At 42.4% G+C, this 132371-nt stretch overlaps 3 protein-coding genes across 6 annotated transcripts; 2 read left to right on the top strand and 1 right to left on the bottom strand.

Annotated features, from left to right (window-relative positions):
- The first annotated feature begins 10913 nt into the window (after positions 1 to 10913).
- SCARB2 (scavenger receptor class B member 2) lies at positions 10914 to 59407 on the top strand. Of its 2 annotated transcripts, XM_060779376.2 has the most exons (13): positions 10914 to 11355; positions 30733 to 30890; positions 34167 to 34314; positions 35308 to 35496; positions 37019 to 37110; positions 39105 to 39224; positions 41602 to 41780; positions 42760 to 42878; positions 45434 to 45507; positions 47001 to 47052; positions 49692 to 49850; positions 50074 to 50144; positions 58122 to 59407. In XM_060779376.2, exons 1-12 carry the CDS (start codon positions 11239 to 11241, stop codon positions 50101 to 50103), a joined length of 1437 nt encoding a protein of 478 aa, XP_060635359.2. In that variant the 5' UTR covers positions 10914 to 11238; the 3' UTR covers positions 50104 to 50144; positions 58122 to 59407. The 2 variants fall into 2 exon arrangements, with proteins under 2 accessions (XP_060635359.2, XP_060635358.2); XM_060779375.2 differs by lacking the exon at positions 50074 to 50144.
- Positions 59408 to 64487: 5080 nt separating this feature from the next.
- On the top strand, positions 64488 to 87992 carry NUP54 (nucleoporin 54). 2 transcript variants are annotated; one of them, XM_060779377.2, is made up of 13 exons: positions 64488 to 64713; positions 68526 to 68687; positions 70848 to 70931; positions 71043 to 71183; positions 71744 to 71970; positions 72174 to 72361; positions 74403 to 74599; positions 74935 to 74989; positions 76273 to 76366; positions 77653 to 77760; positions 78361 to 78480; positions 84646 to 84756; positions 87748 to 87992. In XM_060779377.2, the coding sequence occupies exons 1-13, from the start codon at positions 64659 to 64661 to the stop codon at positions 87874 to 87876; spliced, it is 1671 nt and encodes a 556-aa protein (XP_060635360.1). In that variant the 5' UTR covers positions 64488 to 64658; the 3' UTR covers positions 87877 to 87992. The 2 variants fall into 2 exon arrangements, with proteins under 2 accessions (XP_060635360.1, XP_060635361.1); XM_060779378.2 differs by lacking the exon at positions 68526 to 68687 and having other exon boundaries at positions 64490 to 64713.
- A 1461-nt stretch (positions 87993 to 89453) lies between these two features.
- On the bottom strand, positions 89454 to 130905 carry PPEF2 (protein phosphatase with EF-hand domain 2). Of its 2 annotated transcripts, XM_067468566.1 has the most exons (20): positions 130858 to 130905; positions 127926 to 128207; positions 124760 to 124943; positions 124617 to 124646; positions 124235 to 124264; positions 113717 to 113844; positions 109708 to 109765; positions 109212 to 109387; positions 108282 to 108396; positions 107293 to 107339; positions 103124 to 103290; positions 102154 to 102190; positions 101908 to 102057; positions 101117 to 101392; positions 98209 to 98394; positions 96208 to 96350; positions 95198 to 95304; positions 94275 to 94444; positions 93143 to 93230; positions 89454 to 91864 (listed from the first exon to the last, which is right to left on the bottom strand). In XM_067468566.1, the coding sequence occupies exons 3-20, from the start codon at positions 124809 to 124811 to the stop codon at positions 91686 to 91688; spliced, it is 2139 nt and encodes a 712-aa protein (XP_067324667.1). In that variant the 5' UTR covers positions 124812 to 124943; positions 127926 to 128207; positions 130858 to 130905; the 3' UTR covers positions 89454 to 91685. The 2 variants fall into 2 exon arrangements, with proteins under 2 accessions (XP_067324667.1, XP_067324668.1); XM_067468567.1 differs by lacking the exons at positions 124235 to 124264; positions 124617 to 124646; positions 124760 to 124943; positions 127926 to 128207; positions 130858 to 130905 and adding an exon at positions 115904 to 115959.
- Between the last annotated feature and the right edge of the window lie 1466 nt (positions 130906 to 132371).

Below are 132371 nucleotides of genomic sequence, written 5' to 3'. Positions count from 1 at the left end.
ACAATTAAAGATTCAGGGCCAGGTTTTGAAATTTGGCAATACTACTCCGCAGACATTTCTTCCTTGGTTCATAAAACACAGCAGGTACTTACAAGCCATCTGGAACAGGCCACTACGCTATACATTGTGGTTTGCAAGGCAACTGTAACATACATACCAGGGAAGAGTACGGCTGCAGTGCTGTTTAACTGCTTTCTAGAGTCTAGGGCCATGTGTGAACAGTTCATGCAAATGAAAAACATTGCTTCCTTTTCAGTATCTCCTCTCACACAGAATACTTTAAAAAAATTCACCTTGTTTTGCAGCTAATCCACATTTTTGTAATCATTCAGTTTGAGGCTCTGTGCTGTATTTATAGCAAGCACTGCTGTGGCTTCCAATCCAGCTGTCCAGTTTCGAAGTTCCTTATGTGCCAACTCTCTATGTTTTGGGGTCTCATTTTGGGAAACCTTGCTGGTTGGGGCATCTATCGTTTTAATTGATTAAAATAGATAATTTGAGTTGTTAACTTAAAATAGTCTTCTACCAGAAGAAAAATAAAAAATTACACCTGGTTTTTGTTTTGTTTTTTGTCATGTCAGGAGCAACTTGAGAAACTGCAAGTAGCTTCTGGTGGTGCAGTGAGTTAAAGTTCTGAGCTGTTGAACTTGCTGACTGAAAGATCGCAGGTTTGAATCCGGGAAGCGGGGTGAGCTCCCGCTGTTAGCCCCAGCTTCTGCCAACCTAACAGTTCGAAAACATGCACATGTGAGTAGATCAATAGGTACCACTCCAGCGGGAAGGTAATAGCACTCCATGCAGTCATGCCAGCCACATGACCTAGGAGGTCTCTACGGACAACACCGGCTCTTTGGCTTAGAAACAGAGATGAACACCAACCCCCAGAGTCAGACACGACTAGACTTAATGTCAGGGGAATACTTTTATCTTTGCCTTTACCTTCTGAACTGCTAATTCTGCAGAATGAAGCCTGCTCACTAGTTCAATTCAAAGTACTGTTAATCAGAAGCAATATGGAGCTTTGATAGAAATCCAGTCTGATGTAGTGGCTTTACCATTGGATGATAACCTTGGAGACAAGGGTTCAAATCTTTGATCATCCATGGAACCCACCTGATTACCTTGGGCAAGTCACACTCTGTCAACTTTTTAGGAAGACAAAGACAAACCCCCACCAACCGAATCTTGCCAAGAAAACCCTGTGATAGCTTCACCTTAAGAGTAACCGTGAATTGGAAATGACTTGAAGGCACACAACAACAAGAGCAGCAGCAGCACACAACTCAAAACCAGATTATTTACAGGAGTGTCTTCTGCCACATGTCTCTACTTGTGTTTTGAGATCTGGAAAGGTCCTTCTGTTCCACTATCCTCCAAATACATCTGGAAGAGAAACAGGAGAGTACTTTCTCAATGACTGAGCTCTCAAACTGTTTTCCTGGCGAGATTAGACCGGAGCTCTCTGCCCTGTCCTTTTATAGGCAGGTGGAGGGTTGTTTGTTTGAACAGGACTCTGAGGGCAGATTGCTCAGGAGCAAAGGGCCTTCAAGAATGTAATATATGCTTTATTTGTTTTAAAGGCCATGTATTAAACTGATTTTAATTCTAATCTAAATTTAATGCTATTTTTAATTTTTGAATAACCTAAATTGTATCTGTTTTAACCTTTTAAAAGTTATTTGAGTCTTATGAATGTGATAAAGGTGGATATAAATGAATAAAAACCCTCTGGTTGGCTTGAGCACCTTCCACACAGTCCTTCTATCCCAAGATCTGATCCCAGGTTATCTGGTTTGAAATGAATTATATGACTCTGCACTGCCAGAAAACCTGGGATAAGCAGATATTCTAAGATCAGACCCTGGTATATAAGGACTGTGTGGAAGGGCCCTTGATTCCATTGGGACTATCCTGATAGTCACCATTTCTGCACAAAGAATAATTGGTTGTCCTCTCCCCTCTTTGGAGGAACTTTATTGGTTCTGCAGCCTTAAGAAAGCTGAAAACATTCTTGGGGATCCATCTCACCCCGCATATTCTTTTTTTGAATTATTGCCATCTAGCCGATGATACAGCGTGACAAACAGACTGAGAGATAGCTTTTTTCCTAGAGTTGTGGCTATGTTGAACTCTATAGTTTCGCATTGATGTAGCATTGGGGGCTGTGCAGTGGTGGTTGGGGTGTGAAGGGATGGGTGTGTTGTTTTGTGGTGTGCTGGAGAAGGCATTTAAATTAGTTGTGTAATAGCACAATGACAAATCAAGCTATTCTATTCTATTCCTCCTCTGTCAATTTTTCCAGCTGCTTTTGAAATGTCTCAGTTTCGCTCTCTGCCCCCCACTGTCTCCTTTTGTCCTAAAGTTACTTTAGTTGGTACAAAATGAGCTCAAGGTACAAATATAATTTGCACTCAGCAAATCCAACACAGAAGAGAGGTAGATTCTTGACCTTCCCAGTACATTCAGTAAAAGGCACATTGCTGTGTAGACTCTCTCCTAAATCACTGTCAATTCATCCCAAACCCTCCAGTGCTTCCTGTTGGTCATGGGAGTTCTGTGTGCCAAATTTGGTTCAATTCCATTGTTAGTGAAGTCCAAAATTCTCTTTGATTGTAGGTGAACTATAATTCCCAACAACTACAACTCCCAAATGACAAAATCAATCCCCCCCAACCCCACCAATATTCAAATTTGAGTGTATCAGGTATTTGTGCCAAATTTGGTCCAGTGAATGAAAATACACCCTTCATATCAGATATCAGATACCTTGTCTCTCTCCTGAGGAATCTGTACAAGGACCAAGTAGCAACAGTAAGAACTGACCACGGAACAACAGACTGGTTCAAGATTGGGAAAGGCGTACGGCAAGGCTGCATCCTCTCACCCAACCTTTTTAACTTGTATGCAGAACACATCATGCAATGTGCGGGACTGGATGAATGCAAAGCTGGGGTGAAAATTGCTGGAAGAAACATTAACAACCTCAGATATGCAGATGACACCACCCTGATGGCCGAAAGCGAGGAGGAGCTGAGGAGCCTTCTAATCAAGGTGAAAGAAGAAAGCGCAAAAGCCAGATTGCAGCTAAACGTCAAAAAAACCAAGATTATGGCAACAAGAATGACTGACAACTGGAAAATAGAGGGAGAAAATGTGGAAGCCATGACAGACCTTGTATTTCTAGGTGCAAAGATGACTGCAGATGCAGACAGTGGCCAGGAAATCAGAAGACGCTTCCTTCTTGGGAGGAGAGCAATGTTCAGTCTTGATAAAATAGTAAAGAGTAGAGACATCAGACTGGCAACAAAGATCCGCCTAGTCAAAGCCATGGTTTTCCCTGTAGTCACCTACGGATGTGAGAGCTGGACCTTAGGGAAGGCTGAGCGAAGGAAAAAGAGATGCTTTTGAGCTGTGGTGTTGGAGGAAAATCCTGAGAGTGTCTTGGACTGCGAGAAGATCCAATCAGTCCATCCTCCAGGAAATCAAGCCCGACTGCTCATTGGAGGGAAGGATACTAGAGACAAAGCTGAAGTACTTTGGCCACATCATGAGGAGACAGCAAAGCCTAGAGAAGACAATTATGCTGGGGAAAGTGGAAGGCAAAAGGAAGAGGGGCCAACCAAGGGCAAGATGGATGGATGGCATCCTTGAAGTGACTGGACTGACCTTGAAGGAGCTGGGGGTGGTGACGGCCGACAGGGAGCTCTGGCGTGGGCTGGTCCATGAGGTCACGAAGAGTCGGAGACGACTGAACGAATGAACAACAACATCAGATATTTACATTATGATTTAGAACAGTAACAAAATTAGTTACGAAGTAGCAACGTAAATCATGTTATGGTGAGGGTCACCACAACATAAAGAACTGTATTAAGGGGTCACGGCATTAGGAAAGGTGGTGAAACGCTTTTAGTTTGAGAGAGAGAGAACAACTGTGCAAACTAGAATGAGAAGGTGGGGAGGGGGATGGGGACGACAAACTGATTGTAAACATGTTTCTTGCTGCTAAGCAATATCATTGTGAAGTATCTGGAGGTACATCCAACACAGATTCAAATACATATGAAATGATGCACTCAAACAATCCAAATGATGCACCATGACACTTAGTTCTGTGATTGCTAAATGCTGTGCATGCTAGCAACATTTACCTTGTTTTGCATAACATATTCTTCCATCTGGAGCTCGTTGCTTAATCTATTCTGGTTTTGCTTGTCAGTGGGAAGTGCAAGGAGATACACAGGGTGTGGAAATCGTTTAATCCATGGTTGCTGAGTTTGCCAGACATTACCCACACATTTTTTTTAAATGCATTTTGAAACCATTTCCCCAATAAATAGGGAGATTGTTTGCTACCACATTTTGAGCTGAACTTTTCTTATGCTTCAGTTACATTACAGCATGCAGAGAAACCTGAGTGTTCACTATATTGACCAAACCATGCTGAAATAATTGCATTATCTCAATTTATCAGCAGGTTGTTCAACCTCTGTATTATTTTATGCTTCTCATAAAGAGATACCCGAGATGCCAGTTTGGCAAGAAATCATCTTTAGGTATTAACAGTTAATATATATATATGCAAGTAACACATGAAAAAGAAATCATAATTTTTTCCATAGTGGCTCTCACTTGCTGACCTTTCAATCTGTCCAATTAATTTTAGATTTGCAAGTTTTTGTGAGTGTTGCGCTGTAATGCGCCATCTGGCTTAAGAAGCCTGGCTTCACAAACAACAACGATGGCTTGGGTATAAACACAGCTTTCAGAACCGAAGACAATGGTCTTCTCATAAAAGTCCCTTTTCAAAAATGGCTCTTGACAAGGAAAACATACCAGGGGAAAGGTCACTAGTATAAGCTCCACTTGGTAGATGGTAGGAGCAAGGCAACAGGGAAGCTTGCCCCAAGCTGCAGAATAAGTTAATGACCACAATAAAATTTGGATGAAACGCTTCATGGATCAAAGCTCATCTTCAACCACACTATGACATCAACTTTTTAATTACTTTTCTTCTCTGTTGTGTGCTTTCATGTGTTCTCCAACTTGAGTCAACCCTATCATAGAGGTTTCTGGGGCTGACTTGCTCAAGATCACCCAGTGGGTTTCCATGGCCAAGTGGGGAATCAAACCTGGGTCTTCAGGGTTATAGTGCAGCACTCAAACCACTACACCACATTGGTGGAGTATAACCCTTTTTTGGTGTCAGGACCAACTTGAGAAACTGCAAGTTGCTTCTAGTGTGAGAGAATTGGCCGTCTGTAAGGACACTGCCCAGGGGATGCCCAGATGTTTTGATGTTTTTACCATCCTTGTGGGAGGCTTCTCTCATGTCCCTGCATGGGGAGCTAGAGCTGACAGAGGGTTAGGGTTAGAACCCTATTTATTATATTACTTTGTTATATATTGTATTGTCAAAGGCTTTCATGGCTGGAATCACTGGGTTGTTGTAGGTTTTTTCGGGCTATATGGCCATGGTCTAGAGGCATTCTTTCCTGACGTTTTGCCTGCATCTATGGCAAGCATCCTCAGAGGTAGTGAGGTCTGTTGGAACTAGGAAAAAGGGTTTATACATCTGTGGAATGACCAGGGTGAGACAAAGGACTCTTGTCTGCTGGAGCTAGGTGTGAATGTTTCAACTGACCACCTTGATTAGCATACAATGGCTTGACAGTGCCTAGAGCAAACTTTTGTTGAGAGGTGATTAGATGTTCTTGTTTGTTTCCTCTCTGTTGTTGTGCTGTTGTAATTTTAGAGTTTTTTTTTAATACTGGTAGCCAGATTTTGTTCATTTTCATGGTTTCCTCCTTTCTGTTGAAATTGTCCACATGGTTGTGTATTTCAATGGCTTCTCTGTGTAGTCTGACATGGTGGTTATGAGAGTGATTTGTTATATATTGTTGTATATATTACTTTGTAGTGGCATCAAATTGCTGCCAAATATAAGCTGTCCTGTGTCCCCCTTTGGGGGCTGAGAAGGAACGGGGTAGAAATACCAGAAATAAATAAAAATAAATAAATAAACCTGCTCTCCCCAGATCCGAATCGCTAACTTGTCGGTCAGCAATCCTTCCAGCACAAGGGTTTAACCCATTGCTCCACCGGGACTATAATCCTGAAAACCAGGGTAAGATTCCCCACTTGGCCATGGAAACCAATAGTCCAGCACTCAAACTATTACACCACATTGGTAAGAGCCGTGGAGGCACAATGGGTTAAACCCTTGTGCTGTCTGAACTGCCAACTTGAAGGTTGCCAGTTCAAATCCACAAGGCAGGGTGAGCTCCCATCTGTCAGCTTTAGCTTGCGGGGACATGAGAGAAGCCTCCCAGCGGATAGTAACACATCTCCTAGTGTCTCCTAGGCAACGTCTCTGTAGACAGCCAATTCTCTCACATCAGAAGCAACTTGCAGTATGTTCTCAAGTTGCTTTGGACACGATTAAAAAAACAACACATTGGTATTATTGGAAATGGGCTCCTTCAGACAGGCCAGAAACCTTGGAATTTATAAGGAATTTTAGCGGCACAGCCACCTCTCTGCAGTTGCAGTTTTGACTTTTGTGGATTTTATTATTCACAAATTTAATTTAGAATGTATTCTCTAAGCCCTTCAATGTGATTCTATGCTCGGTTTCCAGATAATCATGCTGGAGGACCTAGAAACTCCTAGACTGGTGTTATCAAGAGACAAAAATAGCAATTTATTTGTGGTTTTTACTTTTGCAGGGGTTCTGTCCCCATTACTCCAATGGAAGGCCAATATTTTTTTGTTTTTGTTTATTATTATTATTATTATTATTATTATTATTTTCCTTTTTGTGCGCCAGCTGTGCCCGTACCTTGGGAAGTCTGACTTGGCCACGGTAGTCCACGCTCTGGTTACACCCCGTATAGACTACTGCAACGCTCTCTACGTAGGGTTGCCTTTGAAGACTGCTTGGATGCTTCAAATGCTTCAGCATTTGGCAGCCAGGTTGCTAACAGGAGTGGCACTCAGGGAGCATACAACTCCTCTGTAGCACCAGCTCCACTGGCTGCCAGTTTGCTACTGGGCACAATTCAAAGTGCTGGCGTCAACCTATAAAGCCCTAAACGGTTCTGGCCCTACTTACCTCTCTGAACACATCTCCTCCTATGAACCAACTAGGACATTAAGATCATCTGAGGAGGCCCTGCTCTCGGTCCCACCTACATCACAGGCGCACCTGACGGGGATGAGAGACAGGGCCTTCTCAGTGGTGGCCCCTCGGCTGTGGAATGCCCTGCCTACAGATATCAGATCGGACCCCTCCCTGTTGGCGTTTCGGAGGAAAGTGAAGACTTGGCTGTTCGAACAAACATTCAATTAAGCAGTGTAATTGAATATAGGAATACGGAATAATGGATGATGAGATTGGATTCTGATTTTACTGATGAGACGCTAATGATTGTTATATTGATGTTCAATCGTTGATGATACTACTGTTTTTAACTGTCCCATATTCATTTTGTGATGTTTTTGCATTGAATTTTGCTGTTGTTAACCGCTTTGAGTCGCCTGAGGGCTGAGAAAAGCGGTATATAAATGAAGTAAATAAATAAATAAATAGCCATACACAATTCTTCCTGTTCCTTTTGTAAACTTCTGGTACAAAATACAGATTTGTATTCCCACTGAAAAATACTTTCCCCCTCTTTTCTTGGAGTTTTTGATACAGACCACAGCAAATGTTACCCATCTGTATCTACTGCCTCTGTTCCTCCTGCTTTGTTTTTAAGTGGCCTCACTGATAGCATTCCAAATTCGAGTTGCCTTATTGCTTCCAATACTCAGCTCATTCTTAGACACACACTTCTGCATCACTGCTAATTTACTTCTGTTAACTTTGCATTGGCACAGTTATCGGTGTGGACTAGTTGGAAGCTGGATACACAAGTGAGGCAATCTCATGAGCGTGTTGATGAAATGTAAAAGGATACCCTGACTCCATGCCAGTTTGGTTGTTTGAACTGGTTCGTCGACCCTGGCTCATGGCTATCTGCTGAGACATTAGTTCCATTGGTAGCTAAGGGACTCATTTCCAAATGTTGGCAACAAAGACTACAGCATAAACATGCTCCGTTGCCTCCTGATATTTCTCCCCCCTCAGCCTAAATTCTTTACTGCCAATTTGATCTCATTCTGCATTTGTAAGTCATCCGCAGCAAAAACAAATGCTATTTGGAGAACTTTGATTTGTGGGAGTGACCCAGATACATGAACGATTGTATTAACTAGTAGAGTGCCTCGTTGTGTAGGCATTTATACTTTTTGTAGAACTACTGTTGACATCAGTCACATACCTTCTAACTCTTGTTATTTGGCAGGGACAGTCCAGATTAATCCTTTGTCACAACCATTTTCTCAGATGCTTTAAAAACGTCCCAGTTTCTACCTCTTTCTCCCACTTGTCACCAATTTGTTCTCAGCTTCCACCAATTCCCACAAAGAATTAACTCGGCGGAGGAAGAGGAGAGAAGTGATGAGATTTCCCCTTCAGAGTAGGCTCAGAGAAAAGCAAACTGCTGCAGTCCTCAAGGGCATTGACCTTGAGTTTTGGAGTTGTAGTTCACCTACATCCAGAGAGTACTGTGGACTCAAACAGTGGTGGATCTGGACCACACTTGGCATGAACACTCAGTATGCCCAGATGTGTACACTGGTGGCGTTTGGGAAAATAGATCTTGAGATTTGAGAGTTGTAGTTGCTGGGGTTTATAGTTCACCTACAATTGAAGCACATTCTGAACTCCACCAATGATGGAATGGCACCAAACTTGGCACACAGATCTCCCATGACCAATAGAAAACATTGGAAGGGTTTGGTGAGCATTGTCCTTGAGTTTTTGGAGTTGTAGATCACCTACTTCAGAGTAGCACTGTGGACACAAACAATGATGGATCTGGACCAAATTTGGCAGAAATTACTCAATATGCCCAAATTTTATTTATTTATTGTGTCAGGCAACCGAACAGTTGTATTGCATTTTTGACAGAACAAACAAACAAACATACAAAAGACACAGAGTTTGCAAGCTTGGTAGTTGATTAAATGTCCTTTGACCAGTATCTGGCCACTTGGAGTACTTCTGGTGTCGCTGCAAGTAGGGCTCAGGTTGCATTGCAGCAGGTGGTCTGTAGTTTGCTCTTCTCCACACTCGCATGTTGTGGATTCCACTTTGTGGCCCCAATTCTGAAGGTTGGCTCTGCATCTTGTGGTGCCCGAGCGCAGTCTGTTCAGCGCCTTCCAAGTCACCCAGTTTTCTGTGTGCCCAGGGGGGAGTCTCTCATTGGGTATCAGCCATTGATTGAGGCTCTGGGTTTGAGCCTGCCACTTTTGGACTCTCGTTTGCTGAGATGTTCCAGCGAGTGTCTCTGTAGATCTTAGAAAACTATTTCTTGATTTAAGTCGTTGGCGTGCTGGCTGATGCCCAAACAAGGGATGAGCTGGAGATGTCACTGCCTTGGTCCTTTCACTATTGGCTGCTACTTCCCGGCGGATGTCAGGTGATGCAATACCGGCTAAGCAGTGTAATTTCTCCAGTGGTGTAGGGCGCAGACACCCTGTGATGATGCGGCATGTCTCATTAAGAGCCACATCCACTGTTTTAGTGTGGTGAGATGTGTTCCACACTGGGCATGCGTACTCAGCAGCAGAGTAGCATAGCGCAAGGGCAGATGTCTTCACTGTGTCTGGTTGTGATCCCCAGGTTGTGCCAGTAAGCTTTCGTATGATAGTGTTATTATTATTATTATTATTACACTTTATTTGTACCCCGCTAGCATCCCCCGAAGGACTCGATGCGGCTCCCGAAGGACTCAATGAGGCCAAGGCCTCAACACACAATACTATAACAATACAAAACCTAAGGCAAATTAAAAACAATTAAAGCAATATAACAACAAGCGATAAACAATACACTAAGACACAGTAAACCTGGGCCGGGCCAGAGTAATGGGTACAGGATTAAAAGTGCTGATGTGACAGGTTATATATAAGGCTTATAGGGCAAGTGCAGTGTGCAGTGTGCGGCAATCTTAGTTCTAATAAAGTGCTTCTGGGACTTGGTATTGGAGGTTTTCTATTCTGGGAAGGCACATCGGAACAGCCAGGTCTTCAAGGTCTTTCTGAAGACTGCCAATGTAGGGGCCTGTCTAAGATCTTTGGGGAGGGTGTTCCAGAGTCGGGGGCCACCACAGAAAAGGCCCTGTCTCGTGTCCCCACCAATCATGCTTGCGACGCAGGCGGGATCACGAGCAGGGCCTCTCCAGATGACCAAAGTGCACGCGTGGGTTCGTAGACGTAGATGCAGTCACGCAGGTAGGATGGTCCCAAACCGTTCAGGGCTTTGTAGGTAAGCACCTGCACCTTAAATTGGGCTAGTGTTATGCCTAAATGTGAACACTGGTGGAGTTTGGGGAAAATAAACCTCAGCTTAAGTGGCTGAGGAAGCAAAGGAAGGAGCCTGAGGCCTGGAATTGTGGGAACAGAAGTCCAAAACACCTGGAGGGTCGAAGTTTGCCCATTCCTGATACCCTCTAGATCAGTGGTTCTCAACCTGTGGGTCCCCAGAAATCCCAGCCAGTTTACCAGCTGTTCAGATTTCTAGGAGTTGAAGGGCAAAACATCTGTGGACCCACAGGTTGAGAACCACTGCTCTAGATGCTGTCTGTGATTCCCTTGCATTTCAAGCAAGGTCGCTCTGCGCCCATCCCATCTTGTAGGTGCTCTCTCCTTTGCTGAAACCCTTGGGCTCCTTGGCAGAGAATGGTTAAAGGCCTTGTCAATGCAGGGCAGCTCAAAGCGGGGTGGAAGTGCGTTAATCCCGCCGTGTAGGGCGAGCGGGGGCGCTGGAGAGGCGGTGGAGGAGGGAAGCGACCAGCTGACGACTGAGCTCATCCGGGAGCCAAGGAGGCAGGCAGGCAGGCAGGCAGAGCAAGCCACCCGCCGGCCCTTGCGCCAAGCCTGCCTTGCTTTCCCTTCCTTCCTTCCTCTCCTTTGGAAAGCGAAAGTGAGCAGCGTCCCGTTTTCCTCCCCTTTCCTTCCTTCCTCCCTCTCTCCCTCAAAGGCAAGCCGAGGGGCCGGGCTTCTGTTCTCCTCCTTCGCTGGGAGAAGGAGGCTTGCCAGGAAGGAGCAGCAAAGGCGGAGGAGCGGCCCTGGTCTGGGCTTCTTTCTTTCTGCTTGCCTGCCTGCCTTGGAGACCCCTCAGCCGCAGCCATGAGGAAGCTCTGCCTGGGCACGGCGGGGGTCCTGGCCATGACCCTCCTCATCGCCAGCGTGGCCCTCCTCGCCGCCCGCGTCCTCCAGAAAGTGGTCGAGCTCCAGGTCAAGCAGGTGAGGAGGAGAAGCAAGGCACCCCTACCCCACTGGAGGTGGTCTCTTACATGGGTTCCCATTGTGTTGCTGCAGGGTTTTCGGCTGTATGGCCATGTTCTAGACAAGAGTTCTTTCTCCCACCCTGGACATTATTCCACAGATACATAAACCCCAGTTGTCTAGTTTCCAACAGACCTCACAACCTCTGAGGATGGCTGCCATAGATGCAGGTGAAACGTCAGGGGAGAATGCTTCTAGGACAGTGTTTCTCAACCTGGGGGTCGGGACCCCTGAGGGGGTCGCGAGGGGCTGTCAAAGGGGTCACCAGAGATCATCAGATAACAGTATTTTCTGTTGGTCATGGGGATTCCATGTGGGAAGTTTGACCCAATTCTATCATTGGTGGAATTCAGAATATTCTTTGATTGTAATGAATTATAAATCCCAACAACTACAACTCCCAAATGTCAAGGTCTATTTTCCCCAGACTCCATCTGTGTTCACATTTGGGCATATCGAGTATTTGTGCCAAGTTTGGTCCAGAGCCATCATTGCGTGAGTCCACAGTGCTCTCTGGATATAGGTGAACTACAACTCCCAAACTCAAGGTCAATGCTCACCAAACCCTTCCAGTGTTTTCTGTTGGCATGGGAGTTCTGTGTGCCCAATTTGATTCAATTCCATTGCTGGTGGAGTTCACAATACTCTTTGATTATAGGCGAACTATAAATCCCAGCAACTACAACTCCCAAATGACAAACTCAACCTCACCAGTATTCATATTTGGGTGTATTGAGTATTTGTGCCAAATTTGTTCCAGTGAATGAAAATGCATCCTGCATATCGGATATTTACATTATGATTTATAACAGTAGTAAAATGACTGTTATGAAGTAGCAACGAAAACAATGTTATGGTTGGGGATCACCACAACATGAGGAACTGGATTAAGGGGTCACGGCATTAGGAAGGTTGAGAACTACTGTTCTAGAACATGCCCATACAGCCCGAAAAACCTACACAACCCAGTGGTTTCGGCCATGAAAGCCTTCGACAAGGCTTTCTTTGTGTCTTCTTTCAGAGTGGAAGGGGGTCAGAGCAGGTGGCCTTGGGGTTTTTTGAGAGACCCACCTCCAAGGCAACCTTACATCTGCAGACTCCTTCCTTGAGTCTGTCCCTTGAAGGTGGTCCTTGGGGGCATCTACAACAGGCACGGGCACACTTAGGCCCTCCAGGTATTTTGGACTTCAACTTCTACAATTCACTAACTGAAGGTGTTCCCTTGTATGGGCTTTGATTGTGTCTTCCTGCAGGGTGGAATGGGGTCAGACTGGGTGGCCTTGGGGGTTTCTTCTCTGAGAGACCAACCTCCAAGGCAACCTTTCATCTGCAGACTCCTTTCTTGAGTCTGTCACTTGAAGGTGGTCCTTGGGAGCATCTACAACAGGCATGGGCAAACTTGGGCCCTCCAGGTGTTTTGGACTTCCATCTGAGATTCCATCTGAACATGAGGAAGAACTTCCTGATTGTGAGAGCCGTTCAGCAGTGGAACTCTCTGCCCCGAAGTGTGGTGGAGGCTCCTTCTTTGGAGGTTTTTAAACAGAGGCTAGATGGCCATCTGTCAGAGGTGGTTTGAATGCAATATTCCTGCTTCCTGGCAGGGAGTTGGACTGGATGGTCCATGAGGTCTCTTCCAACTCTTTGATTCTATGATTCTATTCCTACAATTCACTAACTGGAGGTGCTCTCTTGCATGGACTTCAGGGCAGAATGAGGTCAGACTGAGTGGCCTTGGGGGGTTACTTTTCTAAGAGATCTACCTCCAAAGCAACCTGACATCAGCAGACTCCTTCCTTGAGTCTATCCCTTTGAAGGTGGTCCTTGGGAGCATCTGCACCAGGCATGGGCAAACTTCGGCCCTACAGGTGTTTTGGACTTCAACTCTTACAATTCACTAACTGGAGGTGTTCTCTTGCATGGGATTCAATTGTGTCTTCCTGCAGGGCGGAATGGGGTCAGCCTGGGTGGCCTTGGGGGTTTCTTCTCTGGGAGACCTACCTTGAAGGCTGCAGACTCCTTCCTTGAGTCTGTCCCTTTGAAGGTGGTCCTTGGGAGCATCTACACCAGGCAGGGGCAAACTTGGTGCTTTGGACTTCAGGTGCTTTGGACTTCAGCTCCTCCAGTTCACTAACTGGAGATGTTGCTTTGCATGGGCTTCGATGGTGTCTTACTGCAGGGTGGAATGGGGTCGGACCTTCTTCCATGAAAGACCAACCTCCAAGGCACCTTGACATCAGCAGCCCCAGCTTCCTTGTGTCTGTTCCTTTGAAGGTGGTCCTTGGGAGCATCTACACCAGGCATGGGCAAACTTGGGCCCTCCAGGTGTTTTGGACTTTAACTCCTACAGTTCATTAACTGGAGGTGTTCCCTTGTATGGGCTTTGATTGTGTCTTCCTGCAGGGCGGAATGGTGTTGGACCAGGTGGCCTTGGGGGTTTCTTCTCTGAGAGGCCTACCTTGAAGGCAACATTACATCTGCAGACTCCTTCCTTGAGTCTGTCCCTTTGAAGGTGGTCCTTGGGAGCATCTATACCAGGCATGGTTGAACTTGACCCCTCCAGGTTTTTTGGACTTCAATCCCCATAGTTCCTAACATTGCAAGCATTAGGTGAAAGCTGGATTGGAACACATGTGTCTTCCTGCAGGGCAGAATGGGGTCAGACTGGGTGGCCTTGGGGTTTCTTCTCTGAGAGATCTACCTTCAAAGCAGGACCATACAGTTAAAGGAGATCTTTGTTGTTGTGTGCCTTCAAGTCATTTCAGATCAATAGTACTTACTTAGGCAATCCCTCGTAACCCAAGGATGATGATCCTCCAAGTGTAGTGTCTTGGCAGTGGGTCCGTAGGTGTCTGTAGAGCCCTATTCTTGACCCGCATGTTCTCCTGCAGTGAGGACATTGGTTTCCAGGTGGAAGGTGGGTCCAGTTAGTGTTTGCCTGATGTGCCTTCCTCTTGGCATGTTTTTCTCTTTCGCCCTCCATTCCTGCCTCTTCAAATTCCACAGCACTGCTGGTCACAGCTGACCTCCACTTAGAGTGCGTAGGGGTCAGGGCTTCCCAATTCTCAGTGTCTATTCCATAGAGAATAGTAACTGCTTTGGGAGATGGTGAAGAAGCATTTGGACAACGTGGCCAGTCCAGTGGAGTTGATGGCATAGGAGCATCTTTGCTTCTTCCAGCACACTGACATTTGTTTGTCTGTCTTCCCAAGAGATTTGCAGGATTTTTCAGAGGCAATGCTGATGGAATCATTCCAGGAGTTGAGAGTCACATCTGTAGACAGTCCAGGTTTCGCAGGCATATAGCAGGGTTGGGAGGACAATAGCTTAATAAACAACCACCTTGGTATCCCTTCAGATGTCCCGATCCTCAAACACTGAAACCGAGATTGCAGTTTTACAACGTCTTTTGCCTTCTCTGCCAAAGCCTGCCAGTGCCTAATCAAACTATAATTCCCAGGGTTCCCTGTACTCATGCTATAATGAGGATTCTCCATTGTTTACTGCTGTCAAGTTGAATTAGGCCGACCTCATGAATGAAAGAGAGACCTCCAAGGGTATATCTACACTGTAGAATTAATGTTTGACTTATTAAGCATTGTCACCTTCTTTTAGCCAGTCATGCCTTTGCATAACATAACCAACAGTTATGGTTCTTCCTTGAATTAACCTGTCATCTTTCATCTTTGCTACATACTTCTTCCCAGTATTGTTTCCATCTCTTTATTTTTCCTATAATGTGTTTATCTGTGGTCATAAAAGCAGCATTTCTGCTCTTGTCTTAAATTTCCTTTTGATTTCTCAAATCTTACAGAAGAGGTATCTGTAAGATTTGCTGTCAACTTCTGTTTCTCCACATTTATTATAATAGTTCTTGTCCTTGCATACAAGTTGCTGAACAAGGACCTGGCTCTATCTCTGTCACCTTTGCTTCTCATCTGTGGACGAATTTTGTCTGTGATCCTTTGAGGCTTCTCTTTCCGTGTTGTCGAAGGCTTTCATGGCTGAAATCACTGGGTTGTTGTGAGTTTTCCAGACTGTGTGGCCTTGTTCCAGAAGCATTCTTTCCTGACATTTTGCCTGCATCTGTGGCAAGCATCTGCAAAAGTTTGGAAAGTAGGCATGTGGGGGTTATATATCTGGAATATTCAGGGCAGGATAAAAGAACTCTTGTGTGTTCGAGGATGCCTGCCATAGATGCAGGCGAGATGTCAGGAAATAATGCTTCTGGAACATGGCCATACAGCCCGGAAAACTCACAGCAACTCAGGGCCCTTCCACACAGTCATATAACCCAGAATATCAAGGCAGAAAATCCCACAATATCTGCTTATCTGAGTCCACACTGTCATATATTCAACTTCAAAGTGGATATTGTAGGATTTTATTCAGCTGTGTGGAGGGGGCCCCAGTTTCTCTTTCTGTTTGACTCCTCCAGTGTAAACTGTGACACAATACACATCATGGTTGCAGTTATTATTACTTTAATGCAGATTACCTACTGTGGCCATTTACTTGGGAATAATCCCAATTAGCTGGTGTTTCTTATTGAACACAAGCCGTCTCCTGCCACGCATTGCTGTAGCCCATTCTGTGTATATGTGTTTTGTGTGTGTATATATGTGTGTGTGTGTGTGTGTATATATATGTGTGTGTGTGTGTGATTTTGCGTTGTAATGCTGTTTTTGTTTCTTGGCTGTTTAAGTCTTTTCTGCTGTGTTTATCAGTGTTTTTTATGAGTGATGGTCCCTTGTTGGCTTGATAGGTGTATTGTTTCCAAATTTGGTCTCAATTCATCCAGTAGTTTTTGAGTTATGTTAATCCCACAAACGAACATTACATTTTTATTGATATAGATCAGCGGTCCTCAAACTAAGGCCCACGGGCCGAATACGGCCCTCCAAGGTCATTTACCCGGCCCTCGCTCAGGGTCAGCCTAAGTCTGAAATGACTTGAAAGCACACAACAACTACAACAATCCTGTCTCATCAGGCAAAATCAGGCCTACACTTCCCATTGAAATATTAAGTTTTTATTTGTTAAAATTGTTCTTCATTTTAATTATTGTATTGTTGTATGTGTTTTTTGCACTACAAATAAGATAGGAATTCATTCATATTTTTTTCAAATTATAATCCGGCCCTCCAACAGTTTGAGGGACTGTAACCTAGCCCTCTGTTTAAAAAGTTTGAGGACCCCTGATATAGATACTGGCAGTCCCCTGCCACATGTTGCTGTGGCCCAGTCTGTGTACATGTGTTTTGTGTATGTATATGTGTGTGTATATATTTGTGTATATGTGTATATATGTCGATTTGTACATATGTTGTAATGTATTATTATTATTATTATTATTATTATTATTATCTTTATTTGTACCCCGCTAGCATCTCCCGAAGGACTCGATGCGGCTTACACAGGCCGAAGCCTCAAAACACAATACAATAGAAAACATAACACAACAATAACAAAGCAAATCAAAACAATAAGCAAAATAACGACAATGGCAGTACATCAAGACATTATTAAAACTGGTTCGGCCGGCGCAATGGGGTACAAGGGTTAAAAGTGCTGAAATGGCAGGAGGCACGTAGGATTAAAAGTGTGGTGTGCAGCGACGATTAGTTATGCTAAGGTGCTACTAGGACTTGGGGTGGGGATTCCTAGTCTGAGAAGGCACAACGGAACAGCCAAGTTTTTAAATTCCTTCTGAAAACATATATATATATATATATATATATATATATGGATTTTTAAGTCTCTTCTGCTGTGTTTTTCACTGTTTTTATGGGTGATTGTCACTTGTTGGCCTGATGGGTGTATTGTGTCTAAATTTGGTGTCAATTCACCCAGTGGTTTTTGAGTTACGTTAATCCCACAAACGAACATTACATTTTTATTTATACTGATGGGTAAGATTATGGTAGTTTTTATATGACTGAGTTTATCACAACGTAGGCATTGGCTGTTTATGGGTGGATATTGAAGCGTTGGCTGCAAAAAGGCAGAGAATGTGTCTTTTGGTGTTTCAGTATGTTTTGCAAGATTGCCTTCTCCCATCCACAGAATGATTGGGTTAGCAAAGCAGTAACCATTTAAACTGCATTTTCTTAGAAACTAGTGCCCCTTCCTCATTACAACAGCAACTTTCTTTTGATGTATAACCCCATCTGACTCTCCATATGTTTAACATATGGATTGTGGAACATACGGAGTTCAACAACCCTTAAGCATTGCTGCCTAAAATTGATAGGAGTTACAGTCAAACCACTTCTGGAGGGTGGCACACTCCCTATCCCTAATGCATGGCATACTTCCCACTGCTCCTTATCCTAAAATCTGGATTGCACAATGTGTACTTTACCTGATTTTTCATCGCTGTTACCCAATGCTCGATGACAGGCAAGGAAATACGTGTTCTCACTCCATTGAAGAGGACCTCCTTTGAAGTTAAGCCAATACATATTGAAAAGCTCTCGTCCCTGATGTTTCTAGGGTGGGCCTTGCAAGTGTGAAATTATCCTAAGAGCCTGCATTCTGTTGGTATTGCTTTCAAGTCAAGAAAAGTGTTGTTATTTGTGCTCAGAAGTCTAGTTTGTCTGCTTTCCCATAAATCTCATGCAGAATAGCAGTTAAATGTCTTAAACAGAGAGAAGGCCAACAGTCGTTCCCAACCTGTGGTCTGTGGACCACCAGTGGTCCCCAATAACAAAAATACGGTCTGCGGCCTCACCATTACTACACAGTTGCCTGCAAACAAAGGTAATGAGAGCAACTGGTCTCGTGAAACCCTCTTATAGTGCCGAGGCAATGGGGATGTTGGGAGGGGAGAGTCTGACTACCCATGAAAGATTACTATTACCACATCAGCTCTAGATTATTAAATATGGTTTTCTGTGGGTGAGCAGATGGTGACTACGATATGGTATATGTTCTGAATCAGAAACTAGAGCTGATGTAGTCTATCCAATGCAATTTCCTTAATCAGCACCCCAAATAACTAAAGCGAATCTAAAGTTGACCAAAAAATAATTTGTCATTCTTTTGGTAATAATGTTGAAGAGTAGTCCCTGGTCAAAAAAAAAAAAAAAGCCTAGGAACCACTAGGCCAATGCAATATCAAAGACTTCCTCACACTTCAGATGTCATTAAGAAAGCCAATCTCTGTGATTCTCTCTGAAACAGGAACAAGCCAAACCAGACTGCTTTCCCAGACTTCTGGAGACTGTTTACATCACACATACCATGGGTTCTGCATCCATAGCTTCAACCCACATTTTGGAGTGGGCGTTTAGACTTCTTGGGCAGAGATATCTAGCATCTCATCAAACTATAAATCCCACAATTCAGTTGGATGTTGCTGTGACAGTTACAGTGGAATTACAGTGCAGTAATTTCATAATGTATGTGAAAGGTCTGTAAATACTAAATGTTACAATGAACAGGTTGACATGCTTTCAAGATGAAGGCTATGTCTGTGTAGTAGCAGCTGCAGCAATCATAAATTGTAGATGGGGCAACGCTTCATTTGATGTTGGACTTTGTTCCCATAACATTGCACAGTTGCTCTTATCCTTCGCTTCAACTGAGATAAAACTCAGTGGGTGTTAGGATGAGTCAAACTCCTGTCTGGGAAGCATGGACTTGACTTACCCATTTGTGGCAGAAGACCAGGGGAAAATAAAAATAAAACAACCAAGGCTCTGCCAGTATATTTATCATTTTATAGCCCATTTATTATGTAACACTATTCAAATATAATTGATTCAATGATAAAACATAGCATTGAATCAATTAGGTTAGCTTATTTGTTTAAGTATCTGTATGACATGATTAGCATATTTCCCAAGTGTTGTCTTGGTTCAGAGAGGCTTCTATTCCCTTGCTTTTGTTCCTTCTTTCTCTTTCCCTTCCTTCGTTTTTCCTTCTTCCCTTTCCTTCTCTTTCCTTTTCCCTTCTTTTTCTCTTCCCTGCTTTCCTTCCTCCCCTATCCTTTCTCCCTTCTCCAGCTCTGAGAGGGTCTCCCTTACAATGTTACAACATGCCTCTCTTTGGGTTGTTGTAGGTTTTTTCGGGCTATATGGCCATGGACTAGAGGCATTTTCTCCTGATGTTTCACCCGCATCTATGGCAAGCATTCTCAGAGGTAGTGAGGTCTGTTGGAACTAGGAAAAAAGGGTTTATATATCTGTGGAATGACCAGGGTGGGGCAAAGGACTCTTGTCTGCTGGAGCTAGGAGGGGGAGCCAGGATCGGCTGCCACATGGTCCCATAATGGACAAAAAATGTGACAGCTGAGCCCTTACCGCAACGGCCATTCGGTCAAGCCGACCACTCTGAATCTGTGCCCAAGCCTACTAAATTATGTAGTCTTCTAACTCCATCTCACCACCTGGAAAGTCTTTGCAAGCTACAGCAGCAAACCAATTACAAACCAATTACCAAACCAAGGACATCTAATCACCTCTCAACAAAAGTTTGCTCCAGGTACTGTCAGGCCATTATATGCTAATCAAGGTGGTTAGTTGAAACATTCACACCTAGCTCCAGCAGACAAGAGTCCTTTGTCCCACCCTGGTCATTCCACAGATATATAAACCCTTTTTCCTAGTTCCAACAGACCTCACTACCTCTGAGGATGTGTGCCATAGATGCAGGCGAAACGTCAGGAGAGAATGCCTCTAGACCATGGCCATATAGCCTGAAAAAACCTACAACAACCCAGTGATTCCGGCCATGAAAGCCTTCGACAATACATGCCTCTCTTTGTTTCTCTTTCCTCTCTTCCCCTCACCTTTCTTTCTCAGTGACATCACAGAGAGCGCCATCACCTAGCAGCTTAATCCTCACCTAGCAATAGGTAATCTAGTGACATCACAGATGGCCACTTCACCTAGCAGACAGGCATACTGTACTTTGATGTTTATATATACAGTATAGATAACTTTTCAAAGATACAGCCTTCAATAGTGGTTTACAAAATATGACACAAGGTGTGTGTAGTATAACCAAAAGAAACAGTACAATGCAGTGATCTGAGTAATGGAGTAGTACTCTGGAGACCAGCGTTCAAATCTCAACTCAGCCATAAAACCCACTTGGTGACCCCTGGACGTGATAGGTTTGCAGTAAGGTAGAAACACCTTCAAGGACCGCAGCAACAAAAACAGGAAGAATAACATGTACATTCCAACACCATCCTACCACATTCTTGAGATGGTAATTTCTCATACTGTAACCAAGTTACTTACAATAAATGAATATTTTTTCTTTTATCACCTGGCAAACCTGATAGTCCTTTCTACTTCCTGAACTGCAAGATCATTGCCTCATTGTGCATTGCTGTATTCTGGATTGTGTAGGTTGATTTGTAAGTGGGGTCTCTATTTCTGGCCAGAGATTGTGTTTACTAACTATGCTTGTGAGGTTGTTGCCTCACCAAGTGAATGAGGAACGAAGGAAAGGTACTGAATTTCTTTCTGTTCTGGTGACATTTTTTTCCCATGCCAGGAGTGACTTTGAGAAAGTGCAAGTCGCTTCTGGTGTGAGAGAATTGGCCATCTGCAAGGACGTTGCCCAGGGGACATCTGTATGTTTGATGTTTTACCATCCTGTGGGAGGCTTCTCTGTTGTCCATGCATGGGGAGCTAGAGCTGAGCTTGGAGCTCATCTCGCTCCCTGGATTCGAATTGCCAACCTTATTACAATGCTGACAGCTTCTTGGCAGGAGGTTGGACTGGATGACCCACGAGGTCTATGAATCTATGTTTCTGTATAGCTCATTGCACTTTCATAATGTGCGCAGATATTGACTGAGAAATATTTCACAAGAACTTTATAGCTTTGGAGAACAGTTTGTGCCTCAATAGGGGAGATCTAGTGGGGAAAATGGGTGTTGAAAGGGTCATGCATTCCCTTCTTCTGCAATATTTTATTTTCCTGTTTTCAGGATTTTGCTTACACAGACTACATAAATGGAGGTTGTGGTGTGCCGTTCCATCCTTGGTTCTCAGTCACTCACTTGTCAGAAGTCTTCAAGTAAACCTGAATATTGATTTCCAGGAATATAGTAGTTTGTTTGAAGCATAGCTATTTCCTTTGATTATATGTAATAACTGGCCTTCTGTCATTCTGCTTGTTGTGGCATGCGTGTTGCCACGCTTTGATGAGTATCAGAAGCATCCTGCCATTCTCCCAACAAAAAGTGGGCGGACATCATGCTTGAGATTCCTCCTTAGCTTTCTTCAGTTTGGGATGCTCAGAACCTGATCTTCTGTCCAAAGTCTGGATAAATAAGGGTGTACCCAGATTACGTGTAACCGCAAATTGCTTTCCTAGTCAGGAACTGGAACCAGCGTTTGGAGCCAATTCAAGTTAAGAGGTATCTCCAGCCTGCCAAGTTTGCGTGCCACATAAAACAATGGTTATCTCAGGCAGAGTTTGAAAGTTAAATTTTTATAAACGATATCTCCCAGATTTCCCCAGTCAACAATAGCCTTCAGAATGGCCAACAAAAACTAACTCTTTAAAGCAGTATTTGTCAACCTGGGGGTCAGGACCCCAGGGGAGGTCGTTAGGGGGTGTCAGAGGGGTCACCAAAGACCATCAGAAAACAGTATTTTCTGTTGTTCGGGGGTTCTTGGTGGGGTTCAGAATGCTCTTTGATTGTAGGTGAACTATAAATCCCAGCAACGACAACTCCCAAATGTCAAGGTCTATTTTCTGCAATCCCCACCAGTGTTGGGATTTGGGGATATTGAGTATTTGTGCCAAGTTTTGTCCAGCTCCATCATTGTTTGAGTCCACAGTGCTCTCTGGATGTAGGTGAACTACAACTCCAAAACTCAAGGTCAGTGCCCACCAAACCCTTCCAGTATTTTCTGTTGGTCATGGGAGTTCTGTGTGTCAAGTTTGGTTCAATTCCATTGTTGGTGGAGTTCAGAATTCTCTATGATTGTAGGTTAACTATAAATCCCAGCAACTATAAGTCCCAAATGACAAAATCAATACCCCCCCCCCAAAAAAAACCCCTCCAGTATTCAAATTTAGGTGTATCGGGTATGTGTACCAAATTTGGCCCAGTGAATGAAAATACATCCTATATATCAGATATTTATATATCTGTATATCAGATCCTGTGTATCAGATATTCCTAACTATAATTTTGCTACTGTTATAAATCGTATATTTACATTACGATTTATAACAGTAGCAAAATTACAGTAACAAAATTCGTTGCTAGGAAGTAGCAACGAAAATAATTTTATGGTTGGGTGTCACCACAACATGAAGATATGTAATAAGGGGTTGCGGCATTAGGATGGTTGAGAAACATTGGTTTAAAGCTTTAATTTTTGGATGGATTAATAATTTTAAAAGGATTCTACTTTTCACAGTAGCTATGGACCAGGATAATGGTAACCAGAGCTATCATTAAAGTCATTTGGGTTTTTACCCAGGGCTTTGTGAAAAGATTGAGAAAGAGAGAATGAGGTGAAATGAAAGCAGCAGGTCCTCCTGATCTTACACCGTGATTTGGCATTTGCCTCCAATCCTGTCTGAACAAGGCCATAAGGAGAGCATCATCAAGGCTGTATGTTTGTTGGATTGTATTATATGCTGCTTTTTCATAGCTTCTCTTTTGCTAGTAGAGATTTTGCATTTTTGAGAACTCTGTTAAATGTTGTGATCCATTGCATCTTAGAAGCATATATCGTACTTTTTTTTGTCGTGTCAGGAGCAACCGCTCCTGTTGTGAGAGAATTATAGTACTGGGTTTACTCATGTGTAAGTCTAGAAATGTTCATGAAGAAGTCAACCTAAAAAACCAGGTTGACTTATCCATGGGTCAGTGTAAATACAGTGCGTTAACTATTATCCAAAAAGGAATCATCCTCTTCTCTGAGTTGAGTGGAGAAAAGTGAGAGTTTAATCTATCCCAAGAGAAACTACAAGAAGTACTAATCTACTCTACTGTCTTCACTATGGTGCTACTTCTGGCTTTTTCGAATTTTCCGGGCAGGAAAATCGTAGTGATGGCTGACGGTGGGCAAGGTGGCCTTACGAAATCACTGACACCTTCTCTCTCCATGAAATGGCCCTCAATATATCCACCGATCATATAGAACGCCATAATTTTGGCCTTAAAAACCTGCCCTTGACGTACACATGAGGTCAGTTTATACCTGAGTATATACAGTAAATATTGCTTCATTGTAACTGCATTAAGGCATATGTTTCTGCAGTGGATCTGTGGCTCCCCATCCCATCCCAAGTGCGAGGCCATGGGAGAAGCCTCCCACAAGGATGGTAAAACATCAAAAAGATATCCGTGCGTCCCCTGAGCAACGTCCTTGTAGACGGCCAATTCTTTCAACCAGAAGCGACTTGCAGTTTCTCAAGTCGCTCCTGACATGAAAAAAAAATCCCATTCTCTACATCTTTAGCTTGCACTGGCTTCCAAAGTTACAAGTGTATGCTTCAGTATTTGGGAGTAAATCCCACTGAACTCAGACGGATGTCTGAGTAAATATGCCCAGAGTTGTGTACTTGTAGCTTAGTGTGTCCAGTCTACAGATGAGTATCATGAAATGCTGCAGAGTCCTGAAACCAAATCAAGGGTGAACTTTTCCCAGGAAAGATACTTGCTTTATTTGCACTTGAGCTCTGAGTTGCTCTAATTTAAGTATACTTTTGGGCAAGGTGTGTTTCATGTGGGCAAAATATGAAGCCCAACCCAGTTGGACACGTTTTTCTTCTTGCAAGACTGAGCGCTTGCTGGGGTTTATTCCTCGTTTGGAAATTAAATGTATTATGGTTTCATGAATTCTTTCTCCATGTCAGATCAAGCAGCAGATCTAATGCATCCCTCCTTGCCAGATTCAAATGCTAACCAAGGACGTCCACCTTTGCACTCTCACCTTCTTTAGACTTTGGCTGCTAACTATGGTCCAATTTTCCATTTTTTCCTGCTTACTTTACTTATTTAGGTGACCCTCGTAGCCCAAGGATGATGGCCCTCCAAGTGTAGTGTCATGGCGGTGGGTCCATAGGTGGTCGTGGAGTCCTATTCTCAATCCATATGTTCTCCCGTAGTGAGGACATCGGTTTCCAGGTGGAAGGCGGTTCTGGTCAGGGTTGGCTTGATGGATCTTCCTCTTGGCACATTTCTCCCTTTCACCCACCATTCGTGCCTCTTCAAATTCTACAGCACTGCTGGTCACAGCTGATCTCCAGTCAGAACGCTCAAGGGCCAGGGCTTCCCAGTTCTCAGTGTCTATGCCAGTTTTTAAGGTTGGCTTTAAGACCATCTTTAAATCTCTTTTCCTGTCCACTAACATTCTGTTTTCCGTTCTTGAGTTGGGAGTATAGCTACTTCTTTGAGAGACAGTGATCAGGCCTTCAGACAACATGGCCAGTCCAGCAGAGTTGATGGTGCATGAGCACCACTTCAGTGCTGGTGGACTTTGCTTCTTCCTGCTATCCATGTTCAATTTTCCATTTTTTCCTGCATCTTGTTAAGAAAGAGGTATTTCAGGTTTCTCATCCCCTAAATGTAATTTTGGAATTGATTAGTGCAGATAAATGGCTGCTGAAGTCCACAGAGGAGAAAAAAAAAGAATTGAAAATAGGTCATTATCCTCCTGAGCTTGTGTTGATTTGGTGTGCCCTGACAAGCGATCTTTTGAGTCCTGCAGAACTTTGCATCTTCTTTGGACATTCATCAGAAGTGAAGAAATTGTCTGTTGTCATAGGCTGGATCTACACTGCCATATAATCCAGTTTCTGAATCCCGATTACTTGCTTTGAACTGGATTATATGAGTCTACATCACCACATAATCCAAACAAATAATCTGGATTCAGACACTGGATTATATCTAAATAGGGCCTTATTCATAACATGGAAATTTGGATGAGATTTGCAGACTTGTTGAGATTAGCCAATTCTTGGGACTGGAGCTCTCTAAATGTGAATCTTAAACCTGGAAATCTCAAGATTTCCAAGGTTGGGACCATGGCAGTTTACTTGGAATCATAGCATTATCATTCTCTTGCTTGGAATAAGTTCCAGATGCGATTGGATTGCAGATCCAATATTTCCCAACTGTTAGCTGGGGAGACTGGGAGTTGCAGTTGAAAAACATTTGAGGAGGAGGTCTCCCAATTTTCAATCTATGGTGTAGTCTTGATTATGTTAACATTGATTCTGTTGTTCTGATGTGCTTTTTGACCAATCTGGCTTTGCAAACATGTAATCATTAATAGAATTGTCAAAAACTATTGTTCTCGTATCTCACTGCTGTCTGTCTATAGGGAGCACACAAAGCATCTCCATTGTCTTCCAATAAGTTTCCGGTCTCAATTCAAAGTGCAGGTTACCTATAAAGCTGTAAATGGTTCGGGCCTTGCCTGTCTTTGTGACCGCATCCCCCTCTATTTTTGTTGTTGTTGTTGTGTCAGGAGCGACTTGAGAAACTTCTGGTGTGAGAGAATTGGCCATCTGCAAGGACATTGCCCAGGGAACACCTGGATGATTTGATTTTTTTTAATCATCCTTGTGGGAGGCTTCTCTCATGTTCCCGCATGAGGAGCTGGAGCTGATAGAGGGAGCTCGTCCGCCTCTCCCCGGATTCGAAAGTGCGACCTGTCGGTCTTCAGTCCTGCCGGCACAGGGGTTTAACCCACTGCGCAACCAGGGGCTCCGATCCCTCTCCATGAAATTGCATGAGTGTTAAGATATGCCGGGGAGGCCCTCCTCTCAGTCCCGCCACCATCACAAACACGGTTGGTGGGCATGAGGGAGAAAGAGAGCCTTTTATTGGTGCCCCCCCCCCCGGCTTTGGAACGCCCTTCCCAGGGAGAATAGGCAAGCCCCCACACTGTCCTCCTTCCATAGAGATCTGAAGACTTGGATGTTTAAACAAGCCTTTGAGAATGCCTAGCCCAGTGCATTGTTTCTCAACCTGGGGGTCGGGACCCCTGGGGGGGGGTCGCGAGTGGGTGTCAGAGGGGTCGCCAAAGACCATCAGAAAACACATGACCAACAGAATACACTGTGTATGGGAAGTTTGGCCTAATTGTACCATTGGTGGGCTTCAGAATGCTCTTTGATTGCAGGTAAACAATAAATTCCAGCAACTACAACTCCTAATTGTCAAGGTCTATTTTCCCCAAACTCCACCAGTGTTCACATTTGGGCATATTGATTATTTGTGCCATGTTTGGTCCAGATACATCATTGTTTGAGTTCACAGTGCTCTTTGGATGTAGGTGAACTACAGCTCCCAAACTCAAGGTCAATGCCCACCAAACCCTTTCAGTATTTTGTGTTGGTCATGGAAGTTCTATGTGTCATGTTTGGTTGAGTTCTGAATGCTTTTTGATTGTAGGTGAACTATAAATCCCAGCAAGTACAAGTCCCAAATGACAAAATCAATCCCCCCAACCCCACCAATATTCAAATTTGAGCGTATCGGGTATTTGTGCCCAATTTGGTCCAGTGAATGGAAATACATCCTGCATATGAGATATTTACATGACGATCCATAACAGTAGCAAAATTACAGTTATGAAGTAGCAACAAAAATAATTTTATGATGGGGGGGGGGGTCACCACAACATGAGGAACTGTCTTAAGGGATCCCGGCATTAGGAAGGTAGAGAAACACTGGTCTAGCCCCAATGGTCTGCAAACAATGACACAGCAGTGCACTTTCATCCCGTGCCCTTGTTCCTTAGCTACATTTTGCACTATCCCATTCCCTTGTTCTTGTTTACAGTCGTGTCATGTCTTACGATAGCTCTCACCATAGGTTATTGGGCGTTGTTCTGAGTTTTAGATGGTTGTTTTATATGCTATATGTTTTACTTTATTATATTTGTACTGTGTGTCTATTTTATACTCTGTTTTAGGCACTTTGTACCATTCGTTAGCTGCCCCAAGTCACTTTGGGGAGATGGAGACGGGGTACAAGAATAAAATTATTATTATTATTATTATTATTATTATTATTATTATTATTTTGCCTACACCTATGATTATACATGAATGGATCGTGTCATTTAGAGATGTGGAAACCCTACCCTAAAAGAAAAACACTTGAAAAATATGGGGAAATACCAACTTTTCTCTCAATACCTTTTCTGCCCAAAACTTTGCTCGAGAATATTTTCCTGGTTGGAAAAGCAAAGGTCCAGAAGGAGAAAAAAATGGGAAATATATTTTTCCCTCATTTTTTCTTCCACCTTTTCTCTCTCCTCCTTGAAAAATTGGAAGGAAATACTTGTAAGACTGGGTTGTTGTAGGTTTTTTCGGGCTATATGGCCATGTTCTAGAGCAGGCATGGGGAACCTTCGGCCCTCCAGGTGTGGTGGACTTCAACTCCCACAATTCCTTGAGGCCAAGGTAAGCCTTTGGGGCGAATGTCGAGCCTCAAGGAATTGTGGGAGTTGAAGTCCACCACACCTGGAGGGCCGAAGGTTCCTGACCCCTGTTCTAGAGGCATTTTCTCCTGATGTTTCGCCTGCATCTACGGCAAGCAGAGGTAGTGAGACCTGACTACCTCTGAGGATGCTTGCCATAGATGCAGGCGAAACGTCAGGAGAAAATGCCTCTAGAACATGGCCATATAGCCCGGAAAAACCTACAACAACCCAGTGATTCCGGCCATGAAAGCCTTCGACAATACACTTGTAAGACTGTCACACCAGATTATTTCAGTTCCTGGTTTTGTTTGCCTTTTCTCACTTCTTTTTTTTTTGGGGAGGGAAACAATTATGTCTGTTTGATGATGTGAAAGCAAAATACTCCCCCTCCCCTTCCCCATGTTATGCATGTTTACGATTTCTTCCAATTTTTTTTCCTGCTTTTTTCTTGGTTTGCAAAACCAAAGAGGTTCATTCCAGGTCATATGTTTCCCACGGTTCAAGAACCTGTGACTGCATTTATAGCACAAAATACAATTTTACAATATATTTGGTTTGGTATTACTGTTTAAACTGTACTTTTAATATGCCAGTTTTGATCATTTTATGACAAGTGATATTATACATAGTGCGTCTTATTTTTCTAAAGCAACAAAGTGAAATGTACGAATACCATACGTTTTCCAACTCTTCTCTACTCCCAACAGATTAAAATGCTTTCCTCCTTCCCCTGGGGCTTCAAAATAACCCAGAATGTTTACATTTCTAGTGTCCTTTCGTGCATATGATGGAAGTGGACTCACCCACATCATGTTCGTCTTCCTGATAGTCCAAAAGTCCTTTTAGTGGAGGCTGTGTCAGTTTAACATGACGGTTGTTCTGGAAGTGAAATTATTGTATTTATTTACCACATTTGTACCTATCCTGCCCTTCTCAACCCCAAGGGAACTCAGGGCAGCTTTACAATACACAACAATTTGATGCCTTAACAAACAACAAGTAATAAAATAAACATACACATTAAAAATATAATTTTAAACCATATAAACATTTAAACAATTATTAAAAACCACACAATCCGTAATCATAGTCAAGGCCGCTCCAGTCATGATTACACATATTCCCTCTTCTCTTATCGCACTGTGTTTCTACCCAAAGACTTGGTCCCAGAGTCATGTCTTCCATTTCTTTCTAAAGGTCAGGAGGGAGGGGACTCCATTGGGGAGGGAGTTCCATAGTTGAGGGGCAACCACTGAGAAGGCCCTGTCCCTTGTCTTCACCAACCATGCCCCCGGTGGCGCAGTGGGTTAAACCCCTGTGCCAGCAGGACTGAAGACCGACAGGTTGAAGGTTCGAATCCGGGGAGAGGCGGATGACCTCCCTCTATCAGCTCCAGCTTCTCATGCGGGGACATGAGAGAAGCCTCCCACAAGGATGATAAAACATCAAATAATCCGGGCGTCCTCTGGGCAACGTCCTTGCAGACAGCCATTTCTCTCACACCAGAAGCGACTTGCAGTTTCTCAGGTCGCTCCTGATATAACAAAAAAACCCCAACAACCATGCCTGCAAAGGTGGTTGGACAAAGAGCAGGGCCTCCCCAGATGACCCCCAGAGGTGAGAAAGGCAATATATAAATACTGTAAATAAATAAATAATCTCTGATATGGTTAATAGGAGGAGATACATTTAGACAGATAAGCTGGGCCAGAACAGTTTAGGGCTTCATAGGTTAAAGCCAACACTTTGAATTGTGCTTGGTAGCAGACGGACATCCAGTGGAGCTGGTGTAACAGGGGAGTTGTATACTCCCTGTACGCCACTCCGGTGAGCAACCTGGATGCTGTCTGTTGAACTACTAGAAGCTTCCAAACAGGCTTCAAAGGCAGTCCCACATAGAGCACGTTTGGGATGTAACAAGATCAGGGAACACCATGTCCAAGACTGACTTCTCAAGGTACGGGCACAACTGGCACACAAGTTTTAATGTGCAAAGGCTCCCCTGGCCACCACCGAGACCTGGGGTTCCAGGCTCAGTGATGAGTCCAGGATCACTCCCAAGCTATAAACCTGTGATTTCAAGGGCACTGTAAGCCCACCCAGCACAGGCTGTAACCCGATGCCCTGTTTGGCCTTTCGGCTGACCAGAAGTACCTCTGTCTTGTCTGGATTCAATTTCAGTTTGTTCACCCTCATCCAGACCATCACAGCTGCCAAGCAGCAGTTCAGGACCTGAACAGCCTCCTTAGCAGCAGGTGGAAAAGGCGTGATAAGAGTTTAACACAATCTGTAAATGCAACTATATTAACAGATTGTAGTAAATGTAGTTGCATTTTGGGATAAAAAATGTACTACTTTGCCAAGTGTTGGTCAAAACTTATCATGTTTACAATTAGGTCAGTACATGCATTTAATGCATTGCTAAGTACTAATGGATGTGAGAAATAATTTTTCTGTGTGTGTAATTAGGATGCCAGGAAGGCAGATCCTGCGGGACCCTTCTCTTTCCATGCAATTTTTCTCTGTCCAAGGAATATGTGGGAGCTTTTGATAGTGTTTCCTGCACTTCCCAACAGAGCACAGCCCAGGGATGCATTTGCAGTTCGCCCCCACTTGCCATGATTCAATGCTATGGAATCCTGGGAGTTGTAGTTTGGTGAGGAATCAGCACTATTTGGCCGAGAAGGTTAAAGACCTTGCAAAACCACAACTACCACAATCCTATAGCATTGAACCATGGCGATTAAAGTAGTATCAAGCTTTTATTAGTTCCACAGTGTAGATGTGCCCCATGCTAAGCATGCAATATTGTGGTACTGAATGTGTAGGTTGTTTCCCTTTCCATGCACAATTTTATATTCTATGTCTTTTCTGAAAGTGTGTCATAACCGTTTGCCTTTTTGTTTTTCAGCAAATGGTGTTAAAAAACGGCTCAGAAGTTTTCGAAATGTGGGAAGAATCTCCACCACCGGTCTATATGCAGTTCTACTTTTTTAACTTGACCAACCCTTTAGAAGTGCTTCAAGGGGAAAAGCCATTAGTGCTGGAAGTTGGGCCATATACTTACAGGTATTTTTGTTTGCTTCCTACTCTGTGGCTGAGACAGCCTTTGAGGCGATGTTGTTTATTTGTTCAGTCGCTTCCAACTCTTCATGACCACATGGACCAGCCCACGCCAGAGCTCCCTGTTGGCCATGGCCACCCCCAGCTCCTTCAAGGTCAAGCCAGTCACTTCAAGGATACCATCCATCCATCTTGCCCTTGGTCGGCCCCTCTTCCTTTTTCCTTCCATTTTCCCCCAGCGTCATTGTCTTCTCTAAGCTTTCCTGTCTCCTCATTATTTGAGGCGATAGCCATTGGAATCTCCACAGGTGGTTCTTGAGATGTTTCCAGATATAACACTAACTTTTTGTTTACTCAAACAAGGAAGACAAGAGCTAACGAGTAACAAATTGATGAGATTCATATAGTAACAACATTCTTGGCCTCGTGAGTGTTAAAAAAGGATTGCTTGAGCAATGAGCCATCCAGATCCCCAGGTTCTGAATCCATGATTTCCATAGACCATGGATCATAGAATCATAGAGTTGGAAGAGACCTCATGGGCCATCCAGTCCAACCCCCTGCCAAGAAGCAGGAATATTGCATTCAAAGCACCCCTGACAGATGGCAATCCAGTCTCTGCTTAAAAGCCTCCAAAGAAGGAGCCTCCACCACACTCCGGGGCAGAGAGTTCCACTGCTGAACAGCTCTCGCAGTCAGGAAGTTCTTCCAAATGTTCAGATGGAATCTCCTTTCTTGTAGTTTGAAGCCATTGTTTTGTGTCCTAGTCTCCAGGGAAGCAGAAAACAAGCTTGCTCCCTCATCTCTGTGACTTCCTCTCACATATTTATACATTGCTATCATGTCTCCTCTCAGCCTTCTCTTCTTCAGGCTAAACATGCCCAGCTCTTTAAGCCGCTCCTCATAGGGCTTGTTCTCCAGACCCTGGATCATTTTAGTCGCCCTCCTCTGGAAACATTCCAGTTTGTCAATATCTCTTTTCAATTGTGGTGCCCAGAATTGGACACAATATTCCAGGTGTGGTCTAACCAAGGCAGAATAGAGGGGTAGCATTACTTCCCTAGATCTAGACACTATGCTCCTATTGATGCAGGCCAAAATCCCATTGGCTTTTTTGCTGCCACATGACATTGTTGGCTCATGTTTAACTTGTTGTCCACAAGGACTCCAAGATCTTTTTCACACGTACTGCTCTCGAGCCAGGCATCGTCCCCCATTCTGTATCTTTGCATTTCGTTTTTCCTGCCAAAGTGGAGTATCTTGCATTTGACACTGTTGAACTTCATTTTGTTAGTTTTGGCCCATCTCTCTAATCTGTCAAGATCGTTTTGAATCCTGCTCCTGTCCTCTGGAGTATTGGCTATCATCATATTAGTAAATGGCAGTGATATGAGCATGGTCATGCTCTTCTTCACTGCCTTTTGATAATATGGAGCATGATCATCCACTTTTTTTGTATTAACGCCAGATCCCATACCCAAACCTCCACAGAAATGTGTGGTGAAATCTCAAAGAGCTGGATATATTTGGAGCTATATTATTTGTGATCAGAGAGGAGCAGAGCTTGGAAGACATCCAATTTTTCGAATTATAAAAATCATATCCATCAGTGGTTATGCTGGCTGGGGATTGGGGGACCTGCGATCCAAAAAAGCACCTTTCCCTTCTATATGAACATTGAGAACTATGTGACTTAACTCAGAAACTTGACAAGCACCTGTTTTCTGCATTTTGGGTCAGTAAGTTCTTTGTTCGGTTGTTCAGAGATGGGGCAGATGTGTTGTGGTATTTTGTTAAAGAATTCAAACACAGTGTATTCGAAGGCTTTCATGGCTGGAATCACTGGGCTGCTATTAGTTTTCCTGGCTGTATGGCCATGTTCCAGAAGCATTATCTCCTGACATTTCACATCTATGGCAGGCATCCTCAGAGGTTGTAAGGATGTCTGCCATAGATCTGGGTGAAAGATTAGGAGAGAATGCTATTGGAACATGGCCATACAGCCTGGAAAACTAACAGCAACCCAATTCAGATACTGTTTGGGTCTGTCTTTTTCTGTCTTCTGGCACTTCCTTGGCACTAGTATAGTCCTGGGACAGGTTCCATAGAATTATATTTTTGGGGGATTGCAGAGTCAGGGGAAAAGCTGCAAAAGTAGTATGGTATAGTATAGTATAGGTTCGGGACCCGCCTACCTGCGTGACCGCATCTCTGTGTATGAACTCACATGATCTCTTTGTTCATCTGGAGAGGCCCTGCTCACGATCCCACCTGCATCGCAAGCGCGATTGGTGGGGACGAGGGATAGGGCCTTCTGGGTGGTGGCCCCTCGACTCTGGAACTCATTCCCCAAGGATATTAGATATGCCCCAACTCTGGCAGTCTTTAAGAGGAGCCTGAAAACGTGGTTGTTCCAGTGTGCCTTCCCAGAATAAGGAACCCTAAGCAACATGTCCCTAATCGTACTTTGATCTAGGATTGTCTGCTCGCCCCATTTCTCTCCAAATACCCATCCTAATCATATGTCAACTTGTCATGCCCAGTATTTTAAAATTTTAATTATTACATTTGGCCCTGCCATAGGTTTTTAATGCGTCATGGTATTATTGTTATTATTTATTGCTTTGTTTATGAGTTTTTTATTGTCTGTATTGCTGTGTTGTTTTATTGATGTAATCGGGCTCGGCCTCTTGTAAGCTACACCGAGTCCTCCGGGAGATGGTAGCGGGGTATAAATAAAGGTTTATTATTATTATATTATTATTATTGACTACTCCCAGAATCCCCCAACCACCTGGCCCCTGGTCATGTTGACTGGAAGTATTGGGATATGTAGTGTGGCATGGCATAGTGGTTTGAACATTGGGCTATGACTCTGGAGATAATGTTTGAATTTCTTCTCAATCCTGGAAACCTACTAGGTGACCTTGGGTAGGTGACATCCTCTCAACCTCAGAGGAAGGCAAAGGCAAATACCTCTCTGCACAAATCTTGCCAAGAAAAGCCTATAATAGGCTCACCTTAGGGTGAGCATAAGCCAGAGATGACCGGAAAACACACAGTGACAACAACAGAGTACAGAGAAGTAACAAATCTAAGCTCAGGGGCTATTTGACAAACTTGTGTAGGTCACCTTCCACTCACTGCTCTATATATTAAAGACTACAACAAGTTAGCTAATATATCCTTTCACAAAGGATTAACACTTCTGTCAGGATTATTTCTGTAAGTGCTCATGAAGCTCTTTTTAAAAACTAAATGTTCCTTTCCCTTTTTCTGCAGGGAGACCCGACCCCGAGTCGCAGTCCACATTTTAGACAATGACACAGAGGTCTCTTCTCTCAACCCAAAGACTTATTTCCTTGAACGGGAGATGTCTGTGGGAGATCCAGAAGTCGATCTGATCAGGACCGTGAATGTGCCTGCAGTGGTAAGTAAATCTTGAATAAGGTGCTGGTCTGGGCCCCCAGGTGGCGCAGTGGGTAAACCGCTGAACTTGCTGACCAAAAGGTAGGTGGTTCGAATCCGGGAAGCGGGGTGAGCTCCCGCTATTAGCCCCAGCTTCTGACAACCTAGCAGTTCAAAAACATGCAAATGTGAGTAGATCTTCTGAAGGAAGATAATGGTGCTCTGTGCAGTCATGCTGGCCACATAACCTTGGAAGCGTCTGTGGACAACACCGGCTTTTTGGCTTAGAAATGGAGATGAGCACCACCCCCCAGAGTCAGACATGACTAGACTGAATAAAAACCCTTTATTTTACTGGTCTCTTATCTTGGAAGGTGGGCTTTCATCCTGTGGCCTTAGGGCAGTCATTGTCATTCAGCCTTAATCTGCTTATGTGGCTCCCATGACCTGTAGCTCTTGGAGGCATTCAATGTGGGACACACAAATGCCCAAAGTTATCAGACTTTTGCTACCACTACTGCTTAATTTTCCAAGACCACCACTCTGGTGCTCAGGAAGCTAAAGCGAATAGGACTTTTTTGCGGGAAGCATGATGCTGCACACCAGTCAACCCTCATATATATCAGGGGTGGCCAACTGTAGATTATGGAGATGAAGTCGCTTTCCAGGAGACTTAGGACAAGATACCACTCTCCAAAAAACTGTCTGACTCTAAACACCCTCTAGAAAACAAGGGGGGCATATTTTGAGTTCTCAAGTGAGCATTTTGAACCAAAAAAAAGTTATGAAAAATATCGAAAACTTTCATTTTGGTACCTGCAGGGGTTCCTTACATGCTGGAAATGCCCCCATTAAGGGAATTTTTGCACATTTTGAAGCATATATGTTTTGGGGGGGAAAGATATAACATATAACAGAGTGACATTATCTTCGTGCAGCTTACTCACTGGATTCCATTTGATATGTTCATATTGTATGTTTTGTGTTAATATGTGTTTTCTGGCTGCTGTTTCAGGTTGCGATGAACCTAGCTACATCAACTCCCTTGCATTTACCTACAGAGATTTTGCTCCTCCTATATGAAGAAGAATTGTTCACAATACACACTGTACATGAGCTGTTGTGGGGTTACACGGACAAACTTCTCAATGCTTTACACAAATTCCGCCCCACTATTGATGCAGATTTTGGCTTTTTCAAAAAGGTGAGTTGCCTAACTTCCAAAGGTTGTGACTGGGTCCTTCCCTTTTGTTTCTTTCAGGAACAGTGAAAACATTCTCCTTCCAACTGACTGAATAAAAGTGTAAAAAAAATTAATTCTTCCTAGTGCCATTCTAACCAGTGCATTTTGCTTTGCATCCTTTAAGATCCTAGTCCCAATATAGATGGCTCTAAGATAAATCTGTCAAAATAATGAAATGCCTAAAAATTAATCATCAGAAACAAGCGATACCTGTTCGGACCTGATCCATCTAATTTGTTATTGTTAACTTGACTGACAGCAGTTTTATAAAGTTTAGAGAGGAGTCTTTCCTAAACATAATGGGATATTTTGGAGATTGAAGTTGGGACCTTCTGCATACAAGGCAGGTGCTCTTCTCCTAAACCAGACACGGGCAAACTTTCAAACTTGGTCCGCATGCTAGCACTCCGTGCTAAGAAGACTGGCTGCCTGGAGATGGAAGGAAAGAAGGGAAGGAGGAAGGAAAGAGAGAAGGAAGGAAGAATGAAAGGGAAGAAGGGAAGGATGGAATGAGAAAGAGGGAGGTAAGGAAGAGGGTGGAAGGGAAGGAGGAAAAAAGAAAGAGAGAAGGAAGGATGAAAAGTTGGAAGGAAAGGATGGAAGGAAGAAAGGGAAGGAGGAAGGAAAAAGGGAGGGATGAAGAGAAGGATGGAAGTAAGGAGAAAAAAAAGGGTGTAAGGGAAGGGAGGGAGATGAGGGAGGAAAGAGAGAGGAAGAAAAGACAAAAGGGAAGGAAGGAAAGACAAAAAGTTGGAAGGGAAGATTGGAAGGAAGAAAGGGAGGGAGGAAAAAGGAAGGGAGGGAGAAAGGATGGAAGGAAGGGAAGGAAGGAAGGAGAAGAAAGGACAAAAGGGTGGAAGGGAAGGGAGGGAGGGAGAAAGAGGGAGAGAGATAAGGGAGGGAGGAAAGAGAAGGAAGGAAAGACAAAAGGGAAGGAAGGAGGGAGAAAGGGAAAGAGGGAGGAAACAAGGAAGGAAGGAAGGAAGGAAAGACAAAAGGGAAGGAAGGAGGGAGAAAGAGGGAGAAAGGGAAAGAAGAAGGAAACAGGAAAGGGAGGGAGGGAGGGAGGGAGGGAGGGAGGAAAGAAGGAAGGAAGGAAGGAAGGAAGGAAGGAAGGAAGGAAGGAAGGAAGGAAGGAAGGAGAGACTAAAGGGTGGAAGGGAAGGAGGGAGGGAGAAAAAGAGAGGTTAGGGAGGGAGGGAGGGAGGGAAGGAAGGAAGGAAGGGGGAAGGAGAAAGGGAAGGATAGGATGGGGTGAGAGAGGAGGGCCTGAGAAAAAAAGCCCAAGGGGCCACATCCGGTCCCCAGGCCTGGGTTTGCCCATACTTCGCCTAAACTATGGCTTTCCTTCTTTCCAGCAAATCTTCCATTGCCACACAGTTGTGTAAGGCACCAGTAAGGCACTTTTAGCCACTTTTACGAACCAAACAAACAAACATATAATGAAAGCCCTCTCTTTGTCTCTCTCTGGATTTGTTTCTAGATGAATGGATCGGATGATGGTGAATACATCATGCTAAGTGGAAAGAAGAACTATCTTGACTTCACAAGGATTATCAAATGGAGAGGAAAAGAGTAATGTTCTTTTCTATCATTTTTCTTTGCTCAACCCAACTCATTACCAGGTTTCACATAGATATGTGAGACTGCTGATAATAGTGACCCTTATTATTCTAATGGATTGAAAGGACTGAGAAATAGGTACAAACCAGTGTTTCTCAACCTTCCTAATGCCACGACCCCTTAATACAGTTCCTCATGTCGTGGTGACACCTAACCATAACATTATTTTCATTGCTACTTCATAACTGTAATTTTGCTACTGTTATGAATCATAATGTAATCTGATATGCAGGATGTATTTTCATTCACTGGACCAAATTTGGCACAAATACCCAATAAGCCCACATTTGAATACTAGTGGGGCTGGGGGGACTGATTTTATAATTTGGGAGTTGTAGTTGCTGGGATTTATAGTTAACCTACAATTAAAGAGCATTCTGAACTCCAGCAACGATGGAATTGAACCAATCTGGGCACACAGAACTCCCATGACCAACAGACAATACTGGAAGGGTTTGGTGGGCATTGACCTTGAGTTTTGGAGTTGTAGTTCACCTACAACTAGAGAGCACTGTGGACTCAAACAATGATAGATTTAGACCAGTGGTTCTCAACCTGGGGTCCCCAGATGTTTTTGGCCTTCAACTCCCAGAAATCCTAGCAGCTGGCTGAGATTTCTGGGAGTTGGAGGCCAAAAACATCTGGGGACCCCAGGTTGAGAACCACTGATCTAGACCAAGCTTGGCATGGGTACTCAACATGCCCAAATGTGAACACTGGTGGAGTTTTGGGAAAATAGACATTGCCATTTGGGAGTTGTAGTTGCTGGGATTTATAGTTCACCTACAATCAAAGAGCATTCTGAACCCTGCCAATGATAGAATTGGGCCAAACTTTCCACACAGGACCCCCAGATCAACAGAAAAAATGGTCTTTTGCGACCCCTCTGACACCCTCCTCATGACCCCCACAAGGGTCCCGACCCCCAGGTTGAGAAAAACTGGTATAAACTGTACGCGAGGTCCTAAGTGGATAAGTGAAACAGTGGATAATTGAAACCATGATATTGGTTCTGTGGATACTGGTGTTGTTTATTTATTTCTCGTGTCAGGGCAGCCAGTCAGTTGTATTACATTTCTAACAGAACAAAGCAAACAAACAGAGAAAATACAAAATGTGTGAGTTTGGTAGTTGATTAAATGTCCTTTGACCAGTATCTGGCCACTTGGAGTGCTTCTGGTGTTGCTGCAAGAAGGTCCTCCATTGTGCATGTGGCAGGGCTCAGGTTGCATTGCAGCAGGTGGTCAGTGGTTTGCTCCTCTCCGCACTCGCATGTCGAGGATTCCACTTTGTAGCCCCATTTCTGAAGGTTGGCTCTGCATCTCATGGTGCCAGAGCACAGTCTGTTCAGCGCCTTCCAAGTCGCCCAGTCCTCTGTGTGCCCAGGGGGGAGTCTCTCATTGGGTATCAGCTATTGGTTGAGGTTCTGGGTTTGAGCCTGCCACTTTTGGACTCTCGCTTGCTGAGGTGTTCCAGCGAGTGTCTCTGTAGATCTTAGAAAACTATGTCTGGATTACAACTGGTGTTGTAATGTGCCATTATTTGCATTCTGGAGGAAAATCCTTCAAAAACACACAAATCAACCTGAGCAGATATTTGTTTTCTTAATGTTTTTAGCTGCGGTTGATAGATGTAGGAGGAATCGCAGCATAAGAAAGAAAGAATACATCTCACCTCCCCAAATGAAGTTTTAAAAATTGTTTTGAAATGGCTGAGAGAAAAATAGAATGGCAAACTATGTCTCAATCATCACATTTTGCATTGTTCATCTATGAGTTGGTTATAATCTGAACTCAACTTAAACTCATGATGGGACATGAAAAAGGAAATGATCCTTTGAGGATATCGGCCATAATTTATTTCATATCATCCTCGCCTCTTGCAATACATTTGTTTTCTATTTATTTCAAACTTCCTCATCCTCTCCCATTCTTCTTATCCTACAGCACACTAAGCTGGTGGACGTCACCGGATAGTAATATGATAAATGGAACGGATGGCTCCACTTTTCATCCGTTGATAGGCACAGATGAAAAAATCTATGTCTTTTCCTCAGATTTGTGCAGGTAAGAAGGGTGACTCTTGAGTCATTATTGTTTTCTGAATTTATACCCTGCCTTTCTCCTGGCATCAGCCCCAAGACAGTTTGCAACATCGATTCAACAAAGCATGGGGAATTAATGAATGAAATCATTTTAAAAATAGCGTACAATCATTTACAATTCATTTCTTTCTTGGCAAGATATTTTCCAAGGAAGTTTGCAGTTGCCTTCTGTGACTTGCCCAAGGCCAACCAGTGGCATTTCATAGCTGAGTGGGGATTCAAAGCCTGGTCTCCCAGAATCCTTATTTATTTATTTATTTCGCGCATTTCTACCCTGCCCTTCTCAACCCCCGAGGGGGGGGGGAGGGGGGCTCAGGGCGGCTTACAAAAGGCACAATTCGATGCCAACACAGACAATAAGATAAAAACATATATCAACAACAGCTATAAAACAATTAAAACAGTCAATTCTACATCACAATCAATAAAACCAATCTAATGCTCAACGTTCGCCAGCTCAGAATCTGTAAATTCATTCCACATTGTCAAATCCTATCCAATTCTAGTCGTCATTGTCCTTTGTCTATCTGCCAGAATACCCAAAGGCCTGGTCCCATATCCATGTTTTTAGTTTCCTTCTAAAAGAGAGGAGGGATGTCAATGACCTAATTTCCCCGGGAAGTGAATTCCACAGGCGAGGGGCCACAACCGAGAAGGCCCTGCTCCACGTCCCCACCAATCTCACTTGTGATAGAGGTGGGGCCGAGAGCAGGGCCTCCCCAGAAGATCTTAAACTCCGAGGCAGAACGTAGAAGGAGATGCATTCGGACAGATACGCTGGGCTGCAATCGTATAGGGTTTTGTAGGTCAAAACCAGCACTTTGAATTCAGCATTCAAACCACTACACCACATCAGCTTTAGTAAACCAGTTACCACATATTTAAATAGGATTCCTGATTTTGAAAGTGCTCTAATTAAAAGTGATATGGAAGCCTTTTAAGAAACGAGAAGAATAAGAGTGCGGTATTTTGCACCTCATTAAAAAGCTCATTTTTACAGTCAACACGCTTGGCAGGGACGAGGGACAGGGCCTTCTCGGTGGTGGCTCCCCGCCTGTGGAATTCTCTCCCAACAAAATTAGGTTATCTACGTCCCTCCTTTCCTTCAGAAAGAAGTTGAAAACATGGTCGTGGGACCAGGCTTTCAGGTAGCACGCTGACAATGACAATGATGACAATCTTTATGGAAATGGACTATGGACAAGCTTCTGATGGAGTCTCTGGCCACAGAATTCGGCTTAGATATTTGTAAACAGATTTTAATTAAATTGATTTAATGTTTTTATCTATATGTAATTATTGGATTTTATTATGTATTTTATTATGTGTATATGGGGCAGTGAATTGTTGCCGGGGGGGGGGGGGGGGTGAGAAGGGGGGGGGTACAAATATTTGAAATAAATAAATAAATATGCCTATTTAGGTTAAAAGTGTGTTTCCCTTTTCCTTTCCAGTAAACACAGCCTTAACTGGGGGAGGATATGGTGAGCCTCATAGGCCACTTCCAGCTAGAGCTTAGAGGTGTTATACCACACTTCCAAAAAGTAGTTTTGGTGGCTCACTACCAGGACACGGTTGTGCTTCCCATTGTAGCACCAGTAGCTTTTCGTGTGCTATTTCAATGCACTCCAAGCAGTGTAATAACACTATGTAACAACATTTTTGTTCCTGTGTTATAAATGTAATTCCCTACTTGACTGAAAGGTTGGCAGTTCAAATCCGAGGGCAGGGTGAGCTCCCGCTGTTAGCCCCAGATCCTGCCAACCTAGCAGTTCGAAAACATCCAAATGTGAGTAGATAAGGAGGTACCACCTTGGCAGGAGGGTAACGGCGCTCCATGCTGTCATGCTGGCCACATGATCTTGGAGGTGTCTATGGGCAACGCCAGCTCTTCGATCTAGAAACAGAGATGAGCACCACCCCTCAGTTGGACACAACTACATTTAATGTCAGGTGAAACCTTTAAATTTTTTACCCTAATTGATTCTATCATTAAAATATGGGGAAAGTTTATAAAACTGCAAAAACTTTATTTTTGCAAGACATTCTGCAGCATATTTTGCTGTAGTTTTTTCAATGAATATTTAATTGAGTCTCAACCAATTCAACCTAGTTTGTGGCAGCCACAAAAATGAAGTTTCTCGAGTATAACAACTTCTTTCAAAGTAAATAGTGCACAATTAAACTGGAAATAACACTTTCAAATTTTGTTAAATAGTGTGATAGACATTCCATCAGGATGATGCTCTTAAAGTATATTCCCTGTGGGTGTGTTTATTTTATTTATTTATTTTTAAAAATCCAACATTCACCTTCTTCCTTTCCTTTGTACCTTCCAGGTCTTTGTACCTAACCTTTGACGAATATGTGACAGTCGAGGGGATCCCAGCCTATCGGTTTGTGCCTCCCGTGAGACTCTTTGCCAATGTCTCCACTAATCCCGACAATGCTGGGTTTTGTGTACCAGCAGGAAACTGCTTAGGAGCAGGGCTTCTGAATGTCACCGCCTGCAAGCAAGGTATGGGAGCCACAGTGCAAGTTTGGGCACTTCTTGACATCATGGCTGCCTTAATTTTTCTTTGTCTGCATCATAATGCAATGCATTATTTTCCAGATTTGCCATCTGTTTATTTCCTGTTTCTGTCACCTTGAACATCCCTAGTGGGAGTAGAGAACTTCTGTGTCAACCTAGGCAATGGAAAATCCCCTCTGAACAAATTCTGCCAAGAACCCACCATGATAGGTCATCTTAGGGTCACCAGAAGTCGGAAATACCTTGAAAGCACACAAGTCAGTAGAAACTGAATGCTTTAGAGAAGAGACTCTATTAGACTTTCAGACCCGAGAGATGCTTTAAACTATGGACTGTTGATTATACGAAAGATGCCCTGTGTTATCTGCACAGAGAAACTACTTCAAATCCTATCTGTAACTGGATTGATATGTAAAGTACCTATATGCTGAATAAATGAAGTTTGTGAGTAAATCAGCTATGGTACTTTTCAAGAAGACTACCTGTTTTTTGTCTCTTCGACCAAGATGTTTCAAGGGAGAGTAGATATGTTTTTGGGCAACTCAAAAAAACACTTCTGAAACTCTGCTATATATGCTTTTGTGCATTGGCATATCTTTGTCCCTGACAGTTCAAAGAGATAGCCAGGGATTTCAGTCTAACAGTTGAGAAACATGGGATGCATTGCATAAATACTAGTGGATGTTTACCACTGAGGAGAAGGTTGACTCAAGTGAGTTTTTAACACTTCTCAGGAAAATCATACTTTCCAAAATATTCCTGGTGTTCCCAAAAGGATTTGAATGCCATTTTCCAAAAGGTTATGGTTTTCTAAAATTGCTTAAATATACATTTAAATTAAAATTTATTTCTCTAAACATTTCTCTGTTTATTACGTATAGAAGGTATTTTTTTAAATTAACTTTGGTCATACACATTTTCCTTTGTTCCTCATGATTTAAAAAAGTTGTTGCTATCGTTGCAGGAGCACCAATATTTTTGTCACCGCCTCATTTTTATCTGTCGGATGAGAAGTATGCTAATGCCATTGATGGCATGCATCCAAATAAGGAGAACCATGAGATATTTCTGGACATTAATCCTGTAAGTTGTCATGGTTGTGTCTCATGCCACCAGTTTGATTGGTCCTAGAGTCCTTGTCAGCATTACGGGAAAATAGCAACAGCTTTCTAATGGCAGAACTCATTTAATATACCCTGCTAAATAGTTTCACTTAGGACTGGGGAAGGAAACTTCCCTGTTAGCAGTATGTCAAGCAATTCCACTTCCTTACTTTTATATTGCCTTGTGTGGCCTTGAGGATTCGTTTTCTACTATTTACAGCCAACTGGACCTCTTCTTAAGCCACAGGAACTGGAAGTATTGAATTTAGGACAGTCTGGATTAAATGCATTCCTTATGAGCAATGCATTTCATTGCTCCTAAATAATTAAATAGGACCCCAGTTCTTCCAATTATTCAGAAATGTGCTGTGCAAAAAACTGTAACACTTCCTGTTTTATACATTTCCTATTCCTTTAATTATCGCCAAAACATCAGCAGTAATTTGTGTCAGTTTGCAATCCAGAATTTTGCAGAAACTTGGAATTGTAGCCAGTTGCATCTCAGAAAGTTAGTATAGCTCTGTGGAGTGTTGTGTGGTTTCCGGGATGAATGGTCGTGTTCCAGCAGCATTTTCTCCTGACATTTCGCCTGTATCTGTAGCTGGCATCTTTAAATGATCGCAGATGCAGCCAAAAAATGCTGCTAGAACATGACCATACAGCCAACCACATTTACTTTCTTACTTACTTACTTAGGCGATCCCTCGTAGTCTGAGGATGATGGTCCTCCAAGTTCGGTGTCCTGGCGGTGGGTCCGTAGGTGACTGTGGAGCCCTATTCTTGATCTGCATCTTCTTCCACAGTGAGGGCATTGGCTTCCAGGTGGAAGGCAGTCTCGGTCGGGGTTAGCTTGACGCGCCTTTCTCTTGGCACGTTTCTCTCTTTCACCCTCCATTCGTGCCTCTTCAAATTCTGCAGCACTGCTGGTCACAGCTGACCTCCAGCTGGAGCGCTCAAGGGCCAGGGCTTCCCAGTTCCAACCACACAGCACTTCAGTGATTCCGGACATTAAAGCCTTTGACAATACACCTCTGTGGCCACTTCTACACTGCCATATAATCCAGTTTATCAAAGCAGATAATCCACATTACCTTCTTTGAACTGGATTATATGAGTCAACACTGCCATATAATCCAGTTCAAAATAGATAATCTGGATTTTATATGGCAGTGTAGAAGGGGCCTGTGTTTCCACCACTTAGAACCATTTGGACAGGTACAAATCAGGTGTTCTGGTTTGTCTGTCTGTAACATCCTCCTGTGAACTCCATTCTCCTTTTCCTGTTTCCTCCCCTTATCCATACCTATCTTGGTTCCCCGCTTGTTTGCAACAAGCATAGTTTGCTCTGGCATCTGAATGATGCAAACTATGGTTTGCAATTTCAAACTATGAGCACTTTTTGGCAAAAAGATAATGGTTAATGGAAACCAGAGTTTGCCAGACAAACATCATGGCCCACTATGGTTACTGCAGACAAGGAAGCAAAGATATTTGTCTGACTGTCTCTATCTACCTGGAAACAGGAGTCTGGCAGCTCATACCTGATTGACATGCTGCTTACCTGTATTGAGTGTCCTATTAGGAACTTGATGATTCAGAGCTGGAGATGATTCTGGTGCAGATTTGGCTTCAAAAGCAGGGGATTTAGGATGGCTATTATTATTCCTCCCTTGGTTTCTCTCATCCTACAACTTTTTATTCCTCACTGCTCTGGTAGTCATTGGAAAATCCTGGAAACTCTAGATTCTTCAAAGATTATATTCAACTTGAGGAGAAGGGGCCTCTTTCACATACATGGCGAATCTCTTGCTGTATTTGCAAGTTGACGATCATTCATCCCAGTGTTAAAGCAGTGTTAAAACTGTGCTCCTCCAGATGTTTTGGATTTCAGCTCCCACACCATTCCTAAGAGCTGGTAAACTGGCTGGGATTTCTGGGAGGTGAAGTCCAGAACACCTGGAGAAGCACAGTTTGAGAACCACTGCTTTATCCAAAATACTTGGGACCAGAAGTTGTTTGGATTTTTATTTTTATTTTTTGGATTTTGGAATATTTGCATTCCAAGTTCAAACACAACATTCTTTTATGTTTCATATACATACATACATACATCCATACACACAAAACACACACACACAGACATATAAAAAAGCTTCGGATAGCATAGGGAAGGGTTAACACCCCTGTGATATTTGTTTTCCTCTCTGCTCTCTGATCAGAAGATTTCACCTCACTTTCTGTCCCTGTGATAATTGGATTTTGAAAAAATGGCTGGTTGTGGAAACAAGGATTAGTGATACAGCTTCAGTTGCGACACCTTTTCCCCTTGATAATAACTCTTTCAGGCATGAATTTCCCTTTTGGGGTATAGATTTCTCTCACTTCCTGTTGCCTCACCCCCGTTCTTAACTATGAGTTGTTTGTAAGTTGGATTTTTGTAACTCAGGGACTGCCTATACTTCCTATCCGAGCACAACAAACTTAACTTTAAGATTGTTTCTGAAAAGTGTAAACCAAACTTATTTTATTTCACAGTTCTCAGGAGTATTAGTCCGAGCAGCCAAGCGAATGCAAGTCAACGTTCACATTCAAAAGCTACCAGATTTTCTGTAAGTATTTTGTGAGGAATTATTATTATTATTATTATTATTATTATTATTATTATTATTTGAAACACCACAAGATGAGTCCACAGCAGGCACTCTGCTGGCTGTTGAATTGGATCACACGTCGGACACTTCCCAAGTGTTTAGGACTGTGTTATGTATCGCCGAATAATACATGCAGATCCCAGTAAGGTGGCCTTCTGCAGCTGGCAGATGGTAATCTTGTCAGCACCAATTGTGTTTAAGTGCAGGCCAAGGTCTTTAGGCACTGCACCCAGTGTGCCGGTCACCACCTTTACTGATGTGTGCCACCGTCGCCTCCTCCTCCTCCTCCTCCTCCTCCTCCTCCTCCTTATTATTATTATTATTATTATTTGTTCCTGTTTTGAAGAGTACATACAGCAGGACCTTTGTATCAGTTCCATGTTATTAAACAGCAGCAATGTGAACACACATACATATCATCACAGCAGTGGTGTCCATTTACACACGCATCAGTGGCACAATGGGTTAAATCCTTGTCCCAGCAGGACTGCTGACTGAAAGGTCAGTGGTTTGAATCTGGGGAGCAGGGTGAGCTCCCATCTGTCAGCTCCAACTCCCCATGCAGGAACATGACAGAAGTCTCCTATAGGATGGTAAAACATCAAACATCTGAGCGTCCCCTGAGCAACTTCCTTGCACATGGCCAATTCTCTCACACCAGAAGTGACTTACAGTTTCTCAAGTCGCTCCTGACAGGAAAAAAAAGTCAGAAACAGACCCAACCCAGCTGTTCAAAGTGCTCCAATCCACAACAAATGCTGAAGTGTCCCCTGACTTTGCCTAAAGCAGGGCTAAAAACCAAAAAATGGGATGCTTACCAAAAGTTTCTGTGTATCTTGAACATTTCCAAATGCAGTCTCATTGAGTCCAGAGCTTTTGGCCAATGTTCACAAGCCCAAATACACTTTTACTGTACTGTGTATTACATTGGTCAAGACACATTTTGGTGCCTCAAATGTTTGCCCTGGTTCCAGTTATATTTGACCTACTGATTCAAAGAAATTACACCAGTTTCCTCTTATCAACACTAGTTTTTGTTATACAGATCATATGCCATCTACCAGCTCCAGTCTGCTTGCCCATAGAAAGTCATGATGTCTAATGAACGAAAGTGAATGCAGTCTATCCAATGCAATTTTCTGAATCAGCACCTTAAATAACCCCCAAAACAACCTAAAAAGCCAAGACACAAAGAATATATATTTTTGGTTGGGCTGTATTGATATCTGTGTGTCTCCTTTTCTCAGCTGAAACATGTCTGATACCAATTGATATTGTATTTTCAATTATTTTTGTCTGCTTTATTTTGGAAGCTACGTAGAGAATAGTGTTATGTGACAGTTTATATAAATATAGTAAATAGTAATATTTGCTGGTGAATTTTCACCAAGTTGTACAAACTTGTTGCAAGATTTCATCCTGTCTTAACTACTTTTTCATTTTTCCTTTAGCCAAACGGGCAATATCAGAACTCTGTTTTTCCCTGTGCTGTATATAAATGAGGTGAGCCCTCCTTGTAAAAGACATTCCTAGCATGTGTAGAATGGTCAGTTTATACAGTTCTGTTGAGTGTACAGACCTCTGTGCGCATACATTATCTTAGGCTGGGTAATCCTTGCAATAATCCTGTTAGTATTATTGCATATATATGGCACAGCTCAGCTTCACGGAGCATGGAAGGCATGCCTAAGCCAATCTAGAGAGTTCAGGACAGTGGAAGGATTTGAACCCAGGCCTTTCTGGTTTATAGCTGGTTCATAGGACATAGAGATTAAAACTGGTGCTTTGTTTCTAAAGTGTTTCTAAAGTTCTGGTGGTGAAAATTTCAGAACTCTGACAAAACTTTCAAAATTTCATTGTTGTTGTTCATTCGTTCAGTCGTCTCCGACTCTTCGTGACCTCATGGACCAGCCCACGCCAGAGCTCCCTGTCAGCCGTTACCACCCCCAGCTCCTTCAAGGTCAGTCCGGTCACTTCAAGGATGCCATCCATCCATCTTGCCCTTGGTCGGCCCCTCTTCCTTCTGCCTTCCACTTTCCCCAGCATAATTGTCTTCTCTAGGCTTTGCTGTCGCCTCATGATGTGGCCAAAGTACTTCAACTTTGTCTCTAGTATCTTTCCCTCCAGTGAGCAGTCGGGCTTTATTTCCTGGAGGATGGACTGGTTGGATCTTCTCGCAGTCCAAGGCACTCTCAGAACTTTCCTCCAACACCACAGCTCAAAAGCATCTCTCTTCCTTCGCTCAGCCTTCCCTAAGGTCCAGCTCTCACATCCGTAGGTTACTACAGGGAATACCATGGCTTTGACTAGGCGGATCTTTGTTGCCAGTCTGATGTCTCTACTCTTTACTATTTTATCGAGATTGGACATTGCTCTCCTCCCAAGAAGTAAGCATCTTCTGATTTCCTGGCCACAGTCTGCATCTGCAGTAATCTTTGCACCTAGAAATACAAAGTCTGTCACGGCCTCCACGGTTTCTCCCTCTATTTTCCAGTTGTCAATCATTCTTGTTGCCATAATCTTGGTTTTTTTGACGTTTAGCTGCAACCCGGCTTTTGCACTTTCTTCTTTCACCTTGATTAGAAGGCTCCTCAGCTCCTCCTCGCTTTCGGCCATCAGAGTGGTGTCATCTGCATATCTGAGGTTGTTAATGTTTCTTCCAGCAATTTTCACCCCAGCTTTGCATTCATCCAGCCCTGCACATCGCATGATGTGTTCTGCATACAAGTTAAAGAGGTTGGGTGAGAGGATGCAGCCTTGCCGTACGCCTTTCCCAATCTTGAACCAGTCTGTTGTTCCGTGGTCAGTTCTGACTGTTGCTACTTGGTCCTTGTACAGATTCCTCAGGAGAGAGACAAGGTGGCTTGGTATGCCCATCCCACCAAGAACTTGCCACAATTTATTATGATCCACACAGTCAAAGGCTTTAGAATAGTCAAAATTTCATTATTATTTCGTTATTGGCGATTTTTATGACAGAACCAATTAGGAACTGCCATTTATAATGAAAGGCTGTAAGGCTATGTTCCAGAAGCATTATCTCCTGACGTTTCACCTGCATCTATGGCAGGCATCTTCAGAGGTTGTGAAGTCTGTTGGAAATTAGACAAGTGGGGTTTATATGTGGAATGTCCACATATAAATCTCTTTTCAGTTGAGGGAAATGTGAATGTTGCAATTGGCCACCTTGATAAACACTGAATGGCCTTGCAACTTCAAAGCCTAGCTGCTTCCTGCTTGAGGGAATCCTTTGTTGGTAGCATGCAGCCAGGCTTTGAAGCTGCAAGGCCATTCAATGCTAACCAAGCTGGCCAATTGCAACATTCACACTTGCCGCAAGCAGACAAGAGTTCTTTCTCCCACCCTGGACATTCCACAGATACGTAAGCCTCACTTGCCTAGTTTCCAACAGACCTCACAACCTCTGAGAATACCTGCCATAGATGTGGTTGAAATGTCAGGAGGGAATGCTTCTGGAACATGGCCATACAGCCCGGAAAACTCACAGCAACCCAGTGATTCCGGCCATGAAAGCCTTCGACAACACATTGACTGTATAACCCCAGAGATCCCTCCGCTCTGAGGACCAAGATTTATTGGAAGTCCCCAGTTTTAAAACCTTGCGTCTAACAGCAACCAGACGCAGAGCCTTCACAGTAGTGGCACCATCATTATGGAACACTCTGCCACCAGAAGTCCATGCCTTGCGGGATTTATCAGCTTTCCGCAGGGCTTGTAAGACACATTTGTTTCGACAGGCTTTTGATCTTTGATATGTTGTTTAATTTGTGTTAGATTTTAGTTTGTTCTTGTAAGCTGCTCCGAGCCCTAGGGGAGAGGCGGCATATAAGTTTGAAATATAAATAAATAAATAAATAAATAAATAATTGTTTTATTAAGAATATAACTGCTGTATTCTCATTGATAATATTCCTGTGTGTGGTGCTAGAAGGCAAATGTGTTGAACTAATGCACCCATCCGCATAGGAATTTCCATGTCATATGGAACACATTATAGATGTGTTAAGAGCAAATATGTTGGAACAAATGATAGATTACGTTTAAATTGGAGCCCATGTTCAGAAGGTTTGAGGTACATTTCCTTGCATCAGAGTGAAACTGTGTCCCTTTTTCTCCTTCAGAGCGTTGTCCTAGACAGAGCGTCTGCAGCAAAACTAAGGGCTGCTCTCTTTGAATCTTCTGTGGTCACCAACATCCCTTTTATCATCATGGTCCTAGGAGTCGTTTTCGGAGTTGTGTTTGTTGTGCTTGCCTGCAAGCCATCACAAGCCAGAGAAGAGGTAACGTAGCATTTGGAGATAATTCTTGTCTTTTTTTATAATTATTTTAATTTTGGGTACCTTATTTCTTTTAAAGAAAACTGCCCTTTTAATTTTTTCCCTTTTTTGTTAATCTCATTGGTTTTTGTTTTTTTTTAAGTACTGTTACCGGAACGCTTTTGTGTTTTGTTTTACTCCTTTTCCTGTTTCTTTCTTTTTCTCTTCTCGGAAATGCTCGTTCTAGGGCAGAGAGGTTTTAGTAGAACCAGAGTAAGTACGCTTCAGCAAAGTGCTGCTGCTGGCTTAAGACACATGGTAAGATGGCTCAAAGTTTCTCTCTTTGCTGATTTTTTTTAATTTTTGCTAGTTACAGATCTTTAGTGAAAGTATGGCTAGATAATGCTGAAGTCTTAAGGCTATACAACATATGTTATTTATTTATTATTTATTTATTTCGAACATTTTTACCCCGCTCTTCTCAACCCCTGTGGGGACTCAGGGCGGCTTACAATTGGCAACAATTCAATGCCACTTCATAAAATACAATAGCAAAAATAACAAATAAAACCATGAACATTAAAATAAAAAATTAAGCAGTATACTTACGATCCATTTAGCTTTTGCCAGTCTGGTGGCTATTTTTCTAGCCCTATACTAATGATTACTCCACTTCACTTATCCAAATCCACTTCCAAGCCATAGTCAAATATTACCCATCGTCCTTTAACCTGATTGCCCAAAGGCCTGGTCCCACAACCACAATTTTACCTTCTTTCTGAAGGTGAGGAGGGATGACAATGATCTAATTTCCCCGGGAAGCGTATTCCACAGGTGGGGGGCTACTACCGAGAAGACCCTGTCCCTCATCCCCACCAAACCTGTTTGAGACAACGGTGGAGCCGAGAGCAGGACCTCCCCATAGGATCTTAAGCTCCGAGGTGGGAAGTATAGGAGATACGTTAGCAATGGGTTAAGCCCTTGTGCTGGTAGGACTGCTGACTGATAGATCAGCGATTTAAATCTGGGGAGTGTGTTGAGCTCCCTCTGTCAGCTCTAGCTCCCCATGTGGGGACATGAGAGAAGCCTCTCACAAGGATGGTAAAATATCAGACATCTGGACATCCTCTAGGCAATGTCCTTGCAGATGGCCAATTCTCTCACACCAGTAGCAACTTGCAGTTTCTCAAGTAGCTCCTGACATTTAAAAAAACACCCACATATATTGGCAGTGAAGATTTGCATGAATGAACAATCCACTACTTATTTATCATCCTAGGTGGATATGAAAAAGAAATCCCAGAATCTGTTCAAAGAGTTTGGTTTTTCAGTGGGTCTCATTCCAAATGCCAGCAAGCATGACTTGGGTCTCGGAAGCAGCCTTAAGACTTAAAATCGCCCTGCTTGTGCTTAGGTGGCAGCTCTTTTAGGCTTTAGCTATCCCTATTCTTTTAGGGCTTTAATATTTCCATTGTTCATTGCTTAGATCAGTGGTTCTCAACCTGTGGCTACAGCTCCCAGAAATCCCAGCCAGTTTACCAGCTGTTAGGATTTCTGGGAGTTGAAGGCCAAAACATCTGGGGACCCACAGGTTGAGAAGCACTCACTTCGATCAAGGGTGGACACCTGTAGAAGGGGAAGGGCTGCAGTTAGCTTCCCAGGAGACCTTCGAAAGCGCTCATCACCTGTACATTTTGTTAAATTAGTCAGCCATTTTTTCCATATTTTAAAACCACTAGGCCAATTTAATCTACTGGTCAAAGGACATTTAATAGAATGCCAAGTTTGCAAACTTTGTGTTTTGTTGTTGTTGTTTTAAATACAATACAACTGTTTAGTTTGTTCCTGCCAATTCCTGAAGGCCATAAACTTGTCCTGGGCCAACATTTGGTGGGTTGGATGAATAAATTTGGAAATCAAGGCCAAACTTCAGTGGTGCCCTAAACTGATCTGGCCACCAACCTGAATGCAAATTATTATTTTCAGTACATAACTTGCCATCTTTGAAGAGATAATCCTTTAGGGGACCATGACAGTGAGCAAGTAAAGAGGCATTTTTCTAAGTAAAACGATACCTCTTGTGGACATAGTCATTCCTTCCCTAAAAGACACATCCCTCCCTTTAGTGCAGCATTTCTCAACCTGGGGGGTCACAAGGAGGGTGTCAAAGACATCAGAAAACACAATATTTTCTGTTGGTAATGGGGGTTCTGTGTGGGAAGTTTGGCCCAATTCTATCATTGGTGGGGTTCAGAATGCACTTTGATTGTAGGTGAACTATAAATCCCAGGAACCACAACTCCCAAATGTTAAAGTTTATTTTCCCCAGACTCCACCAGTGTTCACATTTGGGCATATTGAATATTCATGCCAAGTTTGGTCCAGATTCCTCATTGCTTGAGTCCACAGCACTCTGGATGTAGGTGAACTATAACTCCAAAACTCAAGGTCAATGCCCACCAAACCCTTCCAGTATTTTCTGTTGGTTATGGGAGTTGTGTGTGGCAAGTTTGGTTCAATTCCATCATCAGTGGAGTTCAGAATGCTCTTTGATTGTAGGTGAACTATAAATCCCAGCAATTACAATTCCCAAATGACAAAATCAATCCTCCCCTAACACCATCAGTATTCGAATTTGGGTGTGTCAGGTATTTGTGCCAAATTTGGTCCAGTGAATGAAAATACACCCTGCATATCAGATATTTACATTACGATCGATAACAATAGCAAAATTACAGTTATGAAGTAGCAACAAAAATAATTTTATGGTTGGGGGTCACCACAGCATGAGGAACTGTATTAAGGGGTCACGGCATTAGGAAGGTTGAGAAACATTGCTTTAGTGGCTTCCTCTGGAGGTGATTTCATTAATTGGCTGAAAGTCACATGGTTGCACATCTAAATATCTGTAAACTAATAATATAACCTTAATTACTACTTCCATTACTTGATATTTTCACCACTCTTCTTTAAAGAAGCTTGGGATTACATTGTTGGAGTTAGACCAGGATTACACTGGCTTGGGAGGGAAAGGTAGGACGTCAGAGTCCAAGACGAACACTTAACTATCTAGGAGCAAACCTTAAGGCAGTGTTTCTCAAACTCTGCTCCTACAGGTGTTTTGGATTTTAGGTCTTGGAAATCCTAGATAGCTTATCAGCGGTTAGGAATTATGGGAACTGAAGTCCAAAACATCTGGAGAAGCAGAGTTTGAGAAACAGTGCCTTAAGGGAAATATTAATGTGTTCTAGGAGGTCTGACTTCTCCCTGCTTGTTGCTGATATTTATGTATGCTTCATTTCCCCAAAATGTTCTTGATGCTTTGAGAGTAGGCACACATTTGTGCTTGTTGATCGTCATCCTGCTTATGCTTAGGCCCTTTGTTGAAGTGGTTTTGGTCAAAACTAATTCTGGGCCAACAAAGTGAAGTAGCACCAAACCAGGATAATCTTTGACTGCTCAGCAGTTAGTTCTTCCGTTGGAAGAGAATTGCTTCATTCTCATATCACTTCTCCTTGGTGATTTTCTCTTTCAAAATAGTGCATTTATGTATACATTGAAATTGTACATGGATCTGGCTAGGCTCAGCCTTTTTAGTCATTGTGGTGGGATTTCTTTATTTATCATTCTTCTTTATTTCAATGAGCAGTATGTATTGGCTTTTTAATAAAAACAGCTCATTATCATCAGGACCAGGAGGTAAGTTGTAACAATGCTCATTATAGAAAATGGGAACTGAAGTTGATAGACATGTCCAAGGCCTACCCTGACCAAGATGGACCCCAAAATGTGATCTGCATCCCACATCATCAGGCATAAGTATGACAGCGGAGCTCTGTTGTCTTTGCTGTGTCTGCTCTCTATGTATATTGTCTGCAGGTCGTCTGTCGATTTATGGCAACCGCATGAATTTCATAGGGTCTTCTTAGGCAAGAAACACTCAGAAGTGGTTTTGTCAGTTCAGATGCTGTAGACATAGTCAAAGATAAAGGTTTTCCCCTGACATTATCTAGTCGTGTCCGAGTCTGGGGGTTGGTGTTCATCTCCATTTCTAAGCCAAAGAGCTGGCGTTGTCTGTAGACACCTCCAAGGTCATGCGGCCAGCATGACTGCTTGGAGCTCCATTACCTGCCAGAGTGGTACCTATTGATCTACTCACATTTGCATATTTTTAACTGCTAGGTTGGCAGAAGCTGGGGCTAATAGTGGGCGCTCTCTCCGCTCCCCGGATTCAAACCACTGACCATTTGGTCAGCAAGTTCAGCAGCTCAGCAGTTTAACCCGCTGCTCCACTTGGGACTCCTAGATATAACCTACAGCACCTGATATTCCTTTACAGTTTCCCAATCAAGTACTAACTGTGTCTGACTCTGTTTAGTTCTCAAAATCAGATGGACTCTGGTGCTTTTAGGGTATAGGTCTATGCCCAGACAACGCTCCATTATAACTGCTTTTAGATGATGTTGATGGAGCACTGGGAACTTAATCTGTAGCATGCTTTTAGTCATGGGTTGCATGAAGAACAGGAAGTTGGAGAGACCCTTCAGGGTCCTTCTCACAGCATGCCCTAACTAAATCAGATAATGTTATCTACCCATGATGTTTTTGAGATAGATGACTGACAGAAGAAGCAAAATCAAGCACAAAAGGAAGACAAAAGACCCTAGTCCTTCTCTTTCTAAGCCAGTGGTTCTCAACCTGTGGGTCCCCAGATGTTTTGGCCTACAACTCCCTGAAATCCTAGCCAGTTGACTAACTGTTAGCATTTCTGGGAGTTGAAGGCCAAAACATCTGGGGACCCACAGGTTGAGAACCACTGGTCTAAGCCATCTCATCCCTAGGAGACACTGCTGTTTCTTCAACCACTTAGCCAACAGTAAACATGAAACCCAAAATATCATATTTCTGGCTTATAGACTTATAGCTACTGAACAGGATGCCAGTCACTCTTGTTATCGACATGATTTTAACTTTATTTCAAATTTCTCTATTTTTATGGCAAATATAAAAACAACAACAACAACTTTATTTCTATCCCGCCCTATCTCTCCAATGGGGATTTAGGGCAGTTCACAACATAACAGCGGCAAACATTCAATGCCATAAAGTGCAACCAAAATGGCAAATAAACAAACCATAAATCAGATAATAATGTATCAAAATCAGACAGTAGTGGTACATTACAACAAATTAGGCATCACACAACTAAAAATTCAACGTTTTTGGGAACACTAACTAAGCACACCACACCTGTAAAAATCTAACATGTTAGAAAGATAGTTAGACTAACAGCCTATTCCTAGGATGCTACTTTTCCACATGAAAGGCCATGTATATACTCAGACCATTCAGATAAGTTTGAAATGTCTATCATTTGGAATGCCCTCGGATACATAGTTGGTTGTAATGTGCCTTCAAGTCAGTTCCAACTGATGATGATCCTAATGCAGGATTTTCTTGCCAATTTTTATTCAGAGGATGTTTGCTTTGCCTTCCTTTAGTGCTGAGAGTGTGGGTTGTGCAAGATTTTCATGCTGATCAGGGATTTAAACCCTTGCCTCTCAAGTCCCATCTACACTGCCATATAAATTATATTATATAAATTATACTATATATGGATTATATTAGTCTTCTACACTGCCATATAATTCGGATCAAATCAGATAATCTGGATTTTCATATGTCAGTTTAGATGGGACCTCAGAGTCCTAGCCCATCACTCACTATGATTACACTACACTGATTCTGGAACCCCATAGCTTGTGATTTATCTTTGCATGTACATCAGTTTCCATCAAGAAACAAACTTTTGATAGGACATGTCAGTAAGATTTTACTCAAATTACAATCTCATAAATGCCAAATGAACAATTTATATTAGCATCATTTCCACAAATATATTTCCTTATAGAAAGTGGTTCCCATGAAGTTCAATATGTTAATTGTTAGAAATCCCCAGCCCCTACTTGCACAATACCAATTTCCTGAGCCTGAGAAAAAAACTTACTAAACCAGTTTAAGTACCAAATCTAATCAGCATATACAGACTCAAACTGGTAAGGTTTCCTCCTCCACAGAAAACTAGTTCTGTGTGTTTGCAGTTGTTTTGTGTGTCCAAGTTATTTAGCACTTGTGGCAATCCTAAAATGAACCCTGTTATGGGTTTTCTCTGTAAGATTTATCCAGAGGTGTTTGTCATTGCTCTCATCTGTGGCTGAGAATGTGTGACTTGCCATAGGTTTTCATACCTGAATAGAGATTTGAACCTTATGTCTCCCAATGTCCTAGTACAATACTTAAGTCACCAATCTACAATGGATGCCATTGTTCTCTGAGTAGGGGCTGAAAATAAAATACAGAATGGGGGACAATGCCTGGCTCGACAGCAATAAGTGTGAAAAAGATCTTGGAGTCCTGGTGGACAACAAGTTAAGCATGAGCCAACAATGTGATGCTGCAGCTTAAAAAGCCAATGGGATTTTGGCCTGCATCAATAGGAGTATAGTGTCTAGACCCAGGGAAGTCATGCTGCCCCTCTATTCTGTCAAACCACACCTGGAATCACACTGTGTCCACTTCTGGGCACTACAGTTGAAGGGAGATGTTGACTCTAAGCTAGAATGTATTCAAAGGAGGGTGATTAAAATGATCAAGGGTCTGGAGAACAAGCCCTATGAGGAGCAGCTTAAAGAGCTGGGCTTGTTTAGCCTGCAGAAGAGAAGGCTGAGAGAAGACATGATGTGGGCCATGTATAAAGATGTGAGGGGAAGTCATAGGGAGAAGGGAGCAGGCTTGTTTTCTGCTGCTCAGGAGACTAGAACGCAGAACAATGGCTTCAAACTACAGGAAAGGAGATTCCACCTGAACATTAGGAAGAATATCCTGACCATAAGAGGTGTTCAGCAGTGAAACTCTCTGCCCCGGAGTGTGGAGGAGGCTCCTTCTTTGGAAGCTTTTAAGTAGAGCCTGGATGGCCATCTGTCAGGGGTGCTTTGAATGTGGTTTTCCTGCTTCTTGGCAGGCGGTTGGACTGGATGGCCCACGAGGTCTCTTCCAACTCTATGACTTTGTGAATAATAATAATAATAATAATAATAATAATACTTTATTTATATTCTGCCCTATCTCCCCATGGGGACTTGGGACGGATCACAGTACACATACACAGCAAACATTCAATGCCATTTGGACAGACAGAAAAGAGGCATGTTATGTTGTGATGACGTCAGTGCCTTTGGAAGGTTGTGCTCAAAATCCAGCCACAGGGGGATGATGTCGCTCCATTCTCTATGACAGGGGTCCTCAAACTTTTTAAACAGAGGGCCAGGTCACAGTCCCTCAAACTGTTGGAGGGCCGGATTATAATTTGAAAAAAACATGAATGAATTCCTATGCACACTGCACATATCTTATTTGTCATGCAAAAAACACTTTAAAACAATACAATAATTAAAATGAAGAACAATTTTAACAAATATAAACTTATTAGTATTTCAATGGGAAGTGTGGATCTGCTTTTAGCTGATGAGATAGGACTGTTGTTGTTGTTGTTGTTGTGTGCTTTCAAGTCGTTTCAGACTTAGGTTGACCCTGAGCGAGGGCCAGGTAAATGACCTTGGAGGGCCGTATCCGGCCCCCGGGCCTTAGTTTGGGGACCCCTGCTCTATGACGATGAGCCATCAGGACTTTCTCCTTCCTTTTTGGGTTTCTGGCATTTTCTGGTCTTTTTATAGTGCCACAAAATACCTCCCCTACTTGTTTTAGTGGTACCTAATTTCTCTAATTACAGCACAAGCTGTTTTCGAACTGCTTAGGTCAACAGTAAGCTGGGCTTGATAGTCAGCAGCTCACGGCGACTCGGGGCTTCAAACTAGCAACCTGTAAATTGGTAGATGTTATCATTGCTGGTGATTTTACCAGCTGTGCTAAACCCTGGCCCAACATCCTCACTAAACTTACAAGTCCAAAAAGCTTTCGGGGCTGCGGAAAACATGAGAGTTATGTTGGTGCACAAGTGATAAAGAACTAAATCCAGTGCTAGTCCTATATAGAGTAACTTAGTCACAAATAGTAAATTTTATCCTATATTAGATAGGCTGAATTTTGGAGTTATCTCAAAAATGTATGATAAAGGTACGGGGTGTAAAATATTTGTCAATCAGCACTGATTGACATGCTGAAAATGATCAATATGGCATTTTTTTCTAGAGGTTAAATAGTATTTTTGTTCTACCTTGATATGTCATGCATGCTATCATATTATGTTAACTTAAGTTATTTTAATTTTAATTTCAGGGTTCCGTAGATGAGAGAGCACCACTGATCCGGACATCGTGACTCCATTTTCTCACCAATGCAACTTACGGAAATGAGCAGAGTGGTAACTGAACTATGCAAACTGCTCTTAATGGAAGACACTAGCCAGCAATCTCAACTGCCCCCCAATCACACTACTACAGTTGTATTAACATTCTTCTCTTTTTCTTTTTTGGGGAAGAGGGAGTAGAAATCAGGAACTGAGTTCGTAAAACTGGACTGTTACATTGAATATAGAAACTGCAAGGTTTTTTAAGACTGTTTAAAAACGAGTTGTCACTGTCTTCCACAAGTACAAAAAGCAGTATTTTAAAGCATTTCTTGCACTGTTGTGGTCCCATAAACCCTTGTGGGATGATAACCTTTCTAATGATTGCGGATTGTCTCTTTTCTATTTGCTAATATCATATCCTGTAGGGTCTTATCCAGTTATCATTTTTTAATAATCGGGATCACTACATACAGCCTTGTCCTCCTGTAAAATGATTTCTCATTGGACACTGTGTTGTTGATATCATAAGAGATTTTGCTTTTTTCCTTGTGTAAAATGTCACAGTAGAAAATAAGTAAAACGAAAGTAATGCAGACTTCTTACAGTAATTATTTACTGGATGCAAATCACTGTATATAAGGAGTGGCAGATTTTTTTTACTAGCTCAGTTTAGGCATTCATTTTGCAAAACTGTTGTCAAAATTTGATGTATAGCTATCAAATTGACTTGTCTAATGGCTATCCTAGAATGATTTGATTTACTGGATGGAATTTGGAATTATCTCTAAAATGGGTTGCTGTGAGTTTTCTGGGCTGTATGGCCATCTTCCCGAAGCATTTTCTCCTGACGTTTCATCTACATCTGTGGCAGACATCCTCAGAGGTTGTGAGGTCACAAAACAAAACCTCACAGCCTCTAAGGATGCCAGCCATAGATGCAGGTGAAACGTCAGAAGAGAATGCTTCTTGAACAAGGCCAATACAGCCTGGAAAACTCACAGCAACCCATTGCTTCTGGCCATGAAAGCTCAACCTCTAAGGATGCCTGCCATAGATGCAGGCAAAAAATCAGGAGAGAATGCTTCTGGAACATGGCCATACAGCCCGGAAAACTCACAACAACCCATTGATTCTGGCCATGAAAGCCTTCGACAATATTATTCTCTATGAAGTTATATGTAAAAGTGTTTCAAGACAGAACTGGCTGCACAACTTATAAATATCTTCTCCTGCAGGATGTGTTAAAAGGAAAAAATAAATCCGGTTCAACCACTTTCTTTGAACAAGCTGCTTAGATTTGCCAGTTTAAGTAACAATATCCTATGTTGCACATCCATGGAAAACATTGGCTATCAGGTTCTCAGCTGTTTGAGAAGGAACACAATGGAAGCACATTGGTATGGGCAAAATTATAGAGTATTATGGTTGCATGCGCTTCCCAAGGTTTGAACCAGCCAAACAGTATTAGACAAGTTCCAACACTACCCCCCCCCCCCCCCAAATTCATAATGGCTGTAGCAATTGCAATTTGGCAATTCTATTGCTGTAGAGCAGGCATGAGCAAACTTTGTCCCTCCAGGACTTGTGGGAGTTGAAGTCCAAAACACCTGGAGGGACAAAGTTTGCCCATGCTTGCTCTACATCAAGCCAACCTGAAGCTCAGAGAGGCATGGAGACCCTCTGTTATCATTTACCTGTGTCTCCTTGGACATATATGGCTATTATCATCTAAACAGTGGAAGCCAGAAGTGTTCCGAGAGATCTCCCACGCTCTTTTCTTATTGCATGTGTATCAAGTGCAGTATCAAGTGCAGTATTAGCTGAAACCTCACTGAGTGTGTTCACCAAATCCCCCCTTCCTGATTTTTCCTCTCCTCCTATTCCTTCTCATAACAGTAAAGTAATTACTAGTCTTGCTGGCAATGTAAACATTTCCCCCTCTGTTTTGGAATACAGTAGAGTCTTGCATATCCAACATAAATGGGCCAGCAGAACATTGGATAAGCTAAAATGTTGGATAATAAGGAGGGATTAAGGAAAGCCTATTAAACGTCAAATTATGTTATGATTTTACAAATTAAGCAACAAAACATGTTTTACAACAAATCGACAGAAAATGCAGCTCAATACACGGTAACGTTATGTAGTAATTACTGTATTTACGAATTTAGCACCAAAACATTGCAATGTATTGAAACAGCTGTGGATCCAGGCAGGAGGCAGATTGCGTTGGATAATACAGAACGTTGGATGAGTGAAGGTTGGATAAGCAAGACTGTATGTGTCAAAAATACATGGATTTTTTGATTCACAATATATTTACAAATGATTGCCGCTTATTGTTAATACCCATTAGTCTAGCCCAAGAGCCATTGAACCAACTGTAAGAATCGAGTTGGACCAAAGATCCATCTAATGCACCTTTTTCAATTTCTAGTAGGGTTCATACCATTTATCTTCTTTCTCAGCTGTTTCTCATTTTTCTTCTCTTTCTTAACTGTAAGAATTGAACCAACTGTAAGGATTAGGTTGGACAAAAGATCCAGCTAGTGCACCTTTTTCCATTTCTAGCAGGTTTCATATCATTTTTCTTTTTAGCACAGAGGTTGTGCTTGGATAGCAAATTCAAAACTACAGTATATTAGAGAAAAAGTTATAAGCTTGGGGATTTAGGGCAGTTCACAACATACAGTGGCAAATATTTAATAATATTGTTAGGAATTGTGGGTGTTGAAGTTCAAAACACCTGGAGGGCCGAAGTTTGCCCATGCGTGGATTAGCCCAATTCTCCTTCACTTCCTTTACTTGCAGTTTCTTTTCAATGTGAGCAGCATGCGTTCTAACACAATAGTGTTTACAGGGTGGCTGTGTTCACTTCTCAAAGAGCTTCAGGTACTAATAATCTGGGTAATCATTACAATAACTCTTAAGGGAGCGAATGTCAGCTTTGTTTTACGTGAGGAGGACTTCAGCCTGAGGAATAGCAACTTCCTTAGGATTTGTATTAAGATCAAATTGGTAAATCTGTCGTCTTTATACTAAGGTACCCTAAAAACTAACAAATGTATGAAAACATAACATTTTGTGGTCATGCTATAATAAATTTGTTAGTTTTCCAAGTGTCGCCCGTTTCTGTATTGTTTCCGATGCAACACAAGAGCTGATCTTCATCATTTCCTTAAACAAACAGTAAGATACTCTTTTTTCCTGAGGTCTGTTTTATGCACATAGAAGACTAACCAAAAACATGTACAGTCGAACAGCCAGAGAACACTAATACTACTTGTAAAGAGTCAGTTTGAGGGCATTTTAATGCAAAAGGGGAAATACTGTACAGTGTCAGAAGGCCATAACAGATCAACCATTTAAATTTTTAACTTTCTTTAATTGGAAGCATTATCCTGGGTAAATCAGTCTTCTTTGATGTTACGACTGTGTCCTTTTTTGAGGAGGGGCTTGTAACAATGTGGCTCTTTACTCACCACGTAATATGTAACAAACCAAGTAAGCTTCACTGAACTTTGTCCATGAATGTGGAGTATTCAGAATAAATGGCTTTTTTGTTGTTTCATTGCCTTTCTCTTCATTGTTCACTGGAATCAAAGCAAGTGGTGCATTGGGGGAAAACGTGCTTGCTGTGAAAGTGAAGGAACTACTAAGGTAAGCTGAACCAGTGTAGTGTGCTGTTTTGCATGTTTGACTGTGACTCCGGAGACCAACCACAGTTCAACCCACCGCATGTCCTTGGTTGAGTCAGTCCCATACCTTCAGCATGAGAAAGATGCTTAAGGTTGTTGTAAGGTGGAAGCAACTTGAAGGTATGCAACAAAACCTTAGGGATGTTGTGATAATGTAGTGCTACATTTCCTGATTGTGGAACTGGCCAAAGACGAGCACAAACAAACACAAGCCTTGGATTTAAGGAAAGTTGATTGTATAACATTGAGGGAAATACTGGCTGCCACTCTGCTACCAAGCACAATTCAAAGTGCTGGTTTTAGCCTATAAAGCCCTTAATGGTTCTGACCCAGTTTACCTGTCTGAACGTTTCTCCCTCTAAGAGCCAGCTAGAAGGTTAAGATTGTCTGGGAAGGCCCTGCTCTCGGTCCTGCCTCTTTCACAGGTGCGGTTGGTGGGGACAAGAGATAGGGCCTTTTCAGTGGTGGCCCCTCGGCTATGGAACTCCCTCCCTAATGAGGTCAGATCAGCCCCCTCCCTCCTGACCTTCAGGAAAAGGCTAAAGACATGGATGTGGGATAGTTTGGTTAGTAACCCATTAGAAAAATATGAAATAGTGAAATGACAATTTGGAACAGCCATGGATTATGATTTTGGATAATGTTTTTAAATAAATGGTTTTAAGGTTTGATATGTTTTAATGATTTTTTAAAATGTATGTTTATTTTACTATGTTTGCATGCCATTGAATCGCTGTCTATAGATGTAAGCCACCTTGAGTCCCCTGAGGGATTGAGAAAGGTGGGGTATAAATATGGGAGTGGAGTGAGCTTCTGCCAACCTAGCAGTCCAAAGAAAACCCACGGGAGCATTGCAGCACACCCAAATAAGTGGGAGTTACCCTGGACCATTCACTGACCTACAAGAAGCACTGCCTGAATATCAAGCAAAAATTGGGTGCTAGAAACAATATCATACGAAAGCTGACTGGCACAACCTGGGGATCACAAACAGACACAGTGAGGACATCTGCCCTTGCGTTATGCTACTCTTGCACTTTGCTGAGTATGCATGCCCAGTGTGGAACACATCTCACCATATATATAATATTATCATCATCATTATATATTACCAATCATAATAATATATTATAAATTATTATTTATGCACAATTATTAATATATATTTTCCTCATATATTATCCATCGTAGTAATTTATTACTATTTATATTTAATTTACATTATTTATATTATATAATATAAATAAATATCACATCTACGGCAGGCATCATAATTTATTATTTATATATAATAACATATATATAGAAATCATTGTGATATATTATTTTATTTATTTATTTATTTACCTAACTTATATACTGCTGTTCTCAGCCCGAAGGCGACTCACAGCGGTTCACAACAAATATGAACAGCAAAAATCCAGTGCTACAGTATAGAAACAGTTAACAACCTAACACATTACACAGTTAATAAACAATGTATTGTCGAAGGCTTTCATGGCTGGAATCACTAGGTTCTTGTGGGTTTTTTCGGGCTATAGGGCCATGTTCTAGAGGCATTTCTCCTGACGTTTCGCTTGCATCTATGGCAAGCATCCTCAGAGGTAGTGAGTAGCTGTTTAATTAATAAACAGTTGCTACAATACCCATTCACTGTCGTCTCATCATAAAAAACATGTTCCAGATTCGTCATCCATTGTTCTATTCCAGTGTTCATTAACCAATCATTGCACTAATTATTCGAACGCCTGCTCAAACAGCCAGGTCTTCACTTTTTTGCGGAATACCATCAGAGATGGTGCTAGCCTAATGTCCGTAGGAAGGGCGTTCCACAGCTGAGGAGCCACCACCGAGAAGGCCCTATCTCTCGTCCCCACCAGCCGAGCTTGAGAAGCAGGCGGGATCGAGAGCAGGGTCTCCCTGGAAGATCTTAAAGTCCTGGTGGGTTCATAGGCAGAGATGCGGTCAGATAGGTAGCTTGGGCCGGAACCGTTTAGGGCTTTAAAGGCCAACGCCAGCACTTTGAATTCAGCCCAGTAGCAGATCGGTAGCCAGTGGAGTTGGCGCAACAGGGGGGTTGTATGCTCCCTGCGCTCCGCTCCTGTTAAAATCATGGCTGCCGAGCGTTGGACTAGTTGGAGCTTCCGAGCTGTCTTCAAAGGCAACCCCACGTAGAGAGCGTTGCAGTAGTCTAAACGGGATGTAACCAGAGCGTGGACTACCGTGGCCAAGTCAGACTTCATAATAATAATTTATATTATTATGTATATATTATCATATATATATATTGGTATATTATCCACCATGGCTACATCATTCCTGCAGAGGGAAATATATATCTTTAAATGGCCTGCCTTTAATTGGAAGAAACTAGTTCAGAAGCCAGTACTCAGTCTAGAAGTTACACTTGAATGTCATTGCTTGACGTCATTAAAGAGCGCCGATGACATTGCTTGACGTCCTTAGCGTGCGCCGTGTCAACAAGGTGCCTCGCATGCAAACAATCTGCGCATGCGCTGTGGCAACCAACCTCTCAGCGCGGTGCTCCTTGCTTTAAGGTCCGGGTGAAGCCTTGTCCTTGTAGAGATAAAACTACCCCCTCACACACACATATATCTATGTAGGTATATATATATGTGTGTGTGTGTGTGTGTGTATAAATGTGTACGGATGTATGTATATTCTTTCCTATCTGATGGATGTATATCCTTTCCTATCTGTACACTTTGCCCGGCCCTTTTCTCCCCGGGGTGAGTGTTTCCGCCCGGACGCGGATAGAGGCGGACCCTCCTTCTGTGAGCGGGTCTGCGGCCTTCCTCCCGCCTCATGGCTTTCAACTTCGGGGCCGCTGCCAGCGCTGCCGCCGCCCCGAACCCCGCGGGTGAGTCAGAGAGAAACAGGGAGACACTCCGGAGGGGAGGGAGGGAGGGTGGCTGCTGTGTGTACTCTAACGCCAGGGTCACTACGTTGCTGTGAGTCTTTTTGGCTGTATGGCCATATTCCAGCAGTATTCTCTCCTGACGTTTCTCCTACATCTATGGCAGGCATCCTCAGAGGTTGTGAGGCTTGTTGGAAACTAGGCAAATGGGGTTTATATATCCAGGTTGGGAGAAAGAACTCTTTTCCCTGTTGCTGTTGCCCAGCTTGCTAAGTACTGAGTAGCCTTTTAGCTTCAAGGCCTGGCTGCTTCCTGCCTTTGTTGGGAAGTGTTTGATGGCCGGCCCTGATCCAAGAAGTCCTCCATTCAGATATTGCCTCACGTGAACTATATGAGCAGCCAGGCCTGTAGCGAGGGGGTGGTTTTAGGGGTTCAAACTCACCCCGAAAGGAACATGAAAGGCACTGCAGACTACTTCAACCAGAGAAGTCAGCCATAGCAGAGCACTTGGTGAACCAGCCTGGACACAGCATATTATTTGAGAACACAGAAATGCTGGACCACTCCAACAACCACCATGTCAGACTACACAGAGAAGCCATTGAAATCCACAAGCATGTGGACAATTTCAACAGAAAGGAAGAGACCACAAAAATGAACAAAATCTGGCTACCAGTATTAAAAAAACTCTAAAATTACAACAGCAAAACAGCAGAGAGGAAACATCCAGGCACATCTTAACACCTCTCAACAGGGGATTTTCCCAGGCTCAGCCAGGCCTTCAAATGCTAATGAAGGTGGTCAGTTGAAACATTCACACCTAGCTCCAGCAGAGAAGAGCTCCTTGCCCCACCCCAGCCATTCCACAGATATATAAACCTATTGTCCTAATTCCAACAGACCTCACTACCTCTGAGGATGCTTGCCATAGATGAAGGCGAAACGTCAGGAGAAATGCCTCTAGAACATGGCTCTATAGCCCGAAAAAAAACCACAAGAACCTAGTGATTCCAGCCATGAAAGCCTTCGACAATACATCCCCCCGAAATGTTTCAGATTTTTTTAAAAGCCTGGTTTACTCATGAATTTTAACTGGTTAACCCAATCCCCATGCTAAGTCTATGAGATGCAAAAAATTAAGAGTCCCCCCAGAACTGTAAGCACTATCTCAAGCAAATATTGACAATTTATTCACACTGCCATTACTTGCAGCAATAGCCAGTGTACTGCAGCAACCAAGCAACTCATTAAGGAGGCCAGACTTGGTGGAGGTGGTTGACAGGGGTGGAGCTGCAGGCTATTGAAGGCTGCTCTGCTCCCTGCTGTGCTCTTTGCTTCAGCGTGAGCTAGGAGGCAGGTTTCAACCCCCCCCCCAAATGTTCAAACACCCCCCCCCCCCAAATTGTCAACCCTCCCCGAAATTTTTTTCTGGCTACGGCCTTGTGGGCAGCCTTCTAGTTTCAGGCCTCCACCCTTTGAAATTAGAATTTATCAGACATAATAATAATAATAATAATAATAATAATAATAAATGTAGAGTAGAGTAACTTACTAGCAGCATCATGACCCAGCACCAGTAGTCCAAAGTGGTAAAAAGACGAAAAACACACAGACCAATGTTATCTTTTCTTTTGGAGGCTTTTCTTTGTAGTAAAATAATATGGTTACACTATTTACACTATTTAGCTGGGTTGCAGCTAAACATCAAAAAAACCAAGATTATGGCAACAAGAATGATTGACAACTGGGAAATAGAGGGAGAAAATGTGGAGGCCGTGACAGACTTTGTATTTCTAGGAGCAAAGATTACTGCAGATGCAGACTGTGGCCAGGAAATCAGAAGACACTTACTTCTTGGGAGGAGAGCAATGGCCAATCTTGATAAAATAGTAAAGAGTAGAGACATCACACTGGCAACAAAGATCCGCCTAGTCAAAGCCATGGTATTCCCTGTAGTAACCTACGGATGTGAGAGCTGGACCTTAGGGAAGGCTGAGCGAAGGAAGATCGATGCTTTTGAACTGTGGTGCTGGAGGAAAGTTCTGAGAGTGCCTTGGACTGCGAGAAGATCCAACCAGTCCATCCTCCAGGAAATAAAGCCCGACTGCTCACTGGAGGGAAGGATACTAGAGACAAAGTTGAAGTACTTTGGCAACATCATGAGGAGACAGCAAAGCCTAGAGAAGACAATTATGCTGGGGAAAGTGGAAGGTAAAAGGAAAAGGGGCCGACCAAGGGAAAGATGGATGGATGGCATCCTTGAAGTGACTGGACTGACCTTGAAGGAGCTGGGGGTGGTGACGGCCGACAGGGAGCTCTGGCATGGGCTGGTCCATGAGGTCACAAAGAGTCGGAGACGACTGAACGAATGAAAAACAACAACACTATTTACAAGAACAAGGTTTCTGTAACACAAAGTTCTTTATACTTCCTTCGTTGCTTCCATGCTGGGCTTCTTTCTCAAAGGGCGGAAAGTGTGCTGGCGGCCGGGGAAGGTTTTTACAAGGCTCTAGTGCAAACAGAGCGGCAGGAACTGGATTCCTCCCCCCCTTCTTGTGCTTTCCCCCACCCACTTTCTGACAGTGAAGGAGCCGGGGCTCTGGGAGGGGATGACATGTAAGCCATAGACCACGTCCTCCTCCCTCCTTCGCTGCTGCGTCTCTCACTCACTGCACTGTCTCGCGCATGCATTCCCTTCACGAATTCTGACCCATGGTGCGCAACCATCATAGGGTCCCAGCTATCATACTTTTGCCAATATGGGATTTTATTCAGCTGTGTGGAAGAGGCCCAAGATCAGTGATTCTCAACCTGTGGGTCCCCAAATGCTTTGGCCTTTAACTCCCAAAAATCCTAACAGCTGGTAAACTCACTGGGATTTTTGGGAGTTGTAGGCCAAAACACCTGGGGATCCACAGGCTGAGAACCACTGCCCTGGATACAACTAGAGCAGTGGTTCTCAGCCTGTGGGTCTCCAGGTGTTTTGGCCTACAACTCCCAGAAATCCCAGCCAGTTTACCAGCTGTTAGGATTACTGGCAGTTGAAGGCCAAAACATCTGAGGACCCACAGGTTGAGAACCACTGAACTAGAGCAAGGGGGATTAACAAGTTTAATGTGTTTTACACTTCTATTGTGGCTTTGTGTCTAGAACGTATAAAATCCCATTTTATTACAAAGTTCATCATTTCCAAATTCTCTGTAATATTCAAAACACCGTGCTCTTTTCCTTTGAAAGACTTTTTAAAATACGCTTGGTGTAACAACTGGCAGTAAGTTTCATTTTATCTACAGAATTAGAAACAGAAATTCTTTCTTCTAATTAGCAACACCTGCTTGATATAAAATGGTACCTTTTGCTTCCTGTGCTTCTGTTTTCTCATTTCTCTCAATCAAATAATAGTTTAACTGTGTCGATGCTTAATTTCTTTCTAACACTGTGTTGCTTTCTTTCTGCTTCTTCTCCGTATATAAACTCCATCCTCCCCCATATAAACATCTCTAAAAATGGGCTGCATCTTAGAATCACATGTGCTTTTCAGGTATATAGAAAGATAGATTTGTTTCTGTTGATAGTACTTAAATCAGTTTGCATCTTAGACTGTAAGAAATATGGTATACTTGGCAATAAAGTTCATTTTCCCCCATGGAATTGGAAACAGAACGCCCTTCTTCTAGTTAGATATAAAAGTGGTGTCCTTTGCTTCCTGTTCTTCTGCTTTCTCTTTTCTCCTAATCAAAAATTAGTTTTAACTCTTTAGATGCTTGATTTCTCACTAACACTGTGTTGCTTTCTTTCTGCTTCCCACTCGTCAGGATTTGGTGGGCTTGAAACTGCAAACTCCACTGCGCCTGGGTTTAATTTTGGGGGTTTCGGATTAACTGCTAACCCTGCAGTGAATTTTAATATTGGGAATTTTGGTGTTTCAACTACCTCGACGCCGCCATTCAATTTTGGTAACAGTTTGGCAAGTGCAGGTAGAGAATGCACTCAAGTGGTGTCTGTAATTATGTTGTTGCTGAGAAGAGTCCAAGAATTCATTTCTAGCCCAGGTGGGGGTCTGATCCTATGTCAAGAAATGTCCAAAAATCTATGGGTCCCGCTTCAAAGCAGTGTGTTTACTGACCAGAGTTGAAGGGAAATACTTCCTCTGTATTTACCTATTCTAAAGTTATTTAGTGAAATGCTGACTATCAACTGAGACTGGATGACTGACAGCAGTTTCTTCCAAAACAAAATGAGCCCAATTGTCCTAGCATCCTGGCAGGTTAAATCCCTTATGTAGAGGCTTCACATAGGGATGTAAAATTATGAATGTTTAGTAAGTGGTTCTGAGCACCTGCAAAATTAATGTTTAAAATGCATTTTCCTTTTCTTGAATTCTTGGACTCTACAGCTTACATGTTTTCCCTCATTCCTTTGTCTCTTCATTGGATTCCAGTCATTATGAACCTACCACAATTTATCAAGGTTTCGTGGAAAAGCAAATTTTGTACAGTGAGCTCAAAAGAAAACCATAGTCCTCACTTTTGGACTTTCAACTTTATGCTAAAGTCTCCAGATTTTTACACACTGAGATGTTAGTAGTGGGATGATTGATTTCCCAGTTTTAGCTGAGTTCTAATACCATACTAATGTTTAGAATTTCAAATATGTTTAAGTTTAGCAGCTAGATCATAAATTATAACCATTCCATAGTCCCATTGTTTCGCATTGTATTATGCAACAGTTTTGTATTTTGTGCTATATTCCTCTTATGTTAGATGTTAGTTTAGATACACTCCAAATAACTTGTTTGCTCTGTGACTGGACAGAATTTCTTCCTCTCTTCTGCTTTCTGTCAGTTGAAAATTTCATTTGGAGAATCTGTATTAAGGGAAGACCATATAACCTAACCATGCTGGGTTGTAGTAGTTACCACTGTCATATTACAGGGTTTATTTTTTTTTAAATGTAGGTATAATTGAAAGCATAGTTCTATCGTGCACAAAGAAATAGCTGAAAATTCTAATAGGTTTAGATGATTCCCGGATTAGCAGGATCAATGCATTTGGCACTTATACCTCAAGTCAATTCAACTTGTATGCTATTCATTCAAACAGACTAGCACAGACATGGGCAAACTTTGGCCCTCCAGGTGTTTAGGGCTTTAACTTCCACAATTCCTAACAACCGGTAGGCTGTTAGGAATGGTGGGAGTTGAAGTCCAAAACAATTGGAGGGCTGAAGTTTGCTCATGCTTGGACTAACAGGATCAATATAGGTAATGGTGTCAAAGACCATGTTGGGTCAAAGACAGAAAATTCCATTAGTGTTACTAGAAATTGTGTTTATGGAGTCCTTCCTAGATCAGGTGAAGCTGTTTAATGAGTTGCCCTGTTCCTATTTAGGCATATAAGGAGGAAAAATATTCTACTATACATAGTTTGCAAGACAGTAATCTATACAGGTAAACCGTTTTTGTGTCATTTGTGTCTGTAGCCACATGATAAATACTGACGTGGTACAGTAGTGTTTAAGGATGGATTTTTAAAAATTGCTTCTTCTACTCCATCTGGAAAAGGTGATCAGTATTTCATCCAACCCCTGCTGAAGGCAGAGCATGCCACCATAGAGCTAAAGCTGACCAGCTTCACATCATATTAGCATGTCTCTAGAAATATAACAACACAAGCCTTGCTCCTGTCCTGATTCTGTTGTTCTTTGTATCAGTGCCAAAAGTCAAAGGTTTTTCATCACTACCATCAATTTATCAAAAGAATAAATTGTGTTCATTAGGGAGATTGGTCATTAGTGTTTGGGGAATGTCCATAGGGCATAGGAGAGGCAAGCTGTCAGTCATGTCTGTCTAGAAAAATAATTACATATTCAGAAAAATAATTACATGTGCAGTAGTTCAAGTTTTATGTAACTATGAAATAAGGTTACTTGTTTTAGTGTTGCTTACTTTTTCAGTTGAATAGCTCTCACTTTTAATAAGGATACCGTTATGTGTGGGAGGTGTTTCTGGATCATATCAGCTGCATCCATTTGTTACCATCTCACTTCCTTCAAACCTTTCCAGCATGTGAGCATCAAACGTTTTTGCATTTTGAAATCCCAGACCTCCCTTTTGACCTGTATGTTTGGTTCATCAGGGGCCTTTGGCGGGTTTGGGACAACAACCACCGCAGGCGGATCTACCTTTAGCTTCTCAGCTCCTACCAACACAGGCACCACTGGTAAGAGACCATTGTTTTGGTTGCAGATTAGTTATTTTTCTGATTACTTGGTGGGAAGAGTTAACCTTTCTGATTGTTGATTCTGTTTTTCCCTCGTTTTTTTCTTTCAAGGGATTTTTGGTGCGACCCAAAACAAAGGTTTTGGATTTGGTACTAGCTTTGGGACAGCAACAGGCACCGGTACTGGCCTTGGCACAGGTTTGGGGACAGGCTTGGGATTTGGTGGTTTCAACACTCAACAGCAGCAACCAAGTAAGTATGTCAAGGAAAATTATTTTCATATGTTGGACTTAATGCCTGTATGTAGCATCTTCTTCCTTCTTGTGCCTGAGGCTACAGCTACCTTTTCATCCTTGTAACTGGTAATTACCCTTCAGGTAAAGAGATGGAATTGTTCAACTTTGTCCTTCTTTCTAATTATTTGTGCCTGAGGACCCTTGGCACTTTATCAGAGCTACCTTTAAATGTCAAGGTTATGTCTTGGCAGTTGAAACCCTTATCAAGAGATTCTGGTGTAAATGAGTTTGGGGACCTCTGCTGATATGGAGAAGATACATACTCCTCTTTTCCCCCAATTCCGATCACTGTACACAGGATACCCAGAGTCTTGTGTGTTCCGGTTGGCAGCTTTGTATTGAGCCTTTAATCCTATATGTTCATTGCTGGGCCAACATAGAACAGAGGAGAGACTTTTATAGGTAGCTGGACAATTTGGAAAAAATAAGCCATGGGGGTAGCATTGAATACGTGCTGCACTTGTACATGTCATTTGTGTGCCTCGGTAAAAATCAGTCTTTTTATCCACTTTTCAGCACTTGGAAGCCTCTTCAGTCAGCCGGCCCAGGCCCCTGTCCAATCCAACCAACTCATAAACACAGCAAGTGCTCTTTCTGCGCCCACTCTTTTGGGAGATGAGCGGGATGCCATTTTGGCCAAGTGGAACCAGCTGCAGGCCTTTTGGGGCACAGGCAAAGGATATTTCAACAGTAACATCGCCCCAGTGGAATTTTCACAGGAAAATCCATTTTGTAGATTTAAGGTATGATTGAACTGTCTTTTCTATCTGGGTGCCAATTAATTTGAAATGGTTGGCCAGTGAGAGAGCTCTGATTTCTTTGAGGTATTTTGTGGTCATTTACATGGGGTACCTGTTACATTTAACATCCCTCCGGTGCTGTATTGATGCAGAAAAAGAAGTGATTGAATGTCTTTTTCAACTCAAGTGCCCGTTTTCTTCCACAGGCGGTGGGCTACAGCTGCATGCCCAACAACAAGGACGAAGATGGCTTAGTAGCATTGGTTTTCAACAAAAAGGAAGCAGAGGTCCGAAGCCAGCAGCAGCAGCTTGTGGAATCATTGCACAAACTCTTAGGTTCAAACCAGACTCTCACCGTAAATGTTGAAGGGGTGAAGACAATGCCAGATGACCTGTAAGTTAATTCATAGAATCAAAGAGTTGGAAGAGACCTCATGGGCCATCCAGTCCAACCCCCTGCCAAGAAGCAGGAATATTGCATTCAAAGCACCCCTGACAGATGGCCATCCAGCCTCTGTTTAAAAGCTTCCAAAGAAGGAGCCTCCTCCACACTCCGGGGCAGAGAGTTCCACTGCTGAACAGCTCTCACAGTCAGGAAGTTCTTCCTCATGTTCAGATGGAATCTCCTTTCTTGTAGTTTGAAGCCATTGTTCCACGTCCTAGTCTTGTATAGAACATTGATTGTATACATCAGTGGTTCTCAACCTGTGGTTTGTGAACCACCAGTGGTTCGAAAGAACTAAAATATGGTCTGTGGCCTCACAATTACTACACCATTGCAACGAGAGCAACTAGTCTTGGAAAACTCTCTTATAGAGCTGAGGCTTATTAAATATGGTTTTCTGTGGGCAAGCAGATGGCAACTACAGGATGGCATGTGTTCTGTATCAGAAACTAGAGTGGATGTGATCTATCCAATGCAGTTTTCTGAATCGGCACTCCAAATAACCAAACCCAATCTAAATTGACCAAAAACCCAGTCATAAGCCTTTTGATACTAATGTTGGAGAGAGGGTCCTAGTCAAAGTGGTCCCTGGTCAAGTGGTTCCTAGTCAAAAAAAGGTTGGGAACCACTCATATACATAACCAGTCTAATTGTATCCAGAAGGTTTATACTGTAACAGCTCTCCATCTTACATTGGCAAGCAAACATGAATGCTCTGTCTATGAAGTTTTGCCTCCCCATTATCACAGAGAACAATTTTGAGTTGCCAGAATGTTCTCCTCCGCCCATTTAGTGGCTATTCGCTTACTGATTGAGAGATGTTTGGGTAGGGCACAGCTGCTCTCACCAGGCCTGACTTGTGACTTGCTTGTGGCTGTATTCTTCAGCCTGCATACTCCCATTAGCCTAACCAATGGCCTTAGAACATAGGTGAACAAAGTATAATCTGTGTGCCAAATGCAGTTTCCCAGGCCCATTTTCATTGGTTCTAAGATCCCCAGGGTTTTGAAAAGTGGATGCTTCCAAATGCCTTCTACATTTGCCAGTTTGGTTCCACTGGGTTATTTTAGACCAAGTACACGTCTTTTTAAGGGGCCACTGTGGTGCAGTGGGTTAAACTGCTAAGCTGCAGAACTTGCAGACTGTCAGGCTGGCAGTTTGAATCTGTGGGACGGGGTGAGCTCCTGTTGCTAGCCCCAACTGCTCCCAACCTAGTAGTTAGAAAACATGTGAATGTGAATAGATCAATAGGTACCGTTTCAGTGGGAAGGTAACAGCACTCCATTCTGGCCACATGACCTTAGACAGATAATGCTGGCTCTTTGGCTTAGAAATGGAGATGAGCACACACACCTCGCCCAGAGTCAGACATAGTATCAAGGGGAAACCTTTACATGCCTTTTAAATAATAATAATAAGAAGAAGAAGAAGCTATAAACAGGAGAAGACATCTGTTGACTTCCTGTTATTTAAAAGGGTCTCTCTTGAGCTTAGAAAGGACTAAAGGCAGGATGAAACATAGTAAAAAGGCCCCACACACCATTAAGAAGGGTTAAGCAAGGAGGTGCATTATGCTGCCCAATAAAGACATTTGGATGCACTAATAACGCCCTCTAGCCTTACACAGTTGCCATCACTTTGGTTAGTTTTATCAGTACAAGCTTCAGGGCAGGTGGCTCTGCAGTTAGATGTGCCAAGTGTTCTCACAATGGAAAAGCTTTTTTTACATGATAGATAACCTTATTTATTGACACTTTCAACATAATGTGTAAGTCTCCTTTTTCCTTTCAGGTGAAAATAACAGGTTGCAATGCATTCCCTATTGGCATTGGACAGCACTGCCATTGTTATAATATCCTACAGTTGTGGCATGAGACTCAATAGTTTGGGCCTGAGGAGTAACAAAGAGTGGATTCCATGATTGTATGAATGTGAAATCTGAAAGAAATCAGTATATAAAGTGCTCTTATTATTTTTATTACTTTCCTAGGACTGAAGTAATCATCTATGTGGTTGAGCGGTCACCAAACGGGACTTCCAGGCGAGTCCCAGCTACTACTCTCTATGCACACTTTGAACAAGCAAATATCAAAAGCCAACTGCAGCAGCTTGGAGTTAGCCTGACCTTGGCAAGAACAGAGCTGTCGCCTGCACAGGTCAAGCAGCTGCTACAGCATCCTCCCGCAGGTAATGTGTCATTCAGACAACTAAACTATTGGCTAGCCAGGCATGGGCTTAAGCAGCTGAGTGGGGAAAGGAAAGGGCCTGAGGATGTTAGGAATTGTGGGAGTTGAAATCCAAAACACCTGGAAGGGCCAAAGTTTGCCCATGCCTGAGCTAGATGACATGCTAGTGCTGTTGCTTCAGAAAGCACAACTTTTGAATGTAGAAGTACATTTGGACAGACCCTCATTCTGGTGCTTTGTTGCACCTCAGAAATAGAAAGCCGAGCAGAGAAAGCTGTATCTGAAATTCAATGACAGGAACAATCTTCATTTGTGTTTCTTTTTCTTCCCTTGCAGGCGTTGACCCTATCATTTGGGAACAGGCCAAAGTGGATAATCCTGATCCTGAAAAGTGAGTAAGCTGGTTGGCAAAGTAACTTTTGAGAAGTGTGTTACTTCCTGTCTTTTTGAGGGAAGGGTAGAAAAAGCAATTTTCTTATAACAGCTGAGCCCATTGTGAAGGCTACAATACTCAAAGGGAGTAGCTGGAAGATGGACATGGACATGGACATACCTGCATCAAGCTCAAAGAACACTTAGTGACTGTGAACAGAATTTGCATGGGCGTTTGGAGGTCTGAATGTCTCCTCGTGTTGAAATCTACCACACCAGAGAGGAGCTGTGCTCAATCTCCATATTGAGGGAGGTTTTTAATAATTGAGTTCACTTACATATCAGCCATTTGTATTCTGAGTTGCACTGTGTCAGAAATACTAAAAATTAACTAGATATTTCAGTTACAAAAATGTGAGTCAAGCACTGAAAGGGTTAAATGGATGCAATGATTCAGCAAAAGCTGCAGTTGTATATAAACAGATGTGCTTGTATCTTAGTAGCCATCAGTCTGAGGTAAACCTCAGTGGGACAAAGGTCTCAGTCTGTGAGAAGGCCTCACAGTATGAGGGAGGCCTTAGTCTGTGAGAGAAACCTGTGTGTGAGGTATGCCTCGTTTGTGAAGCTCCAGTGTGACGTTTGAACTTTGTGTTATGGAAACCTTGTTCTTGTAAATAGTGCGACCATATTATTTTGCTATAAAGAAAAGCCTGCTATGGAAGAGATAACATTGGTCTCTGTGTTTTTGATCTTTTTATCACTTTGGGCTACTGGTGCTGGGTCACCCTGCTACTGACAAGTTACTCTGCTGTGCATTTGAGGAGAGTCTTTTGTTATTAAGCCCATTCACCCAACATACTGCACACCTTTTCCAAACTTTTGAATGAGATTTAAGTTTACTGAGCTTGTAAACCGTGATTCAGTGAGTGAACCAAGGTGTTCCTCACTGCAGATTGTAAAAAACTATAACATTTTTGCAAATGGTCATATAGTTACTTAGTATCTGTTTGTGATAATTCCATAATGTTTATTTGTGGTGATCTCTATATGCATGTCTATCATTATTTGCTCTCTTTCTTGTTACTTTTCTGGATAACCTCAAACACAAGAGTTTTCAGGGGATCAGTTTACACTTTTTCCACCGTAAGCCATCAAATTTATGGCCATCTAATCAGAGAAATAGAGTGGTATACATCTTTGGATGATCCAGGCGAAGGAAATTTCAAATTAACAATGACCAATAAAGGATTCTATATCTTTCACTTTGCAGGGAAAAATAATGCCTCACTTCTTTTTCTGTAGGTTGATTCCTGTGCCAATGGTTGGCTTCAAAGAACTCTTGAGGAGGTTGAAAGTCCAAGACCAAATGACAAAGCAGCATCAAACTAGATTAGATGTGAGTCTCACTTTTCCCCCCTCACACCTTGTGAAATAGAGAGCTGAAGAAAAGCATTAGCTAGGAAACTACCCCTGAATTGCTTCTATTTAGTCCCCTAATTTTGTTAGACGATTTGTAAGTCTAATCAATTACAATGACTTTATTTATTTATTTATGTATTGTGTCATCAGCAATCATATCATTATATTACATTTCTAACAGAACAAAACAAACAAACAGATAAAAAACCCACAAATTTGGTAGTTGATTAAATGTCCTTTGACCAGTATCTGGCCACTTGGAGTGCCTCTGGTGTTGCCACAAGAAGGTCCTCCCTGGTGCATGTGGCAGGGCTCAGGGTGCATTGCAGCAGGTGGTCAGTGGTTTGCTCTTCTCCACACTCGCATGTCGTGGATTCCACTTTGTAGCCCCATTTCTTAAGGTTGGCTCTGCATCTCGTGGTGCCAGAGCGCAGTCTGTTCAGCACCTTCCAAGTCACCCCGTTTTCTGTGTGCCCAGAGGGGAGTCTCTCATCTGGTATCACCCACGGATTGAGGCTCTGGGTCTGAGCCTGCCACTTTTGGACTCTCGCTTGCTGAGGTGTTCCAGTGAGTGTCTCTGTAGATCTTAGAAAACTATTTCTTGATTTAAGTCATTGACGTGCTGGCTGATACCCAAACAAGGGATGAGCTGGAGATGTCTCCGCCTTGGTCCTTTCACTATTGGCTACTACTTCCCGGCGGATGTCAGGAGGTGCAATACCGGCTAAGCAGTGTAATTTCTCCAGTGGTGTAGGGTGCAGACATCCTGTGATAATGCAGCATGTCTCATTAAGAGCCACATCCACTGTTTTAGTGTGGTGAGATGTGTTCCACACTGGGCATGCGTACTCAGCAGCAGAGTAGCATAGTGCAAGGGCAGATGTCTTCACTGTATCTGGTTGTGATCCCCAGGTTGTGCCAATCAGCTTTCGTATGATATTGTTTCTAGCACCCACTTTTTGCTTGATGTTCAGGCAGTGCTTCTTGTAGGTCAGAGAACGGTCCAGAGTGACTCCCAGGTATTTGGGTGTGCTGCAATGCTCCAGTGGGATTCCTTCCCAGGTGATCCTCAGAGCTTGGGATGCTTGTCTCTTCTTAAGGTGAAGGGCACATGTCTGCGTTTTAGATGGATTAGGGATATAATTTTAATGATTATAATGATTACCAAGACTTAAATAGGACTACCGAGACTTAAGGACTGCCAAGACTTAAAACGTTTTTATTCCTATCGTACAACTCAGTGCATCTCTATTTGTCTCTTAGATAATCTCAGAAGATATAAGTGAGCTTCAGAAAAACCAGACGACAACAATGGCCAAAATAGCTCAGTACAAAAGGAAACTTATGGATCTTTCTCATAGAACATTACAGGTAAGTTGTAATTTTCCTATAAGCCAAAAGAAAATTAAAATTACTGAGAATTTAAGAAACCAATTGAACACCCAACTCTGCCAGTAGTTTTAACTTGTGAATGTTAACCTGCATTTTATCAGTAAATTTTAATCTATTTCATTTTACATCACTGTTTAACCATGTGGTGCCTTGAGCTTCAAGGAGAAACAGGAAATAAATAAATAAATATTAATTCAGTCCTGGAAGAGAGTTCTGTGCATGCCATGGGTTGCCAAAATGGACCAGTAATTGGATGCAAGAGTGAATCAAGTCAGATCTCTCCCAAGAAGTCCAAACAGGCATGGGCAAACTTCAACCCTTCAGGTATTTTGGACTTCAACTCCCACAATTCTTCTCAATTGGTAGGCTGTTAGGAATTGTGGGAGTTGAAGTCCAGAACACCTGTAGGGCTGAAGTTTGCCCATGCCTGAGCCAAAATGACCATGCTGAGACTGTCATACTGTACTTTGGCTCTTGGTTCTGTACTTGCCTTTACATGCCTATATAGTATATGGAATATATTTCCTTCAAGTAAGGATAATTCACCTTTTGATGTGTACAACCTGTTTCTTTGCACAGATTTTAATTAAACAAGAGATTCAGAGGAAAAGTGGCTATGCCATCCAAGCCGATGAAGAACAGCTTCGAGTGCAGTTGGATACAATTCAATGTGAACTCAATGCACCCACACAGTTTAAGGTTAGCAGCTTGGGGCCTTGGGCCAGATCTTTGATCTTTAAAATTTGACCTGACGTTTTCCCCCTGAACATTTATTTGTTTCAGGTTTGAATCTCCCAAACTGTAATATCAAAAGGACCCAGTAACCTAAATCAAATTCCAACCTACTATGAATTTTTAATACTGTTTTGTTTCCTTCTATTTTAATGTTTGCATATTTGCATATTTTAAATTATGTGGTCATACTTTTAATGTAAGCCGCTTTGAAACTCCATTGGGAGAGATAAAGCAGGGTATAAATAATGATGATGATGTTTAGTTATTCTATCTTCCATATACGTCACTGCTATACCCTCCTTCCATGGGAATTCTCACATTTGAAAAGGTAAATGTTTCCCCCTGACATTAAGTCTAGTCGTGTCTGACTCTGGGGAGGTGATGCTCATTTCCATTTCTAAGCTGAAGAGCTGGCGTTGTCCGTAGGCGCCTCCAAGGTCATGTGGCCGGCATGACTGCATGCAGTACCTTCCCGCAGAAGTCATGCCTATTGATCTCCTGTATATTCTAGTGTATAAGAGTACTTTTTAACCCAAGAAAATCTTCTCAAAAGCCAGGGGTCATCTTATACGCTGGAGTCGTCTTATACGCAGGAGTCGCCTTATAGAGCGGGTGCTGAAACTTCCAATCGGATTGGAGAATCTATGGTTGCCGCATATGGTGAGAGGAGCTCAAAAACGGCAATGGCCGTGTCCCTGCCATATGCAACAACTGTATGAAAGCATTAAGGGCGAAGCTGTACAAGTATGGTAGAAGAAAATCAGTTCATCAGTATTCGTGGACTTAATGCGATCCTGATGGTGAGGTGAAGGGACGCCTCACTGAGAAGGTGTAAGTGAAGGGCAGAGCAAGCTGCAGGCTTCCGGGGCGCCCGGGGTATGGAAAATAGACATAGAGTGGCTCTGGGCCCAGAAAAAACACAACTCTTTTACATGTCTGGCCCTTCCTTGTATCCTATTATCATACTTCCTCCTCTGCCTCTCGGATCTCGCTCCTGAAGAGGCGTATGTGACCGGGGATGTCGAGGAGGAGGACAACACTTTTCACCTACACAATTCACACCAACAGGATCACTTTTCTGGAGACCTACACACTACATTGCACAAAAGGGGCGCTGTCATTCCTGAAAGTAAACAGGTCTTGGTAGTAGGCGACTCCCTCCTTAGAGGAACGGAAGCTGTCATTTCCAGACCAGATGGGATGGCTCGAGAAATATGCTGCCTACCGGGGGCAAAAATACACCATATCACTCAGAGGCTCACCAGGCTCCTCAAGCCCTATCACCGTCCTCCCCTCATGTTGATTCATGTAGGAACCAATGATACTGCAAGGCATACGTTTCAAAAGATCACAAATGATTTTCGAGCTCTAGGAGCAATACTAAAAGAATGTAATGTACAGGTGGTCTTTTCATCCCTCCTCCCTGTTGTAAGACACGGACCCACAAGAGCCAGAAAAATAGTACAGGTCAATGACTGGCTTAGAAAATGGTGTCAGGAGGAACGCTTTGGCTTCCTTGACCATGGCCTGCTATTCCAGGAGGATGGCCTACTGGCAAGGGATGGGGTGCATCTCACACAAGTAGGAAAACACTTTTTTGCTCACAGACTCGCAAACCTCATTAGACGCACTTTAAACTAGGTCCACCGGGGGAGGGGGACAACAGCCTTGCGAACACTACTTTACCCATAATGTCTGGGAATCGCCAGAAGGCTAAACGGAGGGCTGCACAAACACAACAAGGACCACGTACCAAAAGCACAATAATCCCAATTAAACAGCTCAAGGGAAGATCCCAGGGGCTCACATGTCTTTACACTAATGCACAGAGCATGGGAAATAAACAAGACGAACTCCAACTTCTAGCACAACACCACAAATATGATATCATAGCCATCACTGAAACCTGGTGGGATGACTCCTATCGCTGGAATGTAGATATCGAGGGGTATAACCTCTTTCACAGAAACCGAACAAAGGGGAGAGGAGGCGGAGTAGCCTTATATGTCAAAAACTCTTATGCTGCAGAAGAAATTCAAGACAGCAATCTGGGAAACCAGCTTGAAATCATCTGGATAAGAATCAAGGGAACTGGGACTCAAAAAGACATCGTTGTAGGTGTCTACTACAGACCCCCAAGCCAGGAGGAAGATCTTGATGAAGTCTTCTGCCAACAGTTGACCAAACAGGCACAGAAAAGAGATGTAGTAGTCATGGGCGATTTCAACTATCCCGATATTTGCTGGAAAACAAACTCGGCCAAGAGTACAAGGTCCAACAAATTCCTCGCTTGCCTTGCAGACAATTTCATGGTCCAGAAGGTAGAAGAGGCAACAAGGGGATTGGCTACTCTTGATCTCATCCTAACAAATGTGGAGGACCTGATCGATGCGGTCGAAGTGGTAGGATCCTTAGGGGCAAGTGACCATGTGCTCCTGCAATTTGAGGTACAAAGGAAGGCCGAAACTAAGACAAGTCAAACCCGCATTTTGGACTTTAGGAGAGCTGATTTCCAAAAAATGAAGGAAACGCTGAGCAGCATTCCGTGGACACAGATACTAAAAGACAAGGGAGCTACGGATGGATGGGAACTTCTCAAGAGTGAAATACTCAAGGCGCAATTGCAAACCGTGCCAACAAAGAGAAAAAATAGGACAAGTGCAAAGAGGCCAGAATGGATGTCCAAAGAACTTCTAACTGTGCTAAGACACAAAAGAGACATGCACAAGAAGTGGAAAAAGGGAGAAATCACCAAAGAAGAATTCAAACAAATAGCCAACACCTGTAGGGAAAAGGTCCGCAAAGCTAAAGCAAAAAACGAGCTCAGACTTGCCAGGGACATTAAAAACAATAAAAAGGGCTTCTATTCTTATGTCAGTAGAAAAAGGAAAAACAAGGAGGCGATAGGACCTCTTCGAGGAGAAGATGGGGCAATGCTGACAGGGGATAGGGAAAAGGCAGAACTACTTAATGCCTTCTTTGTCTCGGTCTTCTCACAAAAAGAGAGTCTTCAACCTCAGCAAGATGGAGTGGATGAGGGATTGGAGGACATCCAACCCCAAATTGGGAAAGAAGTCGTCCAGGAATACCTGGCCGCTCTTAATGAGTTCAAGTCCCCAGGACCAGATCAACTACACCCAAGAGTATTGAAGGAACTAGCGGAAGTCATTTCGGAACCATTGGCAACCATCTTTGAGAGTTCTTGGAGAACGGGAGAAGTTCCAGCAGATTGGAGGAGGGCCAATGTGGTCCCAATCTTCAAGAAGGGAAAAAAGGACGACCCAAACAACTACCGTCCGGTCAGCCTCACGTCGATACCGGGCAAGATTCTGGAAAAGATTGTTAAGGAAGTGGTCTGCAAACACTTAGAAACAAATGCAGTCATCGCTAATAGTCAACATGGATTTATCAAAAACAAGTCATGCCAGACTAATCTGATCTCTTTCTTCGATAGAGCTACAAGCTGGGTAGATGCGGGGAATGCCGTGGATGTAGCGTACCTGGATTTCAGTAAGGCCTTCGACAAGGTCCCCCATGACCTTCTGGCAAGGAAACTAGTCCAATGTGGGCTAGGCAAAACTACGGTGAGGTGGATCTGTAATTGGTTAAGTGGACGAACACAGAGAGTGCTCACTAATGCTTCCTCTTCATCTTGGAAAGAAGTGACGAGCGGAGTGCCGCAGGGTTCCGTCCTGGGCCCGGTCCTGTTCAACATCTTTATTAATGACTTAGATGAAGGGCTAGAAGGCATGATCATCAAGTTTGCAGACGACACCAAATTGGGAGGGATAGCCAATAGTCCAGAGGACAGGAGCAGAATTCAAAACGATCTTGACAGATTAGAGAGATGGGCCAAAACTAACAAAATGAAGTTCAACAGTGACAAATGCAAGATACTCCACTTTGGCAGAAAAAATGAGATGCAAAGATACAGAATGGGGGACGCCTGGCTCGAGAGCAGTACGTGTGAAAAAGATCTTGGAGTCCTCGTGGACAACAAGTTAAACATGAGCCAACAATGTGATGTGGCGGCAAAAAAAGCCAATGGGATTTTGGCCTGCATCAATAGGAGCATAGTGTCTAGATCTAAGGAAGTAATGCTACCCCTCTATTCTGCTTTGGTTAGACCACATTGGAATATTGTGTCCAATTCTGGGCACCACAATTCAAGAGAGATATTGACAAGCTGGAAAGTGTCCAGAGGAGGGCGACTAAAATGATCAAGGGTCTGGAGAACAAGCCCTATGAGGAGCGGCTTAGGGAACTGGGCATGTTTAGCCTGAAGAAGAGAAGGCTGAGAGGAGATATGATAGCCATGTATAAATATGTGAGAGGAAGCCACAGGGAGGAGGGAGCAAGCTTGTTTTCTGCTTCCTTGGAGACTAGGACACGGAACAATGGCTTCAAACTACAAGAAAGGAGATTCCATCTGAACATTAGGAAGAACTTCCTGACTGTGAGAGCCGTTCAGCAGTGGAACTCTCTGCCCCGGAGTGTGGTGGAGGCTCCTTCCTTGGAAGCTTTTAAACAGAGGCTGGATGGCCATCTGTCAGGGGTGATTTGAATGCAATATTCCTGCTTCTTGGCAGGGGGTTGGACTGGATGGCCCATGAGGTCTCTTCCAACTCTTTGATTCTATGATTCTATGATTCTAGGTGCGCATGTGCAAGATCTGAGAGGCAGAGAAGGAGATACAGTAATAGGAAAATTACCATATTGAAATCAAATCTGATGCTTTTAAAAATTTCATTTGGTGTGCGTTGGAAGAGGGTTAGTCTTATACGGTGAATATATACCAAACTATTTTTACTGGAAAAGTTGGGGGTCGTCTTATACACCCAGTCGTCTTATACACCAGAATATACGGTATTCACATTCACATGTTTTCAAACTGCTAGGTTGGCAGAAGCTGGGCCTACTAGCGGGAGCTCACCCCGCTCCCTGGAATCGAAACGCCAACCTTTCAGTCAGCAAGTTCAGCAGCTCAGCGGTTTACCCTGCTATACCACCGGGGAGGGGGGGGGGTCACATTTAGATATATCGCACATTTAGATATATGCTAATACATGGTAATTGTGCTTGTCTTTGGGAAATCCGTAAAGAAGCTACTTTGGGTCATGTCAATGATTTTAATATTGGCTGCTGTTCAGTTGCTAATGTAATTTCAAAAGTCTCTCAACCTGAGGCGTCAAAGTAAGTATGCTTGAAATTTGATCCATAGGGGAAACAGTCAGTTAGACCAATCATTTATCAGCCAGGCCTGTCAGTTATTTTGCATTTTTCCAGGGTTTGGGGTCTTGTTTGTGCAGGGAACAGGATAAGATGGCAGAACAGAACATTACAATTTCAGACTATTTGGTTAGAGTCACATATTTGAATATTCAATTAAATGTAAGTCCCAAGTCCATTCAGGTAGATATCTACCCTCTCGAGGAACACCTCGCAACAAAGGATTCCCCCAGGGAGGAAGCAGCCAGGCTTGGAAGCTGCAAGGCCATTCAATGCTAATCAAACTGGCCAGTTGCAACGTTCACACTTGCCTCAAGAAGACAAGAGTTCTTTCTCCTACCCTGGACATTCCACAGACATATAAATCTCATTTGCCTAGTTTCCAACAGAGCCCTCAACCTATACGGATGCCTGCCATAGAAGTGGGTGAAATGTCAGGAGAGAATGCTTCTGGAACATGGCCATACAGCCCGGAAAACTCACAGCAACCCAGTGATTTTGGCCATGAAAGCTTTTGAGAAAAATCTAAACTATTCTCCTTGATATGCTTAATGCAAGCACGAGCAAACATTGGCCCTCCAGGTGTTTTGGACTTCAACTCCCACAATTCCTAACAGCTGGTAGGCTGTTAGGAATTGTGGGAGTTGAAGTCCAAACATCTGGAGGGCCAATGTTTGTCTATGCCTGGCTTACTTTGGTTTTTTACCTGCGGAAAAGTGAAGGGCTGCAGACTTTTCATTTTCAGGCTGAGTTCACTCTATCATATAAATAAATTATATCTGCGAAATGGACCTTGGAGATGGTCTTAAAGGAACCTTTTAAAGTGCATCTCTGACACTTGTTACAACTCTTGCTGAATCCAATGAAAGTCAGTGGCCAACTGCTATCTTTCTCTTCCAGGGTCGGCTGAACGAACTGATGTCTCAGATTAGGATGCAGAACCACTTCGGAGCTGTGCGATCGGAAGAGAGGTACTACATCGATGCCGACCTCTTGCGTGAAATTAAGCAGGTATGTATTTACTCTCTCTGATGAATCTGCAAATCCAATTGTAAGGCATACAAAGAGCCAAAGTGGGTGAAAGTGGTCTGGGTAGGCTGCTTACTTTTGGGATGTCCACTGCAGGACCTCAAGCTTCCTTGAGCTGTGGGTAGTACATTATTATTATTATTATTATTATTATTATTATTATTATTATTCCTTGAGCTGTTGGTAGTACATTATTATTATTATTATTATTATTATTATTATTATTATTATTGTTATTAGAAACACAACAAGATGAGTCCACAGCACACTCTGCTGTTGAATTGGATTACACGTCGGACAATTCCCAAGTGTCTAGGACTATGTGATGTATCAGTGAATAATGCATGCAGATCCCAGTAAGGTGGCCTTCTGCAGCTGGCAGATGGTAATTTTGTCAGCACCGATTGTGTTTAAATGCAGGCCAAGGTCTTTAGGCACTGCACCCTGTGTGCCCATCACCACTGGGACCACCTTTACTGGTTTGTGCCAGATTTTTTGCAGTTCAATTTTTAAATCCTCATATCATGTCAGCTTTTCCAGTTGTTTCTCTGCAATCCTGCTGTCACCTGGAATTGCGACATCGACAATCCATACTTAGTTTTTTAACACGATTGTGAAGTCAGGAGTATTGTGCTCCAAAACTGGATTCTGTCTGAATCCAGAAGTCCCAGAGGAGTTTGGTGTGTTCATTCCCTGTAACCTTTTCTGGCTTGTGATCACACCAGTTCTTTGTCGCAGGCAGATGGTATTTGTGGAACAAGTTCCAATGAATCATCTGAGCAACCGTGGTATGCCTCTGCTTGTAGTCTGTCTGCGCGATCTTCTTGCAGCAGCTGAGGATGTGATCTATTGTTTCATCTGCTTCCTTGCAGAGTGTACATTATTATTATTATTATTATTATTATTATTATTATTATTATTACCACTTCTAACTTGTATTCTCCAGCATCTGACATACCACCTCAGATACTGGAAACCACAAACCCATACGGATAATGGAAGGAGGCAAAATACTTACCTAACTTCTCTTCACGATCAGTAATTAAGAACCTTAGTCCAACCCATTCCATCCCATGCCATACCCCCCCCCCCAGTTTTTTAAGATATAATCAATATATCAATGATTAACAGCCAATTGATGTACTGACAATGAAAACTTCAATAAAAATGATATTTAAAAAAAAGAGAAGGTTTTACCATCTGGAACAGATGATTAAGGAAGCGGTCTGCAAACACTTAGAAACAAATGCAGTCATCGCTAATAGTCAACATGGATTTATCAAAAACAAGTCATGCCAGACTAATCTGATGTCTTTTTTCGATAGAGTTACAAGCTGGTTAGATGCAGGGAACGCAGTGGATGTAGCGTATCTGGATTTCAGTAAGATCTTTGTCAAGCTTCTACAACTGATGTTGCTTCATGTGAAAGAGAGACTTTGGGACACAAAAATTATTTTCAGGGAGACAGAGGAGAAAGGATTGCGGGTTGTGGTTTCTTAAAGCCTTTAGTGCTGACATACTGCACATATAGAATTGGGTTGCTTTGAGTTTTCCGGGCAGTATGGTCATGTTCCAGAAGCATTCTCTCCTGACGTTTCACCCACATCTATGGCAGGCATCATCAGAGGTTGTGAGGTCTGTTGGAAACAAGGCAAGTGGGGTTTATATATCTGTGGAATGTCTATGATGGGAGAAAGAACTCTTGTCTGTTGGAGCCAAGTGTGAAAGTTGCAAATGGCCAGCTTGATTGGCATTTAATGGACTTGAGGCTTCAAAGCCTGGCTGCTTCCTGCCTGGGGGAATCCTTTGTTGGGAGTGTTAGCTGGCCCTGATTGATTCGTGTCTGGAATTCCCCTGCTTTTTGAGTGTTGCTCTTTATTTACTGTAGCCAGATTTTGTTCAATTTCATGGTTTCCTCCTTTCTGTTGAAATTGTCCACATACTTGTGAATTTCAGTGGCTTCTCTGTGTATTCTGACATGGTAGTTCCAGTGTCCCTTCCCAGAATAAGGAAATCCCTCAGCAATATGCCCTCAAATGCACTTTACCACTGATTTAGGATTGACTGCGTTCCCTCATCTCTCTTTGAAAACCCTATCTCAGTTATATCCTACCTTGTTCATGCCCAGAATTATTTTTTAAATTATTACATTTGGCCCTGCCATAGGTTTTTTAATGCTGTGTGTCAGTGTTTACTGTTTATTGCTTATTTTTTGTTTATATGATTTATATTAATTGTATTGTATTGATTGTTTTTTATTAATTGCTTTTGTTTATTGATGGATTGTGGGCTTGGCCTCATGTAAGCCGCACCAAGTCCCTTGGGGCGGTGGTAGCAGGGTATAAATAAAGTATTATTATTATTATTATTATTATTATTATCATCATCATCATTAGTTGTTAGAGTGATCCAGCATTTTTGTGTTCTCAGATAGTATGATTGGTTCATCAAGTGCTCTGCTATGGGTAGCTTCTCTGGTTGAATTAGTCTGTAGAGCCTTTCATGTTGTTTGATTTGTGTCTGGGCAATGTTGCATTTGGTGGTCCCAGCTAATCATCTCCCAACAAAGGATTCCCCAGGCAGGGAGCAACCAGTCTTTGAAGCAGCAAGGCAATTCAAGGTGGCCAACTGCTAATCAAGGTGGCGAATTGCAACATTCACACTTGACTCCAACAGACAAGAGTTTTTTCTCCCACTCTGGACAATCCACAGATATATAAACCCAATTTTCTTAGTTTCCAACAGACCTCACAACCTCTGAGGTTGCCTGTCATAGCTGTGGGTGAAACATCAGGAGAGAATGCTTCTGGAACATGGCCATAGAACCCAGAAAACTCACAGCAACCCAGTGATTCCAGCCATGAAAGCCTTCGACAAAACATTTCCAGAGTTGTTGGTTATTGGCAGGAGATTAATCTCGTTTGAAAAGGCCAGTGGGAAGAGAAGCATTTACTTAATTTATTTGCCTTCTAGCATTTGAAACAGCAACAAGAAGGCCTCAGTCACCTGATTAGCATAATAAAAGACGACCTGGAAGATATAAAGCTGATAGAGCATGGATTAAACGAAAGCATCCCTCTCCGAGGAGGAGCCTTCAGCTGATGGGTCCCTCCTTTCGTTTGGAGGTCAGTGGATGACGTGGCTTTCTCTCCGTGACCAAGACTCACTAGGTAGTGTCTTAAAAGAAAAATCAATAAACCTTAATGTGGGTTCTGAGAGAGCGCCGGTCCTGTCAGAATACTTTCCATGTTTTTCAGCTTCAGGCATCAACGAGGTGTAGGTTTGTAAAGATGTGCTTGGTTTCAAGAAGACAGACTTTAGATTCCTTACAAGCTGATCTGTATCCTAAACCTGCCTTTTCTACAAAATCAAATTCATGTGTTGTTTTTTTAAAAATGTATTCATACTGGTAGGATTTACAAAAGTCAATCACTGCTGGTTTTTGTGCCCACTAACCACTGTTAAGCATTTCCAGACAAACCGCTTATGAACAAAAGTTTTGAACTTGGTGGCTTATTGGGGGAAACAACTGGGTGTCTGTTGTGCTCCTTTGGGGCAAATGTTGGTGAAAGGTGAACTTTTAACTTATTAGACATGGCTTATATGTTTGCTTCATTTTATATCATTATACTTTATCAGAATTTGCAGCATCACTCATTCAAGAGGTAATAAAATCAGTCTTTATTTCCAGTCTCCTGCTCTAGGCTGTTTGTGATGGAAGACTTGTTATAAACATTCGCAGAACTGTAACAGAGGGATATCCACCACATAAGGAAATAAGCAATCACATGAAGATTTATATTTTGGACGAGGTGTGTGTGTCTGTGTCTTGCTCAAAGGCTGAGAGACTGACTTCCAAGAAAAGGAAGAAAAAGTGAAGTGGGAAAGGTATGGAGGGAGGGAATGAAAGAGGGAATGAACTGGAGAGAAAAGAAGGGAAAAGGGAGTGAAAAAGGAGGTGGGAAGGAAAGAAGGGAACACGAAGGAAGAGAAAGGAAAGGGGAGAAGATAAATGAGGGAAAGCAAGGGAAGAAGAAAACAGAGAGATAAGATATATGAGAGAAAGGGAGGAAGAAAAGAAAAAGCCACAAAGAAAAAGCAAACTCAGGTTACACCACATATAGTTTATTATAAAAGAAGCTGTGATGGTGACACCTGCGGAGTCAAGATCTGATTTCATAAATCCTGCAACTGAGGAAGAGAGCAGGCAATAAGGGCGGCAAGGTAAAGGTTTTCCCCGACTTTAAGTCTAGTCGTGTCCGACTCTGGGGGTTGGTGCTCATCTCCATTTCTAAGCTGAAGAACCGGCGTTGTCCATAGACACCTCCAAGGTAATGTGGCCATCATGACTGCATGGAGTGCCGTTACCTTCCCACCAGAGCGGTAGCTATAGATCTACTCACATTTGCATGTTTTCGAACTGCTAGGTTGGCAGAAGCTGGAGCTGACAGCGGGAGCACACGCCGCTCCCCGGATTCGAACCTGCAACCTTTCTGTCAACAAACTCAGCGGTTTAACACACTGTGCCACTGGGGGCTCCCAAGGGTGCCAAAGCTTTACCAAAAACAGAAATATCATTGGCTTAGTTTAGAATTTAATAGGGTGAAATATCTCCCAGCTTAATTCTTGGCATCTCACATTTTTATTTATACTTTAGTTTTATTAATCATACAAAAAAATTAAAAAAAATATCTGCTTCCCTCCCCCTCAAAAAAACCCTAATTTAGGCCCCATACATAATGGAACAGTTGCCACCTTTTAAGCTTACAAGTATTTACATAAAAACAAGTCCAAGAGCACCATATCTCGTATCTACGTTTCGCAGCTTTAAACAATGCAACTACGAGGGATATCCGGAAAGTAAGGTTGCAAGATACTTTTTAAATACAAAGGATGAATATATTTTAATAAAACTTACACTGATTGTAGCATACGGATTACATTATTTTTCCACATAATCACCATTCAGTTCAATACATTTTGTCCTCTGTGGGATGAGTTTTTGATGCCTGTATCATAGAAGTTTCCCTCCACCTTTTTCAACCAGTTTGTCACTTCGATTTTCACCTTGTTGTCATTGGAAAAGTATTCTCCACCCAAATGTTCCTTCAATTTAGTGAACAGGGGTGCTTTGAATGCAATTGTGCTGCTTCTTGGCAGGGGGTTGGACTGGATGGCCCATGAGATCTCTTCCAACTCTATGATTCTATAAACTAGTGGTAGTCACTGGGTGCGAGATTAGGGCTGTGAGAGGGGTGGCTTAAAGCATCCCAACCAAATGAAGTCCACAACTCTTGTGTTGCATGAGTTGTGTGCGGATGTGCATTGTCATGAAGGAGATAGAAAAGAAACAGAATGAGGTCGCTCATCTCTAACCTTCACCACAACACCAGTGGATGAGCTACTGACGACTGACATTGCTCGTTCACGTAGAATCATAGAGTTGGAAGAGATCTCATGGGCCATCCAGTCCAACCTCCTGCCAAGAAGCAGGCATATTACATTCAAATCACCCCTGACAGATGGCCATCCAGCCTCTGTTTAAAAGCTTCCAAAGAAGGACCCTCCACCACACTCCAGGACAGAGAGTTCCACTGCTGAATGGCTCTCACTGTCAGGAAGTTCTTCCTCATGTTCAGATGGAATCTCCTTTCTTGTAGTTTGAAGCCAATGTTCCACGTCCTAGTCTCCAGGGAAGCAGAGAACAAGCTTGCTCCTTCCTCCCTGTGGCTTCCTCTCATATGTTTATACATGGCTATCATATCTCCTCTCAGCCTTCTCTTCTTCAGGCTAAACATGCCCAGCTCCTTAAGCTGCTCCTCATAGGGCTTGTTCTCCAGACCCTTGATCATTTTAGTCACCTTCCTCTGGACTCATTCCAGCTTGTCAATATCTCTCTTGAATTGTGGTGCCCAGAATTGGACACAATATTCTGCTGGTTTCCCGCTATACGGCATTGAAAATTCCCCACAAGAGCTACGTGCCTTGTAACCTTACTTTCTGGATAACCCTCGCATTATACAGTGGACGGAAAAGTCTAGCAGCTACTGCAGTAGTTGTGTCTATGTATATCATCAAGATGTCAACTTGAATGTGCTTCGTTATGAATACTTTACAGTGAGAATATTTTAAATTAACGCTGCATTAGCACCTTTATTTTTGCTATTCCCTTGAGAATTGTCAGTTTAAAAATCGTAAACTTGCCAATTCAAGTTAAAAGGTTGTCTTGGTCAAACTATAGCTCGGTTTTCCAAACTGTGTCACAACACGTTAGTGTGTCGGCTGCAATGTGTAAGTGTTTCATGCGGACATAACAAACTACAAGCATCTTGGAAATGTATGTTATCTTAAAGCTATATCTTTTAAAAGATATAAATGAAAGGTTTTCATGAGATATGTTGTGTCCCCATCCATCTCATTACTACAATTTATGTATGTACCTGTGTTTCTTAGAAGGAGTTGGTTTAACCTCTCGTTCGCTATTAAAACTGAATAACTGTCGCAAAATGATGCAGGCCTAAAACATGTCTCACCAACATGAAATGTTTGGAAAGCTTGTGTAGAGATTAGAAAAAAGATGGTCTGCAATAATGAAATATCAGAAACTTATATATTTTTTTAAAATCTGGATTTTTTTCGCCATGGAAATATAACATAAGTGAAAACTTTGCAGTCTTTCAAATAACAACTCCAACATTCAAATCCAACGCTGCTATGGAACCAGGTTTTCCATTTCATGTCCTATTCCTTATCCTGTGAGTATGTCTGTAGCCACAGTGGGTTACTTTTAAGAACGCTAAACTTTATGTTCAGTAGCCCATCCTTTTTGTTTGGTTCTGAGGCACATTGATAAGTTGGAAATACTGTTTTGGGTTTAGAAGCCCCGCCAGCTTGGTCTTCCAATTTCTTCATCAAGTCGACTGACTGACCAGACGGAACGCTTCAATGAACTCGTTGAAATCTATATTTCCATCTTTGTTGAAGTCAATGCTGCGGGCCAAGTCATTGATGCTTTCGTCTGAGATATCAATATTCATATGGGCACTGAACAGCTTCCAGGTCTGGTGAAATTCCTCAAGAGAAATAAGCCCTACACAGTGGGAAAAATAAAAAAGTATATGTTCCTCCATTTGGGGCGAGAGAGAGATACGAAATGCAACATGTTCAGATTTACAACTGACTGCATCCTTCGGACTCACAACAGCTAAGATTATCTGTTAATAACGGAACCAAGAGGTCTAGCTTGCAAGAGTTTTTTTTTATAACCGAGTCCTGCTTTTTATTTTACTAATATATTTTTATCTGAAGAGGATTTACGTGATCATTACACTGTTGGCTATTTTGGTTAGTCCATAAGCAGTTGCATTATTTATACAGTGCCAAAGCCATGGTGAGGGTAGGCAGACAAAAACAGTTGTCTCAAGGAGCATATTTCTCTGTGCCTTTTCGTCTCTTTCCCTACAATTTGGATCCATTGCTTCCTGTCTTAGTCTATAGACCAGGCATGGACAAACTTTGGCCTTCCAGGTGTTTTGGGCTTATTTATTTATTTACAGCATTTATATTCCAGCCTTCTCACCCGGAAGGGGACTCAGGGCGGATCACAACACACATGAACACAACAAAACATTCAATGCCCTTTTAGACATACAGGACAGACAAACAGGTATATTGACATTTTCCAGCTTCAGCACCTGGAAGTTATGCTCGATTCTGGTCACATTGGGGAGCTGTAACTCCATCCGCTATGACAACAAGCTCTTTAATCACAGGTGTTTTCCTGCATTTTATGGTGCAGTAAAATACCTCCTCACTTCAGTGGTGCCTAATTTCTCTACTCACATCTCAGTTGTTTTCAAACTGCTTAGGTGGACAGTGAACTAGGCTGACAGCCGGGTGCTCACTCCAACTCAGGCTTCGAACTGCTGGCAGTGATCTATTTCTGCTGGTGATTCTGGCTGGCAATGATCTATTGCTGCTGGTGATTAACCAGCTGTGCTAAAGCCCGGCCCTACCAGCTGTTAGGAATTGTGGAAGCTGAAGTTTGCCCATGCCTGGTCTATGGCAAATAAAAGATGCTACTTCGAGATTCGTCTTGGACCAATAGTGGAACGATGGTATAGAGGTGGCGATAAGCTGTAATAGAGAATAGCTAGAGGGGAAGAGCGCCTGAAAATAGTCCAGGCGTTCATGTATGATCTCACTGTGTCTTAATCAACTTCTGCTCATTTATTTTCTTTTACTACCATATCCTTCTGTTTGGTGAGAGCCAGTATGATAGTGTAGCTTCAGCACCTGGAGCAAAGGCACAGTTTTTCCTCTGAACCCAAAGATGGGTGTTAGCAGTACAGAATCAAGACCTTTTTACCTGAATGATCAGTGTCAATGATATTGAAGATAGTTTCCAGGCTGGAGAGGTTTCGGTAAATGTTTTCTAGCAAACTTGACTGTAGCCGCTGGAGGAGACAAGGACAACTTTGTAGATAAAGTTACAAAAGTTATCTTTCAGAAAAACGATTGCAACTAGCCAGTTGTTTAAAAAAAGGGGGGATGTGCAGGGAGAACTTAAAGTATATTTCCTATATTTATATATTTCCTTGGCCTGTGTAAGCCGCATCGAGTCCTTCGGGAGATGCTAGCGGGGTACAAATAATGATAATGATGATGATGATGATAATAATAATAATAATAATAATAATAATAATAATAATAATTTATATGGCAGTGGTTTACTTCGTCTTTTCCAGGGAGCTCAGTGGTATCTGATCCAGCCTTTCATTTGGCTTCACAGATGTTCATATAGTCATGTCTTCTACAAAACCTAAATCCTCTAAAGCAGGGATCCTCAAACTAAGGCCCGGGGCCCGAATACAGACCTCCAAGGTCATTTACCCGGCCCTCACTCAGGGTCAACCTAAGTCTGAAATGACTTGAAATAGCACAACAACAACAATCCTATCTCATCAGCCAAAAGCAGGCCCACACTTCCCATTGAAATATTAATAAGTTTATATTTGTTAAAATTATTCATTTTAATTATTGTATTGTTTTTAAGTGGGTTTTTTTTTTTGCACGACAAATAAGGTATGTGCAGTGTGCATAGGAATTCATTCATGTTTTTTTCAAATTATAATCTGGCCCTCCAACAGTTTGATGGACTGTGACTTGGCCCTCTGTTTAAAAAGTTTGCGGACCCCTGCCCTAAAGCATTGGTTCTTAATCTGTGAGATGTTTTGGCCTACAACTCCCAGAAATCCCAGTCACTTTACCAGTTGTTGCGTCTATACTAAAGATCATGGTTTTCATGTCACAGCAGCATGGGTCTACTCTGGATTTCATCTGACTGCCTTGTCCAAGGTGCTGAATTCTATACGTCTGGCACCTTGGATAGCTCTTGTACAGTTTGAGCTGAATTCACTGTGCTACTGACATAGACACCATTGTTCCCCAAGTCCTCTCCATTCCTTTGCCACCACCGGTCATTCCCCAGCAGTTGTTACCTCCTGGACTGCTGACCGCTGCTCTGTCACAATGTCCTTGAGCCACGTCTTGTACTCCAGCTTCCCATTGGTCAGGTGCAGCACCAGCTGCGGCCTCAGCATCCGCCACGGCAGCCCCAGCTGAAGGACAGACTCTACAGCATTTGCCCATTCGTTCAATGTGATCAGGCCTGTTAGGACATGAATTTTAAGAACATTTTAAGAACATAGGGCTTTGGTAACAGTAGTTAGGTCAAAAGGAAATCTTATTTTACCAATAGTTATTTATTCTTTATTTATTTATGGTATTTCTATCCCGCCTTTCTCATCCTGAAGGCGACTCAAGGCGGCTTACAAATTGGCAGCAATTTGATGCCACAACAGTCATAAGGAATATTTAGGTCAGTGGTTCTCAACCTGTGGGTCCCCAGGTGTTTTGGCCTACAACTCCCAGAAATCCCAGCCAGTTTACCAGCTGTTAGGATTTCTGGGAGTTGAAGGCCAAAACATCTGGGGACCCACAGGTTGAGAACCATTTACGCCCTCCAGCATGACTCTGTAGTCAACATCCTGCAGGAGTAAACCACAGAATTAAGCTGGAGGCCATAGAGCAGGTAAGGGCAAACTTGGGCCCTCCAGGTGTTTTGGACTTCAACTCCCACAATTCCTAACAGCCGGTAGGCTGTTAGGAATTGTGGGAGTCGAAGTCCAAAACACCTGAAGGGCCCAAGTTTGCCCATGACTGTCCTAGAGATTCTTAAATGCATAGGCTCAAAATGAAGATAAAAGAAAAAGAGGTTATTACTCCAATTTCGTCTTGCAGGAATGGCCTTTGCGGTCACCCACCTCTATTTAAAGACCTCCAAAGGAGGAGACTCCACCACCTCTGAGGCAATGCTAATAGACAAGGGCAGGTGTGTTCAGGTTCAGGGCATGGGCCTTACCTGTGTTCTTCTTATCATAGCGCCTGAAAGCAGTGGTGAGGTCAGACCTGTGCGCAAAGATTTTCTCCTTTAACACCTGGTATGCTGACACTTCCACTCGGCTGATCCTGTTAAGAAGAGTGGAACATTTCGCCATGTAAAGTCATGCATGCAAAAATGGACACGCCCATTGACATATCTAGCCTCCACCCCCATTAATATACCTCAAAGGCTTTTCTGGCTTCTATTAAAAGTGTTCTAATTTTAATTTTGTTCGTTTTGTATCTTCTAACTTGATGAATTCCAGAGAAACTGAAAGCTTGCACACTTTTTTCAGTATTTTGATTGTCTTTTATTAAAAATAGTGCTTTTACATGCTTTACATGCTACTGTTATTATCATCATCACAACCATAACCAGGAAAAGTTGTATCTCCAAACTAAGAGGGTTGAATGAAAAGTAATGACTCCACCTTCGTAACTCCTTAACTGGTGGCAGTACTGGTATGTGGCAGGTACTGGCTTGTTCGGTAGACTCTCCTCTACAGTTCCATTTTGGCGGGAAGCCTTAGCATTGAACGGTTGTGTTGTTAAAATGCGAAGTATGGAACCCTGCACAGACAGTCGATCAATGCGACTTAAGCAACATGCAGAGATTAATCAGAGAATGCAAGCTGTTTATGGTGATTGTGTAGATGTGAGTACTTTGCGTTGTCGGGCAAGTAAGTTTAAAGATGTTGAGATCTTCTGCTGTCCAGAATTCAATGACTGCACATTGCTTAAGTTGCATTGACCAACCGTCTGCACAGTTTTCCATAGTTCACACTTTAACAACACAACCATTCAATTCTAAGGCTTCCTGCCAAAATGGAACTGTAGAGGAGAGTCTACTGAACAAGCCAGTACCTGCCACATACCAGTACTGCCATCTGTTGAGGAGTTACTTTTCATTCAACCCTCATACATTGCTTTGTCAACATCTGCAGCTGTGCAAAACCATATGGGTTTTCCAACTAAGGAGAAGAGACTTGCCTTTGAGTCATGGTCAGTCTACGTGATGTTTTGCTGGCTTGGTATTGGATGAAGTGGGGAATCAAATCGCGTCCCATTTTGACGTAGGCTCCCCGGTTACTGCCCACTGTGTAATAGTTCGAAGCTGAAAAGACAGTGATTACCTAACAAACACAAATAGGACAATGATGTATAAACAGCACAAAGCAATCCTCAAAACAGTAAACAGTCATGTTGCCAAAACCCACACATTATGGAACTTTGCTTTTTTTGTAAATGAAGGCTCTCCACACATCACTGGATGAAAGTATTGCATATATCGGTAAAACTGTTTCCTTCCAATTCCTTCAAGTATATTAAATCATAGAGAATCATAACATTGGAAAAGACTCCAAGGGTCATCCAGGCCCACCCCAATCTGCCATGTATACTATCAAAGCCTTCCCAACAGTTGGCCATCCTACTTTAAAACCTCCGGAGAACGAGACTCTGATGGATTCCAACACATCATGTTCCACTGTTGAACAGCTCTTACCATCAGTAAATATTTCCTAATGTTTGAGTGGAATCATGTCATGCAAATCCATTGCTCCGTGAAGCAGAAGACAGGCTTTCCAACGATATCCTTTCAAATGTTTAAACATGGCTGTCATGTAATTCCTTAACCTTCTCTTTTCCCAGCAAAACATCCCTAGCTCCCAAAGCTGCTGCTATTGTTGTTGTTGTTGTTGTTGTTATTACCCACTTCTCATGGCTCGAGGCAGGGTACAGCATGATTAAAACAGTGAAATTGAACACTATTCAATGCACAGCGCATTTCAGAAGACCAGTGCATTTCAGAAGATCTTCAGGTCCTCCAAATCTAGGAAGGGGTGCAGCTTGCATATCAGCTGATGCTGGTAGTAAACACTCCTGACTGTTGCATCTCTCTGGGCTGATATTTGGAGAGACCGATCCAGAAGCCCTTGTTCCAAGCTTGCAAACACTCTTTCAGAGGGAGTGTAACCCCATCCAGAACTGGTTGACACACTTCCATCTTCTGATTAGGACCCTTGATGGCAAGGACCTCTGTTTTGTCTGGGTTCCGTTTCAATTTATTTCTCTTCATTCAGCTCATTATCTCCCCCAGGCATTTATTTAGATGAGACATACTATCCTTATCTAAAACTGTTTCTGAAGGTGTGAGAAATATATTTGAGTGTCATCAGCATACTGATAATATCCCGTGTCCCATACCTCCGGATTATTTCTCTCAGAGGTTTCATATAAATGTTAAAAAGTATTGAGGTTAGAATGTTGCTGGGTAATTTCGAAAAAGAAAAAGCATTTGAAATACATCAGCAACAATAGCAGCAGTTTAGCAGCTCAGAAGCTTCTTGAGCTTAGCAGTAGAGCGAACGAGCTGCAGCAATTAGAGCATCAAAGCCAAGCTTGAAAGGAACTACCGCAATTGAAGCGGAAATCATAGTACTATAATAGTGCAGCATGGAAGAGTCCTAAAGGTCACTTGCCCTGATACATTAATGTGGAAATTTCAACAGCCTTCTCTCTTGTTCTTTCAATCACAAGGCACATTGGATGTTGCAATGTGCCTTTGATTAATCAGTTCACTAATTGACTTGGCGCTTCTAGCCCTAACTTAATATCTGGCTCTTGCACTTTACCATCCACCCTGTCCTTGCAGTTGTATTGCACTAATTTACTTGATCCTTCTAGCCCTAACTTAACATCTGACTCTTGCACGTTACTATCAGCTCTGTCCTTGCAGTTGTATTGCACAAGCCCTTGTGCCACCCTTTCAGTTCTGAACATGTCCACAGTTGGTGGTTGTTGATGGTTTATGTTTTTATGATTTTCTTATGTTTTGATTTTATTGTGCTATATCTTAACTCTGTTTGATTGGGTTAAGTCCCCAAGTAAGCTGCCCCAAGTCCCTTCGAGGAGATGGTGGCGGGACTGTTATTATTATTACTACCCCAACAATAACAACAAGACTCCATCGTAGCAGTCCCATTAAGCTACCTTTCGGTCGTGGCAGATGTCATAGCCCTCCGGCTTACACTCATGGGAACGGATGATGAACTGTAGGTTGTGCTTCTGCAGAAATGCCTCTGTCACATTGGGGCCAAAGTAACAACCACCTCCTCTGTCTTCATTCACTTTACAGCCCTCTTGAGGGATGGGGTCGCTCCACAAAATGTCTAAAACCTAACATTTCAAAACAAATTGTTAATCGGACATCCACAACAATGTTAGTATAGCATTTTAACTCTTATTCCCTGTTCTGAATAAAAGAGTAAAAAGTGAGAGCTTATTCTATCCCTGGCTCAAGTGATAGGTTCCTTCGTCACAACTGATCATAATCTGATGTCTGATGGACATGACTGTGCATCAGCTCATAGAGAGTAAAAAGGTCCATTCTGCCAATAATTAAGAGTATGGGTTAATTTTATTTTCCCTTTTTAATTTTTATTCAACCAAAAGCAGATGAACAAACCTACAAACAACCAAATGTATCAGACACTAGACAAAATCCAAAACAATTTTGGGTTCCTACAGAAGTTGAGGAAGCAAGAAGCCATCTTTGCTCCCTTTGCTTCAAGTAAGCCTTGTCATAGAGTGCACTAGAAATCTGAGTTTGTGTTTTATTCTTGTAGTTTAAGGCTAGCTGCTCAGCTAGGGGCACCAGAAAGCTGTGAGTCTTTGTTTTGTTTTGAAGGCAAAGCTGAATATTTCAGCCAGCAGTGGTTGACAGTTTCAGATCAGCAGTTAAGTGAGTGATTGTCACCTGCTCTTTGAACCTATCAGTTGAGTGAGTGTTTGTTTTCTGTTTAAGATATATAAGCCAGCATCATGTGCACTTATAAATTTTGGCCCTCCAGGTATTTTGGACTGTTAGGCTGTTAGAAATTGTGGCAGTTGAAGTCCGAAACATTTGGAGGGCAGATATTTGCTCATGCCTAGTCTATAAGAATGATTCTTATAGACAAGAAATACAATGCAGTCTATAAAAACCATTCTCACCATGATTAATACTGGCTAAACAGTGTAATTTCTCCAGCAAAGGAGTTGCTCTTCATCATAGTCTTGCTCGCGAGTAGTTTTCCTGCCTCTCCTACTACAACTAGTGTTACTATCACTGCCAGCAGACTCTATCACAACAGGTGTAGTGCGCAGACACCCCGTGATAATGCAGCATGTCTCATTAAGAGCCACATCCACTGTTTTAGTGTGGTGAGATGTGTTCCACACTGGGCATGCATACTCAGCAGCAGAGTAGCAAAGCGCAAGGGCAGATGCCTTCACTGCGTCTGGTTGTGAGCCCCAGGTTGTGCCAGTCAGCCTTCGTATGATATTGTTTCTAGCGCCCACATTTTGCTTGATGTTCAGGCAGTGCTTCTTGTAGGTCAGGGCACAGTCCAGAGTGACTCCCAGGTATTTGGGTGCGCTGCAATGCTCCAGTGGGATTCCTTCCCAGGTAATCCTCAGAGCTCGGGATGCTTGTCTGTTCTTAAGGTGAAAAGCACATGTCTGTGCTTTAGATGGATTAGGACAGTGGTTCTCAGCCTGTGGGTCCCCAGGTGTTTTGGCCTACAACTCCCAGAAATACTAGCCAGTTTATCAGCTGTTAGGATTTCTGGGAGTTGAAGGCCAAAAACATCTGGGAACCCCAGGTTGAGAACCACTGGATTAGGAGAAATTACACTGTTTAGCCAGTATTGCACCACCTGACATCCGCCGGGAAGTAGCAGGCAATAGTGAAAGGACCAAGGCAGTGACATCTCCAGCTCATCCCCTGTTTGGGTATCAGCCAGCACGTCAATGACTTAATTCAAGAAATAGTTTTCTGAGATCTACAGAGACACTCGCTGGAACACCTCAGCAAGCGAGAGTCCAAAAGTGGCAGGCTCAAACCCAGAACCTCAATCAACTGCTGATACCAAATGAGAGACTCCCCCCTGGGCACACAGGAAACTGGGCGACTTGGAAGGCGCTGAACAGACTGCGTTCTGGCACCACGAGATGCAGAGCCAACCTTAAGAAATGGGGCTACTAAGGAATCCACAACATGCGAGTGCGGAGAAGAGCAAACTACAGACCACCTGCTGCAATGCAACCTGAGCCCTGCTACATGCACAATGGAGGACCTTTTTATAGTAACACCAGAGGCACTCCAAGTAGCAAGCTACTGGTCAAAGGACATTTAATCAACTACCAAGCTTGCAAACTTTGTGTTTTGTTTGTTTGTTTGTTAAAAAATGCAATACAACTGTTTGGTTTGCTCCTGACACACTAAATAAAACCATGATTAATGTATCCCATACCACAGTCACCTAGAATCATAGAATCAAAGAGTTGGAAGAGACCTCATGGGCCATCCAGTCCAACCCCCTGCCAAGAAGTTAATTAAATGCAGGAATATTGCATTTAAATCACCCCTGACGGATGGCCATCCAGCCTCTGTTTGAAAGCTTCCAAGGAAGGAGCCTCCACCACACCTACGTATCCACCACCAAGACACTGCAATTGGAAGGCCATCATACTCAGACAATGAGGGATCACCTAAGTAAATAACCACCAAACATATATTACATACAACAAATCCTGTTCTATGAGCCTCGCACTCTCTGTCTGATGATTTAACTTCGTTGCTTTTTTTATACGGATAATACATACATATATCACTAATGTCACTATTCAATTATTAGTATAGCTCTTCTAATTGAAAAAGCCAATAGTAAAAGTTTCTCCTCATTTTTTGGTGTTAAAAGGTAGTAAATAAGTCCCAAGGATTTCTGTTCTTTCCATCAGGTTTGGTGGTGGTGATGGTGGTGGGGAATCAAGCCAGGAGAGGTTGCTTAGTTTAGTTTCCTTGTAGCTGCTGCAGAATACTGGCCAATATTGTCCTTAGCAGCTGAAATCAAGTTACCTGTTGGATTTCTTCATCGTCAATGCTTGCTAATAATTCGTTGGAAGAAAGGCTCATGTCTGACCCAGTGGGAAAAGAGGTGGCAGAAGCCCTTAATTCTGTGTACTCGGAGCTTCCTGCCCTTGTACGACACGTGTCCAATTCCTCTTGGACTCTCTTGGAGATATCAGCTTTATTCAGTGAATCAACGGGCTTAGGGGAAGATTTGCCACTTTCCACGTCAACCGGATCAAAAGATCTTGTCAATTTTCTCTTCTGAGTCAATACAGACAGGATCTAAACAGAACAAAGGGGAAAAAACAGTACTCGGAATCAGACATTCCTTGGTCAACGAACAAAACTTTCAGCAAAATTTGGAATTAGTCAAACCAAGCTTTTGGCCTCCGAGTGAAAGCTCATTGGTCATGTTATTCAAACTTACAAACAAAAAGCATAGTTGTAAAGTACAACAAAATGAAATTAAAACTTTTCGTGAGTCGTGTTATGTCCACATACATTTTATTATGATAGTTTCTATATGTGTTCATATCTCTTGTAAGGGATTTGTTTAACCTCCATTTTGATAATAAATTACTCTGTCGCTAAATGATGCATGTCTAAAAAGTGTCTCGGCCACATGAAATGTTTGGAAAGCTCTGATCTTGCCTTTTCCTCCACAGCGTTTCCTCCACTACATCATGCTGTAATAACCTCCAAAGGCTTGTCATAAATTAGTTGATCCCATCAGAACATCTTATGATGTTGTGGCTTTTGAAGGCACCACGTATCAAAGGATGCTGACAGGACCATACCTGACGCCTGTCAATCTTGGCCAGTCGATCCAGATCAGTTGTGTCCGAAATTCCTCCATGTACAATCAAGACTTTCTGGTCAACTAAGGTCGCCAGCGGCAGGCAGCTGAAGACATTCTGGAGCAGTTTCAGAATTTTACCACTATGCTCCTAGGTGGAGGAGGAGAGGAATTGTAATGAAAAATAAGCAAAGGATCAGGGTCACACAGCAATGTACAAGATGCATCAGGTTCACAAACCAATTACCTTATATTTGCGTGCAATCTCCTTGTTGAGCCCATAGCTAGAAGGGAAACATAAGATGGCATTAAATGGTTGTTTCAAGTAAACGGCTTTAAGAAAGTGCTTTGAATGTGATTTTCCTGCTTCTTGGCAGAGGGTTGGATTGGATGGCCCATGAGGTCTCTTCCAACTTTATGTTTCTATGATTCTATGGTGCTTATAGGTAAATAAAGAACTTTCTAGTTATTTCTACCACCGAAAACCGTAATGTTCTCCACAGAGAGCTCACACGATGCCATCATTATAGTCCCTTCAGTGCTAGATCAAGATATTTGTTATTGATTTTCCCAGATCAAGGGTGAATATCATGTGGTCGTGTCCCCATGCTCCATTTTTGGCTGGGGGGGGGGGGACAAGAATATTTTTAAATAGTTTTCCAAAGCTGTACAATGTTTCTTCAAGAGGAATGTGACTCCTCAACCCAAAACAATCAACTATAACCCAAACAGCCTGGAAAGTGACCCCAAGGGATACACCATCAAAATGGTAGGTGCAATGAACATTCCTCTGTCCTAGATCCTTTAAACCTTGGCTGAAATCCTATATGGGATTTATGTATGTCTACGCTTATTGTGTGCGTGTGTATATGCCTCCAAATTGTCTGATGACCTATGACAACCCCATATATTTCGCAAAGTTACCATACATACTCATAAGCACTGCTATGCAGTGAATTCCAGCCTGACTTCCTTCCTGATCATGTTGCATCACCTTTGAAAGAACCAATTTTGCTTTATGTTTCTACCGATTTTGTACCAATATCTGACCATATCTTTTAAAATGTTGTTAGATGTATGGCATCACTGTTTTGTTTTTTAACTAACTAAGCATTTTTTGAAGAACTGGGTCAATAAGACCTCTCATAAATGCATTAAGACAGAAAGAACCCAAGTACACAAGTCTGATCTCCTGAAAGGTGTTTTTGCTCTTATACCGTAAGTTGACAATATAGTCCTCGTGGTTTCCTCGATTTAGATGGACCTCCTTGGGATAAATCAAGAGGAAGACAAAGAGTATGATCAGAATCTCCATGGAATATTTGCCTCTGTCCACAAAGTCGCCATTGAAGACATATGCCTTCTGCGGAGAGGGAAGGCCGTTCTGTAAGAAATCACAAAGAGTAATGATGAGGTCAGAAGCCAGTGTGATGCGACGGTTTGAATGCTGGACTAGGGCTTTGGAAGACTAGGGTTCAAATCCTCACTTAGCCATTAAAAGCAACAAGGTGATTTTGGGGGGTGGCAAAATTAGTATTTTTGTGTTCCTCGCATAATAGTCGCAGAGAATGGCAAGTCTCTGTGGAATAAATCATGCCAAGAAAAAAAAATCTATCATAGGGTCACCATAAGTTGGAGTTGACTTGAAGACCTATAAGACTAACGTGATTAGTGCATCATGGATGTTTATTCTACAAACTTTCGTAATGCTACTCATTGTACATAGTCTCTTTACAATGTAGTCTGATTCAATATGATAGCACAATAATAATATTGAATCTTGGGACAAAGAAGAGCTGAAACCATCCGTTTATAACTGATTAAACCTATTTGCTCCAGCAAAGGATCACCGCCTTGTCGGGGCGCTGGAGCTTGAGCACCTCAATGATGTCATGAGCGAAACAGTGAAGGGACACCCAAGACGGGACGGTTGTGGCAGAGAGGTCAGACCAAGCGTGATCCCTGGGGAAGGCAATGGCAAACCACTCCAGTATCCTTGCCAAGAAAACTAAATGGATCAGTACAACCAGAGATATGTCGGTATGCCATTGGAAGATGGGACTCCTAGGTCGGAAGATGGCCAAAATGCTACTGGGGAGGAGCAGAGGATAAGTTCAACTAGCCCCAGATGTGATGACGCAGCTAGCTCAAAGCCGAAAGGAAGGCTAGCGGCCGACGGTACTGGAGGTGAACGACGAATCCGATGCTCTAAAGATCAACACACCATAGGAACCTGGAATGTAAGATCTATGAGCCAGGGCAAATTGGATGTTGTTATTGGTGAGATGTCAAGACTAAAGATAGACATTCTGGGGGTCAGCGAACTGAAATGGACTGGAATGGGCCACTTCACATCAGATGACCACCAGATCTACTACTGCGGACAAGAGGAACATCGAAGAAATGGAGTAGCCTTCATAATTAATAAGAAATTCGCTAAAGCGGTGCTTGGATACAACCCAAAAAATGACAGAATGATCTCAATTCGAGTGCAAGGAAAGCCTTTCAACATTACAGTGATCCAAATATATGCCCCAACCACAGCTGCTGAAGAAGCAGAAGTAGATCAGTTCTATGAGGATCTGCAGGAACTACTGGATAATACACCAAAAAGAGACATTATTTTCATTACAGGAGACTGGAATGCCAAGGTGGGAAGTCAAATGACAACAGGGATCACAGGCAAGCATGGTCTGGGAGAACAAAATGAAGCGGGACGCAGGCTGATAGAATTCTGCCAGGAAAACTCGCTGTGTATAACGAATACTCTCTTCCAACAACCTAAAAGACGGCTTTACACATGGACCTCTCCAGACGGTCAACACCGAAATCAGATTGACTACATCCTTTGCAGCCAAAGGTGGCGGACATCCATCCAGTCGGTGAAAACAAGACCTGGGGCTGACTGTAGCTCAGATCACGAACTTCTTATTGCCCAATTTAGAATAAAACTAAAGAGATCAGGGAAAATACACAGACCAGTTAGATATGATCTCACTAACATTCCTAGCGAATATACAGTGGAAGTGAAGAACAGATTTGAAGGACTAGATTTAGTAAACAGAGTCCCAGAAGAACTATGGACAGAAGTCCGAGACATTGTTCAGGAGGCAGCAACAAAGTACGTCCCAAAGAAAAAGAAAACCAAGAAGGCAAAATGGTTGTCTGCTGAGACACTGGAAGTAGCCCAAGAAAGGAGGAAAGCAAAAGGAAACAGGGATAAGGGGAGATATGCCCAGTTAAATGCGCAATTCCAGAGGTTAGCCAGAAGAGATAAGGAACTATTTTTAAATAAGCAATGCATGGAAGTGGAAGAAGACAACAGAATAGGAAGGACAAGAGACCTCTTCCAGAAAATTAGAAACATTGGAGGTAAATTTCAGGCAAAAATTGGCATGATAAGAAACAAAGATGGCAGGGACCTAACAGAAGCTGAAGAGATCAAGAGAAGGTGGCGAGACTATACAGAAGATCTGTATAGGAAGGATAATAATATTGAGGATAGTTTTGACGGTGTGGTGAATGAATTAGAACCAGACATCCTGAGGAGTGAGGTTGAATGGGCCTTAAGAAGCATTGCTAACAACAAGGCAGCAGGAGACGACGGGATCCCAGCTGAACTGTTTAAAATCTTAAAAGATGATGCTGTCAAGGTGATGCATTCCATTTGCCAGCAAATATGGAAAACACAAGAATGGCCATCAGACTGGAAAAAATCAACTTATATCCCCATACCAAAAAAGGGAAATGCGAAAGACTGCTCAAACTTCCGTACAGTGGCCCTTATTTCTCATGCCAGTAAGGTAATGCTCAAGATCCTGCAAGGAAGACTCCAGCAATACATGGAGCGAGAGTTGCCAGATGTTCAAGCTGGGTTTAGAAAAGGCAGAGGAACGAGAGACCAGATTGCCAATATCCGCTGGATAATAGAGAAAGGCAGGGAGTTTCAGAAAAACATCTACTTCTGCTTCATTGACTATTCTAAAGCCTTTGACTGTGTGGATCATAATAAATTGTGGCAAGTTCTTGGTGGGATGGGCATCCCAAGCCACCTTGTCTCTCTCCTGAGGAATCTGTACAAGGACCAAGAAGCAACAGTAAGAACTGACCACGGAACAACAGACTGGTTCAAGATTGGGAAAGGCGTACGGCAAGGCTGCATCCTCTCACCCAACCTTTTTAACTTGTATGCAGAACACATCATGCGATGTGCGGGGCTGGATGAATGCAAAGCTGGGGTGAAAATTGCTGGAAGAAACATTAACAACCTCAGATATGCAGATGACACCACCCTGATGGCCGAAAGCGAGGAGGAGCTGAGGAGCCTTCTAATCAAGGTGAAAGAAGAAAGCGCAAAAGCTGGGTTGCAGCTAAACGTCAAAAAAACCAAGATTATGGCAACAAGAATGATTGACAACTGGAAAATAGAGGGAGAAACCGTGGAGGCCGTGACAGACTTTGTATTTCTAGGTGCAAAGATTACTGCAGATGCAGACTGTGGCCAGGAAATCAGAAGACGCTTACTTCTTGGGAGGAGAGCAATGTCCAGTCTCGATAAAATAGTAAAGAGTAGAGACATCAGACTGGCAACAAAGATCCGCCTAGTCAAAGCCATGGTATTCCCTGTAGTCACCTACGGATGTGAGAGCTGGACCTTAGGGAAGGCTGAGCGAAGGAAGATCGATGCTTTTGAGCTGTGGTGCTGGAGGAAAGTGCTGAGAGTGCCTTGGACTGCGAGAAGATCCAACCAGTCCATCCTCCAGGAAATAAAGCCCGACTGCTCACTGGAGGGAAAGATACTAGAGACCAAGTTGAAGTACTTTGGCCACATCATGAGGAGACAGGAAAGCCTAGAGAAGACAATTATGCTGGGGAAAGTGGAAGGCAAAAGGAAGAGGGGCCGACCAAGGGCAAGATGGATGGATGGCATCCTTGAAGTGACTGGACTGACCTTGAAGGAGCTGGGGGTGGTGACGACCGACAGGGAGCTCTGGCGTGGGCTGGTCCATGAGGTCACGAAGAGTCGGAGACGACTGAACGAATGAACAACAACAAAACCTATTTGATGATTCAAGGCAATGATACTGATTCTGCAGTCAGTTGAATGCTGAATACCAGCTCTTGCATGATTTCAAAAGTTAAGCAAATTCCGACCTGGTTGGATGGGGAACAATCAGGAAATATCTCCAGATAGGGCCAAGAAAGAGTCCTACCTAAAATCTAGAATTGACCTTATCAGTTTCAGTAGTCTTCCAATTGTTTTGAATTTCAATTCCTACAAATCCCAGCCGTCTTACCAGCTGTTAGGAATTGTGGGAGCTGAAGTCCAAAACACCTGGTCTCAGAATTAAAGGTGTAGAATTGGATTTATTTACCTAACACATACCTTGTAAAATATCAGAAACAAATCCGCCAACTGGCCATGTAAGTCTCCTAAACAAAGAGGAAACAAAGAATTAGCTGGGTGAGATCTTTTCCTCCTTGGCAAAAAAACTCCACCAGAACAACAAGTGGGTGTAGGACAGAAGTAACCCTACTCTTAATAATTTTATTGCCTCCTCCTACTCTCAAAATGCATGTTTATTCTCTATTAATTTACAAGTGCTTGAACAACTTCCCTTAGGGGTTCCCTTAGAGCAGTGTTTCTCAACCTGGAGGGGTCACAAGGAGGTTTCAGAGGGGTTGCCAAAGACCATCAGAAAACATGTGTTTCTGATGGACTTAGGAAGCCCTTTGTCAGAGAAGACTGAAGATCTCTTCGCCTGTCATTCTCTTCATTTTTTGGAAACAGACAGCATCTCCTCCCACAAAAAACCCTCTTTCTGCTGTGATTGGCTGGCCTCTCAGCCAACCTCTCAGACAAAGGGAACGCCTACTCTCCCCTCCGAGTGGGGAGGGGAAAGCAGGCGTGCTTGGTGCACAGCAACATGGTGTGCATGTGTAGGTGAGGGAGAGCATGCAAAGCGTTACCTTCCTACCGGAGCAGTACCTATTGATCTACTGACATTTGCATGTTTTCGAACTGCTAGATTGGCAGAAGCTGGGGCTAACAGTGGGAGCTCATGCCGCCCCCTGGATTCAAACCTGCAACCTTTCGGTAAGCAATTCAGCAGCTCAACAGTTTAAGCCACCACGCCACTTGGGGCTCCTTGTAAATCTCTAGGTTTTATCAAAAGCACATGATGGATCCTGAAGGTACCAAGGTCTCCTTATCTCAAAGTCTAAATATAAGTCATGGTTGTCCTGGGATTAGGGTGAAGGATCATCTACATTGGCCCGTTTTGATGGTTGTTGATGTCTAACAACGTCAGGAGAGCTTTAAGATTCCCATCCCTGCTGCAGAGTAATATTTACCCAAAAAAGGTGTGGCCTTACCACAGACAGTGATCTCCTCACTGTAACAGGTAGAGACGTTGTTGATGTTTGGCAGCTGGGAGAGATGCTTCCGGGCTTCATGGAAGAGTCTTAGGACATAGTGAGCGTGAAGCTGCTACTGGGAAAAAAGAAAAGAAGTTACCGAAGGGCATCAGGGACAAGATGTTGCATAAGGTTGTGGACAAACTACAACTCACATCATGCCAGGTAAACCCCAAAAGACTCCATCAGTATTCAAAGTCTGTTATGTTGGGCAAGTTTGCTCTAGATATATCATTAGTGGGGTACAGTGTGCTCTCTGGCTGTAAGGTAAACTAAAACTCCCACTATGGTGAGTCAGTCCTCTCAAACCCCTCCAGTAGGTTGAGTTAGCCATTGGGATTCTGTGTGCCAAGCTTGGTTCAGGTCCATCATTGGTGGAGGTCATGCAAATTCCACACCAATTGAGAGAGTAAGAAACACTTGGATTTATGTGGTGGAGGAAACACATAAAATCTAGGATGAAGTTGTCTTCGTATGAAAGCCTCCACTTGGGTGGAGGGCAGTATGTTGTTTGTGGAGGACATTGGCAGGGCTTTTGGACACGTTCATGGTGCTCACAATAACCTGCAATGCCATTGGAGGGAGGACCTTTGGTGTCTCTTGTGGAGTCAGGGGCTTGTCTGTGTAAGTGGACATCTCCGCCACACACACATTTTCACTTTTATTGTGTGTATAGATACATGTTATATGTATGAAATGAAATGGTTCTCCATTCTGACTGATGATCTTGAAATGATGACTCACAAATTATCTCATCTGTTGAGCAAATGGTGTAACGAGGGCGTTTTTCTTGCAGAATATTGGTATCTTGAGAAGGAAATCCCATTTGGGCCCAGTCTATTTCCCAAGAAAGAGAGGAAAAACCAAGATTGCTAGGCAAATACCTACTTGTTTCTGTTTGAACGCTTCCAGTAAGGCAGCGGCATCATCAGGGAAGAGTGGGAAGGAAAGACGGGGCCCCATATAGCTATCCGGTACGACGACAGATTGGTAGGCGAACGCTCTATCTATCCTGCTCTCATTCAGGTTTTCGGGTTCTGATAATATTCGATGCAGGAATTCCTCTAGAAAAAGAGAGAAAGAAATTAGGAACAAAAGTGAAAAACTTTGGGTCCATCTAGGCCAGGCATGGGCAAACTTGGGCCTTCTCTCCAGGTGTTATGGACTTCAACTCCCACAATTCCTAACCCGCTGTTAGGAATTGTGGGAGTAGAAGTCCAAAACACCCAAAGGGCCGAATTTGGCCTATGCGTGATATAGACAGACATAGGCAAACATATATAGATAGATATACTGTAAGATAGCCGTATGCAGAAAGCACACAGAACGAATTTACATAGGAGATTTAGGAGATAAAGGATGTGGCCCCTTTGCATAAGCTTACTGTCTCTGTTGCTTCTTGGTGTGAAGTTTTTCATGAGGTAGTCAAAGAAGCTGTTGAGCTGCAGAAAACAAGAAGAAGGATGTGGTCATTCACACAAAGGGAACATCTGCACCTGTTTCCACTGCCATAGCCTTTCTCGCATCCCCTGGTTCTTTGCTTCAAATTATTTTGAAGATAGGGTACCGTGTGTAAATATGTGGGTTACCAAAAAAGTAAGGTTACAAGTTTAAAAATATATACAAAGAATGAATATATTTTGATAAAACTTACATAGATTGTAGCATTATTTTTCCACATAATCACAATTCAGTTCAATACATTTTGTCATCCGTGCAATGACTTTTTGATACCTGTGTACAGTTTGCACGAACCAATTGTACAGGTGTGGATGATTATGGAAGGAATTAAACTCAGGCCTCAATTGTGTATAAGAATATATTATAGAGGAGGCCAATTATTACTTGTAAATTAAGGTAACTGCCACCAACGTGAGGTATTTGAGGTAAGATCTGGCTTTACAGACGCAGATTAATTGAGATGAGACGGTCTTCAACAAAAGATAACAAGTTTATTGTGTACAAAGCGTATGGTTGCAGGCTGTTAAATAACTTATAGAACTTTGAATATCATTTGGTTTGTAATACAGTCCACTCTTCCAAATAACACAGCTCGTGGCTAACTTTTACTAAGGTGAAGCTCTTTAGTGAACAATGTTTCCTACTATGAATAGCCTTCTAATTTGATCTTTCCTTGATCAAATCTCTGATCTCTAGTCCTTCCTTGACTAGGGATCTTAACAAGCTTCCTTTAGTCTTCCTTGACTAAAGAAACTGGCCAGGTTTTTCTCTTCAGCCCTTCTAGACTGAAAAACCTCCAGCTGCTCACACACACCTCTCTCCCAGGCTTTTTAAGCCTCCACACTCACTCTGCCCCTTTTCCAAAGACCACATAACTTTTTCCTGCTTGGCTCCACCCACTTCTCACTCTCCTGAGCTAGCCTGCCTGGTCTCCTTGGCAACGCTCACTGTGGATTCAAACCAGATAACTCTAGTTTTAGCTACTGTTACAAACACAAATATATACTCTAACAGTTAAACACATACATAATATCAATGACTTCTGCACACCTGTGTCATAGAAGTTTCCCTCCACCTTTTTCAGCCAGTTCATCACTTCAATTTTTACCTCATTGTCATTGGAAAAGTGTTTTCCATTCAGGTGTGCTTTCAATTTAGTGAACAGATGATAATACGAACCCACACGATCTCTTTGATCATCTGGAGAGGCCCTGCTTGCGCTCCCACCTCCATCGCAAGAGCGATTGGTGGGAACAAGGGAGAGGGCTTTTTCAGTGGTGGCCCCTCAACTCTGGAACTCACTCCCCAAGGACATCAGGCATGCCCCAACTCTGGCAGTCTTTAGGAGGAGCTTGAAAACATGGTTGTTCCAGTGTGCCTTCCCAGAATAAGGAAACTCCCAGCAATATGTCCCTAAATGCACTTTATCAATGATCTAGGATTGTCTCCTCTCCGAAATTCTATCCTAGTTATAGATTTCACCTAGTCATGCTCAACATTCTTTTTTTATTTTTAATTATTACATTTGGCCCAGCCATAGATTTTTAAGCATTGTTGTGGTATTGCTAATGTTTACTGCTTGTTTTTTGTTTATGAGTTTCATTTTATTGTTTTGTATTGCTGTTGTTGTTTTTGTTGATGTATTGTGGGCTCAGCCTCATGTAAGCTGCACCAAGTCCCTTGGGGGGATGGTAGCGGGGTACTAATAAAGTAATATTATTATTATTATTATTATTATTATTATTATTATTATTATAACATGGTCTCTTCCAACTCTATGATACTATGAACAGATGATCGTCACTGGGTGTAAGATCGGGGCTGTGAGAGGGGTGGTTTAAAACATCCCAACCTAATAAAGTCAACGACTCTTGTGTTACATGAGCGTTGTGCTGATGCACATTGTCACGAAGGAGAAATACTCCCACCGTCAGCATCCCACGATGTTTGTTTTGGATGGCTCTGCCAAGTTTCTTCATGGTCTCACAATATATTCTGTACCTATTTTGCCACATGCTGTCTTAACATTACATCCTCTCCATAAACTGGAACAATTTCACAATGAATCGCAGCAGCATTTATGCTCTTAGCATTCAGGTAGCGTATTACAGCGTGAACTTCGCACTTAGAGGGAAACAGAATGAGGACGCTCATCTCTAACCTTCATCACAACACCAGTTGATGAGCTGCTGATGACTGGCACTGCTCCTTCACTTCTCCTGGCTTCCTGCTACACAGCAGATATACCAATTTCCCCCACAAAAATTCCCCAGGAGAGCTATGTGCCTTGTAACCTTACTTTCCAAATAATCCTCATAGCAGGTATCCAAGTAAGAATTTCAATATCATGTTTCAATATTTCAGCCAATGAACCATGTCCACTTTCCAGGTCATCCATACTGCAGAATCCATAGCGCTGAACCATGGCAGTTCAAGTGCTGTCGAGCTACATTCATTCTACAGCATAGATCAGGCAGGGGCAATTTTTGGCCCTTTAGTTGACTTCAACTCCAACAACTGAATGGTTGGAGGGCTGAAGTTTGTCCATGCCTGGTATGGATACACCCCAGCAATTTTGGATTTCAGGGTTCCTGATAATTGGCCAAGGCAGCCGAAACTTCTGAGAGTTGAAGTCCAATCACCTGGAGTTTGGGAATTACTGATGAAGAGTTCTAGCAACCTGAACAGCTGTGTAGAAATGTAGAACTGTACTTGGCCTCAATGAATATCTTGCCCAACTGGGTTGTTGTGGGTTTTTTCGGGCTATATGGCCATGTTCTAGAGCAGTGGTTCTCAACCTGGGGTCCCCAGATGTTTTTGGCCTACAACTCCCAGAAATCCCAGCCAGTGTACTAGCTGTTAGGATTTCTGGGAATTGAAGGCCAAAAACATCTGGGGACCCCAGGTTGAGAACCACTGTTCTAGAGGCATTCTAGAGCCCCTGGTGGCACAGTGGGTTAAATCCCTGTGCCAGCAGGATTGAAGACCGACAGGTCACAGGTTCAAATCCAGGGAGAGGTGGATGAGCTCCCTCTATCAGCTCCAGCTCCTCATGCGGGGGCATGAGAGAAACCTCCCACAAGGATGATGAAAACATCAATTCATCTGGGCGTCCCCTGGGCAACGTCCTTGCAGACGGCCAATTTTCTCACACCAGAAGCAACTTGCAGTTTCTCAAGTCACTCCTGACATGACAAAAAAAGAGGCATTCTCTCCTGATGTTTTGCCTGCATCTATGGCAAGCATCCTCAGAGGTAGTGAGGTCTGTTGGAACTAGGAAAATGGGTTTATATATCTGTGGAAAGACCAGGGTGGGACAAAGGACTCTTGTCTGCTGGAGCTTGGTGTGAATGTTTCAACTGACCACCTTGATTAGCATTTGATAGCCTGGAAGTGCCTGGAGAAATCTTTTGTTGAGAGTTGAATCTTTTGTTGAGAGATGTCCCTGATTGTTTTCCCTCTGCTGTTTTGCTGTTTTAATTTTAAAGTTTTTTAATACTGGTAGCCAGATTTTGTTCATTTTCTTGCCCAACTGTTGGTTTTGGATTGTATTTCATTCCTCATGGAGTTTAATGTTTTGCAGGTGAGTGATAGGAGGAGTTATTAAAAATGATTTCTTGGTATTTCCCCCAAATCCCTCCATCTTTTGCATGTGCATTCCTATATTGATTACATACACATTTTAATACAGTTATTGAATATATAACCAGCCTATCAATCAAAGTGAGATCCAACAGCATTCACAGCCTGTATATCAGAAATAAAATACTGACCAGATTGTGGCACTGTTAGACTTAATTTGTGGTTCCAGAAAAGCCACTGGACAGGTCTGCATTGTGTGTAGGCAAAATAAGTTTGCTGGGACCCCAAACAACAATAAAATTAGCAATACAGCTGCTCATAACTCTCCCTTCCTTTTTTGAAAACCATACCTTGAGGTGATCCTGTTCTCCCGAATACTCGATAGATTGAAAGATGCGCCACGTACATCGTCGCCGCATTTCAAGCCGGGCCATATAGCGCCGATACCACCTTTGGATCAAGACGGCTGCTTTAAAGACTGAAGTTGAGAAAGAAAAGCTCAGAGCAGAATCTCTCGTTATGGGAACATAACTTTACATCTTGCTCTTCTGAGGGTGCATCTACACCAGTAGTTCCCAACCTTTTTTTGACCAGGGACCACTTTGGTCATGGACAATTTGACCAGGGACCACTCTCCAACATTAGTACCCAAAGGGTTACAAATCAGTTTTTGGTCAACTTAAGATTCGGTTTGGTTATTTGGTTTGCTGAGTCAGAAAATTGCATTGAATAGACCACATGAGCTCTAGATACAGAACATATGACATTGAGTAGTTGCCATCTGCTCCCCTACAAAAAATCATATTTAATAAGCTCCGGCACTATAAGAGGGTTTTGTGAGACCAATTGTTCTCGTTGCAATGATGTAGCAACAGTAAGACTGTGAACCATATTTTAGTTCTTGCAGACCACAGGTGGTCTATGGACCACAGGCTGGGAACCACTGGTCTTCACTGTAGAATCAATACAATTTAACACTGTTTTAACTGACATGGCTCAAGGCTATGGATTCCTAGGTTTTGTAGTTTTACAGCATCTTTCACGGTCCCTGCCAAAGAGTGCTGGTGCCTCGCCAACTTACAACTCTCAGGATCCAACAGCACTAAGCCAAGGCAGTTAAAGTAGTGCCAAACTGCATTAATTTAACAGTGTAGCTGCAGTATGAGGATAAAAATATGAGGCCTAAGAAATGGACTATTAGAACCATGCACCAGTATGCGCTACCAATTTAGTCATCTACAGGATCTCCAGGCAGCAGTAGTTAGTTTCAGAAATAACTTTTAATTTTAAATTATGCACATTATGCTCAAGCAACATTGTAGTACCATGAGTAATCAACATTGCAGCTACTCACATAGGACTATAATAACAACAATAAAATATATAATAACAATAATAATAAATATAAGTAAAGATAAATAAATAAATAAACAAATAAAGAGAGAGAGAAAAATAGGGAAAGAAAAAGGACAAGAAAAGAAGAGAGATAGAGTACAAACAAGGAATCAACAAAAACATTTACCAGATATCCCATGGACAAATATACAAGTAAAACAACAACAACAACAACAACAACCCCATCTACAGCGAGAAGACCCTCTATACAAGGTGACCCCTCTTCAAAAGAACTTATGGCTCAACTACAAAAAATACAAGAAAATCAAGAAAAAAATGCAGGAAAAACAAGACAAAATACAGGAGAACCAAGACAAAATGCAAGAAAGATTGGAAAGATCTTCCAAGATGAAACAGGAAAATTAAGAAGAGAAGTCAAAGAGGAGATCTATACGGTAAAAAAAGAATTTAAAGAAATTTAACAAGAAATGAAAGAGATTCAAAATAACAAACAAACTAATCAATTCAGTGGAAAAGACCAACCAGAAAGTTACAAAATTAGAAGAATTAAGCGAAAGATTAGAAAAACAACAAGAACAAATGGCAATAATAGAAGCAGAAATCCAACTTAGATTCAGAAATGTGGAGGAATGCGAGGGAGAAGACTTGAGAGGCATAATCGCAGATATAACGTTGAAAATTTTAGACATCTCCAAAACGGAAGCCAACCAAAATATGGACAGACTGTATAGAATTAATACCAATTATGCGAGGAAACACAAAGAGGCAAGGGACATTGTCGTCAACTTCGGAAGAAAAAGGATTCGTGATGAAATCCTCAAACACAACTCCAAAAAACCTATATATTATAAAGAGAAAAAGTAATTGTCCTAAAAGAAGTACCCCCATCGACAATGAATAAAAGAAGAAAATATTATTTCCTAATGGATGAACTGAAAAAACACCAGGTCCAATTCAGATGGGAAAGAAATGAAGGTCTGATGGTTTCTCTCAGCGATAAGAAACATTAGATAACATCGGAACAGAAGGCGAAGGACTTCTATAGAGACTATAAAAAAGAGATCGAAAACAACAAGAACCAAGAGATAGAGAATCGCCTAGCAGACCTGACCCAGGCGGTAGGAAAAAAGGAAGTAAACAGTTTGGGGAAAAACCTGAGAAAAGACTAAGAGAAAACTCACCAGAGGAATACGACTTGACACTGGAATTGGAGTTGGAGAACCAGGACTGTCCAGAAGAAGAAATGCGTAATGATGGTGAAAGTCCTCTCGAATAATGTAAATGGTCTGAATAGCCCAAATAAAAGGAAACTAGTATTCAATCAAATAAAAAATTGCCCTACAGGAAATACACATCAAACAAAAACATGCATCTTACCTTATTCAGAAACAACTAGGAAAGGAATACTATGTGTTAGCCCAAGAAAAGAAAAGAGGAGTTGTGCTGTATATAAAGGAGAAACTCAATCCATAACTGGCCTTTAGGGATCAGAGGGACGTGCCATAGTTGTCAAAATAAGGTTTAACAATCAAATCACACTAATATGCAACATCTATGCCCCGGTTGGGCTCAAATCCAAACTTGTAAAATACCTAAAAACAACTATTCTGGATCAGGAATATGAAAATCTGATAATTCTAGGCGACTTCAATGGGGTTATAGATAATCAGATTGACAGGTCCCCCCCCCCCCAAAAAAAAAACAAGAGGAGGGGAACCGAAAGCTGGACAATTACCATTAAATTTCTTACAGATGAAAAAAGACTTTTGTTTACAAGATGTCTGGAGATTGAAAAACATCACAGCAAAAGATTATACCTATTACTCCTATAGTCACCAATTGTGGTCCCAGATCAATATGATCTGGGCCTCGAATTCCATTGCCATAAAAGTGAGCAAAATCCAAATCAAGCCAAGATTAAATTCCGATCATTGTGCATTAGAGATGGACATAAGGGAAAGACCAAAACTAAGGAGATGGAAATTAAATGAGAACTTACTTAAAACAGAGAATGAGATAGAAAAAAATAGGAATCTACTTAAAGAATATTTCAAGATTAATAATAATAAAGAAACAAAAATAGAAACAATCTGGGATGCCAGTAAGGCAGTGATGAGGGGGTATTTTATTCAACAGGGTAGTAAAAAGAATAGATTAAGACAAGAAGAACAAATAAAACTACAGGAAGATCTAAAAATCAAAGAGAACTTGCTTAAGAGCAATCCAGGAGACAAGAAAAGAAAGCTAGAGATAGAATTAATCAAGAAACAAATAAACACATCACCATTAGAAAAAATGGCGAGAAAGTTGAAATTCTTGAAAGTAAACCATTTCACAAATGCTAATAAACTGGGCAAATGGCTTGCTAAGAAATTGAAAGAAAAAACAACAACAACAACAATATATAACTCAGATAATAGAAGATGGTATAGCTTCTACTTTAGACGAGGATATTGTAGAAAAATTCAAAACGTTCTATACTAATCTATGCCAAGAAGATTCATCTAATATAGAGGATATTATAACCTATATCTCGAAGCAGAAGCTGGATAAAATTACAGAAAGGCAAAGGGAAGCTCTTAATAAGCGAATGACAGAGAATGAGATAAGATCAGCAATTAAAAATCTTCCAAACAACAAAGCTCCTGGCCCCGATGGACTGACCTCCATATATTATAAAATTTTCCAAGATGATCTAATCCCGATGCTAAAAGAAATAATGAACAACAGTTTGACTACTGCAAAAATTCCGGAATTTTGGCAGAACACCAACATAACTCTAATACAAAAAGGTGACTCTGACCCCTCAAATATTAGAAATTACAGACCAATTTCATTATTAAATAATGACTATAAAATATTTACAGTTATTTTGGCCAACAGACTTAAAAAGTTTTTAGAGGGTCAAATAAAAATTGACCAAACAGGCTTTTTGCCCAACAGAAAGATGCGGGACAATATAAGAACAATTCTTGATATAATAGAGTACTATGATAGTAACCCACAGAAAGAACTTGGACTGTTATTTCTCGATGCCGAGAAGGCATTTGATAATACCAACTGGGAATTCATTCTAGAAATAATGAGAGAAAGACATATGGGCTTCCATTTTATCAATGAGATACAAGCCATATACTCTAAACAAAAAGCCAACATAATAATTAACAATCTGGAAACAGGAAATATACCAATCCAGAAAGGGGTAAGATAGAGTTGCCCCCTTTCCCCCCTGTTATTCATAATGGTAATGGAAAGACTACTTGAAGAAATTAGAAGGGATGAAGAACTAAAAGGCACGAGAATCCGATCTTTAGAATACAAAGTAATGGCCTTCGCAGACGACCTGGTCTGCATAATAGAATCGCCACTAGAAACAGTACAAAAATGGATAAAGAAGATAGAATACTTTGGAGAAAGAGCAGGCTTCAAAATAAATAAAAACAAAACCAAAATACTAACCAAAAATCTCACTAACATCAAAAAAGAAAATTTTTAAAAGATATCAGGTTTTGATATATTAAGCAAAGTAAAATATTTAGGAATTCAAATCACGGCTCACAACTTTGAAAAAATAATTATGAACCAACTTGGAAATCCTTAAAGAAAAAACTAGAAGAATGGAAATATCTTAACCTATCATTGTTAGGTAGAATTTCTGCCATTAAAATGAGTATTCTTCCCAAGATGATATTTTTGTTTCAAATGTTACCTATTTTAAGAACTGAATATTGGTTTAAAGAATGGAAGAAAGATATCACGAAGTTTATTTGGGACAAGAAGAAACCAAGGATAAAATATAAGATTCTTACAGACTCGAGGAAAAGGGGAGGTCTATCATTACCAGACTTCCAATCATACTACGAAGCGTCTGCATTGTCTTGGGTGAAAGAGTGGGCCACCTTATCAAAAATATATATATATTGGATTTGGAGGGATTCGATTTACGAAAAGGATGGCATGTGTACCTCTGGCCAAGGTTGAAAATAATTTTACTCACCATTATATTAGGACAGCCCTCTTAAAAGTTTGGAAGAAATATAAGGAGAGACTTTATAATAAAACCCCTTTGTGGCTTTCTCCTGTGGAAGCCCACCACAAAAGAGAGATACCATCAGAAATCTGGCTCAACTATAAACAACTTCTGAACAGACAAAATAATGTATGGACACTAAAATCATTAGAAGAGATAAGACACAAGGGCCATAACTTAACATGGTTCCAATACAGACAAACAATAGACTCGTACAAAGAAGATAGAAAGGCTGACTTCAACCAACAGGACGCTATATGGGACATAGTTATGAAGAAAGAAAGAAAAATAAAGATTATATATCAAAAGATGGATGGATGGCATTCTTGAAGTGACTGGACTGACCTTGAAGGAGCTGGGGGTGGTGACGGCCGACAGGGAGCTCTGGCGTGGACTGGTCCATGAGGTCACGAAGAGTCGGAGACGACTGAACGAATGAACAACAACAACAACAATATCAAAAGATTCTAGAATGGAACACGGAAACTGAATTGGTAAAAGAGAATATGATTAAATGGGCAAAGAATATAGGCCACCCCATTCTATTAGAAGATTGGGAGGAGGTGTGGAAAATTTAAACGAAATTCTCCAAATCCTTAAACATCACTGAAAACTGGTACAAGATGTTCTACCGTTGGCATTTAACTCCAGAAAAGCTTGCGAGATTCTTCAAGAACCAAAGTAACAAATGTTGGAAATGAGGTGAGGAGACAGGGTCATTCTTCCACTCATGGTGGACTCGCAAGGAAGTTAAAAAATATTGGGAAAAAAATACACAATTATACCCAAAATATATTAAAATTAAGGTTTAACATGAAACCAGAATATTACCTCTTAAATCTGACAGATATGAAATTCGATAGAAACAAAGATAAAATCTTCTTCTACTTAATGATAGCTACTAGGCTTGGGTAACCACAGAAAAATTTGTTTCTAAACTTGTTTCGTTTTTAGGGGGCCCTTGCGTTTCAGTTTTTTTTAAGAATTCCGAAATTTTCCTTTTAAAAATTTCGAAATATACGAAATTTCGTAAAATTACAAATCGATTCGTTAATGGCGGACGCGATTGTGCAATGCGTTAAAAAACATCTCCAAATGGGACAGGGGGAACTTCTGAAGCTTCCCTCTCCCTCTGTTGTTGACTGTTGGTGTGATAAAACAAACAACAACTATAAAACTTATAAAACAACAACTATAAAACGAAAATAATGACGAAATAATTTTGAAATAATTATGAAATAATTACGAAATAATTACGAAATAATTATGAAATAAATTGGAAACATTGTTTCGATTCTTAATTACTCCTCACACTATTCCTGCATGGCTCAATATTGGATCGTAAGCTAATTTAAATACGAATTAATAACGAATTACGAAATTAACGAACTGGATCGCCCAAGCCTAATAGCTACGAGAACTCTTCTAACCCAGAAATGGCACTTAAAAGGAACTCCCACATTGGAAAACTGGATCTTTAAAATAAGAGACTATATGGACATGGACTCTTTATCTTTTCTGCTTAAAGATCAGACAGAGGGACATAAGACGGATTGGTCCCAGTTAAAAGAATTTTTGCAGGAGCTGAAGATAAACTGCCCTCAATAAAGGATATAATTAATTGTATCAATAGATAACAAAGAAGATTGAAACCACTCGCCGTGCTCGCTGGACAAGAAGACAACTTTCTACCCCTACCTTCCTTATCCCACCTTTATCCTATCCTTTTTTCCTCTATGCCCCTACCCACGTCCCTCCCCCACTACCCATACCTTCCCCCTTTTCAATTTTCCTATTCCCCATATTCCCAACACTTTGTACTTTTTTTCCTTTTTACCTATGTTAACAAAATTACGCTATTCTTCAATAAAAAATACTTATTAAAAAAATAAAACACATGCAACATCTCCACATACCCATGATCAGGAGATGGAGTAAATCTACATGGGCATGAAAACCCAGATTCATTCTGAATTGACTCCTGGCTGTCCTCACTCTGTGGCTGTACTTTTAGTGTATGTTGTGGATTATTCTAGTTTTGGGTTGTTGTGAGTTTTCTTGTCTGTATGGTCATGGTCCAGAAGCATTCATTCCTGATGTTTCACTCACATCTATGACAAGCATCCTCAGAGGTTGTGAGGATCTCACAATCTCTGAGGATGCCTGCCAAAGATGTGGACGAAACGTCGGGAAATAATGCTTCTGGAACATGCCTATACAGCCTGGAAAACTCACAGCAACTCAGTGATTCCAGCCATGAAAGCCCTCAACAACATATTCTAGTTTCGCTCTGCTTCAGGCAAAATCGGGATGCTCCACAGTTTGAAGAGAAATTTGGAGTAATCCATGGTTTAGGAATGATTTGAACAATGAGATTGGATCAGATATGGACAGATCCACTTTCCACCCAAGACACCAACATCTTCACCCTTTAACTATACTCATCAGTGCATGGAAAAAGAGGACAGATCAGACATGGGCCAACTTCGGCCTTCCAGGTGTTTTGGACTTCAACTCCCACAATTCATAAGAGACTACAGCTGTTGGGAATTGAGGGAGTTGAAGTCCAAAACACCTGGAGGGCCAAAGTTTGCCCATGCCTGGGATAGATCATGCTCCTGTTGCCACCATAGTTACTCCTAGCCAGCTACATGTGAGTTCATGGCCATTGCAGATGCCTTGTTTTGTCCTCAACAGAGGTGCCAGGAAGAAGGTGGAGAGATCTTACCAAGATATCCCCAAACTTGCTTGCTGGTTCATCTCAGGTCTCAGATGAGGAGGGCTCCCAGCAACTTCTAATGGGTTCCCACTTACATTGTAATTTGGGAAAGATGACAAATGACAGGTATTTATGGTGTCTTTTTACCATAGCCAAGTCACAGTGCAACTATGACAAGAATCTACTCCTCTCCATCTTTTTCCCAACACACAAGTCCAGTCTATGCTTCCCAGAGAACATGGTCTCCAGACCTTTGATTCTTTTATTGGCCCTCTTCCTCTGGACCAGTGGTTCTCAACCTGGGGTCCCCCAGATGTTTTTAGCCTTCAACTCCCAGAAATCCTAACAGCTGGTAAACTGGCTGGGATTTCTGGGAGTTGTAGGCCAAAAACATCTGGGGACCCCAGGTTGAGAGCCCTCTTCCTCTGGACACCTTCCAGCTTAGAGTCAATATCTCTTTCAAATGGTAGTACCCAGAATTGGACACTGTATTCCAAATACCAAAACATCTCAGGGAGGTATTCACTCCAGCCAGATTTGATCAGCTCGAGACAATGGTTAGATACGGGAGATTTAACAGCATCCCTTATAATGTACGGAGTTGTATCTGCCGGGCACCTGAAATTGAGGATATAGCACCCATATTGTTTGATTGCAAATTGTATCAAAAGGTGAGAGACTTCCACCTTGGTCCATATATCAAACGGACAATGGATTGGGATTCTCACATCAGAACAACATATTTTATGTGTGGCCAAGACCCAAAAATAACATATAAAACAGCTCTGTACTTAAGCAAAACAATACATCTGAGAACCACATATGTAGGGCTGATTGGGCTGAATTGTGGGGGTGATAATGAAGTGTGATGTGTATGCTCAGCTTGATCAGTTTATCAGTTTTATCATGTCTTATCATATTTATTTACTGTATTGTTATAGGTGTCTTGTTTTGGCTTACTGCGTGGAGTGTGATCAGGTCTTGCCAGGCCTTGTTGTTCTGTTTCTTATTGTGATATGGCCTAAGGGCTAATCAATAAAATTACTACTACAAGGACACAGTATTCCAGGTGAAGAGGTCTAAACAAACATAATAGAGAGGCACCATGACTTCCCTTGATCTGGAAGCTAGACTGCTTTTGATGCAGCCCAACATCCCATTGGCTTTTTAAACTGCTGCATCACACTGTTGGCTCATGTTCAACTTGTTGTCCATGAAGACTCTTAAGATCTCCAGAGTCGTTCTCCAGTGCTCAAAGTACTACACCAGATTTGCTCCATGAAATCCAAGCCCTCTACAAACTCCAGACTCCCCACCCCCCCTCCCCCACCCCAAAGAACTGGCTTTGTGGACTGCTCACTTGATCACCTCCTTTCTGGTAGCTCTATGTAGTATTCCCTATCACTCACTTAGGTAAACGTTGTACTTGGAATCCCTGACGGTTTTTTTCTCGGTTGCAATTCTTTTTTCTCCACCCACATCCTTGCTGCCTCCTTTCTTTTCCATATTCCTCCTCTGTGTGGATCTATTCTAGCTGCATTTCCGAGTTTTCTAGGAACGTAGCAACCCAATATATGCTGAACCACCCCATTGTCTCAAGCACATGGAATCTCTATTGGCCAGAACCTTCGGATGGAGCAAAGTTCTGTTCCAAAGTCTTTGTCTCATCACAGTGATGCAGGGAATCCTAGGAAGTGGAGTTTAATGAGGATATTCCTCTCATCATGACTTCAAAACCCACTGCAGGACTACAGTATTTGGGTTTTTGTTAGTCCTACAGAAAGGAAATGGCTTTCTGACCTTTGATTCTGTGTTCTATGTGGTTATGTAATTTTAATTAATATCACTGCTTAACTGTTATGTAATGGATTTTATATTGCTGTTTTATATTGCTGTTTTGATACTGTTGGCACTGAATAGTTGCCTGTGTTAGCTGCCCTGAGTCCCCCCTCGGGGGTGAGAAGGGTGGGGTAGAAAGGGTCTAAATAAATAAATAATAAGAACATGCAAATTTTTAAACAGACAGGACTCTCAGCATATAAGTGCAACATGGTGATAGGTTGAGCATTCTGTATCTGGAATTTTGCAATTTGAAATATTCCAAAATGCAAATCTGTCCAATGAATAAGTGGTAGAGGCCTCCATCTGTGATATAATCCAGTTTCCAAATCCAGATTATCTGCTTTGAACTGGATTATATGGCAACACAGAGTCATATATACTTTTTTCCATGTCAGGAGCGACTTGAGAAACTGCAAGTTGCTTCTGGGGTGAGAGAATTGACCGTCTGCAAGGATGTTGCCCAGGAGATGCCTGGATGTTTTACCATCCTGTGGGAGGTTTCTCTCATGTCCCTGCATGAGAAGCTGAAGCTGACAGATGGGAGCTCACCCCGCTTCCCAGATTTGAACTGCCAACCTTTTGGTCAGCAGTCCTGCCTTCATAAGGGTTTAACCCATTGTGCTATCTGGGACTCCAATTCATATTTACTGCCATATTTATAGCAGATGGAATAATTTATTATCGAAGGCTTTAATGGCCGGAATCACTGGGATGTTGCAATTTTTCCAGGCTGTATAGTCATGTTCTGGAAACATTCTCTCCTGGCGTTTCACCCACATCTGTGACAGGTATCCTCAGAGGTTGTGAAAATGCCTGCCATAGATGCAAGCGAAACGTCAGGAGAGAATGCTTCCGGAACATGGCCATACAGCCCAAAAAACTTTCAACAACCCAGGAATAATTTATATCATGTTAACTTACCAGGTTGAGATGCATCTGGCAATTCTTGACCTAGAAAGAAAGAAAGAAAACAACATAATTTACCCCAAGTTCTGCAAAAATACAAAACTAGAAGATAAATTTTTTTCACATTTAGGAAAGGAAATTATTGTCGAAGGCTTTAATGGTCGGAATCACTGGGTTGTTGCAAGTTTTCCAGGCTGTATGGCCATGTTCCAGAAGCATTCTCTCCTGACGTTTCACCCACATCTGTGGCAGGTATCCTCAGAGGTTGTGAGGATGCCTGCCATAGATGCAGGTGAAACGTCAGGAGAGAATGCTTCTGACGAATGCTTCTGAGAATGGCCATACAGTCTGAAAAACTTTCAGCAACCCAGGAATATTTTGTATCATGTTAACTTACCAGGTTGAGATGCATCTGGCAATTCTTGACCTAGAAAGAAAGAAAACAATATAATTTACCCCAAGTTCTGCAAAAAAAAAAAACCACACACACACAAACTAGAAAATAACATTTTTTTCACATTTAGGAAAGGAAATGCATACCTTTATCTAACTTGCATATGAAATTCCTGTGTGCAGAAATACCACATCCCATAGTCTTCAAACAAGACGCCTATGAGATCGAAAGGGACCACAAAACCTCAGTGTATATTAGGCTACGAGCCAGATGTCATTTTGTCTGTGGATGAGCACCTTCTTCCAGCGCAGAAATGATATTTCCTTCCATCTGTCAAGGGGAAATGTTGGAATATTTAGAAACAACAAACTAAGAAAGAACTCCGTATTTTTTATATTTCTCAGGTGGAAACTAGAAGACATATAGCTGAGCAACATCAAAGTAATAAGAGGGCAAAAGTTAATCAAGAAGAATATACAAAACGGCTATTGTAAGCATTGAAAACTGGGAGTTTATGTTCTGAATTTAGGCAAGTCTAAAACACACACGTTGAGCCTACTGCTCTCCTCTCCCTTTTGTGAGTTGGTAAAGGTAAAGGCAAAGGCTTTCTCCTGATATTAAGTCTAGTCATTTCCAACTCTGGGGGGGGGGGGGTTCTCATCTCTATTTCTAAGCCAAAGAGCCTGCATTGTCCACAGACACCTCCAAGGTCATGTGGCCAGCATGACTGCAGGGAGCACCATTACCTTCCTCTATTCCGCTTTGGTTAGACCACACCTGAAATATGGTGTCCAATTCTGGGCACCACAATTCAAGAGAGAATGTGTCCAGAGGAGGGCAACTAAAATGATCAAGGGTCTGGAGAACAAGCCCTATGAGGAGCGGCTTAAGGAGCTGGGCATGTTTAGCCTAAAGAAGAGAAGGCTGAGAAGAGACATGATAGCCATGTATAAGTATGTGAGAAGAAGACACAGGGAGGAGGGAGCAAGCTTGTTTTCTGCTTCCCTGGAGACTAGGATGCGGAACAATGGCTTCAAACTACAAGAAAGGAGATTCCATCTGAACACGAGGAAGAACTTCCTGACTGTGAGAGCTGTTCAGCAGTGGAACTTTCTGCCCCGGAGTGTGGTGGAGGCTCCTTCTTTGGAGGCTTTTAAGCAGAGGCTGGATGGCCATTTGTCAGGGGTGCTTTGAATGCAATATTCCTGCTTCTTGGCAGAATGGAGTTGGACTGGATGGCCCATGAGGTCTTTTCCAACGCTTTGATTCTATGATTCTGAGAAGCGGTACCTATTGATCTACTCACATTTGCATGTTTTTTAAATAATTACTTATTTACATACATTAACAGTTTACAGTGTAAACAGAGCACCAAAAGTGAACATTTTACAAACGCATAACCCCTATTGTCCAATTCCTTGCGATTATAATTCTTGCCACTGTGAGTAAAATAATCACCAATTCTATCTTTTCCATTTCTAAATTCAACTTTGTGGTGTCCATTAATAATGCTAACCTAGCATCCAGGCTGATGTTTAGTCCTATAATGCTACCTATTTTGGTAAATATATTGGAGCGGTACTTATTGATCTACTCACATTTGCATGTTTTCGAACTGCTAGGTTGGCAGAAGCTGAGGCTAACAGCGGGAGCTCACCCTGCTCCCTGGATTTGAACTGCTGAGCTTTTGGTCAGCAAGTTAACTGAGTACAAAATACTTTTGTAATTTGAACTCTGGGTGTATTGACATTGTAGAGCAGTGGTTCTCAACCTTCCTAATGCCGCGACCCCTTAATACAGCGCCTCACGTTGTGGTGACCCCCAACCATAAAATTATTATTTTTGCTACTTCCTAATTGTAATTGTGTTACTGTTATGAATCATAGTGTAAATATCTGAAATGCAGGATGTATTTTCATTCACTGGACCAAATTTGGCACAAATACCCAACAACAGCGCTCCATGACGTCATGTCAGCTACATGACCTTGGAGGTGTCTATGGACAACACTGGCACTTTGGCCTAGAAATTGAGCACCAACTCCCAGAGTTGGACACGACTGGACTTAATGTCAGGGGGAAACGTTTACCTTACCTTACCCAATATGCCCAAATTTGAATACTGGTGGGGTTGGAGGGAGAATTGATTATGTCATTTGGGAGTTGTAGTTGCTGGGATTTATAGTTCACCTGCAATCAAAGCACATTCTGAACTCCACCAATGATGGAATTGGACCAAACTTGGCACACAAAACCCCCATAACCAACAGAAAATACTAGAAGGGTTTGGTGGGCATTGACCTTGAGTTTTGGAGTTGTAGTTCACCTACCTCCAGAAAGCACTGTGGACTCAAACAATGATGGATATGTACCTAACTTGGCATGGATACTCAATATGCCCAAATGTAAATACTGCTGGAGTTTGGGGTAACTAGACCTTGGCATTTGGGAGCTAGTGGGATGTATAGCTCCCCTGCCATCAAAGAGGGCGTGGAAGGCTGCCCTCACAGACTGGAAGGCTGCCCCCCTCCGTGTCTGTCCGAACTCGGAAAGGTGCAGGGGCCGGGCAGAAAGGTTGCCCACAAGGCAAGGCCATGAGGGCTGCCCTATGCTTGGCCCCCGCACCCTTCCGAAGTCGGAAAGGGGCGGGGTCAGGGCAACCCCCCATTGCCCAAACGGCAAGGGTCGGCAGGGACGGGGCCAACCAAGGGAACTTGGCGACCCCCAAAAATGTCCCAATGACCCCCCTGGGGGTCGCGACCCCCAGGTTGAGAACCGCTGCTGTAGAGTTAATGCAGTTTGATGTCACTTTAACTTAAAAGACTCAATGCAATGAAATCCTGGGAGTTGTAGTTTGGAAAGGCACCACCAGTCTTTGGCAGAGAAAGCTAAAGACCTTGCGAAACTTCAACTCCCAATGATCTGTGAGCCATGGCAGCTAAAATGGTGACAAACTGCATCATTAAATATTGTATATGCATCCAAAATCTGGAAGGCTGCATTTTGCCTGTTCTATAGTATGTGAAAACTGCAACAGGATTAGACTTAAGCACACCGTTATTGCGCATGATGGTTGGTTATTCCTATATCAGCGTCAGCAAATCTGTACACAGTGATGTCACAGAGCCGGGACAGGGCTTAGGAAGGCGCATTAAGTCCTGGATGGTAATTATAGTCCCATGAACTACTACCACTGGAACGCAGACAAGTCAGAAATAACAAGGAGGCGTGATAATCAGCTTTGTTAAAGGCATACTTCTTTTTCTCACCTTCCAACATTACTAGGGAGAAGGGTACCTCCCACTTCACTCACCTGTATAAGGTTCACCCTTGCGCCACCTGGAACACCACTAAAGGGATGTGATAGCATAATTCAGGTGAGATGGAGTGCAGAGTCTGCCCCAGAGTGTGGTGGAGGCTCCTTCTTTGGAAGCTTTTAAACAGAGGCTGGATGGCCATCTGTCAGGGGTGATTTAAATGCCATATTCCTGCTTCTTGGCAGGGGGTTGGACTGGATGGCCCTTGAGGTCTCTTCCAACTCTTTGATTCTATGATTCTATAGATGGAGCTAAGCAGGTATGGTCTGTCTGCTCACCTGGGTGGACAAAGCAAGTATGAGAGATACTACACATCCTAAAACACCTGGTTGTTCAATTTTGCATCAACATTGCAGTTGCATCAAAGCCCGAGTCTCCATTTAAGGATGCACCTGACAAAACAGCAAGCCGACATGGAAATACATCGTTTGGAAAAGTTACTTTTTAAAATCAAAATCCCCTAACTCCCCAGAGGCTGAGCATCATTCTGACCAAGGTGCATCTACATTGTAGAATCAGTGTGGTTTGATACCACTTGAACGGCTATATCTCAATGCTGTAGAATGATGGGAGTTCTAGTTGTACAGGTTCTTGGCCAAAAGTTACAACTTCCATGATTCAATAGCACTGAACATGGAAAGTTCTCCCAATAGGTTTTGTCTAGCTCTGTTTTATTATTATTATTATTATTATTATTGTTATTATTATTATTATTATTATTATTATTATTGGTGGTGGTAGTAGTAGTAGTAGTAGTAGTAAAAGGTAAAGGTTTCCCCTTGACATAAAGTCTAGTAGTGTCTGACTCTGTGAGTTGGTGCTCATCTCCATTTCTAAGCCAAAGAGCTGGCGTTGTCCGTAGCCACCTCCAAGGTCATTTGGCTAGCATGACTGCATGGAGAGACGTTACTTCCCCACCAAAGCGAGAAAGTGGACCAGGTTGTGGCACAGCTGGTTGGGGGTCAGCTGCATTAAAATCACTACTAACCGAGAGGTCATGAGTTCATAGCCAGCCCGGGTCGGAGTGAACTTCCGGCCATTTGTCTAGCTTGCTGTCGACCTTTGCAGCCCGAAAGACAGTTGCATCTGTCAAGTAGGAAATTTAGGTACCGCTTATGCGGGGAGGCTAATTTAACTAATTTATGATGCCATAAAATTCTCTAGCAGCATGCAAAAGAATGAGGAAGTATTCAATTGGTGTCACAAGTGGGTGAAGCGACATAAAAAAAGCAGACCCCCATGAACCTGGAATGTTAAATTGCCTCTGAGTGTCTGTCAATATATGTTGTGTGTCTATGGCATTGAATGTTTGCCATTTATATGTACATTGTAATCCGCCCTGAGTCCCCTGCGGGGAGAGAAGGGCGGAATATAAATACTGTAAATAAATAAATAAATATCTGTCGAAGGCTTTCATGGCCGGAATCACTGGGTTGTTGTAGGTTTTTCCGGGCTATATGGCCATGTTCTAGAGGCATTTTCTCCTGACGTTTCGCCTGCATCTATGGCAAGCATCCAAGGGTTAGGTGTCTCTGGAGACCTCACTACCTCTGAGGATACTTGCCATAGATGCAGGTGAAACATCAGGAGAAAATGCCTCTAGAACATGGCCATATAGCCCGGAAAAACCTACAACAACCCAAATAAATATCTACTCACATTTGCATGCTTTGTTTTGTTGTTTTTTTTAATAGCAAGCAAGTTAACAGAATGGTACACACAGTCATCACTCATTAAACATATGAAAAATTAAATTTTGAGTGTAGTTATTATATCTTAACATTTATTGTCCCTCTAAACCCACATCTGTGAACCCGACCCCCATGACCTCCGACACCCATCAATATGGATCATATTACTAACACACAACTATCCACATGTCTTCTATCATTAAATCCCCTTTATGGAAATCTTCAAATCTACTTTTGTCTTCTTTTCCAGATACCCAAGTGCCAATCTCCTTTTTTGGAAGTTCTTCTACGAGACTAGGTTAAGGAAAAGGTTGTCCCCTGACATTAAGTCCAGTTATGTCTGACTCTGGGGTGTGGTGTTCATCTCCATTTCTAAGCCGAAGAGCCAGCGTTGTCCACAGACACCTCCAAGATCATGTGGCCAGCATGACTGCATGGAACACTGTTACCTTCCCACCAGAGTAGTACCTATTGATCTACTCACATTTGCATGTTTTCAAGCTGCTAGGTTGGCAGAAGCTAGGGCTGACAGCGGAAGCTCATGCCGCTCCCCGGAATCTAACCTGCAACAAGCTCAGCAGATCCGCTCGTTAACCCACTGTGCCACCGGGAACCCTACGAGACTAATAATAGCCAAAACATGGAAGGCGGGGGGGGGGGGGGAGAGTTAACTATTAAAGATTGGAGAGACAAATTAGTACATTATATCCAAATGGCCAAACTGACAAATAGCATTAGAGGAGGAAATAATGAAGACATTGGCATGTTTTCAAACAGCTAGGTTGGCAGAAGCTGGGGCTAACAGCAGGAGCTCACCCACTCCCTGAATTCGAACCGGTGACCTTTCGGTCAGCAAGTTCAGCAGCTTAGCGGTTTAACTCGCTACACCAATAGTGGCTCCCAGTACTGCAAATACTACTATTATTCTCAGTTGCAATAGTAGTAGAACTTTTCTTTTCTTCCAGGACTGGAATCCAAAGTGGTTCACAATCTTTCAAAAACTACCATTTTAAAAACCTACAACATAAAATATTAAATTAGAATTAAGTATAACTATTCTTAAAGCAAGTAAAACATTGTACCCAAGCTACAACATGCAGGGATGTTATTACCTTTTGCATCCGATTGCCCTGTGGAAATCTGGTTAATGCCACGGATGGAGCTATTGCGATAATTAGCCCAGCAGATCAACAATTTAAAAATTATTTTTGAAATTTCATAAATAAAGCAAGCTTACTTTGTCTCCGATGTCCGCTTTAGAAAGGAGAGGATTGGGCTCTGGATTCAACCAGAAAGGTCTGATTTTCCTATTGTGCATTTGTGTGATATGCATTTGTAATCCAAGTGGGTGCATTCAGGATGGTTTGTGAAGTTTCGGGCGCAAGAGAGGTTTATCTAAAAGAGCATTTCGGTCCATTGGGATGCAGGTGCTTAGAGGACGTTCTTCCTTTGCCCTTCCTTCCTTGCTTCAGAAGAAGTAAAACCTTTTGGTTTATTCTCTACAGGCTGGTGTGAGCCCTCCCACGTGATAAGAAAAGCAAGACGTCTGAATAGGATTAGGATTACTTGGCAAGAAGATTATGTAGGAAGAATAGAGTCCTTTGGCTTTTCTCTTTTGGGGAACTGATCAGGCGCACCTGTGGAATGGAAAAATGCCTTCCCAACCTTCTCCCTTAATTTTCAAGGACAGAAGGAGGTTTTCTTAAAATGTCTTTTTTACCAAGGGAATTTATTTATTTACTAGCCGTCCCCTGCCACGCGTTGCTGTGGCCCACATGGGGGTTCTGTGTGGGAGGTTTGGCCCAATTCTATCGATGTTGGGGTTCAGAATGCTCCGTGATTTAGGTGAACTATAAATCCCAGCAACTACAACTCCTAAATGTCAAGATTCTATTTTCCTCAAACTCCATCAGTGTTCACATTTGGGCATATTGAGCATTCGTGTAGAGTTTGGTCCAGATCCATCATTGTTTGAGTCCTCAGTGCTCCCTGGATGTAGGTGAACTACAACTCCAAAACCAAAGGACACTGCCCACCAAACCCTTCCGATATTTTCTGTTGGTCATGGGAGAACTGTGTGCCAAGTTTGGTTCAATTCCATCGTTGGTGGGGTTCAGAATTCTCTTTGACTGTAGGTGAACTATAAATCCCAGCAACTACAACTCCTAAATGTCAAGATTCTATTTTCCCCAAACTCCACCAGTGTTCACATTTAGGCATATTGAGCATTCGTGTAGAGTTTGGTCCAGATCCATCATTGTTTGAGTCCTAAGTGCTCCCTGGATGTAGGTGAACTACAACTCCAAAACCAAAGGACACTGCCCACCAAACCCTTCCAGTATTTTCTGTTGGTCATGGGAGAACTGTGTGCCAAGTTTGGTTCAATTCCATCGTTGGTGGGGTTCAGAATTCTCTTTGACTGTAGGTGAACTATAAATCCCAGCAACTACAACTCCTAAATGTCAAGATTCTATTTTCCCCAAACTCCACCAGTGTTCACATTTGGGCATATTGAGCATTCGTGTAGAGTTTGGTCCAGATCCATCATTGTTTGAGTCCTCAGTGCTCCCTGGATGTAGGTGAACTACAACTCCAAAACCAAAGGACACTGTCCACCAAACCCTTCCAGTATTTTCTGTTGGTCATGGGAGTTCTGTGTGCCAAGTTTGGTTCAATTCCATCGTTGCTGGGGTTCAGAATGTTCTTTGATTGTAGGTGAACTATAAATCCCAGCAACTACAACTTCCAAAT

This window comes from Anolis sagrei, chromosome 5, assembly GCF_037176765.1.
Source record: "Anolis sagrei isolate rAnoSag1 chromosome 5, rAnoSag1.mat, whole genome shotgun sequence".
Lineage (NCBI taxonomy): Eukaryota > Metazoa > Chordata > Lepidosauria > Squamata > Dactyloidae > Anolis > Anolis sagrei.
This window is presented reverse-complemented; position numbering and strand designations above follow the sequence as displayed.

Coding starts and splice junctions, on each gene's coding strand:
- SCARB2 (XM_060779375.2), top strand. CDS start 11,239: ATGAGGAAGCTCTGCCTGGGCACGGCGGGGGTCCTGGCCATGACCCTC. Junction 37,111..39,104: donor ATCAAATGGAGAGGAAAAGA/GTAATGTTCTTT, acceptor CTTATCCTACAG/CACACTAAGCTGGTGGACGT. Junction 45,508..47,000: donor CAAAAGCTACCAGATTTTCT/GTAAGTATTTTG, acceptor TTTTTCCTTTAG/CCAAACGGGCAATATCAGAA.
- NUP54 (XM_060779377.2), top strand. CDS start 64,659: ATGGCTTTCAACTTCGGGGCCGCTGCCAGCGCTGCCGCCGCCCCGAAC. Junction 64,714..68,525: donor CGCCGCCCCGAACCCCGCGG/GTGAGTCAGAGA, acceptor CCCACTCGTCAG/GATTTGGTGGGCTTGAAACT. Junction 71,184..71,743: donor CACTCAACAGCAGCAACCAA/GTAAGTATGTCA, acceptor TCCACTTTTCAG/CACTTGGAAGCCTCTTCAGT.
- PPEF2 (XM_067468566.1), bottom strand. CDS start 124,811: ATGGGATGTGGTATTTCTGCACACAGGAATTTCATATGCAAGTTAGAT. Junction 96,351..98,208: donor ACATCTGCCACGACCGAAAG/GTAGCTTAATGG, acceptor TGTGTTTGTTAG/GTAATCACTGTCTTTTCAGC. Junction 93,231..94,274: donor AGCGGTCAGCAGTCCAGGAG/GTAACAACTGCT, acceptor TGTCTCCTCCAG/CGGCTACAGTCAAGTTTGCT.